At 35.4% G+C, this 139,158-nt stretch overlaps 18 protein-coding genes across 30 annotated transcripts in view; 8 read left to right on the top strand and 10 right to left on the bottom strand.

Annotated features, from left to right (window-relative positions):
• Positions 1-3,207, top strand: part of LOC132182895 (putative inactive receptor kinase At3g02880) — a 3,303-nt gene extending 96 nt beyond the window's left edge. Inside the window, exons 1-2 of the mRNA XM_059596262.2 lie at positions 1-1,421; positions 2,220-3,207. The exon at positions 1-1,421 is cut by the window's left edge and continues 96 nt beyond it. Coding sequence (XP_059452245.2) covers positions 146-1,421; positions 2,220-2,902 — 1,959 coding nt within the window. The 5' untranslated portion in view covers positions 1-145 and the 3' untranslated portion in view covers positions 2,903-3,207. The remainder of the gene's footprint in view (positions 1,422-2,219) is intronic.
• Positions 3,208-8,425: 5,218 nt separating this feature from the next.
• On the bottom strand, positions 8,426-13,512 carry ARLA1A (ADP-ribosylation factor-like A1A). The gene is made up of 6 exons (XM_059594356.2): positions 13,294-13,512; positions 10,442-10,523; positions 10,328-10,360; positions 10,113-10,234; positions 9,165-9,326; positions 8,426-9,029 (listed from the first exon to the last, which is right to left on the bottom strand). Exons 1-6 carry the CDS (start codon positions 13,329-13,331, stop codon positions 8,912-8,914), a joined length of 555 nt encoding a protein of 184 aa, XP_059450339.1. The 5' UTR covers positions 13,332-13,512; the 3' UTR covers positions 8,426-8,911.
• Positions 13,513-15,766: 2,254 nt separating this feature from the next.
• Positions 15,767-19,924, bottom strand: EMB2453 (Tetratricopeptide repeat (TPR)-like superfamily protein). 3 transcript variants are annotated; one of them, XM_059593459.2, is made up of 4 exons: positions 19,501-19,924; positions 17,798-18,910; positions 17,644-17,714; positions 17,103-17,428 (listed from the first exon to the last, which is right to left on the bottom strand). In XM_059593459.2, exons 1-2 carry the CDS (start codon positions 19,831-19,833, stop codon positions 17,798-17,800), a joined length of 1,446 nt encoding a protein of 481 aa, XP_059449442.2. In that variant the 5' UTR covers positions 19,834-19,924; the 3' UTR covers positions 17,103-17,428; positions 17,644-17,714. The 3 variants fall into 3 exon arrangements, with proteins under 3 accessions (XP_059449441.2, XP_059449442.2, XP_059449440.2); XM_059593458.2 differs by lacking the exon at positions 17,103-17,428 and adding an exon at positions 15,767-16,247 and having other exon boundaries at positions 17,644-18,910; XM_059593457.2 differs by having other exon boundaries at positions 17,644-18,910.
• Positions 19,925-29,413: 9,489 nt separating this feature from the next.
• On the top strand, positions 29,414-31,531 carry LOC132180580 (transcription factor MYB20). The gene is made up of 3 exons (XM_059593456.2): positions 29,414-29,599; positions 30,030-30,159; positions 30,779-31,531. The coding sequence occupies exons 1-3, from the start codon at positions 29,467-29,469 to the stop codon at positions 31,407-31,409; spliced, it is 894 nt and encodes a 297-aa protein (XP_059449439.1). The 5' UTR covers positions 29,414-29,466; the 3' UTR covers positions 31,410-31,531.
• Positions 31,532-49,212: 17,681 nt separating this feature from the next.
• Positions 49,213-58,418, bottom strand: LOC132181328 (uncharacterized). Of its 3 annotated transcripts, none has more exons than XM_059594503.2 (12): positions 58,359-58,418; positions 58,041-58,252; positions 57,880-57,934; positions 56,053-56,573; positions 55,771-55,804; positions 53,289-53,977; positions 53,141-53,189; positions 52,942-53,067; positions 51,256-51,360; positions 50,997-51,088; positions 50,257-50,410; positions 49,213-49,618 (listed from the first exon to the last, which is right to left on the bottom strand). In XM_059594503.2, exons 2-12 carry the CDS (start codon positions 58,214-58,216, stop codon positions 49,355-49,357), a joined length of 2,265 nt encoding a protein of 754 aa, XP_059450486.2. In that variant the 5' UTR covers positions 58,217-58,252; positions 58,359-58,418; the 3' UTR covers positions 49,213-49,354. The 3 variants fall into 3 exon arrangements, with proteins under 3 accessions (XP_059450486.2, XP_059450487.2, XP_059450485.2); XM_059594504.2 differs by having other exon boundaries at positions 56,053-56,143; positions 56,255-56,573; positions 58,041-58,416; XM_059594502.2 differs by having other exon boundaries at positions 58,041-58,416.
• Positions 58,419-59,899: 1,481 nt separating this feature from the next.
• Positions 59,900-60,481, top strand: LOC132180327 (MLP-like protein 34). The gene is made up of 2 exons (XM_059593120.2): positions 59,900-60,112; positions 60,209-60,481. The coding sequence occupies exons 1-2, from the start codon at positions 59,926-59,928 to the stop codon at positions 60,475-60,477; spliced, it is 456 nt and encodes a 151-aa protein (XP_059449103.2). The 5' UTR covers positions 59,900-59,925; the 3' UTR covers positions 60,478-60,481.
• A 2,388-nt stretch (positions 60,482-62,869) lies between these two features.
• On the top strand, positions 62,870-67,038 carry LOC132180936 (glucan endo-1,3-beta-glucosidase 2). The gene is made up of 4 exons (XM_059593944.2): positions 62,870-63,028; positions 65,179-66,432; positions 66,563-66,590; positions 66,683-67,038. Exons 1-4 carry the CDS (start codon positions 62,968-62,970, stop codon positions 66,831-66,833), a joined length of 1,494 nt encoding a protein of 497 aa, XP_059449927.2. The 5' UTR covers positions 62,870-62,967; the 3' UTR covers positions 66,834-67,038.
• Positions 67,039-69,115: 2,077 nt separating this feature from the next.
• On the bottom strand, positions 69,116-71,355 carry LOC132182723 (SGNH hydrolase-type esterase superfamily protein). Of its 2 annotated transcripts, none has more exons than XM_059596046.2 (6): positions 71,111-71,355; positions 70,893-71,020; positions 70,626-70,752; positions 70,405-70,517; positions 69,567-69,816; positions 69,116-69,488 (listed from the first exon to the last, which is right to left on the bottom strand). In XM_059596046.2, exons 1-6 carry the CDS (start codon positions 71,343-71,345, stop codon positions 69,271-69,273), a joined length of 1,071 nt encoding a protein of 356 aa, XP_059452029.2. In that variant the 5' UTR covers positions 71,346-71,355; the 3' UTR covers positions 69,116-69,270. The 2 variants fall into 2 exon arrangements, with proteins under 2 accessions (XP_059452029.2, XP_088373045.1); XM_088516919.1 differs by having other exon boundaries at positions 70,405-70,475.
• Positions 71,356-73,485: 2,130 nt separating this feature from the next.
• LOC132183321 (nifU-like protein 4, mitochondrial) lies at positions 73,486-77,178 on the bottom strand. 3 transcript variants are annotated; one of them, XM_059596730.2, is made up of 7 exons: positions 76,832-77,178; positions 76,572-76,733; positions 76,315-76,490; positions 74,678-74,781; positions 74,396-74,507; positions 73,741-73,820; positions 73,486-73,633 (listed from the first exon to the last, which is right to left on the bottom strand). In XM_059596730.2, exons 1-6 carry the CDS (start codon positions 77,040-77,042, stop codon positions 73,752-73,754), a joined length of 834 nt encoding a protein of 277 aa, XP_059452713.1. In that variant the 5' UTR covers positions 77,043-77,178; the 3' UTR covers positions 73,486-73,633; positions 73,741-73,751. The 3 variants fall into 3 exon arrangements, with proteins under 3 accessions (XP_059452713.1, XP_059452714.1, XP_088372559.1); XM_059596731.2 differs by having other exon boundaries at positions 73,756-73,820; XM_088516433.1 differs by having other exon boundaries at positions 73,486-73,820; positions 76,832-77,177.
• A 451-nt stretch (positions 77,179-77,629) lies between these two features.
• On the top strand, positions 77,630-79,628 carry LOC148585979 (F-box/kelch-repeat protein At1g57790-like). 2 transcript variants are annotated; one of them, XM_088516613.1, is made up of 2 exons: positions 77,630-77,847; positions 78,231-79,628. In XM_088516613.1, the coding sequence occupies exon 2, from the start codon at positions 78,338-78,340 to the stop codon at positions 79,394-79,396; it is 1,059 nt and encodes a 352-aa protein (XP_088372739.1). In that variant the 5' UTR covers positions 77,630-77,847; positions 78,231-78,337; the 3' UTR covers positions 79,397-79,628. The 2 variants fall into 2 exon arrangements, with proteins under 2 accessions (XP_088372739.1, XP_088372738.1); XM_088516612.1 differs by having other exon boundaries at positions 78,176-79,628.
• A 1,367-nt stretch (positions 79,629-80,995) lies between these two features.
• LOC132181350 (F-box protein At3g56470) lies at positions 80,996-83,175 on the top strand. The gene is made up of 2 exons (XM_059594533.2): positions 80,996-81,386; positions 81,782-83,175. The coding sequence occupies exon 2, from the start codon at positions 81,884-81,886 to the stop codon at positions 82,934-82,936; it is 1,053 nt and encodes a 350-aa protein (XP_059450516.2). The 5' UTR covers positions 80,996-81,386; positions 81,782-81,883; the 3' UTR covers positions 82,937-83,175.
• Positions 83,176-85,448: 2,273 nt separating this feature from the next.
• LOC132180301 (alpha/beta-Hydrolases superfamily protein) lies at positions 85,449-89,942 on the top strand. The gene is made up of 5 exons (XM_088516432.1): positions 85,449-86,237; positions 86,729-86,787; positions 86,914-87,042; positions 87,960-88,095; positions 89,496-89,942. The coding sequence occupies exons 1-5, from the start codon at positions 85,539-85,541 to the stop codon at positions 89,820-89,822; spliced, it is 1,350 nt and encodes a 449-aa protein (XP_088372558.1). The 5' UTR covers positions 85,449-85,538; the 3' UTR covers positions 89,823-89,942.
• Positions 89,943-91,763: 1,821 nt separating this feature from the next.
• Positions 91,764-97,709, bottom strand: LOC132180960 (THO complex subunit 4D). Of its 2 annotated transcripts, XM_059593976.2 has the most exons (7): positions 97,435-97,709; positions 95,682-95,931; positions 94,663-94,806; positions 94,506-94,574; positions 93,872-94,059; positions 93,249-93,299; positions 91,764-92,239 (listed from the first exon to the last, which is right to left on the bottom strand). In XM_059593976.2, the coding sequence occupies exons 2-7, from the start codon at positions 95,874-95,876 to the stop codon at positions 91,993-91,995; spliced, it is 894 nt and encodes a 297-aa protein (XP_059449959.2). In that variant the 5' UTR covers positions 95,877-95,931; positions 97,435-97,709; the 3' UTR covers positions 91,764-91,992. The 2 variants fall into 2 exon arrangements, with proteins under 2 accessions (XP_059449959.2, XP_059449960.2); XM_059593977.2 differs by lacking the exons at positions 95,682-95,931; positions 97,435-97,709 and adding an exon at positions 95,045-95,675.
• A 3,537-nt stretch (positions 97,710-101,246) lies between these two features.
• Positions 101,247-112,155, top strand: RAD4 (DNA repair protein Rad4 family). Its single transcript, XM_059594471.2, has 14 exons — positions 101,247-101,328; positions 102,020-102,091; positions 102,199-102,320; positions 102,548-102,853; positions 103,032-103,124; positions 103,919-104,011; positions 104,127-104,228; positions 105,208-105,257; positions 107,023-107,796; positions 109,444-109,816; positions 109,908-110,102; positions 110,210-110,362; positions 111,109-111,318; positions 111,637-112,155. Exons 1-14 carry the CDS (start codon positions 101,286-101,288, stop codon positions 112,030-112,032), a joined length of 2,982 nt encoding a protein of 993 aa, XP_059450454.2. The 5' UTR covers positions 101,247-101,285; the 3' UTR covers positions 112,033-112,155.
• Positions 112,156-113,825: 1,670 nt separating this feature from the next.
• Positions 113,826-115,932, bottom strand: LOC132182319 (HMG-Y-related protein B). The gene is made up of 2 exons (XM_059595528.2): positions 115,791-115,932; positions 113,826-114,544 (listed from the first exon to the last, which is right to left on the bottom strand). The coding sequence occupies exons 1-2, from the start codon at positions 115,839-115,841 to the stop codon at positions 114,038-114,040; spliced, it is 558 nt and encodes a 185-aa protein (XP_059451511.2). The 5' UTR covers positions 115,842-115,932; the 3' UTR covers positions 113,826-114,037.
• Positions 115,933-117,951: 2,019 nt separating this feature from the next.
• On the bottom strand, positions 117,952-121,879 carry LOC132181052 (caldesmon-like protein (Protein of unknown function, DUF593)). 2 transcript variants are annotated; one of them, XM_059594096.2, is made up of 4 exons: positions 120,818-121,879; positions 120,495-120,716; positions 118,694-120,151; positions 117,952-118,576 (listed from the first exon to the last, which is right to left on the bottom strand). In XM_059594096.2, exons 1-3 carry the CDS (start codon positions 121,728-121,730, stop codon positions 118,731-118,733), a joined length of 2,556 nt encoding a protein of 851 aa, XP_059450079.2. In that variant the 5' UTR covers positions 121,731-121,879; the 3' UTR covers positions 117,952-118,576; positions 118,694-118,730. The 2 variants fall into 2 exon arrangements, with proteins under 2 accessions (XP_059450079.2, XP_059450080.2); XM_059594097.2 differs by having other exon boundaries at positions 120,495-120,665.
• A 2,471-nt stretch (positions 121,880-124,350) lies between these two features.
• On the bottom strand, positions 124,351-133,346 carry LOC132181078 (senescence-associated family protein). Of its 3 annotated transcripts, none has more exons than XM_059594137.2 (13): positions 133,255-133,346; positions 130,455-130,853; positions 129,023-129,163; positions 128,554-128,627; positions 128,368-128,444; positions 128,190-128,261; positions 126,000-126,068; positions 125,764-125,810; positions 125,532-125,661; positions 125,376-125,444; positions 125,173-125,276; positions 124,758-124,833; positions 124,351-124,663 (listed from the first exon to the last, which is right to left on the bottom strand). In XM_059594137.2, the coding sequence occupies exons 2-13, from the start codon at positions 130,787-130,789 to the stop codon at positions 124,493-124,495; spliced, it is 1,365 nt and encodes a 454-aa protein (XP_059450120.2). In that variant the 5' UTR covers positions 130,790-130,853; positions 133,255-133,346; the 3' UTR covers positions 124,351-124,492. The 3 variants fall into 3 exon arrangements, 2 of the variants coding, with proteins under 2 accessions (XP_059450120.2, XP_059450118.2); XM_059594135.2 differs by lacking the exon at positions 133,255-133,346 and adding an exon at positions 133,168-133,247; XR_009440219.2 differs by lacking the exon at positions 133,255-133,346 and having other exon boundaries at positions 124,640-124,663; positions 125,173-125,248.
• A 2,978-nt stretch (positions 133,347-136,324) lies between these two features.
• On the bottom strand, positions 136,325-136,995 carry GASA5 (GAST1 protein homolog 5). The gene is made up of 3 exons (XM_059596223.2): positions 136,861-136,995; positions 136,692-136,725; positions 136,325-136,599 (listed from the first exon to the last, which is right to left on the bottom strand). Exons 1-3 carry the CDS (start codon positions 136,936-136,938, stop codon positions 136,418-136,420), a joined length of 294 nt encoding a protein of 97 aa, XP_059452206.1. The 5' UTR covers positions 136,939-136,995; the 3' UTR covers positions 136,325-136,417.
• Positions 136,996-139,158: the final 2,163 nt, after the last annotated feature.

Below are 139,158 nucleotides of genomic sequence, written 5' to 3'. Positions count from 1 at the left end.
TGGTTTCCGAGGGTTTATTACAAAAAAAAAAAACAACTCCTCAACTACCTGGCCACCCTTGTCTCCCTCTCATTGTAAGAATTCTGAGACAGTGTTGGGACGGGACTGTGTGTGTATTTTTTCCCTTTTCCTTTGCCCCACAACAATGGAGGGGCTGCAAGTACTGCAACTTCTGTTTGTTTTGTCAATCTGTTTCAGTGTTTCTACCGGCGGAGCGTTAGATCTGGCGTCCGACAGGGCGGCTCTGCTGGCGCTCCGTGGCGTCGTTAAAGGACGCTTGCTGCTCTGGAACATCACCGACACGAATCCGTGCTCGTGGACCGGCGTCACGTGCCAGAAGGAGCGGGTCACCGAGCTGCGCCTCCCCGGGACTGGCCTAGTGGGGCAGCTGCCTCTGGGGATTGGGAACCTGACCCAACTCACCACGCTCTCGCTCCGCGCCAACGCGCTATCCGGGCCCATACCCGTTGACTTCGTCAACCTCGCTCTCCTCCAGAACCTGTTTTTGCAGAATAATTTATTCTCCGGTGAAATCCCGGGGTTCATGTACGATATGCAGAGCCTGGAGCGGCTGATTCTCGCTAACAATAACTTTTCCGGGGACATTTCGCCTCGGATTAACAATCTGACCAGGTTGGGTATTCTGTTTCTGGAGAGTAACAATCTCACTGGGTCGATTCCTGATATTGATATCCGAACTCTGGTCCAGTTCAATGTTTCTTTCAATCGGTTAACTGGGCCGGTGCCGGAACAGCTTTCGACTCAGCCCGCCAGCGCTTTTGAAGGCAATTCGCTTTGTGGAAACCCATTGCCGGCCTGCCCTGGGAGTGGGAGTGGGAGTGGGAGCAAGAGCAAGAGCAAGAGCAAGTTGTCCGGTGGAGCGATTGCCGGGATTGTGATCGGGTCGTTTGTTGGTTTCGCGCTCATTGTGGTTGTTTTAATCTTTTTGTGTCAGAGGAGGAGTGGTGGGAAATCGGATTCCAAGGATTTGGCGGCGGCTAAGCGCGGCGAGGCTGAGATTCCGAGGGAGAAGTCTTTGGTGGAGAGCGAGAGTACGAGTGCGAGTGCTGAGTATTCGAAAGGGAGTGTGAGGGGTGGTGGAAGTAAGAGTTTGGTGTTCTTTGGGAATGTCGGGACGATGTTTGATTTGGAGGATTTGTTGAGAGCATCCGCGGAGGTACTCGGGAAGGGGACGTTTGGAACGTCTTATAAGGCCACTTTGGAGTCAGGGATGGCTGTGGTGGTGAAGAGGTTGAAGGAAGTGACTGTGTCGGAGAAGGAATTCAGGGAAAGGATCGACGAGATTGGGAGGACCGTTCATGTCAATTTGGTCCCACTAAGGGCGTATTATTACAGCAAGGAGGAGAGACTTCTTGTTTATAATTGCTTACCCTTGGGAAGCTTATCTGCACTTTTGCATGGTGAGCATTTCGTTGTTATAATTTGGTTTCTTCCCTTTTTGGCCAATTTGATGCTTGTGGGTTTGATTATGTTTCTCTTGTGCTAACTCTTTAGGGACATTACTTCCTATCACTGTAGACTTATTATTATTATTACTATTTTCTTTTTATGTGGGTATGCTTGCATTCCTGTTTTCCTATCATCATGTCTCTGCAATATGCCATCGTTATTTTACTTGGCTAATGATTATCCGCAGTTCTCATTATATTATATCTCCTCCAATGTTTTTGTTATGCATCTCCAAAACTGACCTTGGATTAATTTGTGAGAAATTGATGGTATCTGTGTTCGTGATGAAATGTTATGTTAATCATGAGTTCTAGACAATCAAACCTATTAGAGACAATTCCCAAATCATTTACCATGTACACTTTATAGTTTGTAATTTGTTGGAAACCCACATCATACTTGCTAGTTGGTCAACTTTACTATTTCTATGAAAAGATGCAGACATACAGTACTTTGGTTGGATTATCAATGTTCTGAACTTCAAATTTTCATGTATGGATAGTTAGCATTCTTTTGAAATGACCTGAGGAAATGGTTTTGTGCCTGTATGCAGCTGCAATTGTGCATACACACTATTCTTTCATGTAGTGTTGTGCTTGCTTTGAGTTCAAACTTTGCTGACTTTGGTTCATTTTGCTGTGTATACACAATTGAATTGAGTTTGCTTTGTGTTTCTGTTTCCTCCAATGCTGGATTTTGCCTGGTTTACTGCCTTTAATCTCGTTTGTTTCCCCATTATTTCATTGCAGGAAGCAGAGGGTCTGCGAGGACTCCATTGAATTGGGAAACCAGGTCTGGCATTGCTCTTGGAGCTGCCCACGCGATTGCATTCCTACACTCCCATGGCCCGACAATCTCCCATGGTAACATCAAGTCATCAAACATCCTCCTCACCGAATCCTACGAAGCTCGTGTCTCGGACTTCGGCCTTGCCCGTCTTGCGCTCCCCACCTTTACTCCCAACCGCATTGATGGCTACCGTGCCCCAGAAGTCACAGACGCTCGCAAAGTATCCCAAAAAGCAGATGTTTACAGCTTTGGTGTACTAATTCTGGAGTTGCTTACAGGGAAGCCTCCCACTCATGCTTTGCTAAATGAGGATGGCGTAGACCTCCCCAGATGGGTCCAGTCTGTTGTCCGAGAGGAGTGGACTTCTGAGGTGTTTGACATTGAGCTTCTCAGGTACCAAAGTGTTGAGGAGGAGATGGTTCAGCTCCTACAAATAGCTCTTGAATGTACAGCTCAGTACCCTGATAAGCGTCCTTCAATGGCAGAGGTGACAAGCCGAATCGAGGATCTCTGTCGATCTAGCTCGCAGCGAGAACTAGACGCAGATCGTGTTTTGTTTAGTGATCAAGATGATCAAGGGCTGTCACAGCCATCTTCAGCACAGTTTTACTCGGTTGAAGGTGCACCGCCATCTTCAGCATAGTATTAAAGAAAAAGATCAGCAATCTTCCATCACACGAAATTTAGTGCTTTATTTGTTTGTTTATTCGTGGGTTTTCTTGTAGAAGAATCAACTCCGCGTTGTCCCTTATCTCTTCCTTGTTCTTTAATCTCTTTGCCTTTACCCCATTTGCATAGTACGAGCTTTCTTTATCCCCCTTCGTTTATACATTTCATTTCTTGGGGGAATTTCAATCTTATTATTTTCATCTGGTTTAGTGAGGATTGTGAACAACTGTTACATTGCTCTATTTGGGTACAGTGCTGCAGTTAGATTGAGATGTTTGAGTTGCTTCCTCGTAACACGATTGTTGGCTTTATCTGGTTCCTAAGTTGAGATGTTATTATTGGAAAGTTTTCAAAATTAAATGTATCTACACATTGGCCCCACAGATCTAATATGTGGGGTTCATGTGTATGACCCATATGGCTTCACTAATCTAATAGTAATTTTAAAAAGTAAAAAGATAGAAGAATAATAAAAGAGAAAATGAATAATAAGTGCAATGTGGTCCCTTGATGGCGAACTTGGCACATGATACCTAAAATAAGTGCTCAATCAGACTGCTAGAACTAGACGACCATGACAATTATTTTCTATTAATTACAAAATACATGTTTGTTAATCAACATGCGTGAAACCCTTTGAAAAGATTGTTCTAACAAGAAGCTTCAGTTGCATTTCAAAATTTGCAATTTTACTGCAATCTCTCTCTCTCTCTCTCTCTCTCTCTCTCTCTCTCTTAAAAGCTTAATCCCTTCTGTCTTACACAAAATTTTCGTAGAAAAATTATATTTGTCATACTCTTATTTCACTAGGCTAATGTGGTAGGAGAAAGAAAGAGAAATGCTTAGCTTCATTAAAAAATCCATCTTTTGGCCATTTTAATTTTAGGTGGTATAACCCATTTTCCAGAAATCTATTAATTGATTGTTTAAAATCTATTAATTTTAAAATATGTCATGCCACCTTGGATTAAAATTGTCAAAAGATGGACTTTTTAGTGAAGCCAAGCATTTCTCATAAAGAAATGGGCACTGCCACGTCACCCAAATCACCCAAATGAGATGAGGGTAGGATGGGGGGTATGGCAAATAATACAACCCTATTTGGTAATATGCAAATGTCGTTAAACCGTTTTATGGTTTGAATTGGACTTGTTCACCAACTCTTGCTTTCTCGATGTTTTTATGAAGTTGAGATGTTGTAGACGCAAGGCAGTGGATCTTGAACCATTTTATGGTTTGATTTGGAATCGTTTACCGAGTCTTGCTTTCTCAATGTTAGGAATTGGGACCCGATATTACCCAACAAACTGATTAATTACAACGGGAAACCCCTTTCAAAATCTTAGGAAAATTTTCTTTTCTCTTTGTAATAAGTAGGAAATTTTCTTTCTGTTGAGCATTTGTTATTAGTAGATGCAATCCGTTTAAATGGGAGTCAAAGGGGAAAAGAAAAAGAAAAAGAAAAAAAGAGGCTAAATGCCTTACGCAAAAGAGGAAAAAGGATTAGCAGAGAACATCGATCTCTCACTCGTGCCCCATTTCAGCACGCTTAATCCGGTGCTTTCATTACTAATTGGTGCTTTGACTGTCATAATATTATTGGGGTTCATCCTTTCTTTGTGAACTGACCATGCTTTTCTTTCTCCTTTAATATCTTTCACAGTAGAGGCTTTTCTTTTGCAGCTATATTTTATTTTATATTATATTGCTGTTTATATTTTAGGAATTCACATGTTTCCCTTGCTGTGAATGAAAGTTATTTTGTGCCGGACCGATCCACAATCATACTCACAATTTTATAATTTATGTAGGTTATATTTGGTATACCGTATACGTAGGATTAGATATCGGAACGGAATAGTTATTTTATAGTTTGGTCGGGCATGGTCATTAGCAGGGACCGACCCAGGTTTCAATTTGGGGAGGGATCAAGGGCCAAAAATATTTTGGGAGGGACTAATGAACAAAAAAAATATTAATTTTCTTTTTGCCTAAATTTTTTTTTTCTTATGATTTGGTGGTGGACTAGGGCCACTCCCGGTCCCCCCTAGATCCATCATTGGTCATTAGGAATAATTATTCTTAAAGAATAGTTATTTTCTTAAAATGTCTAATAGCTATTTCTCTATAAAAAATAATAGTTATTCCCTAATGATAAAATAATCCTAAAAAAAAATTAATAAAAATCATCATTATATTCTAACTTCTTATATTCCCGATAACACTTTACTCATATTCCAAGATAATTATCCTCCTATTTTAACCTTATTGTTGCTTTTGCTTCCGGTACAACTATAATTTGTTGAAACTGAGTTGTTAGGTCAGTTTGAAAGGCAAGAGGAGAGAAATTGAAGTTAGATATTATGATACTTCCAACGGTATTAAAATGTTAGGTTAGATGTCACTATTTGAAAACATTTCAGAAAATGATATTGTGATTATTATGATTATATTCCCGGAAGGAACATAAATCTAACATTTATTCATGGTCTATTTCGTTCGATAGAAAGTGAAATCGGGAGAAGAAATGCCTTAAACATGCTTTAAGAATGTTTGGTTACGAGTCACACTTTAGAACATTCACAAAATGGTCTCTTTATCATAGAAATTATTATTATTATTATTTTCTATGGTTCTTCTATCACTCTTCTACTTTTCAAAATTATTATTAGATATTTTGAGTCCCATAGCATGACTCTTTTGATTATTATGATTATTTTTCCACAAGAAAGAAAGAAATAAATTCCCTTAAATGTGCTTAAAGAATGGTCCCCTTCGATCCTCAAGGTCCAACCAAGGTGGCCATGTTGTGTAGTAAATTATTCATTTAATTAAGGATACTCTCGACACTCATTTTACAATGGTTGATATGATATATTCTAATTGTCTTTTCATTTCAGCCACACAAAAAAAAAAAAAAAAAAAACTACTTAAAACATATCATATCAATTAGAGTAGTGATTTTTAGCACACCGGCATGCTTGAACAGTAAGCACGCCGTTGTTAAAAAATTATTAAAATAATATTGGAACAGTATATATATATATATTAACACCAGCGTGCTTATTGTTCAAGCACGCCGGTATGCTAAAAATCACTACTCTATCAACTAATATGAAATGAGTGTAAGAAATAATATTACTTTTTATTTAATTTCAAAGCAAGTGACCTTGTTGCCATGTGCACTATGGGGGATTGCACGAAAATTGACTAATCACATGGGAATAGGATTCTCTTCATGAATTATTTTATGGTCAATATTAAATATAGTAAAATTAATGGTATATATATTACTATTACTACATAGTGTTTATGTTGTCATATTATTTAAAAATAAATAAATGATACGACACTATATGCACAGTTAGATCCAAGAAAATAAAATCATAATAGTAAAATAGTGTCACAGAGGAGTGGATCCTAATCGTAATTGGACCATGAGAACCTGTCATTTTTCTAGGCATTTAAAGGTATATGTTCTCTGCTTCTTCCACCTGTAACCAAAACAACATAAAAACCTATGCATTTTTGGTGTATACTATGAATTTTCTATTTTAATCGACTTAACTATGATTTAGCCAATACTTTATAAATTATTTTATGTCAATATTGACCGAGCGGCCGGTTGCACAGCTGTATGCGGAACAGTGGCAGCCACGTTTTATGCATGTCCTCAACAAACCTCGCCAATAAGATCTCCCTCGTCACAATGGCGTATAAATCGCATTTTCTTATTGAGTCATATATGATCAACACAGAAGATGATGGACGAACTTCTCTTAATCAAGGATTTTTTAAAATTATTATCAAATTGATGACACCGCCACATTAGCCCGGTAGAATCAAATTATTATTTAAAATTAATGTGTTTGAATTGAATTGTAATTCAGATAGCATACAAAAAAAAGAAGTTGCAGAACTCACATGCTTAAGTAGCCTGAAGTACGAGTTCTGCCTGTTTGGGATAGGTAGGTCTCAGAAACTCCGTCTTTATGTGCCGATTGAATTGGAATGCATCTTCTTTCCTAAAAGTTCATTTATACTTAACAAAAGGTTTCTACTTCTTTTACTTCTCGTTATTTAAAAAATAAAAATAAAAATAATCCTTTTCATCTACCTTGACCAAACACGTTATAATGTTGGAACTTTTCAAAGTCAATTGTTATGAAGGAAACTTAGAGCTCATATTGATTATGGGTTGAGAACGAAATATGTGCAAATTATGACCCTTGATAAATTCTTCCAACCTTATCAGATCTTGTACTTAAAAAGAAATAGATGAAGAATAATTCTCTGAAAAAAGAATGGTTATTCTTTAGACCTTGCATTTGTATAAGAAACAAATTGTCGAGTGCAAAGTTCAATTATTTTGTTCGACTAAGTAAAGGAAATTAGAGAATTAACCATCAACAAGTGTACGGTAATAGATTGTTTGTTACTGAAATTCCAATTAATTTATGCGGAGGGCATATCAAATCAGAAAAATTAAAGATTTGCTTGAAGACTGGGCAGCAATAAACAAATATTGACTTGCCATAATGATTTGTCTTTATTAATATAGATGGCATAGAAACCCTAGGTCATCTTAATGATAGTCAAAGTCCTATCTCAACACCTTAACTAGACAACATAAAACATCACATTCTTATTGACCAGTTGGAATGACGACATCATATATGCGAAAAGCTTGGTAAACTATTTTGTAAAAAGCAAAGAATCTGCTTGCTAATAATAGTAAAAGAACTTTATTTTATTCAAAAGTGAAGTAAGTAACGGTGATTAAAGAGCTTTGCTTTAGTCAAAAGTAAAGAATATATTATAACGTACAAGAAGTTATCTTTATAAAAAGTAGAGATTCTGATTTGTTTATTTATTTTTTATATGTTTCATTCCTCTATAAAATAGCAATGATCAAACTCTTTTATAACCAGCCCAGTGATCCAAGAGTTGATTTGTAGCATTTCATCAAATCATAAAAAGATCTGATGCCATTAAAGTCCCGTAAAAAGCTCAAGTTTTATTCAGTACTCCCACGCTCATGATATCCTCGAGAAATTCAGAGAAATATGGTATTAGAAGGGCATTACTTTTCATAGTATTTTGACAATCTTGCCCTGGAAATTCATGTAAAAACCCCACTCCATAAGTTCTATTTTGCTTTGATATATCAAACGCAGCAATTCCTGCATTCTGCAGGTCAACAACTGGGATGCAAAATTATCTCAGAAAGAAATTATTTGTTTTCCACTTGACCTGATTGAACTGTGTTTTCTAGTGCAAGTCTAATTACAGAAGATTGTTGAGTTCTTAAAGATCAGATCCAAACGTTATTAAATGATGGTGGCTAACTTGTTCATACATGTTAATACTGTTAGAAACGTGATGGACTCTTTGCACGGTTTCCCGGGAATCTAGTTGGGGCGAAGCCCCGAATATCCCGGTTATCAAAAAAAAGAAACACAGACTCATTTCAAAGGCTATATGCAAAATGCAGCAATGCTATTCAATACCCATTGGACTTTCCATTTAAGAGCATCAATGCTCAAATCTGCCAGTAAACAATTCATGTGCAGCAATAACAGGGAAATCAGTAAATCAAAATGTACCTCATTTTATGATCCTGGTCATCATAAGCCAATGTGGTAATTGGAGCTGGGAGGAAAGTATTTGATAAAAGTGAATTACAAAAAAAAAAAAAAAAAAATTATCCAAACATCAGCTGATGAAGTTAGTGGCACTATCTATATCCTCTGCAAAATTCAAAAACATTTGGAAAGGAACAATTCAAATATAAAAGGAAAACAGATAATGCATGTAAGACTGGCTTCAATTGTCTAAGTATGTACAAAGCACTTATTTGGGGCACAGCTAAAACCAAATGAGGGAGGAGGGACTCAACCAGGAAGGGTTTTTTTATCACCAAATTTGCTTCATGGACCTTGATCGTTCTTCATCCAAGTACCAAAGAAAGTCAACCCATGCATCATTTTGCTGTTTTTGAGTGCTTGATAAGCCAATCAATGACAACATCTATGTTTATGGAATCCTTGCACGAGATCATATAGCAGCAGACCTCTCTGTCTTTAATTGATTCAAGGCCTCTGAAACCACCCAACAGAAGCATTAAAATTTCTAAACCGCATATGAACGAGAACTAGAGACAAAATTCACCATCAATATAATTCATGAATAAAATGACTGAGGTAACAACTTCTTGTAAAGATTCCTGAACTTACAGCTGATCCACCATTGCTTGCTGGGAAAGAGCTTCTGACTTGTCAATTTTGTTTGCAAGAACAAGCAAAGGAATTCCACTTAAGGAAGGTTTCATCAAGAGGTCATGTAGCTCACTTCGAGATATGGGAACACTATCTCTATCAGCAGCATCAACTACATACCTGCCTTTGCATCATTAACAAAGACAAAGAAGAAATTATGGTTGAATCAAATATTTAAATTGACTTAATCAGACAAATTGAGGCTATCACACCCAAAATTATGCAGCATCTGCCAATGCTCTCTTTAGTAAATAAAAGAGTAATGCTATATAGTAGGCTGTTATACGATTGTCATACACCTAGAATAATGTAGCAATGAAAATCAGTCATTGTTCTCTCCTTTTATTTTTACAAGTGCTGATTCAAAAACTAATTTTCACTGCCACATTATCAAGTTGTATAGTAGTTATATAGCAGTTTACGAAATAGAATCACTCTTAATGAAATAGATAACTTGCAACCATTTGGATTTGGAATAGTTTCTGTAAGATTCCAGCTTTTGTCAACCCCATCCATCTTCTAAAATATCTAATGCATCTTTCAAGTTTCAATTTTCAATTGTTTCGATGTAAACAATAGAAACAAGTAAGGAGTTTGGTTAAATGCTGTATGAGTTTAAACAATCTTTAAAGTTCAATGTTCAATTGTTTCGATGTAAACATGTAAACAATCTTTCAAGTTTCAGTGTGCTTCTAAAGGTAGTAAAAATATGATATATACAGATTATCAGTTATAGGTCATGTTTTGAGTCGGGCTTAGTTTCCTAGGGTCAAGAATACTGTTCTTGCACAATGATAGACATTTGTTAATGTCACCAAAAGCAAGTGGCATTCTAATGGGTAATAAAAACAAAAGAAAGATACTTCGATACAACAAAGAGAGAAGGTTAATGACTGGAGGCATTACAGAATTGCAGAAACACCGCGGCAGTAACGCTCCCACATTGTACGGAACCTCCTTTGACCTCCAAGGTCCCAAAGCTTGATTGTTACATTCCCCTTCGTAACTTTTCGCATATTGAATCCAACCTGGTTTCATAGTATTAATAACCATTTTGTAAGATATATAGCAAATATAATAAAAAACTTAATCCAGAATTTGTTCAAGGAAAAGATACCCACAGTTGGAATCATGTCCTCAGTGTAGCCCCCTGTCTGGCAAAAATAAAAGGAAAAATGTCAAGAGAAAACTACTCGCAAGTAGCAGAAGGAATAGCAGAGAATGTGTTCACTCACAGCAATGGCATTGACAAGAGATGTCTTTCCTGCATTCTGAAGGCCAACGAGGGAAAGTTCCATTTCCTGTTTAAAGAATAAGCTGATATACAGAAACACAGTAAGAAGAAGAAAACAACTTCAATATAGACCAGTATCTAGTGATAGTAAAGATGCCTACATGGATTCATTGTATAATCAAAGCATATCAATGAAATTTTCCATTCACAAAACCTCACATCTAGCACAGCATTTTTTTTTTAAAAAAAAAATATCTGGAGCAGATTAAGATACAAGGAATTAAACAGCCAGTCTCCATGCTCAGAGCGGTACAAAACTTTTAACATGGGATAATCTTTAAAGGGCGGCGAATGATACAACATAAAAATATCAAAGGAGATTGTGTAATTAAAGTCGGAAAACTTAATGTTTCTGACTTTCCCTTATTAAACTCCTTAGAATTCTTGCGTGGGTGTTAAAAAGAAGTGCAACAAAGGAGATGCTGATTTGATCTTGAAACAAAGTTTAAAGGTACAGATTAAGAGCCTCCCAAATATTTCACTCATTATTTGTAGTACTTGCAATATTGGTAATAAACTAAATTTTATGGGAAAGGCTTTTGACATCCTTGTTTTCTTGAATATCTTGGTATTGATCTCTTTCAGTTGATTAAAGGGCTAGGCAAGCAAATTATATATAAGTACCATCAACATCTCTTTCAAGCACTCAGGCTTCTTATTGGACAACTTTGTCAACTATTATCATCTCACAGATGCGTGCAGATAGATCTAGTAAAATTTTATGACGGATAAGCTTCTCTTCTCTTCTCTTTAGCCAGGTTGAACCTGCTTTCAAATAAACTTATTTCTTCAAAACTTAATTCACATTCTTTTGACTTTCATCCATAAGGGGTTGGAAAATAAAATGATTGTGTATCTATAAGAGGAAAGCTATGGATGTGCTTTTTGGTATATCATTTTAGGGATAAGATTTGGATTTTATTGGAAGAAGTATGTGGCAAAGAGAAAAAGAAAAGGAAGTAACAAAGATGAATGAAAGAACTAAAGAAAGATGGGACAAACAACATAATGAGAAGATAAAACAATATAAGTAACCCAAAGGGATTTTGGCTGCAAACCACACCGCATAAAATGAAGGTTACTTGTTTGACAAAGCAAAGTAAGCATAAGCCTAGTGAAGCTTTTCTTTATACCGAAAATGTATATCACACGCTCCGTTTTGGTTGATTTTAGCCTCAAAATTGAACAAACTATGTGTCCATTGGGTAGGCCCTGCACAACATTTTATAAGCTATTCTTTATACCGAAAATCTATATCTTACATAAATGTCATTGACCATACACCTATTTACAACAAGCTTATAAAATTGCAGAAAATACCTTTCAACCTCAGGAAATAGAGAGGCTACCTTTCGTAGCTACTGAATTTAGATTCTTAGATTTGCAATATTGAACAATTTTTAAAGAAAAGATGTTCACAGTATTAAAATCCCAATGCAGGCCAATAAAGGAAATCCAAATCCCCTTGAAACTTTTACTTATCTTATATATGCTCTCACATTTTGCAGATTTTCTCAAACTTTTGGAAATATGAATTCCTAAAAAGTCACAACAAGATCATGGAGGACATTCAACATTAGATTAAAACCAGAACAAGTCCACAAAGCAGTCCATAAAGAATATGTTTTGAATGTGAGATTGCAAAAAAACTGGATTATGAATATCCAAACATGAAAGCACCCACGGGGCAAGGAGGGTGGGGGCCAAATGAAGTTTAAGTTCATGGTGAAAGGCTATTGGAAGTCCTCTACCCTAAACTTTCCTTTCTGCTTCCAAGGATTTGAGGCAAAAAAATAGAAATTTTAATTTGTTGCTGTTCTTCTTGTTGCTTTTGCTTTGTAATGGAGGAAAAACGGGTAATAAAAAAAAAAAAGTAAAACCATTGACATGGATTTGTGTGTCGGTGTAAGCCTGAAAACATCTATTCTCCAAGCCATTTACCTACCTCGTTTGATAACATCTTTTACAATACTTTTCTGCTTTCAAAACCAAAAACACTCTTTTCTCAAAATCATCCACAAACAATTCAAAACACAAAACACTTTTCAAGACACAAAACACTAGTCAAGTGGACTTCATCAAAAAACACTTCTTACCATTATATCACATCAAAACAATTTTGAAACCAGGGAAAAAAAAAACACTTTTCAAAATCATTATCAAACATATTAACTCTTATTCTCAGCAACCAAACAGGCATATACAAAGAGATCTAAGTTTTCCATTATGCCACCACTCTCACTTTGTTCTTTGTTTTGGTATGACGAAATAACGAATAGAACTTCAAAGCTGCGATGAAACTATGGAAATATATGAATTTTCATTGAAAGAGATTAACTAAAATGCATAAAGTTCACAATTAACAAATCCAGTACTAGGAGGCAAATTTAAAAATCCCATTGCATTATCCAACTTTTTAATTTTCTGGTGTTTCACATTTTTTGTTAAGATAGGATATCTATTTTTTTTTCCCTAGGCATGAAGATAGGATATCATTTATTTTAAAAGTTCCCCCACATATTATGCACCTCACACTATCAGAACACCAAGTTGGAAGCTATGAACTAACAAACACACAGATAGACATAAATCCACTGAAAAGAAATCTTTGTACAATTATTAAATTAACTTCTTCGTTTTCTGTGGAGTACCGACAAAAACACAATGAAACTTCACTAAGTTTTACCCGAGTTTTCTCGGCAAACCAAAACAAACGGCAACATAATTCCAACAAAGCAAAATCCACAAAATCAAAAGCAGAAAACAAGAAGAGGAACAAGGGAAAGGAGTCACCTCCGGAGCCAATTGAGCAAGGAATCCCACAGACCCATCTCGAAAAAACAGAGCTTTGGCGCAATGAAGCAGTAGAATCCGTGACTTGCTCAGACGAGAACGTAGAGGAAGCAAAGCAGCTAGAGAAGCAAAAGGAAACAAACTCCTTTGCCGAAGGGAAAGAATCTATTTTACGGAAGCTACTGTCTGTCCGTTTTCAGGTACTTTCTTTTTTTTGTAGTGACAAGTAATATCCATTGCCCACCACAACTCCACAAACGTCAAACGTGGGGGATAAAACTAGAACCCACGAAGCGATCCTGTGTGTTTCCTTGGGAAACGTACTTTCTCGCTATATTGTGTATGATTTAACCCAAGATTTGACATTAACTTTTTGATTAATTTAATTTATTAATTTCTTTAAATAGATAATTACAACGAATAGTACAAATAAAACACTAAATAGAATAAACTATTCGAAAAATAACACTTGTCTTTAATATTTAAATTATAATCCCTATTTTTAATATTATCTATAAAGATAATCTATTAAATTGAAATATCTCCAAAATGTATGTAAAAATTACATGTATTTTGAACATAACAATTTAATAGACTCAATTAAGAGAATTTTTTTCAACCCAATTTTTTTTTAACAAAAAAACTTATTCATAATAAAAACGGTCAAAACAAATCTTATCTCAAAGTTAATAGGAAACAATAAATTTTATTATTTAATAAATATTTTTACACTCAACTCACAACCTCTCCTTTTGTATCATACTACACACTCACTTCATCCTCTCTCTCACTGAGTTGATCTGGCAGTGCTAATTAGGCCTTAGATTATGATGAGTACTGTCACATTAACCCAATGGAATGAGAGTAAAATGGAATGTAATATGTAGGATTATTTCAATATTAAATCATCACTTATCTCAAAAAAATTTAAGTTAATATAAAGAGACGAATTTGATTATTTAATTAATATTATAACAATATATGAAAACTATGGTCGGTGAAGAAAATAAAAGTATGTAAAGATTTGATTAACCTAAATGGTTAAATATTCTAATAAATAATAATAATAATAATAAAAAATAGTCCCAATACGGAAACACCCACATTCTAACAAAAATTGATGCAAGATAGCTTGTGAAAGTATTGAAAAATAATTTTTATTTGCTTAAGTAAAGCCAATAATAGAATCTATTGCACGCGATATTATGGCTTTTGACATATATAAATAATCTTTATTCTTGCAACCCAAATACACGAGTAATTCTAGAAGGCTTACTTGTGTTTTACTTGTTTTCTACTAAAAATGATGTGGCTATTAAAATCAACATTTGATCAAAATTTAATAATGATCAATCATAAGTTCAATAGTGATTTTAATAGCCACATCATTCTTAGTAGAACACAAGTAAGACTTCTAGAATTACTCTAAATGCACTGCGAAGTCTACAAAATAATTTATTGGCCAATTTTATTAGGGGAGAGAGAGTCTTTGAAATTGTTATTCGGGAAATTTTTTTTTTTTAAAAAAAAAAGTTGGTATGATGAGTGTGAAGATAATTTTAAAAAGAAAAAAGAAAAAGAGAAGAAAACCACTTTTTGAATTTGGGCTTGTCAGTCTTGCTTATATTTGCTAGCATTTGGACTTTCACAAGGCTCTTAATCACAGACGTTTGGGCCAAACAATATAAGCACATAAAATATAAAACATATTTTTCCCCGAGCAAGCCCATGAATGTTAAACCAACGGGGTGTACAATCTAAAGGCTACAGCCAGGCCCATGAGTCAAAGCTTCCGCCAAAAGGTGAAACAAAGTCAACACAGATATTGGATTGGAATAGCTGAATTCAATATTTTTGAGCTGTTGCTGTTAAATCAGTCCAGAATCCATGAGATCAAACCAGAAATGATAGTTGAAGGGGAACGTGGTTCTGGAACATTCAAGGCGGTTAACCGTTAAGAGCTGCTCACGAACACGTTCGGGGGGTTGGCTTGGATAGACTTGACACGGATTTGGTTCATTTAATAAATGAGTTAATTGTGAATACAAAAACTCTGTAGCAAATAAAATTGATACTTTAATTATTGTAGAAAACACCAATCTAGCCCTATAATACAATCAGACAAAACAAACCTGAACCAAGGGCTAATGATAGCTGCTAAATTGTTACTTCGGATGTTGTTTTCAGGGAAAGCAAATGATAGGTTGGACAATTCAGAATGTCATTGGTGTGATTGAAGGAACACAGAAGAGCCCGATGGGTATGTCCAAAATCTTTGATAAAAAGCGAGCATTAGCTATATTGGCAGTTAAATATGCAGCAAACTAAAGAAACAAACACGCATAAAGTTCATGATATGTTCTAAGTTTTTGGAATGTTACAAATCTCAGACTGATTATGCACCATAATTTATAAGTGGATATAGAAGGGATTACCTTCAATGAGCAATGCATACAGAAATAATGCTTGCACTTTTTCTTTTTTTGGAAATACAATTTTATTCATTCCAGAAAAATCATCTAGAGCAAAAAACTCTAAACAAGAAGAGCAAATTGCTCTAAAAGTACAATATCATGAATACTACTGGGGTCTTCTCCATCCATATTCTATCAGTGATTACATTAGCCGCCAACTTTGCGAGCCCATGACCCGCCTCATTTGCTCCCAATTTACATGTTCGACATCCCACCTCCTGAAACCAGTTAGCAATGTCTTCCACGATTTGTCCATATTGACATCACTGTGGCCCAAGATCAACAAAAGGCTGCCTACAAATGAAATATACAAAAGGCAACGAATCATTGTCGTCTCCATCGCCAGGGTCTACACCCCATTCATCCACATCATGTACTCCAAAAGCTAGATTTCTCTTTCTTGCTTTCTCTGCTTCCTCCCACTCCTTCTCCAACTGCCATCCAGACTTGTAATCTCTTGGCAAGAGAGAAAGAGAGACTCTGCCAAGGACGAGAGAACCAAAACAAACCAAAAGCAATTATATTAGTGAGGCGGGACAGCCCTAATTAATGACTAAAAACCTTACATTCTCATCATCAAATAAAGCCCAAAACAGATTTATCCAAACCCAACTTTAACATCAATACCATCTAAATTTCCACCGAATAGGATTTGACGAAATCTACATGATAACAATACTCTAGGAATTTTATCATGTATGAGCAATAAAGTCTGTGTTAGGGTTTGGTTAATAATGAATATAATTATCACAAACCAAGAACTTTTAGGGTTTATTATTGATATAATTAGTCATTCCAAAGTAAGATTTTGATAACAACCCGAGAGACTAAGATGCATCACCAAGTAATAGATTATCGCAGAGGCTTAAAAGCAAAAGTCAATCAAATAGCTTCAACAAACAATAAAAGAACAACTAGAATGAGTTTGAACCTCTTGCTTAGTGGAGACATGCTTTGGGTAAGCATTGATGGAGAAGAGGAAAAGCCAGTGAGCGAATATGGCTTTCGTTGAGACCAAACAACTATAAGCTCTTCAACAGCCAGGCTCGGTTTTATAGAACTACGAGGGCAAGTGGCAGGGTTTGGACATGGGAATCCAAGGCGTTGAGCTTGAGGAACGAGCAGCGGCCAAGTCATGTCAGCTTTCCGACGGCGGTGGAGTCACTCGTGGCACGGGGCGTGTGTGTGTGTGTGTGTGTGTGTGTGTGTGTGGGGGGGGGGGGGGGGGTACAAATGACATTGGGTGCAGTGTAGTGCAACAAAGGTGTTGCATATCTTACTTGGGGATAAATGTGTTGTAGTCTACACAATATATAAAAATTCAAAAATCGGGCATAAAACTAAACATAACTCCTTCAATTTGCCAATTTGAATATTTTCCATGAACAAATCAACATTAGGCCAGGCTCCAAATAGAAAAAGGAGAGTTTTTCTGCAAGTGACCATGGTAATGCCACAAAAACCACCAAATTCTATAGTAATAAGAAAGATTTATTTTCACATATCCCAGCTCTATACATTAAATAATGAAATGGCGCAAAGAGTTTGTGAATCATCCTGAACACTCCATATAGATGAACCTTCTTTTTTTTGGCTGCCCCGTCTTAGGACTGTACAAATCATTCCCACCTCTGACAACTTCCAAATTATTGAATCAAGCACTACATAATAAGGGAAGAATCAACATATAAGACTACAACCGTAAAAAAAGGCCAAAAGAGTACATAGCCAATTCAAGCATGAAACATTAAAAGTTAGGCAAGTAATAGTTTTTGAAACTAAATACAGAGTGAAAAAGTTTTATGTAAATGAGTCAGGAAGGGCATATCAAAGAATACAATGGTAAAGAAGGAAAGGAAAAGCAATAAATACATACCACATATTATTGGAAAACTGAATCACGTCAGAAGTCCAGTAATCTGGTGCCACACCTGGCAATCATTCCTTCTGATATACAAATTTGCTTCAATTCAGCTTAATTGAAGAATGATCAAAAGAATAGACAAGCCATGTTAGCAACTTTCTCCCACCTATGTTTTTGAACTATCATGTGGACTGCTGACAACAGTCTTGGCACTTGTAATGTCCGTACTTGCTGGTCCAGACCCAAAAGCTCCCAAAGCCTCCAAGAAGAACCTCTTATTAGGGACAATACCATCTCTGTCCATATGCTTCAACAACTTCTGTAAAAGCTCCTTCATGTTGGCTTTAGTGTAAGCCTTGTAAAGAAGTTTATAAGTTGATGAATTTGGGTTTAAACCTATACCTTTCGCACTCTGGAAAAGCATATGAGCTTCCATTGGCAAACCATTCATACAGTAAACATCAAGCATGGCATTAAGGGTTGAAACCTTCACCTCCCTCCCAGATTGAACCATCCCATCAAATATATCCCTAGCTCTAGAAACACAGTCACAAAATCCATACATCATGATAAGACTCTCACAAGTGATGAAGCTTGGGCTGTATCCCATATCCCTCATCTTTTTGAAAACATGTTCTGCTTTCTCCCTGAGTCGCGCCTTCCCATAATTAGTTATCATTGAATTAAATGTAGGCAGTGTTGGTTTCTCCTTGGAGCGCAATAAGCTCTTAAACACTTGTTCCATCTTATCAAATTCTTGCTTCTTCCCATACGAATCAATCAATAAATTAAAAGTGATTAAATCAGGCTTACACTGATTACTTTTCATGCGAGAAAGCACGCCTTCCATTTCTCTAATCATCCCATTTTTCCCATATGCATCCATGACGCCATTATAGGTATAAATATCAGAGGAAATAATGCTCTCATCAAGATCTTTAAACAAAGCATTAACACGTTCGACATTCCGAGCTAGAGCAAAAGCTCTCAAAAGAATGTTGTATGTTACAATGTTGGGATTACACCACTCAATTCCTTTCATCTTTTCAAAGTACATGAGAGCTTTGTCCAAAGCCTTTGCTTTGTCCCGCGAGTGAAGGTGGGCTGTGATGAGTGAATTGTATACAGAAGTGTCGGCCCGGCACCCACTATTACGCATCTCAGAGAAAAGCCACATGGCCATCCGGATTTGGCCTTTCTTACCCATAACCGATATCAATTTCGAATAAACACCATTATCAGCAATGTACCATCGTTGTTTCTGCATCCATCTGAACACCTGAATGTGGCATTTGTAAGTAGAGCAACAACACATTTTAACATATGTATCGAAAATCAAACGGCAACACGCTTTAACCACTATGTCGTGGTTTCAGTTTGTTTTCTTTTTACATGAACCCACTTAATTCTAGCTAACCTAGTTATAAGGAAAGCCACTGGAGTTGAACTCAACTCGCTGAGTCATACAGAGTTGGTCTAATGAGAGAATTTAAAACAGTGGCGTTATACTTCTGAACTATGAAATTATGTTAACACACTAAGTGCAACTGTTGTATATAAAATACAGTGTGACCAAATACACAACTCACACAGTTTCATTAAGCATCCTTTATAGAATGGCTCTGCGAAATTCATAAACTTTAACTAAGAACGTTACTTGGGCACTTTTCTCTCATCTTTTTGGAAAAAAAAAAAAAAAAAACAGAAAACCCCAGTTAGAATATACCATACAAATAAGTTCTATCCTAATCCAGTAATCCATACAGAAACATCATAATAACCAACCAATATAAAAGAAAAAAAAAATCTGAAAGACCCAGAACCTTAAATTGCCGGGAAAAATCTCCGTAAAGAGTTATAGAAGCAAACCTCAAGGCATTGAAGCCACTTGTCACTCTTGCCAAGCTCCTCAAACAGAAGAAAACAGTGCTCAGTTCTCACAACCTTCGCGTACTTACTCAGAGTCCTCAACGGTGGCTCTTTCCCATTCATATTCCTCATCAGCACCCGGACCAGCTCTTCAGCCTCCGACTTCTCGCTCTTGGAGGCCGTTTTTCTCTTGGGTCGGGTCGATATGCAAGATATTCGGGTAGTGTGTCTCTTCTGAAGAAGCCATGGCTGGGGAAGGCTGTAATTTTGTGAGGAATAATGGGCGAATGAAGAAGGGAATGTAGAGAAGTGGGATGACAGATTTTGGAGCATTGGTAGGTTGTGAGAGGAGAGAAGGTTTGGATTAGTCTGTGGGCACTGGGCTTGGTACGTTTGGATGCGAAATATGGGGGAGAAATGGGGAGTTAATGGAAATACAAACTAGTTTTGTGGGGATAAATTGAAGAAGGGTAGGATTGTTTTCTAAAATGAAGGAATTAGCCTCAAGAAAACCAAAAACGCTACGTTTTAAAAGCACCCACACATCGGACTAAACAAAATAACGGTTAGCCCCTATGGTAAAAAATTCTTAAAAAGACTTATATTTAACTTAAAAAATTAGTGGGTATAACTCATTTCATAAAATTAGTTCAATAAAAGAGGGTTACTCTTACTCATTCCTTATAAACATGCTCAAGATCTTGTCTACAGGCAATGTGATAATATTTCTCAACACCTTCCCTCACTTGCAGGCCAGTATTTTTCTGAGTCTTTGTCACGGAGCAAGTAGTGTGGTCATATTCGTCTTGTGGTAGGCTATGATACCATGAAGAAATTTGTGGACCTAACTCATCTCATAAAACTAGTTCAATAAAAGAGGGTTATCCACTCCTTACAAACATGCCCAAGATTTTGTCCACAAGTAATGTGAGGTTATTTCTCAACACTCTCCCTCACATGCAGGTTAGTATTTTTTTTTGTCCTTGTCACGGGGTAAAGAGTGCGGTGGGTAAAAATTTGCTAAACTGTTAGAGTGTTCATCAAATTTAGCTAAAATGCTGAGTCTGATGTAAGTGCTTTAAAAAAGTTGACAGCTAAAATAAAAAAATTAAAAAAAGTGATCTTTTAGCTCAACATTTGCTAAGTCAAATGTAAATGTTCTAAGCTAAAGTCAAACAGGTTCAATATTAGAAGAATGCAATAAAGGTTGACCGGTACATAACCCATCTTTGTTAATCTTTATTTAGAGAATTACATCATCTACCATTATGAAATAGCTCAAAATGGCTATATCTTACTTTGATTATTGATAATATTTTTAATACAAATGACTTTTATTTATATGAGAATTAGGGGATGTGAATATGATAGGTAGAGATAATACCAAATGAGATTTGAATACTGATTACTTAAAATGTAAGAGATTACAATCAAATTTAAAATGAATTACAATTAGATTTGAGTAGCTTGAGTTTGAAAAGAAGGGTGTGACATCTTTTTTTTTTTTTTTGCTAGTTGCAGTGGCCTAAAAATGGTGGAAGTCGGTGACTGTGGTTGGAAAATGGAAAATTATTGGAATTGGTGGTCGGCGACGATGGTAGAAATGGTGGCGGCCAACAATGGTGGCTGAAGATGGGTTACAATAGGCCAAATATTAGGGCCAACTTGGCAATGATGGATCGAAAATAGGGCTAAGTATGGATATTAAATGGGCTTGATTATTAAACAAAGTTAACAAAGATCAAACAATTAGGCCGAAAGATGAGCCATATGGGCCAAACATAAGCCACTTGGGCCTTTTTATTCTTCCTGAGGAGAACTTCAATAGAAAGCCAAAATATCCAGCAAGAAAGCCTCTCCCTGGTTCAATTCCAACAAATCCGGTCACCAACATTGCGGGCTTAAATAAATAGAATTCAAGGGTATATTACAACCACGAAGGCTTTGATTAATCAACAACAAATTAGAATCCGGTCACCAACATTTGATCAAAATCTAATAATGATCAATCACAAGCCTAATAGTAATTTTAAAAACCATATTATTCTTGGAGAGACAAAAGAGGGACTTGTAGCATTATTTTAATTTCATTTGAACAGGATAATATTCAGTTAGTTATAGTTGAGGGGTATTTTTGTCCTCTTAAAAAGTGAAAAGACAAAAATACATCTTCACCAATTCATTTGAACCGGAAATGATCATGTTCCATCAAGAACAAGGCTTTCAGTGTTTTCCAAAAAAAAAAAAAAAAAAAAAAAAAAACAAGGCTTTATTGGGTGCCGCTAAATGTAATGATGCATCCCAACAATTTCACAACATTTTTGTTATATATTCATCATGCCGCTGATTAAATTGGCAAATTAACCAAAAGAACAGACACACAAAAAGCAAATAGATCTCGATCAGCCCAATAAATAATTGAAACAACAAAAAGAGCTGACTGTCTTAGAAGGAAAAAAAAACGATTTACGAGTAGTTCAGTGTTATAAACCTACATTTGTCATTAAAAAGAGCTTAAAAAGGCTACACTCTACTCTTATTAGTGATAATATTTTTAATACAAAAGCTACTGTTTATAAGAAAATTGAGATAGATGAAGATAATACAAATATAATTAGCGGAAATAATATAAAATCAATTTGATAACTTAAAAAATCTAAGAGTAGGAGGAGATTACGTACAATCAAAATTGAGCATATAGTCTAATGCCCTCTTCGTCCCTTGGGCAAGTTGAATAATGGTAAAACTTCCAAACCAGAAGAACAAAGAGAGAGACGTCACTTTGAGATTTGGAGAGAGAAATGGCTAAAGAATCCATTAAATGAAGGTGGATAGTCAAGATTTGACTCCTTCAAGATCGTCATTGAATGGAGTTTTAAGTTTTAGTCTATCCATATTTCAACCAAAACCTTGATATATATCAAATATGTTAACGGAGTAGCTAGATATCTTAGGGTTTTTAACCTACACTATGACATTTTCTTAGAAAAAAAAACCCTACACTTTGACATTTGGAGAGAGACATGGCTAAAGCTACTCAACTATCCACCAAAAAGATCAAAAGGTTTCTTATCTGCCCAAGATTATGTTTTACGATTCTGTTAATTTGGCAACGTTTTTTGTCCAAACTCTTGCTTGCTGCCATAAAAGCAAAATCATCAACAAACAATTCAAAATACAAAATACTCAACACTACTATTTTTATCTTTATGTCAAATTAAACGCTCTTTCGAACAATAAACAGAAAGAACTATCTAAAAGGTTTGGTTAAATGTTACTCATCGTTTGTTAACATTACTTTCTTCTTCTTCTTCTCCTTCTTCTTTTCTTTTCTTGTTTTTCCAACTGAATTTCATCTTAATTAAGGTTGTAATTATCCCTTGCAAACGATACAAACAAGAGGGTCAATGATCACCGCAAGTCCAAGTCAAAAGGGATTCGTTAGAGATGCAAGCCATTATTAATTAACACTACCTACTTGAAAAATGACATGCAACTTCTAGCGCTCTCGATCTCTAGACAATGAAATTTTCGACAAGATTTAATAAAGTTGATGTTAGAAATGAGTTTTTGGGCCTAATTCAACCCAAAAGCTAGCTCAAGAGTTGAGGTTTCCCCTCACCTTATAAATGGACAATTTTCTTAATACGTACCCAGGCAATGTGGGACTTCCAACACGCCCCCTCACGTGTGGCGGGAGGACATCAAAGCCAACACGTGCGACAATGGGTGACAGTGGGCCACAGCCAATTAATTGGGTTAGGCTCTGATACCATGTTAGAAATGGGTTTTTGGGCCTAACTCAACCCAAAAGCTAGCTCAAGAGTTGAGGTTTCCCCTCACCTTATAAATGGACAATTTTCTTAATACCCAGGCAATGTGGGACTTCCAACAGTTGAACAACGTTTTGGAATGATGTAAGATCAATCAAAACGACATATATATATATATATGCAGCCAGCCCAGCTGTGTAGTGTACGGGGAGCTCAGATTATAAGTTCGGCATATTTTGCCTAACGTTTTTGTTCATATTATAGACCCATTTTCGTCTTGCAAGAATTGTCTGTAAGATAAAGAAAAACTATATTCCCAATCACTTGAAAAATAAATTTTGAAAGTTGTACAAGTAATAAATAATATAAATATTGATAGACCACGCAGAATTAATTACTACATGCATGCATGCGAATTCATTGATGAGTTTATTGTCAACAGTCAACCAAAGGATCGTTTGAAAAATGGTTGATGACCGGCCCAGGCAGAAACTATGACAGTTTTTTTGTCCCTACACTTGAAATTATCAAACTATATTGAATCATTGATGATGATCCCAAATGGTAAGATGTTCTGGTCAATCATTTTGACTGTTGACGATTAAGATCAATCGCCTCACCCATGGCACACAGAACTATTATTTTTATTTCAAACATTTTTCTCCCAATAATCTAATTTTGAATTTATAATTTAATCAGACTGATTAGTAAATGCGCATGCACTTGAAGCTTATTAGTTCTAGAATAACTCGTTTACGTAATAAATAAATTTACAAGCTCAAGTCTTATTTTTAATTTCGGTTTATTAAATAAGTCAAACTTAAAAAAAGTAAAACTCGACTTAATTGCAGTGGCTAGTAGGCTCACAAACCGAACTTCTTTGTATATATAGGCTTGAAAACATGCTGACAATTAAAAGAAAAAGGTATATTATATATATATAAGTTGAGTTTGGCCAGCTAGCTAGCTAGCTAGCCTTGTTACAAAATTTTCAAACCGACTTAAATTTTAAATTTTGGGGCTGACGTGAAGCATGAGCTTAAATATTTGTTTATCGATCGGGGCAAAGTCGAATAGAGTACCAAATTTCGGTTAACTCAATGTATAGCCCTAATATGTGATTAATTAAATTGATTGTTGAATGTTGATAATAAGATAAACTGGTTGATTGAATGAGAAAAGATGGGAGGGAGTTTCATGGATTAATGAAGAGTTAGCGAGGAATTTTAAAAGAGATTTCAGTGATACTGATACTTTCCTAAACACTATTCCCAATGGAAGAGCCATATTTTTATGTAAAATAATTCTTCAAAACTCACTTTTATCTAATTTAACTAAGTCATTTTTAAGTGTTTCCACATCCGATTAGCTGTATTTCTAAAAAAGAGGTGGGAAAAGATTTGGGAAAAAGATAAAGCAGGAGAGAGAAACACTAAAAAGTAAAATAGCTCCCTTAAAAAGTGCTGCTACATTTAACTTTTTTTTTAGCTCTTCTAATCAAATATCTATTTTACACATATTTTTTGCTCATCCAATGTGGGAGGTTTTTTGAACATTTGAAGAGCTATTCTAGATAAAAGTAACATTTGGCTCTTCCATTGGGAATGCTCTTACCAATCATTATTTTTTTTTTTATTTAAAATGAATGAACAGTGTCTTATTGTCCACGTTGTTTAGTAAACCGGGCAAAATCATCTTAATTTATAATTGATTATTGGACTTACGTATGTGATGTAACCATTTCTAATTGAGAAATTAATTGACTATTGACCATATATATATATATATATATTAAACTTTTGAAATTAGTGGTGGCTATATAAAATCCACCAATGAAGAGCCTCTCAACATGCACACGTTAGATTGACCTCATAAGGCAGGAAAAATTGATCGTAGTTCCCACGAAATTATCCAAAGGAAAAGTTAAGAATCAAAGTCTGGTATCTTTGACTAGAAGGATGAGAATATAGTGGCCTTAGGACTTAGGACTTAGGACTTGTATGCAATAGGGAATTAAACAGTAGTGATATATAGTAAAACCAAGTGAAATTCAAACAAAAACGCTCGATAAGACAAAAGCCTGTTTTGTTTCTTGGACGCACTGATCATGAGGATTAGACAGACAATCGTAAACTCAAAGCAATTGGGAAAGTTCGATCACCGTGTTGAAAAACACACTGCACTATACGAGACCAAAAAAAACGTACGACTCAGCCACCTTTACATTTAGGTTTTTTTGGATCGAAGCACCAGAAAACACTGCATGCAATGTGACCATGATAAGGCAAGTGGCCGGATGCATTTCATGTGAAGTAACTAGGAAACTTCGTGCGCGATCCTGTCGATAAGAATTTAATTATGATAATTTATTCTTCATATATGCAATGCTACTGATTGTTCTTGGATTTCAGCTGTATTGTTGTCTAAGATATATCTACAGTTATGTCAAACTGATCCTGATGGATAACATTATTGTTTTTAGTTATGTAGACTAGTATAGAACATATGACAAAAACAAAAAACAAGGTAAGAACAAACGTTGTAAATCGACTGTTTAAATTACTGGCAATTCGAACTGTCTCTAGAAAAGGGTACAATCCAAATGTGTAAGCGTAACTTACATGCATGTGTTCAAATCGAATAAGTAAACTCTACAACCCTGGCCTCTTTGTGAAACTATCCGATCATCTAATTATAGGGATCTTCATCCTCCTTTGATTATCCATATTGCATCCAATTGGATAAATGTATTAAAAAAAAAAAAAACTCATTTGCCAGGCACCTTGGCCGCTAACACCCATCTAGCGCTGGCATGGCCTAAGGAAACAGTCGGCAGTCATCTGGCCAAGTCCATCAAATTAATGAGTACCTTAGAAGGAAAGAAAGAAGGACAAAAAATATATATTCCTAAAACTAATTAGTGGATCAAAGCATAGTTGTTGCCAATGATTTTAAGGAACAGATAAAGATTTGCTATATGTATCAGCATTTTATCACTTTATTATTTACAATATCTATCACTTTTTATATATAATTGTGGCAAATAATAAGATGATAAATATAATTAAAAAAAATGAAGTGAAAAATGTTGTTATGTCAAAATCTCCACCACCTAATTAATTAGAAACTAATGATTAAGATTTGAAGAAAACTCGATAAAATAGTACTGAAAAAATATCTAAGCAATCATAAATAGCCTTATTTGGTCAATAATCCTTGATTTGAGGTGAGTTCCTCAAAATCCAAGTTCGAGAAAAGGTACCCCCACCCCTTTGCTGAGAATTGACTTTCTATTATGATTATTGTGAAGCTGACTTTTAGTAACTATATCCCTAATCTTCCACTATAGCAAAGGTTAAGTAAGAATTATTCCTTAGCAGTTTTAAAAATATGTATTGCCAAAAAAATTATAATTTTGAAAATATATATTATACGTACTATTATGCTTGGTATCTTCTCGAATATAGCAAAAAAGGATATTCATGCATTTATGCTATATAGGTTTGAACTACTGATCACGAACAACTTGTTTATTTAATTAAGATTTTATTATACGAATTAATTTGGAATTGGCTGATAATTAAGAGATATACGTAGGTTATTCACATGAAGTAGCTAGCTAGAACTTCCTTCAAGTATCCATAACTCTTACGGGGAGAAGGAAAAAAAAATGGAAAAGAAGAATAAACCATGTTAAAGTGTTGATTAAGTGATTAAATTTCTTTCTTCCTATCAGCTTAAGTTTTGGGGATAAGTGGTGATTTAACATAGTATTAGAGCCTACCACAAGATAAATGGGGCCCACACTACTTACCTCATAACAAGGACTAGAAAAAATAATAGCATGCACGTGAGGGAGGGTGTTGAAGAATTATCTCACATTGTTTGTGGACAAAATCGATCTTAAGCATGTTTATAAGGAATTGGCAATACTTTCTTATAGAATCGGTTTTATGAGATGAGTTAGGCTCACAAAATGAGAATGACTTCAGGAAAAGGGCAAAAAAAAAAAAGTCTCTTATGTAGAGGAGAAATCTACATCGGTAATTTTGATTTGATGGACTTATAAAGTGATCTATTGCTAGTCACCAAAGATAATGTTTTTCTTTCTCTTTATACTTTTGATTGAAAACTATCAAGATAATGTTTTGGACAAAGAGTCCTGTAAACGAATTGATAACTTAATTAGGACACTTACGAATTAATATGCATTTATTTTCTTATAATATAATGAGATAACTCAAGTCTTTCAACATCATACCAGAGACACACTGGCCAACTATATATCAGACCCAAATATATATATATATATATATATATATATATATATATATATATATATATATATATGTGTAATTTTTCTGCAGAATAATTATTCAAAAGACTATAAAAAGAGTACCTTTTGATTTTGTTGCCCTTTTTCGCTCCTTTAGGGGTGGGAGGGGGGAGATTAGAAAGTAACTGGACCTATTTACGGTGTCGATCTATTGGGACACAAGGAGTAAAAACTGGACACTTTTGCTTGAAACTAAAGAGTGTGGGACCATAATTTGGCGTAAACATACTTTGAAGGGCACATATTAGGGCCCTAGAAGAAGGAGAGTGTTATCTAATTAATAACAAATTTTTTTAAAAAGAATTACGTACTCGATTATAAGTGTATGATTGTGTTTGTATTTCTGGATAAATATGAACAACACCCTTCTTTTAAATATATAATATGACGATCCATTGGATTGAGTGCTGGAAAATTCAATGCATTGGCGGTTTCACTGTTGATGTGGACAATTGCAGTTGTCAAGTCCTTTGTGATCATGATGTTCAAGCGGATATGTTGATGTATAATATTAACGACCTCTTTTTTGATCAATTGATTTCGTTTCATTAATACTGCCCACAACTTATAATTCGAGCATAAAATTGACCGACTTCTAATTGCTTCCTTTCTTTGTTTTTATGAATAATTACTTTCTCTTTCGTCCAATTAACCAAACACATGTTACACATATATACATTATTATAAGGGTGCAAGAGGCTTATCAAAATATTAATCTAATTAAATTTTTTAAATAGGGTATATTATAGAGATCAATCATACAATGTGTGTATATATATATATATATATATATACACGATAAGAATACTAATTAGACCATTTTTTTTTTTTTTGGTGTGTGGATATATAGAAATAGGTTTATTTTTACTTGATCCGTAAGAGTGTAAGAGTTAATGCAAGCTGGACCCAGCTGCAATCTTCCTTCAGTTTTGATCAATAAATTGTTTGGGAATGGTTCTGAAGGAGTACAAAGCGGACTCCTTTCATGTCTTTTTCTATACACAAATCCGACCATTTTTCTTTCCTTTTATTGTTCTTTCACTTGGTACATACGAATGTAAGATATTGACTTTTGTTCTGCTATATATATATTTCTCTTTGTAAGCTTTTCTTTTTTTATATATATAAAAAAATAATAATAATAAATTCTGTATTAGTGTGAACAAAAAAAGTTAGATTAATTACGGTAATATTCTTAAACAAAAACTTGTTCATACTTGTTCTTGAGGTTGTTTTACTCGTACTTTCCCTATGCAGAGGTCTATGACCTGACAGGGTGGGAGGGAGTATCTCACGCTTCAAATTGAAGCAAAGTAAGGTGGATGAGGTGGCGCTTTCTGATGAAGACGTCGCACGTGTAGCACGTGTCGCCTCCCCCCATTTAAACGTGGACAGAGTAAGAGAAAAAAAAAAACAATAAAAAAGTTTACAACTATGAAAGAAAACGAAAGTAATTATAAAATTAAAAAAAAAAGCCTATTTAATAGACTGATATATAATTGATATAACGCGACAGTGAAAATCAATCTTTGATATTTTTTTTTCCTTCTTTTTTTACAAGCTTTGCTGATTTTTATTTATGTAAAGGCCAATTTTAAGTCCCACATCATTTTAATTGTATGATAATCGTATAACGGTCTACTAAATAGTATTACTGATAAAATAACGATACGACTAAAGTGGCTTAAAAAATTAAAAAAAGAAAAAGAGAGAGAAAAGTCCATCTAAGGAGGGTGTTTGTTTATAAATGTAGGTAGATGTGCACTACACTACCTTGTTATCTGTTATTCTCTCTCTGTGCGGCTATCCTGAAGAAACAGAGTATATTGGGCTTTTTGTGGCTGTGGGTGGGAGAGGATGGGGAGGCAACCATGCTGTGACAAAGTTGGGTTGAAGAAGGGTCCATGGACAGCTGAAGAGGACAAGAAACTCATCAACTTCATTCTTACCAATGGCCAATGCTGCTGGAGAGCTGTTCCTAAGCTTGCAGGTCTCCCTTCATTTGCCTTTCCCTCACTATACAGAGAGACAAACAGAGAGATCTTTTCAAAACTTTGAATATTCCTGGTTTCTTAAAATGGACTTCGTTTTTGCCTTACAGAAATGTAAGGAAAGCAAGCTTTGATCAATTTCAATCTTTCTTTTTTTCTTTTTTTTTCTTTTTTGGTAATGGTTTTTTTTTTCTTTCTTCTTTTTGTCTTTGATCATTCTGAACTTTGACCAAACAAGCTGGTTTTGAGTTTGTTTTGCTTTCTACGTTTTCCTTTTGGGTTGGCTTTGATAATTCAAGTGGACTGAACCAGAAAAGTCACTACCCAAATGATTCTAAATTGTAATAATGATTGAGTGCAGATATATATGAAGACTCCAGGCACAATATGCACTTTTATTGATTATGGTAATGGTGGGTATGATTGCAGGATTGTTAAGGTGTGGAAAAAGTTGCAGACTAAGATGGACAAACTATCTTAGGCCAGACTTGAAGAGAGGTCTTTTATCAGAATCTGAAGAGCAAATGGTCATTGATCTCCATGCTCAACTTGGCAACAGGTTCCTTCTTTTAATCTTTTTTCAGCTTTAATTTCTCCCACTTTTCCTCTGTCTTGGCTCTTGGGTTTTTCTCTAATGAACTTGTTTTGTTTCTAGTGCTTAATTTGGTAAAATACTCTTCTAGCTGCTTTATTATTGGCTTCGTCTCTGCAAATGCTTGAAAGCAACTTACAACAAAATAATGGCTTTCTAGCAGTACTACCTTTGCCACTACCTGCCAGTGGCAAGGTCGATTCTCTGCAATTTCTACTATATTTGTGCAAATCACTTGCTATTTTTTTTTTTCTTTCTAATTCATCAGTAATGGAAGACTTGGTCCTATAGAATAACTCCAGGATGAGAAGACTTCTTGCTGATTTTTTACACCGACTCCCATATGTCCCTTTTTTCTTTTTTTTGTTTCCTAGTTTATTACTTGGGGAATCATTGGTCTTCCAAAAAATAAGTAAAAGGGCAATTTGGTCATGTGGACAATTTTCATATTTTTAGAGTGTAGGACTTATTTGCATGGACCTTTCTAGTAGCCATAAAGTTTGTAGAGAAATTACAAAAGAAATTAAATTTTAATCTAATTTCTATCAAACTGAGGTCTTAAAATTTTTCTGCACATTTTTTACAGATGGTCTAAGATTGCTTCTCATCTCCCTGGAAGAACTGATAATGAGATCAAGAACCACTGGAACACCCACATCAAGAAAAAGCTGAAGAAGATGGGCATCGATCCTCTCACCCACCAGCCAATCTCTACAGAAACCGATCAACTTCAACACCAACAAGAACAAGAACAAGAACAAGGGCAAAAACAGCAACAGACTTGTCTGTCTGATGATACATCATTACAGTCACCCTCTGCCACTGAAGCCAAAGAGGAAGAGAAAAGCATGAGAAGCACGTTTGATCCATTGGAGCTAATAAATGGTTTCTGCACAGACGAAGTTCCATTGGTTGAACCCAGTGAGATTCTAATGCCATGTGCTCCTTCTTCATCGACTTCTTCCTCCTCATCCTCTTATTCCAATTCCTCCAACCTTTTCCAAGATTTACAGTTCCCAGATTTTGAGTGGCCTTGTGACTACAACAACGGCCAAAACAACATGGGCTTTTGGGACGATGATTTTAGCAGTTGGGATTTGCTGATTAATGATGATGATGTACATGATGACAGAAAACAGAGAACTGTTGATCCTTCGTTAATTCAGTGCCCAAGAATGGTTTTGGATCAAGAATCTTGGGTACATAGCCTATTGTGAATCGAGAATATCCCTGTGGGCTTATTTGTAATTTGGATGTTAGATTTCACAGAGAGTTAAATAAATCAAGATCCGGGAAAATCCCATCTCTGAATTTAGCATTTTTCCTTTTTTTTTTTTTTTTTTTTGAAAGGAACATAAAATAAACATTTATGTACATGAGAATGCACGTATTTTGGATTGTAATCTTTTAATGTATTGTGGGTTTTATTTTCCTTATTCAGATTTTGCTTTCCTATCTTTATTTTCTTCCCTTTTGGGTTAAAGGACAACTATTTGCCAAAAGCCATTACTGTTTCCAAATGATTAAAGTAGAACGCAACAAAATTAATGGGTTACGATTAAGAGATATAACACTTTTAATTACACTTATACCTGAATCCGATACGCAAATATAAGGGCTGACAATTTTTTATACGACCTACAAACCTAACACAAATTTAACTGAGTTAGGGTTAACTTATATAATCTTATACCGATATCTTAATACGACTTGAACCCGATATATGAACACAAATTGCCATTCTTAATTTAAAAGTTATGTTCATTAAAATTTCCGCTGCATATGGTTACTATTTAGGATAAGAGTTATGTATAGTTGCTATTTTGGATAAGAGTTATGTATGTATAAATATGTACTTTTACGGGGAGAGAGAGAGATTGACATCATGATTGTAGATAACACAACGAATTGATGACTTCATTCTTCACTCTCAATCTTGTTTCTGTTTTTATAATTAAGTTGTCCTAACTTAAATTGATAGAAAATATTCTACCATTTTTCCTTATATGAGTTTAAACTTTTTTTTATTAATAAGTTAAACTTAATATGTGATATATTTAATCAAAATAAGAAGTAAATTATAAAAATAAGATTTGAATTCTCTCTAATACCACGTTAATTTGTCATAAAAATTTAAGTTAATGAAAAATTGTGAATTTAATCATTTTTGTTTGTTAATAATTTTAGAGGGTGTTATATATATATATATATATATATATGTGTGTGTGTGTGTGTGTGTGTGTGTGAGAAAGTCCCATTCTTAGTGTCTCTATCATCGTTTTTTTTTTGGGGGGGGTTATCCATTGCAGACGTCCGACGCTAGCAAGTGCGTACATGTGCATATAAAACTACATAAAAAGACAATGAGGGAAGGGAAAGCATTAAAGCAAGCGATCGAGAGTGAGTGCTAAAAAATAATTATATATTTATGCTTTTGTCTATTTTTTTGGGTTTTTTTGGTTGACTTTTCTGTAAACACGTTTTTCAAACAAGATAATTTAATTACTTACTGACTCCTATTTATTTAATTAATTTTTTTTCGATGAATTACGACTCTTTCTACTTAAATAACATCATAGTTTCACTATAATTTTTTGGGCAGAATTTGGAGAAATTTTCTCCAAACTGTTAGGTGTCAATTCAAACAATTATTTAAGGCAATGATAGGCGCTCTTTTAGTGTTTTTTTCGTGTCCTTCTAGTTGTGATGTGGCTTTTAAAATCACCATTGAATTTGAGATTATCATTATTTCTCTTTAATCTATTGATGATTTTAAAAGCCACATCACAGTTAGAAGAACACTAGGAGAACACTAGAAGAGCAATTACCATTTTCCAATTATATATGACATATTAAGCTCGGTTTGTTAAATTTTTTTTAACAAATCATTCAAAAACAAAAAATAGTTTTAATCTTTTTGTCATAATATCAAAATATTTTTTTCGAAAAAAATAAAATAAAATTCCCCTCAAAACATATTAACGACATTCGAAGGTGCCCAGCAATTTGCAAACAAGAAAAAAACGGAAACTATTTTTCAAAACTAACGAAGTTTTTTTGGTCAAATCAAAATTATTCGTAGTCGCACTAAACATTGAAAAATACATAAAACATTTTCCATAAAATAAACAAACGGAGTCCACCATTGAAAAAATACAGTACTTATACTCTAGTTTGTTTTTATAGCACCAAACCCAAATCAAGGAGACAAAGCCTATTATTTAATTTCAATTTGATTGACATTCTGGGCTAAAATTACTTTCTCAATGTCTAGTAAAACCGTATCTAATAATTATCGCATTCGATCAGGAAGTTTTCAGATTCCTTTCCCTTTGGGTTTTGGGGTTAATTAAGCTAAAATAATGATTACTTAATCTCATTTTGCTTCCAAATTGTAGCAAAAAGTCTTGGGTCAAAAGCATCTCCAATTAATCAAATGTCATGTCATTTTGTATAAGTTCTCAAGGAAGACCTAATTTTGTTGCTGAGAATGTAATTTAACCAATTAACTCTGAAATTAATGCCTTTAGGTTCACTGATCATCAATCTGTTTCTATTTTTGTCAGTGTTTTAGGGCAAGATTTAAATAATACAAGCTGGTCATTTAATTAATTAATATATCAATGGCTTGATCAGCATACTTTTCATTTGTTATTCACTAATTAAGATATTATTATGAGATAGACAACTTGATCGGATACTTGTTAATGACTGCAAACAATTTTCAGATATGCTTTGGTGAATCAAAGAAGCTTTAGTCAACTTTTATAAAATAATTACATACTCTTAGCATAAAATAAAGAAAAAGATCTATGCAATTTTCCAATTCAAGATCTTGACTAAGGTTTCAAAACGTGCACCGGCTATTTATTTATTTATTTTTTTTGAGGCAATCAGTGTAATTTTTTTTCTTTGGCGTGACCATCGGGGTTTTCATCCACTGTAAAATGTTTGGTTTGAGTCATAGCTACTGGGGGTGAGAAACAAATTTTTTTATTTTTTCTTTTGGCCCTTGGGGGTGGTCGGACCACCCCCGTTGGGCCTGGGGGTGGCTCAATCGCCAAATGAAATTTTATTTTATTTTTTTAGATTTGACCCTGGCGGTCTTGGGTGGCCAACCATCCCTTATTTTTTTATTATTTTATTTTACACTTTTTTTAATATGAAATAATATTTTATTGTTATTTTTTTGTTAGTAGGATAAATGTCTCATTTGTGGCTCTAAAATTTTTAAGAAGAAATTCTAGCCATGAACTGGATATTCTCCAGTCCAAAATGGACTGGAGATGATCATATTCCGTGAATGACTTATTAGACACAAAACCAAAATTGAGACATTTAATTATCAAATTAAAACGTGGACTTTTATTTAACAAAACCACAAGTTTTTACTTTTAGGACACTTTTCCTTGTTTTATTTCCTTTTGTATTTTATTTACTTTCTAGATAAACAAAGATGGCTTTGTCGTGCAGGTTAAAACCGTAGGACCCAAGTAACAATGACATACGTGACTCCAATCACCCTATAAACAAATCAAAATTTTAATGGCACGAGCAGCGCATGCTTACAAAAAAAATGATAAAACTCACTTTTATTTTTATTCTTTCTTGCTTAAAAGCCTCCTTTTCTACAAGTATTTATTTACCTAAATATATAGGTTCATGGTATCTTTCACAACTAAGGGTAAATCCCAATTCAATTGTAAACAATAGGCTCACCACATAAGTTTTGTTCTCGCGGTTTATAATAAAATTAACATGATTGACTGAACACGGTTCTATAAGTATTTACTAACCTAGAGTACTTTTTACTGTTTTTCAAACATTCTAACTTTCTGTTATGCAAATCAAATTATGTAATTAGCAAAACAACTAATTGCATACTCTAAAGCACACTTAAAAAATAAAAACACATTCCATAAACTCTAATTTACGCATTCTTGATCGATCTCAGCTAGCTGGGATCAATCATGACTATTAGTTGGGATCGATCATGATTACTCTAAGATCGAACCCAACCCAACCCACGCTGGGTCAGAGCAGCGTGGGTCTACTGACCTATGGTTGGCGCCTGGCCGTGACCCAGTAGACCCAGTTTGGGTCACGTGCTAGTCTGTTGGTAACTTAGGCGGGTCTCAGCCAAAGATCCATGTAGGGTCAAGTCCTCACACAGCCGTGGGTCTCTAGCCAAACTCGCCTTGACCCACCGTGGGTTCTTTTTTTTTTTAATTATAACTTTATTTTTTTAAAAAAAATTAATGGTAAATTTAGAATTTTATAAAAAAAATTATGGGTATAAACATTATTTTATTACTTTTAACGTTTAAAATCTGACAGGTGGGGGTAAATTGATTGAAATTGAAAGCTTTTTTAATTTTTGGGGATCTCAAAATGTAAGGTAATTTATGAGTCTAAAGTGAAGTTTTATCAATTATATATTTTTTAGAATTTTATTAAAATTTTAGGGGAAAAAAAAAAAAAAAAAAAGAAGCTAAAATTACTAGAGAATTAGTGGGTATCTGGTCTAACAGACTATGAGCAAGTCATACGTACGGGAATTACAAGCGTGCTTCAGCCCTAGGAATATATTATTTATAATTATCTTTTTTATTTGGCAACTTCAAGCTTCCTCTACCAATGAAAAAACCTTAAAGGTCGGGTTTGAAGGGAAGACAAACTCTTGACCGTCATCATTGCAATGGTCCCCGGATACCACCTCAGCAAGGAGACGGGCCAACAATTATAAAAATAATAATAATAATAAAAAGAAGGTGAATGAACTGAACACATAAATAAATAAAATGACATAATTAACAATTTGTGAGGCTGCTCATAAATAAAATAAATACATATAACTTCGTTTCTAGTAGGAGCTAGCTAGCTGGTTCAAGTTAATTACCAAACTATATTATATGTTCAAGTTGCTTTATTTATTTTTTTCCAACAAATTTAATCTTGTTCTTTAGATATTTAAAGTGTATTATATTTATTTATCTTTTAAAATCTTTTAAAATATTTAAAATGCGATCATTACCAAATTAAGTGGAATCCAGCTTATACAAATTGAGCTCATTAAATAAATGAGCTTATATATTTATTGAAATTTGATTTGTTTAATGAATGAACTGGGCTACATTTGAGTTTATATTATTGGATTATTTATGAATAATATTCCAATTTATTTGCTACCCTAAATACTAGACTTATTATAATGTTCGTCACTCTCACAAGTTGGATTACTCATAAAGTTATAATTATAATGAATTTTATTTTTTATTTTTTATTAATTATTAATTATGAAGAAAGCTTCTAGCAATTAAAATAGAATCCCACTTGTAATTGTGAGATCTTGTGTAGATTATACATGCAGAATCGAATAATATCATGCTCTCGTAGCATTTATATATATATATATATATATATATATATGAGGTTTGATACGGACACAACACAAACCCAACTCATGGCTAACTTCTCTCCTACGTGTAAAAAAAATTTGAATTTTAAACCAAACAAATTGTCTTTTTTTCTAAATTTTTAGAATCTCAAAATCCTCTCTATCAATTTTTTTTTTTTTTTTAATGACACATAAGAGAGAAGTTGGCCATAAATTAGATTTATTTATAGTGTGGCCTTAACATTTTCCTTTATATATATATATATATAGAGCGAAGCAGAATGATTTGCGTAGCATTTTTATTTGGTAAAACCCTTTGGATACTTAGAAAAGATACACTCTCAAGGGGTTGACTTTGGAAGAACACAACAAAACAGATAATACACAGACTACAGTATGGCACATATAAATCAACGTTGTCCGTACACCCAGGCAAAGTGAACCCTAACGTAAATCCGCTGGCGTCTGAAAAAGAGGTCCGAATGATCCCTATTTTGTGTGCCGTTGACTTGTAACGTAAATCCGCCTTGCTGACCCTGAAAAATTCAATGAGAAAATAAATAAATAAATAATCAATCCAATGAAATAATTGTGTGATGAGAATGTAATACAACTCTTTATCTTTTTGTGAGAAATTAAAAGAATATTTATTCTAACTCGGCATTACTCCATCAAATTATTATTAATTCGTGGAAAATTTCCCACTTTTGCTCTCAGTTTTTATTAGTTTTGATTTTAAAATTATGCAAATATTTAAATGTAATGTCAAAGTAAAGTACAAGATTTTGTATTTAATTATCTTTCGTCTCTAAAACTCAATAATTAATATTTTCGTTGATTAAGAAAATTAGAACTCAATATCAATTAACCAATAGAATTTAGATTTTTATTTTAGAGATAAATAATAATTTTTAAAAAATTAAATATGGTCCACATTAAAGAATAGTTCATCGAGGGGATCATGGTGCATATTGTATAAGACTTTGTTCGGCTGGGTAAACACAAACCCTACTGTGTTTGTCGCCTTCCCCATGGCATAAGCTCTTTTACTTTTTATAATTTTTATCATCTCATTGTCCTTTCCAGTGTAAGAACGGCTTCCTCAGAGCATTTTTAGCAGCCTCATCAAATTTTACTCACTTAATAACTTGCTTTTTTATAACACCTTAGCAGTCTCACTATTTTAACAATCTACTTTCACTATTCTATTTATATATATATATATATATATTTTGTAGGATTTAGCTTACATGCAGTATTTATATTATAGTTTAATCAACGGTCAAGATTAAATTATTAACATAAAACAACTACAAAACATCAACCTAGCTAGAAATTATGTTTAGTTAGTTAAAATATACACATATTGACGAACAATAATCATATATTTTCAAGTTGGAAGAGCCATAAATAACATCCAATAATACATTCACACTTTCGACAAAAATGGTTATTTTCCATTTTTTGTTTGCTTGCAACCTTTTTAGAAAGTCTTTTAAGTGGAATCAAGATTCATTGCAATTGGTTGCTCATATTACAATTCTTCTTTATAATTGTAATAGAGTTGAACAAGTGGGTGGGGGGCGAGATGCTTTTAAGTTTGGCGGCAGTTTGGGAGGATAATTGACCCCGGCCAACTTGTTATGTACTCGTACATGCCATCACTTCACTTTCGTGACACCACATTAATTACGCCGAATATTTATGCCTTGCGCTTATGTATGACCACCAAACCGCGTTAGAAAGCTATGCATAAAAACAAAAAAAAAATTGTCCGATATTTAAGATCATAAGCGATTGAAGAATTGATTATAAATAATTAAAAGCATCCATTCAAAGACAGTGAGTTGTGGCTCTCTCACTCTTTTTGCTTTCAAAATGAGGGTAGGCCATGTTTTATGGTAATGGGCCACTTCTCTCTCTTTCTGACTTCCACCATTGCGTTCACACTCTTTCCTGCTCTTCTTGTCTTACCGGGATTATTTTATTTTTTTTAAATATTCCTCCGGCTCCATGTAATCACCCTCCGTCATTCATTACGTCCATAAGATTAAAATATATATATATATATATATATATATATATATAAATCATGCAACTCTTATTTGACGCGTCTTGTAACTATTATATGTGTCATATGGTATAATTATTTTATGGATAAATGTATAATCAGTCTTTGTGATTAACCTAAATTACAAAACGCTGTATGTGGTATTAAAATGAACTTAGAGGTCCTTAGAGTATGCTAAAAAAATGATTTAGTCTATGTAATCAGATTCTGTTAAGAAAATTTAACAGATTTCATTAGTTGCCACATCAGCATCAATAAAATAGTGACACATATTTCTCTTAATAAAAAAAATATAAATATATTAAAAAGAAAAAAAAAGAAAAAAAAAAAGGCAACGGAGTAGCTGCCCAACCGGAAGCCACCCTAGCCTTGCCGCCACCCCTAGATCTGTTGGGTGACCCTGGCCCGATTTTTTCAAAACTCTGCAAGCAACAAAAAAATAAAACTCCAGGTGGTGTTGAATCTACTTTTAGGAAGTTGGAGGATGAAGTGGTTAGCACTATGCTTGCTAACAGGGGCGGACCCACGTTCAATTCGTCCCCCCAAAAGTTTTTTCAACCCCTCTTATTAGGGGTCTAGAAAAAAAATAACCTAAATATTAAAGGTTTTCCTTAACGAGCGCTCCCCCAATATTTAATATTTGTCCCCCCAAAACCTTTTTGTATATATTTTTACTCAACTGATTCTCTTTGGACTCTATTTGTTTCCAGCCTCTACTCCTTTGCAGTGTTCAAAACAGCAATGAATGACAATCCTCCTCCTCTTTCTCTCTCTCTTTTTAACCCCATTCAATATTCATTTTACTTCTTGAAATTTAGGAAAATTAATTTAATTTCTTACGTTATAGTGTAAGGAATAACACAATATAATGATGTTGTAATTTGACTTCCTTACTTTCAACGTAGGCAGATATAACAAATGTGATTACAGTTCATTTACAAGAAATGACACTACAAACTTGAATTTAAACATTTACATTTGAACGTAGATATCTATTAGCAGAGTAGTTTTATCTGTATCCTTATTTGTTTATGATGGTTGAGTCACATTTGAATTCGATTGGTCTGAAAAATTAATTTGTAATAAAACTGCAACGTCTTTTGTCCTTTGAAAATCATCCAACTTAATTCCTTATTATTTTTTTTTTCTTCTAAAGAATATAAACTTAGCATATATATATATATGAAAAATCATCGAACTTAATTTCTTACCTGTTTCTTCTTCTAAGAACATAAACAACTTAGTTGTTGACCATAAGCACAACTCCATAATGCTAAATTACTTTTGTTGGCCCTGGCATATAAACGAATGAACCTAGGGATCATGCGGTGTAAACACTCTTCTCAATGGTTCAAAGATCTCATAAGTTCAAACCCTCATTATTACCACCGCTCATGTCTACGTAAGTTCGTCCCCCCAAATAACAAATCCTGGTTCCGCCCCTGCTTGCTAAGGGCTTTATCTTAGGCAAAGATGCAGTCAATAAAGAAAAGACCTTTGATGAGAAGCACCGGTTATCTTCAACGGCCACAACTAAAGTTGCTTCCATTGCCCAAAAAATCAGGTTCAGTATGAGAAAATAAGCGTTGGAGCTTATGTGGTCGGTGATAAAGTACGATAAGTGGATCAGAAATTTCAGGTTTCAGAGAAAACCGAATCAGCATTTGCAGTTGCAGAGGAAAAAGTTAGTAGTGCAGGATCTACAATAATAAAGAACCACTAGATCTGTTGGCCGGGGTGGCTCGCATCTAGGGGTGGCGGCTGGGGTGGCTCACATGCCACCCTTTTCTTTTTTTTGTTTTTTATTAAAAAATTATTTTTTAGTTTTTTTATTTTTATATATTTAATATATTTATATTTTTTTTATTAAGAGCAACACGTGTCACCATTTTATTAGTGATGATGTGGCAACTAACGGAATTTGTCAAGTTTTTTAACATAATTTGACTACAGAGACTAAATCGTTTTTTTGGCATACCCCAAGAACCTCTGAGTTAAATTTTGATACCACAGAGAGCGTTTTGTAATTTAGGCCAATCACAAGAGTTGATTATGCATTTATCCCTTAAAATTATAAATATATCATGTATAGTGGATATAACGCATCAAACAAGAGCCACATGTCATTGATTAATTAGTCGGACATGACATGCTGTTAATTAATTAGACGATAGGTTGATGGAGGGATCCATTTGAAACCAAAGAAAAACTTAAGGACCCAATTATATATTGAAATTGAAATTGCATAAAAACTTAAGCATTAAATTTAAAAAAGTTATGGTGTTACCAAACCATCGTATGACTAGTACACTAAAAAAAACAATTTTTTCCTTACCGAAGATTGAATGTCTAATATCTTATAAATCCCCGTATTTGACAATAAAAAAAATAATCCCGCATCTATGGTGATTGAATTGGAAACTCCTACTTATTTAAAAATGAAATACTATTATACCATCTAAAAATATAATAATATGTAAAGGGAAAGAATTGAGGAACACTATTTTATTAAGAGAAATGCTACGTATACTCTCCGGCGTTCATTTTTTAACATCATATTACATATTTTTTCATTTATTATTTGATTCAATAATAGATTTTATACCATATTAACACCTCTTCTCTTTTTTTTTTTCTAACTACCAAAGTACAAGCGCAAAAAAAATAAACACATGAGAATATACGTAGCCGTAGACATCCTCGTTTGTTAATCAATAATCATAGAGGGGGTCCTTACGAATTACAATACATGGTTTATGGTCCAACTGATGAGTCTAATCATATTTGCTTTCTCCTTAAAGAAGTTACATGTGATAACATCATCAGTATTTGGTGGGGCCTTCACTCGTATAATCACCCAAGTGACGGGACAAGAAGACCACATGTACATGTGTTCTGGTAGGAGAAGAATAAATTGGCAAGTGGCCACTGTCTTATCGTTGCAATTTGCAATCACCTCTTTCTCTCATGGCATGCTTTTGGAGCATCGATCTTTCTCTACATACATACGTCCATGTAAGTTTTGAAAATATGGCTATAATAATACAATTGAGTTTGACCTTTCTTGTTAAATTTGAGTGAGTAAAAGATCTGTTGCAAAGTCTTTCTAATCAATAACAAATCATTACTATTTGGGAAAATTATTAAATTGACCTTTGCGAGTCTTTGATAGTTTTTCCTTTAGATTGTCCCACAAATTGTCGTGTAAGGCGGTCATTTTCTTCTACGTCGAGCTAAGAATCTATTGAGTTGGGCAATTTTCTCAATAAATTTTAGATTTTTTTTTTTTTGGATATATTTTCCCTCTTGCTTCCCTTGTATATGCTTAAAAAAAAAAAAAAAAAAAAAAAAAAAGATAAGTACATTTTTATTATAAACTATAATTTTTTATTTATTTATTGGAATCATGTCCATACAATAAGTTAACAATTAAAAAACGAAAGAGTCCACCAAAATATAAAGAAGAAAACTAATAATAATAATAAAGAGAGAGCTATGACAAATCACAATACTTGATGGTCCCTTCGTCTATTTATATACCCTTTTAGTGGAGAGATGAGCCAAAAAGAATGTTATCAATATGACTTGGATAGATAACATTCTTTGTATTTGCACCAACGACTCCTATATACAACACAACAAAATAGGCCTCTTCTTGGCCATAAATATCCCACCTCTCTTTTTCCTTAATTTCCTTTCCTTTCTTTCTACTCGTTTCCTGCTCTGAAAAAGATGCAACCTGGCCCCTTCTCAAATTTGAATTTTCCAAATACTTATCTAATGAGTAATTTCCTTCCCTTAAATCGTTTGGTGACTTATTGGTTGCTTTCTTTCTTTTCAGGTCGAAAGCCTAAAGTTAATTGATTTGATACCAAATGTGGAATTTTATTATAGAATTGATGGGATAAAAGATATATATAGTTCATTCTATCATGATATGGTGTAAAACTCAACTATTCAATAGAAATTTGATACATTAGGTAAAAACACTAAATAAAATGAAAATGAAAACACTATATATTTAATTCAGATCAATTTTATGGATTTTTCTATTCATTATAACCCAACGCCCACCACCCACTACCGAACCCTCCACCCAGTTCTGAACCCTCCTGACGCTAGAGTTTTCAAAACCAACCAAAACGGTGGTTTCGGTAGTTTTGTCAATTAATATTTTGTTTATGATGTATTTTGTGAAGACTTAAGAGAATATAAATTAAAAAAGAAAAAAAGAAAAAAAGAGAATATAAATTATTTGGTGTGAAGTGTTTTTTATTTTTATTTTTAAGCTGATGTACCTATTTCTTATTGAAAGGTGCAAAGCGTCCCGTTTACGCACGACCTTATTAAAGTTATATATAGAGAGAGAAAGGGCCGAGGTTGATGTGATAGTTTTGGGCATACCCATTTATATTTGTCCTAAAATTGTCCCATGAATTTGGGTGGTTTACTGTGTGTTCACAGCATCATGCGCATCATTTTCAATCCGATCCAGTTCAACACAGATTCTACTTCCATAATCTCATTTACATAAAAAAACATTCAACTCAGACAACAAGTGGCACTCCTAGAGAGCGACACGTCAACTCAGACCTAGTAGCCAAGACAAACATGTCATTATGACTTACGTGTTTAATTTCCTCGGGTTCACACTTTTTTAAGTTATCCCAATCGTCAATGATTCAATTTATTCAAATTCCAAACAATTAGTTGCCAAGTTATAAATCAACATCAATTTTCAACAAACTAACCGGTAGAAAAAATGCGATTTTTTTTGGTTTTTTTTTTTAATTTTACTTTAAACTCTTAAATTATCATGTTATTTGACGTGCTCTCGAAACAAAAGCTCATATCCTTAACAACTAAAGGCCCATTCACCTATAGGAAGATGAACAAAAATGAGTAGAATATAAAAACCAAAGTTGAAATACTTAGATTAATGTGCTTGATGTTTTATAAGACTTTATGGGTTGAGGAGGTCCAACTCGGGACAAAACACATCATCGTGTCCTCATCTGGTTGTCTGAACCCTGAAGAAAGGCCCATATCGGCATATCCTGTGGGACAGGCGGTGGGCCAACCAAACACATAGTGCGCGTGGGGTAATCAACTCTGACTTTAAGTTAATAGAGGCAAAATGCGGGTCCCTGAAGGAGCAAAGTCGTGGTGGGAGGCTTTCATGTCCACACGCCGACAAACGCGTCCACAGAGGACGCGGAAAGAGAATGCTGAAAACGGATACGATGGGTGCGAGACAGCGTATAAAAGCAGGACCGAGTATACACGTGTAGCTGTCAGAGTCCGTGAAGTCCATCCAAGTCAAAGGCAGTTGTGATGTAGTACATGAGGTCAGTATGAAGCAATCTGTGTTCCCACTTTGTGATTTCCTTTTTTCTTATGATAACATCCTTGTCATTTGAACCATCAAGAGAGTCCCATGATTAGGACGGATGTTTTGTTTTTTGTGGGACCCAATTTTGTAGATTCTGTCTAGCTTTATGTGAACTGAGTTTCGAATTAATAACTGCTGCTTTCACGATTCTAAAAACATTCACAAACACAGATTCTCTCAATTTCTGCTAAGTTGATGGCTTTTCAAATGTGCTTTTCATTTTATTATCTATTCTTTCTCTCTCTCTCTCTCTCTCTCTCTATATATATATATATATATATATATATATATATATATATTTTGTAATTCATAATAAAGCGTAAAGAAAGAGAAAGCAAAAGAGAGAAGGAAATAGAAATAGTAAAAAAGAAAAGAGTAAAAGAAAGAAAAACATAAATATCTATGAATTGATGTTGAGTGCTTCCCTACGCTTTTGTAGCGATTCTCTTTGTATAGGTAAAATAATGATGAAGATTATGTTATTAGGCCGACTAAAATGGACGGTATATATGGTTTTATTTTCCTACACATTTTACATCTACAATTGAATATGTGTGACTCACATATAGGTCATCATAGGTCTAATAGTAAACTTTTTTTTTTTAAATGATAAAAGATGTACGTGTAGGAAAATGACACAAACCACATCTCTTTGTGTAAACAGTTTCTCTCTTATAAAAAGCACTCAACTGGGTGCACGTCCTAGGTTGGTATATATGAGGCTAAATCCAAATAGAGATATGCTATAGTGCAATAAAATAATCATTTTTGACCCATAAAAGTCTTAGGTGGTAAGAAGTTATAGGCTTATCAGTGGGTGGGGCCATAACAATTATAGATGAGGCCTATGATCTCTTGTCACCTAACACTTTATGGGCAAAAAATGATCATTTTATTGCATTATAGCATTTCTCATCCAAATATAGTTGATTAGTTCTACGAATATATATGTAACATGTATAGTTTAATGTTGCAGCTAATCTCTCAGAGTTCATTAATTGTGACAAATTATGTTAATTGATTCCCTAGAATTTGAATGCCCATTTTGTACCATGTTGTTGGCCTATTAATGCAAGAAGTACTCATTATGCATTTGACTGTCTTATTTATGAAACATTATAACCAGTTAGTGGATTACAGAGAAGATCATGTGAAATTAATTCATGAAAACATCCATGATTAGCCACTCTAGAAGCACATATTTTCTCTCTTATCTTGGATTTGATTTGTCTCCATTAACCATGAGCAGCTTCGTCATGGTATCGTGGACATATGTATATATATATATATATATATATATATATATATATTAGAAAATTGGAGGGTCTTATGATCAAATTATAAGCAACGAAAAAGACGAAAGAAATAATTAACAAATGCACGAGTTGAAGGATATAAAGTGCACCACAAAAATAGAAATAAAAATACATGTGTAAAGTAGAGTGTCGCCTTCAATAATTATTGCCTCCTTAATTATATACAAATTGTGAGAAATAGAAAGGGAAAAAAAGGAGGAGGTATAGTGGAGGAAAGCTCAAGAAGAAGAAGAAGCTGACGATAGCCATTTGGCAGCTTTGTTTATTAAAGACAAGAGGGGTTGGCAAATATTTTTGTTTTCAGAAGGGAGAGGATAATTTATGAGAGCCATGGCTTTAACGCTTTATGGCTCATGGCCTCATGGGATAGGGCAACGTGGCAAGGAATGGGCATGGCAGCACGCTAGCTACAGTGGTTTCTAGGGTGGGGCGGTCGCCGATCAAATTATAGGCCCGTCGCAGCACGCGCGTCGGTACCAATGGGGTTGATAGTGGGATTTTGGGTCCCTCTTCTTTTGCATCACTTCATTATGAGTAAACAGAATCAACGCACCAATGAGTGCATACTCACTCCTGCTACCGCCCATTAAAGTTGAAACCTAATACAGTATTTTCCATCCCTTCATGGAATACTCTGGAATTCGAACTGACCAATCACAAAGTGACACTTGGTTGCTTTCAAATGCTTTTGTCATCCTAGTGGAAAAGCTTAAAGGTATGGTTGTTGCAGGATTCCGCTTTTACAAATCAGAAAATAAAAGGGGCTCTCTCTCTCTTATAAGAGAATGACTTAAGCAACTGTCGAAAGTGACGTCATATCCACGTAGTACCTACGTTGTTTCTTTCTCTTCGCTCAATAAACTATATATAATATCTAGTTAGTTATAGTAAAATGATATTTTTATTTGACAATATCTGACAAAAATACCATTCATTATAACTAACAGGATATTATTCTGTTTAAATGGACTGAAAAGAATCCTAATTCATGTGGGTGGTAATTCGTTGGTCTCAGATTTTTTTTCATGAGATAGAGTGTGAGTTCGACTCGTTGTAATGAATAATTATTCATACAAGAGTTACTGTGGTTTCCATCATCTAAGCCTCTTTTGAGCATTTCTCAACATACATTAGGCAAGCACGTCCAGATAGAGTAATTACAGTTGATCATCTCCTCCTGCCTGTTGACATGACATTTCTAAATAATAATAATAATAATAAAAATATTTAATTATTTGAAGTGTTACGTCAATATTATGTAATAATTGTTAAATTATTAACCTAAATTTGGATGATGAGGTGTGTTTTACTATTAAGATCCACCACCTTTGCAGGCTCATGATGTGTAACAGTGTAAGTGGTTTTACTAGTGTGGAACACTAATGGGTCCAAAAGGTTTATAAAGCTGGCTGGTTGCCACCGCAGCATAAATATTTGAGAGGAGAAGAAACTACGAGAGCCCCACAAAGGAATTTGAGTAGCCTCTGTGGGGACTTTTGTTTATACATCACTTTCTCTCATGATGATGAATATTCGAAAGCTTGCGTATTCTGATTTTGTTCATGGAAATCCATGCCCCATCAGTTTCTAAACAAAAACCTTATCTTCTAGCAGCAACCACATCAATTATATATATATATGTGTGTATATATCCTTCTACATTGTTCCTGTAATCGGCATGTAGCATCTTAATTGTGGGGAGACAATATGTTTTGGGTGGCACCCAATTGAATTGAGATCATCGATGGATCATTTGCTTCCATTTTATAAATCAACACTTGACACCTAAACACTTAAACATAGTCTTTGAGGTTATCGATTGGATTTGTCGGTGACAAACATGTGTCAATCATGTTTATTAACACGTCGGTGCACACGTACTTGGTACCTTTTTTTTCCAACTTTCATTTGTTCGGATAAAGCTAAAATATAGGCTTCTTTTTGGGTTTGCACTTTGCAGCCTATGCTTTTAGTTGGGTACAACTCTTTTCAATAACATAAACGAAAAAAAAAAAAAAAAAAAGGTTCTAAAGGTTTATGAATTTACGGATCATTCTAAATTTGGAGGGTACTTGAGTTTATTATTTTCTTTTCATTTACGTACAAAAACTGTATTAAATTAGAAGTTCGATGATTATAATTAAGAGTTTTTAAAATTTTAAAAGGTTATTTTCAGTGGTGAAGTCAGACAATTGATATTAGGGGTATCACTAAAAATTTTTTAGAGTGCCGAGTGGTAATTTGTGTAAGTAAGATAGAGAAAAAAAAAAATTCTATTTTTTGGAGTGTCATGTGAAACTTGGGTAGGAAATAAAAGAAATTAAAAAAGCTTACCGCACTCCCAAAACCTTAAGTGGCTCCGCCACTGATTATTTCAAAACACGTGATAATTTAAGAGAGTTTTGTGAAGATTCTCTCGTAGATTTATGATAAAGACTAAGGTGATAATTATTGATAATAGTTGATTTGACAAAGTCTTAATCATTGAATTTTAAACGAATAATTAAAACTTGAAAAAAATTTACTTAGTAAAATACCGTAAAAATTCCAGAAAATTTTGATCTTAATTTTATTGTTTAATTTGCTGAAGAAAAAAACTACTTTTTTTTTTTTTTTTTAAAATTTTTTTAATTGAAGAAAATCAGCTACTTAAAATTATTTTCCGAAGGAAAGAGACGAGAAAACATTTGCTAAATCTGATATGTACACGTATGCAATGTCACCTATGACATTACATCATTGATTCCTTTTTTTTTTTTTGGTTTGAATCCGGCCCACAGATAGATGAGCACATGATGTCATACATAATCCAGAGTTAGTGCCCGCTGCCTATTTTGAGCCCAACCCACAAAGTTCTGCTCAAAACCTGCATGCCAAAGTCCAACCATGAGACAGCATAATTACTACTGTTTCCTTATTTATAATGCTTTTAAAATTAATTAATTGACAATTAACTCGAAATATCGCTATTACATCTCCAAGGTTATTTAAAATTAATTTTACAACCCCATTAGAATTTAGAGACAACATTATAGTTGACACTAAGAGTAAAAAGTGACATCCCATGCCAAAAAAAAATTTCCTGCCCAAATATTAGCAACAACTTCAAAGTTATTGATAATAAAACTATTTGGGTTTTAAGAAAACGGACATATTATAGTGATTGGAAACAATGATTAATTGCTACCTAGACATATCTAGCATTGAGCAACGATCTTTATTAGAACAGACAGCAATTCAATTCTTGCTAAAAATGTATTTATTTATTGCTAGGGAAACATGATAAGCAAAGTTACATCGTTTATAGCATATGTCTCTAGCTAGTTAATTGGCACATGCATGTCATGCAATATGAACTAGCAATTACAAAAACCCGTCCAATGCATTATGCATGCAATATCAACTCAACAGAAGACTCCTCTCCCTCTTTAAGATTGCTGCCACCATCGTCGTAATCATCCCACTTCACGTGCTCATTCGTGTGATAGGGGAGCAGCTTCATCACCATTGTCGCCGATTCGATTAACTCGATGTCCTCGAGCAGAAGTTTGAAGTGCATGCATATTTGAGAAGGGGTTTTGGTAGGAATCAAGGGAGCAAATTTCTCCCATTCCCCTTTTTCAATGTATTCATAGTAGTTTGCAAGAGCATCCTCGAACACTTTATTTTCATCCCACGTCCATTGGCTTTCCCTTGACATGGTTTTACAATCAAAACACTATGACGGCTAAGCGATCAATGGAAAGAAAGTTCCTCGAGAATTAAATATATAATGCGTGTGAATGCATCTCTGCATTGTTCAGAACATTTGGGAAAAGAAATGACAACATCGAAGGCATTCATGTAAAACAAAAACAACTTTAAATTAGTAAATAGTGATATCCTTTGTATCAGTTTCTAACTGTCATCTATTGTCCAACAAACACAATAATTGTATCCTCTATTTAAGCATTTACACGTTTCAAAACAAGATATAATCTGTCTGGTTAAAACTCCAACTTTACTTCTGGGTTTTGAGAACCCATGCATTCTTCAACCTTCATTACGTTGGTTGCAACAACAATCCCACGGTTGTAACCATCCATCAGCAACTTTGCTATCTTTGATCTCCACTCTGAGCTGTCCTTCTCATTCTTCCTATCATGCACAACCCTGTCACAATAATGAAGCATTGTTCCCAGGCCGCTATTTGGTACCCAACCATATTCCATTAACACCTGAGCCTCTCCTTTACTCAAGTCTTCTCCCACCTTTAACCAACAGATTCACAGGCATCAGACCATTAAACAACAGCAAAGGAGGCACATACGCAAACAGCATGAAAATCATTACAGCACCATAACGTAACTCAAAATGCATTGCTATTGAACAGGTAGAGTATTGTGATCAGTAATCAGCAAAGTTAAAATTATAATTATAATTATGATTACAGTACTAATTATATGATTATTATCACTAATATTATTATTACTACTGCCATACATTATGATTGTAAGGGTATGGGGTGAGGGTGGCATGGCAGCATGAGTGTGTGGGTGGGTGCTGGCCTGACGGCTTCTTGAGGGCGGGGGTTGGGTTTCAGATGAATGTGGATAAGAGAGAGTGAGATTTCATGCCAAAAACGGTAGGTGAGGAGGGCAGAAAAGTGGTTTGGCTGAAAGAGAAGTCAGGTCTCCTTCTGACCAAAAAACAATTTTGGAAAACTTGAAGTGGTTCTGCCAAAACCACTTCACTAGGGAGCGACCAAATTGGGGCAGTAGGGCACGATCACTTTTTGTCGACAGAAAAGTGCTTAAAACCCACTTAAAACTAGAAGATCCAAGCGTGAGGTTAACTTTTCCAACCATAACACCAGTCATGTCAAGAGATATGCACTAAAAGTGGTTACCACTAATGCTTTGTCCTCAATTAGCAAAACCCTGCCACAGCTATTAAGCTTCATTACAGTCACCAAACGCTTGATTTGCCAATCAATTGGCATGGAATCCATTATCTCAAAAAAGTATGTTGCATAGCCATATTCAGGACGTTCCAACACTATCCTGCAATCAAGAAACGCCAACATTACACAAGTAGACAAAAAGATGGACTGAAGACATCAACCGTAAATAATTATCATATAATTTGAAGTAACAACTAAATGTAACCCTTAAAAGTTGAACTATTAAAAAAATACATGAAAAAGATGCATTTTTTTTTTTATGTGGATAAGCAGAAAGCAAATGATCCCATTGTGCCTGGTGATTCTTGTTGAAACAAACTGCACAGTACACCCCTATGAATAAAACAATTCATGAACCTTTTCGATATACCCAAATGATTCCAAACTTTCTACAAATAATTTAATACATACGTTCTATACATTATGAGATACACCCCATTCTAACAATTATGATGTTGAATAACAAAATAATACCGTTCCAACAGAAAGCCTTACACATGCACAATAGAAGAAACTAATAGAATTCACGTTATTGAGACTTAAACAATGATTTTTTAGACGAATAAGGCTTTGATATCATGTTAAAAACATAAGTCCTGACTCCCAAAGCTCAAGCTATTAACTTGTGAACCTGCAATGTAGATCAAGCAGACGACATACTAACAATTATGTTGAAAATCACTCACCTGTTATGTCTCTTGAACACAAATATAAATGACTGGAGGTTCCGGCACCATCCCCATTCAGCAGGCCATTTTCGAAATTGTAGATACCGCGTCTATAAAAAAAATTTGAATTAAACGAGAAAAAAGTGACTAATGAATGATGATAAGAATGATATAATACTATAACTTATCATCAAATATAAATAGAATCCAGCTAATAGACAAAAATAAGTATCACATCCACCTTTTGTAGATCAACAGTTTACAAGAAACTCATTACCTGTTCCACAAGTGAAAATAGACAGGCCAAGCAATAATTAGCTCTTGCACCCTTTGTGCATCGTGCAGAAGGAAACTTTAGAAAGGATTCACGCTGAGAGAAAAGCTGTTCCCACGAATTAAGAAACTAACATTAGAAACCAAATATACTGAAAGGTGTGATGCACCGCATGGCTCACTCAAAAAAGAAAGACCAATTTCAATTAAAGCATTATGATTCTTAGAGGCTTTGTCCAAGAGAAGTGCCTAAACTTGTTTTTATGCTCTGTGCCACCACATGCTAGATGAGACTGTAAAGTCCCTTTGATAAATATTCAATGAATTAGGCAACAATCAATAAATTAGCATTAGAATGTAGAAACCGGTTTACTTTTGTCTCAACATATACTCTCTCAAATTTGTTCTTAATGTAGATTACATGATTAGGATGAGAGAAAAGTAGGAGATAATGTGGTCAATTAGTATTGTAATAGTTCGTTTGTAACCAAAATAGTTTTTTTTTTTTTTTTTTGACACAGCATGAACCAAGATTTGAGTTTTTTACTTTATTTTCTTTTTTCTGTTCACTATCGTTAGATTTAAATAACCAAGTGTTTCCTGTTAGAATTTTTTGTGATGACTTCTATGTTCATAAATTCCTATTTAAAGAAGGTAATAGGTTAAATATAGTTAGTGTGGGTCCAACAAATATAGCTACTCGGTTAGATCTCTTTTGGTCAAAAGGTTGGAGTATGAGCCTAGAAGGCTAGTGTTAGGATTGTAGCGACAGTAATCTCTCCACCTTGTGTCATTGAGAAGCTCGAAAGATGCACTACACCTAGCATCTCTCTTTCTCTTTGTATCCCTTTTACTACTTTGAAGAACCCTAACCTCGAACAAGTTACATCTATCTATCAATTCATGCCAATAAAAGTAGAGTGGTGGGGGGTGGGTTAAAAAAAGAATAGAGGTAACAATTAACAAAACAAAGGAAAATATAGGAGTGTACTAGATTATGTGAATACCATAGATACAACTAGAATGAAACTTGATTCCTCAATGAAAATCCAACATATATCCCTATTTTTCGCCAATAATTTGCTGAAATTACTTACGTAAGGCAAACCCTTGATATGAATCATTACAAGGTCTAGCAAGCTGAGAATTGTCTTTCCACCCACTATAAAGCAGATAGTATGATGATTGACATAATAACTGGAGGATGTCCGCCCCATTATCCAACATATTATTAAATTGCTATAGAGGCAAAATAGAAATATCTAACAACAATTAGAGACTGCCACTCCCAAATTTTCTTTCAACTTCATTTAGTTGATTCCAGAAAATTTTGCATTTACTTCATTACAAATGAAAACAAGCTATAAACTACATTTTTCCCATAAATCAGTTTGAACAGGATATAAAATTGACAAGATAAATCAGTTTCAACAGGATATTCTGTTTCTCAAAAATCTGCATATTCATGCCAAATCTTTTCTTTCAACCAAATTCTGTTTCCAACTGCTCACTATTTCATCGCTCAACTTTGCACACTAATCTTAAGTGATTTCAACAAATCCTTTTCTGAATGGTTTATCCATACTGTTGAAAAGCACAGAAACCACAAAAGTAAAAGAAAGCCTTGTGATATTGTTATAACAATGCAAAGGCAAGAGAAATACATCTAAATCTCAGAAATGTTGCCAACCTTTGATATCAAATCTTCAAGCTCTTCAAAGCTTTCTTCACTAAAAGACTCATCAAGAGCTTCATCACACTCCATCTCCCCATAGAGCTTAATTTCATCAACTGACACCCCTTTGTCAATCAATACCTGCCAATTGGCATTTCCATGAAAACTTGATCCAAATGTCACAGGAACTGCAACAATAACATGGACATTATACCTTCAGGAGTCCAGGAGCATCTTCCTCCAGGGCTGTTTCAACTGAATCTCTGCAAAAAATTTAGTAAGCAGAGAATGCTAAGAAAAGTGGCATAAGGCTGGAAAAAAGAAAACATAATCTATATGTATAAATCCAAAATAGAAACTACGTGGCTGTCTTTCTCCTCTTCCGTGGACGGTTGACACGTATTGTTTCAGCAGACTCCGAAGCAATAAGGCTGCATCGAATTTCAGATGGAACACTTTTCTTCAAGCATCCAATGTTCCTAGCTATCTTTAGTTCAGAATCCTCTAACATTGTAGGCATCTTCATCCGATCTCGCAGTCGTATATGGTCTAACTCATCTCCATCTGGTGGATCGGAGACTTCCAATTCACTCTTCAATCGCAGTTTGCTAAAGGAAAAGCTACGGATAGCATTCCTGTCAAGGTTGTGGAAATTATTGTCATCCTTAGGTTCAACCTTGACCTTGAAAAATGTTGATAAAGTTGAGGTATGCGCACTACTTGTGTTTGCGGGAACATAATCTTGTCCCTTGCATGATTTTGGCTCCACATCCATTCTCTCAGATACACGGTTTTTGTTGCTTGCATGAATTTTGATACCATCACGTGATTGAGTTAATTCATGTGAACATTGATTAGTTACAGAAGATTCTGCAATAATATCTTCTGATGAAGCAGGTACTGGAGTTCTGCAGAAAACAGAAGCATTTCTTTGAGGATTATCACAAAGCTGATTTCCAGACACCAAGTCTCCATCAACAAGAAAAGCTGCGTCATTTCCTTTCTCAGCACACTGTTGCATAAGAATTTCTGACAACCCTCCAGAACTACCCTGTGTAATATAAAGTTAGCAGCAACAACAAGCCATTAAAGAGTAATGCTATATTCACAAACCTCATTTTTCCCAACGTGCATCACATGGAAAACAGAAAGAAAATATAAACCAACAAGGAAAGAGTAAATGCAAGCATACATATATAAATAACATAAGCATCAACTCCAATACAAGAAGTCAAAACAGATGTTAGATAGTATAATCCTTATTCTCTTTTTCTTTTTTTGGACGTCCAAATTATTTTGAACCAAGTCATACCACTCAACCATACTGATTGTAACCAGCAACATAGAGTTATAGTCCTTCTCTGCCTTCTGAGCCATGTTCACACTGAGCGAGAACTCTTTCTCAACTGCAGCAGAAAGATTATAGACTGACTGGGGTCAAAGATGAATTCCATAATGACCTTTTGTTATATGAAATATCTCAAACACCCTTTGTTATATTTTCCTCTTCTGGGAACAAAATTTTTCCCAAGCTCAAAGCAGGAACACAACAATTTACTGCATTTATGAGTTATAGATATGAATAAATTTTATGCACTACAAGCTACAGCATAGAATCATGTGTTAAGATACTTTGGTTTGTGGAAGAATTTGCAGAATTAAAAGGCAAACTAATCATTTTAAAACAGATTTTGTAACAAAAGTGCATAATTTAGTAGTTTTTTTTTTCTAATAAATTAATTCAGTAAAAGAACACCAAGGGAGACCACTTGTGTACCAGATTTATACAAGAGATGATATAACTGACAAGGAAAAAGAAGAAAATAATTAAAAAAAAAAAGAAAGAAAGAAGATAAACATAAACAAAACAAGGAACAAAAGAAGTCCAAAACATGTCCTAATGAAAGGGATGTTAGTCCATCATCCAGCTAATTTTATGATTAGTTGCTTTCCAAGCAAAAAAGGCTACTCTTGAAGGTGCTAAAGCCTTCCAAATATACTTTAAAATAATCTCAGTACCCTTCAAGGCTTGAAGAAAAAAAGGATAAACTTGAGACTCCTACTCCTAACTCCTTAATAGAAATCTGCAAATAATTCAGTGAATATTTGTAATATTCCCTTAAATAAAAAATCAATTAATTGGTATAAGTAAAACATATTTTAAAGATTGTAAAGATATTAGTGAATCTCTAAATCTTCGAAATTTTCAACATTTCTTTCCCAAACTTCTTTCTTCTTCTAAGTTTCCATCTTTTTTGGCAAACAAAACAAATCCAGAGTACCATAACCAAAAATTTGCTATTTGGCACCCACCAATACACCACAAGTGCCCAAGTAGGTGTCAGACGTAAGGATCCAGGTGTCATCCTACAAGTGCCCAACAAGCATGCATCCCACATATGATAGGCTTGCATCAACCGTCTATGCATAATTTACACCTCCACCTCAAAGCATGGCATCAGACTCTGCTTAATAAGCAAGGGTTCATCAAGAAATTCAGGCCTTCTCATATTTCAATCATTGAGTAAGAAACTCAACAAAAATGGGGGAAAGAAACAGAATTGAGAGTGGATTGCCTACCACCAGTCCACCTTGGAGAGGCCCCTTCAATTTGTGGCTTGGATATGAAAGAAGGGGACGACAAAGGAATAAAACTTTTTTTTTTTTCTTTAATTTTTGATATGTTGATTATCTTTACTTAGAAAGTGACATGTCACATCAACATGGTTTCACCATTAAATTGAATTATAGATGACAAATATACTACACTGCAAGAATACCCTTGTACCTATCAAGAATTACTATAATATCTTCTACCAATCAAATAACAAGAAAATAGATTACCTTTTCAACTGGTTTTGCCAACTCCAACAGTTTCCTACAAAAATGACATAAGAAGACCAAATTCAGTAAGTTATACCTCACATACATATATATGCAGCCACATACATACATACATTATACATATATGTGTGTGTGTGTGTGTGTGTGTTGTAAATATTCCTGTGTTGTTTGTTCGACATGATATTGAAAACAGAGTGTTAAGAAAAGCAGACATATTGATGAAAAGGACCCATCATAACCCATGCAAAGAAAAAGGGTTAAAAACTAAAAACAAAAGGTCACCTTGATAGCAGCATCTTTCGCCGCTGTTTCAGTACAATGTGATCAAGATCATCATCAGCAAAGTCACTGGGGATCTCATTTTTCACTGTAACTGCTGACACACCAGCACCAGCAAAGCCATTTATACCATTACTTGATGAATTCATCAAGTTGTCAAAATACTCAACCTTAACTTTGGCAGGAACCACAGGCAGTGTCTGACCTTCGTGCAAAGTGCAAACATTCACATTGAGTTTCTCTTGTCCAGCAACATCAGTGTTAACTCCACTACATATTATCTGCTCAGAACAAGCATGTCCTTTTACTTGAGTGCCTTGGCAGTTGCAATCTCCAGGCATATCCTTACATTTTTGGCAAGTGGCACTTTGAAAACACTGATCAATTGGAGAGCCTACTGAAATCCTACAGCATGGATCTACAGAAGTAACTGCCTTGGGATCTTTACAATCATCATTTTGTCCCTTCGACGATGGTTGATCTCCTTGTCTAGCAGAGCAAGTAGAAAGGAAAGAGAGAACACCCTGCAGAACAAGTATATTCTATCAACTAAAAGAGAAAAGGAAACAAGACAGGACCCACATGTAGGAGACAATGGGTACAAAACTCAAACTTCTCATAATGAATTCATCCCTAGATATCTTAATTCCTCAATTCATCAGCTGCTTAATTCCTAACTGCCTTTTTGAATGATTTACCGAGACTTATAGATGTCTTATACAATTTTCTCTGCAGTTTAATAAATCTGATTACTCAAGTGACCTGGTATCCACTCTTTCTGATGACCATGTCTCTCCATTGCCTCTGACTTTGTAAATTATCTAAACAGAAACTAGTGATAAATCCTCCTCTTAACTCTTAAATATTTATCAATCTATTCTTTTTACTAGTTGCTCAGACTATTAGGTGTTTTCTCTTATATACTTCTTGTGTACCTGAGGACGTCTTATACTTTTAATGATATCTCTATTACTTGTTTCAATAATCTAACTTGATTTTCATCCTTCCTCCAGAAAAAAGTAGGACCTTCACAAATAACTAAGCTCTACTGTTACAAACCTAACGGAATCATCCATTACCAATGGGGGGAAAAGAAAAGAAAAGAACCTAAAAGGTTAATTTTCATCAATGGAGTAAACCGTCTTTGATTGAAAATTTCTAAGTTCATTTTGAAAATACTTCTAAAACTCTGAGTAGCCAAGTTAGCGAATGTATATTCGCCAATATAAAATTCTTCCTGTCCATCTCACACTTGCATAATCTTCGCTAATTTTGCTCAAGAGCTTTTCCAACCAAAGTAAACACAATCACTCCTGCAGTTTCACGCTTTTATTTGGCACCATACCAATTTCTATAACCTTGACTATGATATATTTTTCAAGTTTTCCAGATGCCACAATCATGTTCTACCCTTCAAATCTCCCAAACCAAAGTACCTAACCCCACAAATTTAACCATTACTGGAAGAATCTTAGTAAATTTCAATCAAAATGCAAACAAAATTAAAGGTCTCAAAAGCATATAGCAAGATACAAAAGATCATAAAATAAAGAATTGGGAACGATTATTTGTCATTACAAAATAATAAAAATAAATAAATAAATAAAATCTTATAGCACCCAAAATGCATCTCTCATTTAGCGAAACTCATTAAAAGTTCATTATATTCAGCAAAACTTAAATGAAAAGGTATATAGCACCATAAATATAGGCTCAAAATACACAAGGTTTGAAAAATGACTCATAATCGATAATCAAGCACTTTAGAATCAAAAACTAAAAGGGAGAAAATAAATAGAAAATAGAATTCATTCCTCGATGCTAAATTACCTGCGATGAAAAACAGTGTCCATCTTCTTCTTTTACTACCACATCAATATGTGATCTGCATGTCGTTAAAAATTGAAGCTTCTAGCAATAACTCCACAAATTAAACGATTGCAATTAATATTAAAGTTCAAAAACAAATAAATTAAAATGCCAGAGCTTACATAGACTTTCTTTCACTTCCATTCTCAACAACGCCGGGTTTAGGATCACCCGAACCCGCACTCCGTTTATCCGCCCGTAACAATTTCCGCCGTAGCGTCAAAGGAAGACGCTCAAGCTCATCGATTCCACCCTCGAAACTGGTTGGTTTTACACCCGAACCAAACAGTTTGGCCATTTCGGAGCTCTCAGATTCCAGAATCAACGGCCATAACTACCCCACAAGTAAAAAAAATAAATAACCAAATAAACCCTGCCAAAAAGAAAAAGAAAAGAAATGAAAGAAGTTTCTGAATTTAAATTGCAGATTATATATTAACCGAAAAGAGGGAGGGGCCAGGGCGGGAGAGTGGACGTTAGGGTTTGAAGAAACAATTGGGAGAGTGAGTGAGGGAGTGTGCGATTGTTCAACAATCCCAAGCCCAACAGAAATTCCAACCAAGCCCAATAACCAAAACCCACCCAAGAAACAATAGCATATTGTACTTCCACGTGTCTCATTCGGTTTTATATTTTTCGGGTTAAATTCATTCAGTTTTTCAATTTAAACCCCAGTGTTTAAAAATTGGCAATGTACCCCCCTAATATTTCAAAAAATTTCAATTCAAACCCCGTTACTAATTTCGGTCTAATTTGACAGAAATTTTTAAAAAAAATTGAGGGTAATTACGTAATTTTATAAATTTTCGTATAATTTGATGAAAATTTGTAACGGAATGTCTGAATTAAAAAATTTTAAAACATTAGGGGAGTACATTTCCAATTTTTAAACATTGAGGTTCGAATTGAAAAATTCCTAAAACTTCAGGAGATAAAATGAATTTAACCCATATTTTTAATTTGAATAATATATACTCTTATTGATATTACATTTTGTTACAAATTTTGTTAAAAATTTTAGAAAATTTCACAGATTACCATTGGAATTTAATATAGGTATTATTTTGGTCTCTTTTTATTTTCTATTTGAACAATTTACTCCTAGAACATTGCATTTGGTGACCATCAAAATTTATATATATATATATATATATATATATATATATATATATATGTGTGTGTGTTAAATAGGGGTCGATGAGGATGGCTACACCCCCACAAAGGTGTGCACAAGTGGATCCTCACTACTATTGCTCCCCCACTACTATTGCTCCCTATCTGGGGGTGATGAAAGGTGTTGATAGGATGGTTTTCTATCCTTTTCCTTTTTCTTTTCTCTTTTGGCTTTTTTTTGGCTTTTCCTATATTTTATTATTATTTGGCATAGTTGCCTACATGGCAAGTTGATTATTTAGATAGACAGGAATCGTTTTTATTAGTCTGACATAGACAATATGACAAATGGAAAGTCTAGATTAAAGATTGGATAAAAATATGTGATGAAATGGCGTCTTTGTTAGTTGTCAAATTTAAAACATGGAGAACTTATTTTATTTTAGTTTTTTAGAAGGGAATTCATATAAGTTTCATTCATAGAAATTATCATGAATATAAAGCTCTTACAAAAAATCATAACCAAAGCTATGAGATTACAAGCGTCACAGATAACGTATTACATTCCATACCCAAAACCAATCCACTAACTATGAAAAACTTATCTATAACATAAACAAAATTCCGAAACTTTAAAGATAATTTTTCTAAAATTTATGCATATTGAGATTTAAGCCTAGATACGTATCTTAGAGAAAGTGACATGCACAACAATTGAGGTCCCAATAAGCCATGTCACAAACCATAACACACCCACTTGAGAATATTCTGTAAACCTTGAAACACACCCCTATTCACTATAAAATCGATTAGCTAGCTAGAGATTTAATCTCATCACCCACATCACAATATACATATTTAATTTGTCCAATATTTAGTTTGGTAGCTTAAGCAATGGCTGAGATTGCCAGGCTCGAGGCACAGGTGGAGATAAATTCACCAGCAGAAAAGTTCTATGGCTTCTTTAGGAACAAAATGCACCATTTGGTGCAAATGTTCCCCAAAAACGTCAAAAGCTTTCAGTTGCTGGAAGGAGACTCGATCAGGCCTGGCTGTCTGACACATTGGAAATATGACCTCGGTGAGACAAATTATATATACACCATGCTCTGTTTTAGTTATTTTATGTTATTAATGGTGTGTTTTTTTTTTTTTGGTGAATTTATTGTTGTGCCAGGGAGTCCCATGACAGCAAAGGTGAAAATCGAAGATGTTGATGAAGAAGATATGACGATCACTTTTAATGTCGTTCAAGGGGATGTTTTGAGATTTTACAAGAGTTTTAAGGCAAAACTTCAGGTTATCAGAGTGCATACGGGCATTAGCTCTGCAGAGTGGACCGTGGAATTTGAGAAGGCAAATGGAAGTGCCCCTGATCCCGAACACTATGTGGACTTTGCAGTCAAGATGTCAAAAGGGTTGGATGCTTACCTTTGTAAAAACTGATCAATTATAATAAGTGTATTAATTACGTAGGAGCTTAATTGTGTATCAAAATTAAAAGAGCTGGTTATATATTGATTGCGCTTAATGCTTGAGTTCTTTTAGATTGTTTTTGAGAAGGCTTTTTATAAGGAATGTGCTTATAAATATGGTTATTTATAAATTGTCCAAGTTTGCTTATCTATGCAAGTGAAATGATTTCCCCCATGCACATCGGTATTATGCATATTCCATATTTTACTTATTTCTTGTCCATCTTTATATAAGAGATGAGAAAATTCACCATTGAATATATAAAATCATATGTAGATCTCCTAAATTCAAAGGTAGATTTGCAAAAAAGATGTGTAAAAAATAAGCAAGAGATAGATGTATAACAATTAACACTTCTCTTTTTCGGATGATACTTTTTTATTTTTCTCGAACACGTCTAGAGAAGAGGGGAAGACTGAAGACTCGACTCTCCCTTAGAGAGAGGTTAAGAGGGCAAATGCTCTAAAAACTAAAGGGAAAAAGTTCATAAATGATACATATTTTAATGAAGTAAGCATTATTTTCAAATGCCTTTAGGCAAAGAACAAAATTTTCATCCAGCCCTATTAGAAAGAGAACTCTATCATTAAATGAATAACAACAAAAGTGATTTTTTTTTTTTTTTAATAAAATTTGCTTTTCATTAATCACTAGATGAAGCGGAATGGTCAATCAAAACAATATCACAGATACAAGCTGATCCCTCTACATCCTATCCATGACACACTTGGTAACCACTTTTTTTTTTTTTGGACATGTCCACACAAAGGAAGGGGGAGGGAGGATTCAAACTAGTGACCTCCGCTTCATAAGGCGTGGTATACAGCTTGGTAGCCAAAACCACATTGCCATCATGGGAGCTTACAAAAACCAACTCGAATATCTGCCATAAGATGACCAAACATGCTCTAGTTATTATCCATAGAGTTGATTGCATCTACTATCTGCTTAGAGCATCCCCAATGGAAGAGCCAAATGTTACTTTTATCTAAAATAGTTCTTCAAATATTTAAAAAACCATCTACATTGGATTAGCAAAAAAAAAAAATATATAAAATAGATATTTGATTAGAAGAGCTAAAAAAAAAGCTAAATGTAGCAGTACTTTTAAAGGGAGCTATTTTATTTTTCATTGTTTCTCTCACCTGTTTTCCTTTTTTCCCAAATCTTTTCCCACTTTTTCTCAGCATGTTTTTTTTTCCCTAAATTTTTTTCCATTTTTCCTCTTATATGTTCTTTTTTTTCTCAAAACTTTTCTTACTTTTAATAATATTTTAATAGAATAGATATAAATATAGCTAATCGGATGTAGAGACAATTAAAAATGGTTTAGCTAAACTAGATAAAAGTGAGTCTTGAAGAACCATTTTACATAAAATATGGCTCCTCCATTGAGAATACTCTTAGCATCACCTTCCAACATAATTGCTTGCCCACCAATTTCTGCTCCGAACAAAAGTGAATTATAGTTTGAGAAAATGTGAATTCAAATTTAAGAGACTTTCATTTTTTGGAACTTTCATTTTTTGGGCAATCTAAAAAAGAAAACATATCATTAATTAAAGAATATATTTTAATGAAATAAGCAATCTTTTCAAATCCTTATACAAAGAGCAAAGTTTTCCTCTAAATCGATTAAGAAGAAAATAAATGAATAAAAAAATTTTGGAATTTGAATATATATTTTTTTTAAATAAAAGTGAATTATGAATTCAAATTTAAGAGCCCTACTTTCATGTTTTTTTTGTTAAAAATAATCTTAAGTGAGTCATATATATATATATATATATATATATGTCTGAAATTATTCATTACTTGTATATATATTTCTGTTTCACGATTTATTATCAATAATCTTCATTTATCAATGAGAGGATTTTTATAAGAACGACAATAAAGATAATAATAAATGTACGGCATATATGATATATGACCGTTGAGGGCCATCTCTGCGTGTTCTGGGCGTCCCTACTCGAGCTGTTCTTTGTCTGTTTATGTAGAGTATGCGATCCAACCTTTTTTCAGTTTTACCTCGTAAAAAACGCGCATATTAAACACAAAGACAACGCTCCAAGGCAAAATGGTACTACCAACAAAACTGAAAAAGCTTTGCAACGGCTAATTTAACAACAACAAATGACCTTGGGCCTCGGCCCTTGGGGCATCTATCTCTACTCTATTCTCTTCACCACTGCTCTCCTTGATCACTGTCCGACTCGGCAGATGATTCCTTAACCGTCAGATCAACCAGACAAAAACTTTCCACGTGATTTGTGGGTACCACCCACACTCCCCTCCGTCTTGTATTTCCCACATCTTTACCCCACTTTATATTTCCTTGATTTAGTAGTTTCTCCACTCTCACACTCTTACTCAACTCTCTCTCTCTCTCTCTCTCTCTCTTAATTGTTGGATATCTTTGAAGGCTCTGTCTTTTGAGGGCTCCCCCACTGAAGAATAATGGCTGTGCTTATTCTTCTTCTTCTTCTCTTTGCAGCTTCTGCAGTTGCAGCTGATGAAGGTGACTTACTTTTCTCTGATGCGTGCGTTCTGTATATATGTATATATATATTTTGTTTCTTTTACTCTGTTAAAAGTGCTTGATTTTGGTATTTCACTTTTTGATTGATTGTTGGTTTCACTTGAGATTGAGGTGATGTCTCTGTTGTTTCTTAGAGGTTATAATGAGCTGACATTATTCTGCATGTGTTCTCTTTGAGGTCTTTGTCTGTAGTCACCCCTCCTTGCTTTAAGCCCCCTTTGGAGGATTACATACTAAGGGAAAATTAATTTATTAAAGCTTGGGCATGTGCCGAAAATAAAATGGCTTCTCTGTGAGTGTGTGTAGCTTCTTCTTCTTCTGCTTCTTCTTCTTCTGTTTTTTGGGTCCAAAAGTCGGTGTCTTCTTGCCTATGACGTTTAGTAGGTCAAATATTAAAAGTGTAATAAAGGAGGACAGAAGGGGAAGTTGGGGGGGTCTTAAATATAGACAAAGATCCTCTCCAGTCTCCATTTCACTTGAAGCGAGGAGGAGTTACAGAAGATTTAATATTGTTGTATCTGACGATGACGACGTAACATCATTTAAATTTTTAAATGGTGAGTCAACGTATTTATCATTGGATGCCGGAAAATTCTGATTATGAAATGGTTCTTCTCCTCTTCGCTTCGAATTGAGAGGATTCTTTTCCCAATAAGTATTACCTGGAACTAGAGTATAAATGAAGATGTGCCTTATACAAAAGAGTATAAACGAAAATAACATAAGGTTTTGTGAACATCAATGCCCTAGTCTCTGACATTTTAGATTATCTCCTTCTTTTTATGTATTAAAAGATAAAAAATAGACTAGCATTGTTATTTGTCTAAATGTCTTCCAGCTCATGGGGCATTTCTTCGGATTTCAACCCCTATTTATCTTACTCTTGTTAGTGGCCTTTACCTTGGTAGTGTAAATGGTCAAGGGTTGGAGAATTTAGGCACTTTTGCTTAGAACTTGTTGAAGGCATGGGTGCTGCATTCTATGACCATATATTATATTGCATCTATCCGTACTACCCACTTGCAGTGTATGCATGCATTGATATTTTTTATTTTTATATGGTGTCTACTGTAAATTCAAATAAAAACAATAGCACCATCTGATATTTAACCCCACACTTCATAATGTTTACAGTGTTTCATTATTTTTACAATTAGAAAAGAAAAATGTCATTCCTTGCAATTAGAATACGGTCGGGGTCAATAAATGAAATTGGTCCCCTCCCCCTAAAGTGAAAGCATTAAACTGTTCTTGTTTGTCGTTAGAATCTATAGGAAATTGTTATCATGGCCAGATTATCTTTTGACGGTTTCCTTGGAACTGGATAGTTTCTCAAAAGTTGGCTACTAAATCAAGTTGAATTTGGTACAGGCCAGGTTGTTGGACTGAATGTGTTAAAACATTGTAAAGGCTTGAGGATTTTTGATTCGCTAATGTTTGATCCGCCAAAATGTTTTTTTTTTTTTTCCTTAAAATAGTCTATTAATGGTTGGAGTTGTTGTCTTTAATGGCAATCTTTATATCTACTGCTATGATCTTCTACTCTAAGATCTTTTGCCCATAGCCACAGAAGTTTCAAGTTCTGTTGGATTCTATGGTTAAGAAATTAAGAATCTGATTCTTGCAACACTTGCAGGTGCTTTGCTGCAACATTTGATATGTATGTTGTTTTCTTACTAATGCTGATACTTCAGCATTTGAAAGCCTCATCATCTAGAATAAGGCAAACATTGTTTAATAGTTTGTTTTCTGCCATTGTTAACAATAGGTACTAATTACCAGATAACATGCTCACTTGTTCTGCAGGGCACTTACGTTCCAATTGATCCTACACATACTGCCAGCTGATATTGATTCAATTTTTGTAGCTTAGATATACAGTGGCAAGTTGTCCACTTTCATTCATGTTATGAACCAAAAATTGTTGGGTCTCAAATTTGGGATCTTGTAGCTTAAGCCTAGTATGAGTTAGATAATACTAGTTAATATATCCTCATTAGAAAAACCAAATTCATATTGTCCTCCCAGATGTTGTTTACAATTTTCATCTAGTCATGGTTGTACAAACTACGAAAATTTATGTTTCAAATAAATGAAAAATCACAATGGTTGTTGTTTCATTTTTGCAGATGCATTTATTGGTGTGAACATAGGAACGGACCTCTCAGACATGCCACATCCAACTCAAGTAGTAGCCCTCCTCAAAGCCCAGCAAATCCGACACATCCGCCTTTACAATGCTGACCGTGCGATGCTCCTTGCTCTTGCAAACACAGGCATCCAAGTCATGGTCTCTGTCCCAAATGAGCAGCTCCTTGGAATTGGCCAATCAAACTCCACTGCGGCTAACTGGGTCTCCCACAATGTCGTGGCACATTACCCAGCCACCAATATCACGGCCATATCTATTGGTTCTGAGGTGCTAACTACCATTCCAAATGCAGCAACAGTCCTTGTCAATGCCCTCAAGTTCATTCATTCAGCCCTTGTGGCATCCAATCTTGACCGTCAAATTAAAGTTTCAACACCTATCTCTTCCTCCATTATCCTTGATTCATTTCCTCCTTCTCAAGCCTTCTTTAATCGCTCATGGAATCCAGTTTTGGTCCCCATGTTGAATTTCTTGCAGTCCACAGGCTCATATTTGATGCTCAACATTTACCCTTACTATGACTATATGCAATCAAATGGTGTAATTCCCTTAGATTATTCACTCTTCAAGCCTCTTCCTCCAAATAAAGAAGCTGTTGATGCTAATACGCTTCTCCATTACTCCAACGTCTTTGATGCAATGGTTGATGCAGCATACTTTGCCATGGGTTTTCTAAATTTCACCAACATTCCTGTGATGGTGACAGAATCAGGATGGCCCTCAAAAGGTGATTCTAATGAACCTGATGCAACATCAGAAAATGCCAACACCTATAACAGCAATTTGATAAGGCATGTGCTGAACAAAACTGGAACTCCCAAGCACCCTGGAATTGCTGTTAGTACCTATATTTATGAGCTCTATAATGAGGATATGAAGCCTGGGCCGGTCTCAGAGAAGAACTGGGGATTGTTTGATGCAAATGGGGCGCCCATTTACATTTTACACTTGACAGGATCAGGAATGGTGTTAGCAAATGACACTACGAACCAAACTTACTGTACTGCAAGGGATGGTGCTGATCCAAAGATGCTGCAGGCTGCATTAGATTGGGCTTGTGGACCCGGCAAGGTGGATTGCTCACCTTTGTTGCAGGGAGAACCATGCTATGAACCAGACAATGTGCTTTCTCATGCGACTTATGCTTTTGACACTTACTATAATCAGATGAGGAAGAGTTCTGGGTCGTGTGACTTCAATGGGGTGGCTGCTATCACCACCACAGATCCAAGTAAGATCATATATACCTTCCTTCTTCTTCTTCATTTCTTTCTTTTGTTGATTTTTATTTGAGTTCTCAGGTCATGTGACTCAATAATGCATTATCAAGTTCTAACAGTTTTGTTGTTTGAACAATGCAGGTCATGGTTCTTGTATATTTGCAGGAAGGTAAAGTTCAATTTTCTTTATGACCAACATTTAACATTTTTTCAAGTTTTTCCCCTATGGTTTTGATTTTGATTAAAAAGTTGTTATTGCAGTGTTGGCAAGAATGGCTCCTTGGTAAATATCACAGCTCCATCCATGAATTCCACAAGTTCAGACTCCTCAGGCCACAGTATTCACATCAGTGGTTTAACAAGCATCTTCATGGTTATCAGAGTTCTAATATGGAGTCTAGTATTCTTGTAGATGGAACCTACTGCAGCCCTCGTTCAAAAGTTTTGAAATAGATGGTTCTTGGAGGAGCTTTTTTCCCCTTTGGAGATTGTTCAGTTAGTGAACAGGTAGTTTAGAGAAAGTGGTCCAATCAAATTTTGTACAAAAACAAGCTGAAGGGGCTTCATCTACATTGTTATTCTTTTCAAATGGATTATGATCCATTATTCTTCTTTTATGGCCAGCATACTTGTTCCTCTTAAAACATTGCTTCAACTGCTTCTTCTCCTTTACATCCAAAATATGTCATTTTGTAGAGAAACAAACTGGCTTGAGGTAATCAACTATATCTTTATTATTTAGAACTTGTTTGGAATAGTGTTTGAGAAATAGAGTTTTTGTCAAAAGTGCGTTTTAGCCATTTTTAAGCTTTTTATACCCTTAAAAGCGTTTTTAATTTTTACCAAACAATAATTTTTTTCTTCAAATTTCAAACGGACTTTTTGAGTGTTAAAAGCACTTTTAGGCCCCTTAAACGCAATCCTAAACAGGCCCTTACCGAAATATGTGCCACTGCACAATACAAATAAATGAAATTTGTTAATTGTTAGAGTTAGGGTGTCCTCATTCTAGAAGAAGATAGATGAAGTATTTCCTCTCTTATGTGAATCTTATTCTTGACAACTTATGCAAGCAAAATACGAATGAATAAATATTTTAGCACTTCCTCTACACTTCAACAACAAAGTTTTGAGTGGACTTTTTTTTTTTAATTTTTTTTTTTTTTGAAAAATACAGGGACCAACTTGAAATAAAAATTATTTTAGGAATGGCATTGCAAATTTGGATAGTTTTTAGACACACCTTGTCTTGCGAATGAAGGTGAAGCTTTGACAACACAATTAGTGGCCTCTTTAGCATACTATAGTTAAGCCTCTTCATCCTTGAATGTGATTCTTAAATTGTTATCATGGCTCTTCATCATCTTCACATTATCTAGGACTCGAAAATCTCTTCTTTAATTTTGGATATCATCGATTTATCCCAACCTTTTTTATTGGTTACTAAAAAAATTAACAAAAGTATAAACTTTTGTGTCCACTATACGGCAAAATGGCCGCAACTAGGGATAACTCTGGCCGCATTCTCATATCTCTTCTTCTCCCCTCAATCCAAATTGTAAGTGGGACAGACTCACCCCCTTTCCCTAGTTTGGTTTTCTGTTATTATTGTTGTTGTTGTTTTTTTTTTTTTTTCTATGTTACTAAAAAAATTTGGATCCAGAAAACAACTAATACTATTCAATACAAACCCCCAAGTTTATTAAAAAAAAAAAAAAGTCCCAGCCTGTATGATTCATACACCCTAAAGGAAAAGGGCCTAAACCAATTAAACCTAATTCGTCTATGAATCCAATGACATGAGGTGAGCCCATATCAAACCCATTTACTATCAGGATCCAAAATTTTCAGCCCTGACCCGCGAAAGATGAGCTAGCCCACCAAAAATGTAATTTTGGAAAACATTGGGGTCAATTAAGTAGCCCATTTCACGAACCCTAATTCTCCCATCTATAAGAATCAACTACCATCCTTTCCCCCACCAGCCTCTTCTTTCCAATATTTTTCTTTCCTTGAATTTGTTTTTCGTGATTTCTAATCCTCCTTATGTGAAGAGCATCGATTCTACACTATGATTCTCTGTGCTTATCGATAGCAATAGAGGGATACGAAGAGATGCGAAATTCTTGAGTACCTCTGGACTGGTGGATTCCTGATTCTCAGTGGATTCTAGCCCTTTCTCGTAGGTTCCACACCCACTCTGAAATCACCTATTGTTTTACTTATTTATTTATTTATTTTTGTGTCTGTGTTTGGGAGCTCGATGATGATAGATTTTGCTTTAACCACACCGAAGAGAGAGCGAGATTGGGTTATGATTTTCTCTGGTGTAAGCCAATGCAAGCACTTTTTGTGCTTGATGTGTGCTTGATGACTCTTTTCTCTATGAGCAGGAGGTTAATTCCTCTTCTGATAGAGAGAAGAGGAAGGCTCTGTCAAGCATTTTAAGTGGGTTCGGCTTATACTCGAGAGGGTTTCCCCCTTCAAGTTCTCTCATGTGGAAAACAATGGCCCGTAAACTGAGAGCAACCTAACTTTTTTTTTTCTTTGATAAATCTTGAGTTTTTTCTAAAGAGTTTTGTTTCTTTGTTTTTGAATTGATTTTTTTTTTTTCTTTTGAAAATTTGTTCTTCAAATGTTTCTTTTTTAAAGAAATTATAAATTACTTTGATTCTGGGAAATCCCATTTGGAGAGCAAACATCATTGTTATTCAAAACTTAAGCATTTTAAGTAGCTTGATCTATGGCTTTCCATGGGTTGAATAAACCATCATCTCTTGGCTTCCATAGGCAAATAGTATGAATACATGAACCCTCTGCTCCGCATTAATGGTATAAAATTCTCTACTTTAGACTGATTCTGAGGGAGTGGGAGCAATGGGAGGCGCATCAGAAAATACGGTGGAGAAAAGTTTCTCAGCAAGCACTGCGTTTGCTGCATCGGAGGGATGGAATGCGTCCCAGAACACATACTCAGTGCGATTGCTGCATAACTTGGTGTTTGGCAAACATAGCCCTCCAATGCTTTTGTCTACATTGCAACAAGATGTGTTGGAAATCTTAAAACCTGCAGAAGAAAAAAGAGTTAACATTCTAAGACAATTGGCGTGTTTCATGGCCAAAAAGGGAGCAGTTTTGGGTTTACCATAGGCACTGGGATTCTCGATCAAGTCCAGAACTCCAGAGTATGTGTCTGCAAATATCAGTTTTGCATTTGGGAGGCGGCCATTGAGAGAGGCTACTAGGTTTTCGACTTTGGAGTTGAATTCCAGAACCAATTGATTCACTCGCTTTAAGCATTGGCCTGTCTTTGATTTCACCCTCTGAGAAGGAATGCAGCCCAGAGGGCCAAGGCCATGAAATAGCATCTTTCGTGCTCCAAGTTGGTAGAGCCTCTAACATAACAAGTCCACATTTTCACACATGATATTTGGCCAACTAAAATAAGAATAATATTATATAATTGAGATTACATAAGAGTGCGGCCGCCCCAGGGACATTGACCACCCCCGATGTGAATTAGTGTGGCCTAGCCACCCCGGAATCTCACTGTGGGGTGGCCTTGGCCACCCTCGATGGCCTTGGGGTAACATGATTTTTTATTATTATTATTATTTTATTTTTAAATTTGAAAAAAAAAAAAAGAAAAAAAAAAGGTATTTTTGGGAAAACTCTGTCCTTCCGGACCTTCCTGTACGGAATAATTATTCCTCTAATTTTTTAGAGGGATAACTATTCCTGTGTGGATGTGATTAGTCATTTCTACGAGAATAACTATTTACAAGAATATACCCCTATCAAACAAAAGAATGATTATTTCATGGGAATAGCCATTCTATTTCAAGAGTCTATTTCGCAAACTAAACGGGCCCTAATAATCTTCACAAAATAATGGCTTAGTTATCACATTTATGCACACTTTGGAAAAAAATATATACATAAAAGAAGAAGAAAGTATCAAGAAGGGAGTTAATTTATTTTACCGTAAGTTGATGTTCTAAGGTGGAAATTAGGAGTTCCATAAATTCGTCAGGTGTGTACTGTTGACCGTCTGCTAAAAAGGGTTGCAAGAAATTGTTGACATAATCGTTACTTCCTGAAAGAAAAAAAAAGAAAACACAAATTTTTGTTGCTTTCTGACAAAAACACCATGAAAATGGAAGAATAAGGAAGTGCGAGAATGATACTAAGAATTACTAAGTACCAATTCCAATGAAGTACATGGCTTCATTGCAAAGCTTGTTGGCAGCCACTTCTCCAATTTTAGTCTTGATTGTTTCCTTGGACTTTGCAAAGTAATTTATTTGGTCATCGAAGGATAATCTTTGAATCTACATTAATTAATGCATGAAACCATGAAAATTAGAGTTGAGAAAAATGGGCAGTAATGTAATGAAATACTTGTGGTTTGTTTAATCAACTTAAAAAGCATAATAAATCCTGCTTAAAAGAATGGGTTCTTAGTTCTTACAAAATAAAGCCCAGTGTCGTTGAGAATTCCTGCCCCACCGGATGCATAATTAACCCCTTTGAGGACTGCATCATCATTCTGTGACAAAGAAAGATAAGGTGGTGGTGATGAAATCCCAAGCTTTTGAGCTGCAAATTCAAAACAAAAAGATTAATTAGAATTATCCCATAACATATAATTCAAAAACATAAGTGGATGGTAATTAAATAGAGTAATACATATTATGTCACCAATTGTCCTCCCATTTGTGAACCTCCCTGTGGCCTGCCCACCAGCATAATCGATGCCATACCAAGGGTAATTGGATTTTGCAAGAGAATATTGCATGTAATTGTTGTTTCCAACTTCTGTTAAGGAGTCACCAAAGACAAATGTGACTGGCGATGCTGCTGACGCCATGGATGCTGTAGCTGCCAGGATCAATGCAGCAAAAGCCAGCCCTGGCATGCCCATTTTTCACTACTTTTCTTCTTTCTCACTTGTGGGTTGTAAGAGGAGTAGCCCTTGATGACAAATATTTATAGAATGTTGAGAAAATAGTGAATGATCATTTTAAGTCATGCCCAGTTCTCCAAGTTTCACATGTTAGGTGATTATTTTCCAAACCATAGAAGATACAAGTGGTGGGTGTTAGGCTATAACTATAAGTGCCTTTCATCTGGTTCACTGCAATTTCTTTCCCTCTTTCTCTCTTTCAAGGCGTTGGCCAACTCAAGTCATTGGGTAAGGATGGTTAGTTTTGTTAGGTTTTGCCCTTGGCGTGAAAGTGGCAATAATCTTTACACTCAACTACCACTCCAAGCTGCTCCAATGGCAGAACTGTGCTTTCAATGAGGTTTTCCTTAATTGTGTCAATTCCTATGCTTTCTTTTCTTGATTCACTTAAAAGAGTAAATCCAATTGCTTGTGAGTTGTGAAAAGTGTTGTCACCTCGGCCATTTGCTCTGCAATTGATTTGATCATGCTCCTTTCCTCCAATTATAGTTAACCAAAACACATCTCATTGCTGATGCATTACTATTTCTACCATGTGAGTTATTAGAAAATGTCTAAAACAATTTAGAATAGAAAATTCTGAATACGGCTGTTATTTAAGTAAGATGTTGGTGCAAAGACATCTAGTGATCTCAAACTGCTTTTCAGGAAGGAATTTTTATACAAAATAAGGGAGAGGTTGTCAGAAAGTCTGCCGGTTCAAGAGAACCGGGGATATTCCGACACTCAAGTTAGTAAAAACCTTTACTGAGAAATGGTAAAGCTAATAAGGGTGTGTATGTGAGTGTAGTAATGCGCAGGATGTGAGAAAATGCCTCTGATGGCTTGAAAGAGTGACTTAGTTTTCTTAGAATCATTGCTTGGCTGATGAAGGGGTCTTCCCCTTGCCCTCTCTCAGCTAGGGCTCCTAAGGCTTCCAGCTGACCTTCTTGTTGAGGGAGCATAGGGTTGTTTTTGGAGTGGTTTATGGTGTGGTAGGTTGTTATCTGACCTGACAAGAGAATGAATTGACTATAATGTGTCTCATTGAGACAAAGGCACATCAAGTTGTCAATCTCAGACCTGCTGTGAAGTGGTTGTCGAGCTTAGTCCTAACATGGTCTTGGTCTAGTGGTATATACATTTTTCAGGCATTTTTGGGCTTTCTAAACAATTAGATTGGGCCTTTGAGACCTAGCGGCACGTAATGTGGTTCTCCGTAAGAGAACATAGATATACAAATTACTTGGTTACATTTTTTTTTTCTTCCTGATTTTTCTTTATTCCTTTGCCAAAATGATTAATCTTCAATTGGTCTACGTTTTAAATCAATGGTTTGCATCTTTTTTCCGCTATTTGCTTTATATTTCCTCTAGACATGACAGGGAAACGTGTTGAAATTTCAAGAAGAGTTTTCACGATACGTAAGCTTAATTTTCAAGGATTCCAACACTAGTACACGATGATGAGTCCCGATCAACTCCAAAGCTTGAGATTGACTCCAAAATATTGCCGATATCAAACATGAAATGCAAGTTATATGCTATTGACCTAATTGATCTAAAAAAAACAAAAAGGCTTTGTATTCCCTTTTCTATAGCTGAATTTTGGGTAACTGAACTTTTGATTTAGCTGATAAAGAGGTGATAAGAAAAAATGTATCAAATTGAAGCACATGGTTGAAAAGTTTGCGAGCAGCTCTCCTCCCATTAGAAACCCTTGCATTTCTCCCATTTTTTAGTATGGATGTGGGACACTTGTTAAAAAATAAATCTAACAATTATTTTTTTGCCGCATGATTTCCCTTGAATCGTCATAAACTACCATGAGTAATGTTAAAAGTTTTTCTTGTGTCATTACAAAAATAATGTAATTTTTAAAATCACCATTTGATCAAAATTCAATAGTGATCAATTACAAATTCAATAATAATTTTAAAAATCACATCATTTTTTAAATAACACAAGAGAGACTTGTAACGTTATTCAATTAACACCGTTAACTCTAGTGGCAGAGGCAAGAAATAATATACCAAAAAAAAAACAAGATCGACGCATCATATCACTTCTAGTAAAACCATTCGACATATCACAGAAACTTTGCCATGTCAACAAGGAAATACAGAAAAAATATATCCAAAATTTATTAGCTTCATGCCAAGCAAATAAATAAGGTGACCTGTATAGTAGCCAACTAGCCATCCCATCTCACCCTTCCAAAACATATGATTCCAATTAGCTTACAGCAAAGACCACTTGATATTCTACCTGGAAAAAGATGTTATGCAGTTACATTTTCTCCGTACAAGAACATGTACCTGAAGTCCTCTTTATGAGCTTACTATTTACACTAGGTGTGGCTTGCAAGAACTAACCAATAAAACACCTACTCCATTTGGCCAGTAAGTGCTGCTTCCTCATCGTCAGGATCTAGTTCTTGCTCCACACTTTTGACCTGTAAATACAGGAGATTTCCATGAGGAAACAAAAAGTAAGGGAAAATAAATATTGATCCCGCTTGCAAGTACAACTGAAAACATGTCCAGCCTTTGGCCAATAACTTGATACCACAGTAAAAACATAAACTACCAAAAGCGTAGGGCAGAAGCACGGGCAAAAAAGATATGTAATTTAAAACTAAATAATTTGCCATGTGAGCTAAGTAAAAAACCAGCTAGAATCCCTTAGGGTTTAGCATTTCTCACCTTTTTTAACACCTTGAAAACTAACAATCTTTTCTTCTCAGTAATCTCAATCGGTTCTGATGCAGCTAGAACATATCATGCACTGTGACCAATTTTTTATTTTTTATTTATTCTTTCTAAGAGTTCCCAACTTCCCAACAAGAAAATGTTCCTAAAGCATGGAATAGTACTCAGATGCACACACATGATTAAGGATTATGCAACTTTTTCTATCTTCAAAGGAAAAATATATACCAGTTCTTATCAGTGGCTAGGGAGAATGGAAGGTGTCAGGCAACAACGACAAATGTCTATAAACTAACTCCAATCAATACTTATCACTTACCTCTGGAACATAATGCATCAGCATGTTTTCAATGCCAGATTTTAGTGTGACAGATGAGCTAGGGCAGCCACTACACGCTCCTTGCATTCTCAGTTTCACTATTCCACTTTCTCTGTAGAAATAATACCCATAAACTTCTTAGTGTTAAGCGACAAAAACAAATAAAAATGTACATATTAAGTTTTTTTTTTTTAATGAGTGGACAAGTTAAATTCATGAAATATGCATATTCAATTCAAACACATTCATAAGATATTTTCAGCAAGATGAAGGAGAACCTACGGATCAAATCCACGATACTCAATATCACCACCATCGTCTTGCACTGCTGGTCGTATTCGAGTTTCCAACAGTTCTTTGATCATTGCTACAGTCTCAGAGTCATCCTGTATCAGCAAACGAAGAGGTTCATATCTTAAAGATTTATTCACAATCAAACTAATTGACCACAACCATTAAAAATAAAAACAACTTCCTCCAGAATTTATGTTCCAATAGTAAAGTTTCTGGTTGTCCCTAGCGCTCTGCACTTGTCCATTGAAATGGGTCTAGGTGATCTCACAATTTAAATTCAAAGCAAATTTGTAGGCTACAAATCAAACCAATGACACCTCAATTTATCCATTTCTCTAACATATTGCTCACCAAGAATGGTTAATTCTTTTTTCTTTCTATTTTCCTGGTGACAAGCTACTCAATAGTCAATATAGAACTCAGGATGACATGCTACTTCATTACAAGCAATTCAAATATTCAAGCTAATGCACTAGAAAATAGTAAGATCTGAGTTTTCAAGAAGACCTGAAAAAGTGTTTGTAAAGGCAGAGAGGTGACATATTAAAACATAAAAAAAGATAAACAAGAAATGACTATGCAAAGTGATAATGTTTCCACAAATTTCCTTAGCATGTACACAAAAATTCTCAATTAATGTGATCATTAGCTTTTTTAAAATCAAATTTGCAGAGCACACTAGCTTCCCAAATATGATTCCGCCATCAAGGCACTCATTAGCAATAACAACCGAACTAGAATCTGCCTTCCCCAAATGAATGCATTCTAAGACTTGGAAAAAATATTCTTCAATACCATTTTCAGCCTGTTAGCTAGAACTTCGGTGATAATTTTGTAAATGTCACTCACTAGACTAATCATAAGAAAATTCTTAAGATTGACATTCCTTGAAATCTTCAGAATGAGAGCAATGAACATAGCATTTAGGCTCACTTCAACTTGCCTCTAGCATGGAAACCATGGAAGACCTTCATTATGTCTTCTTTTAAAACATCCCAGCAAGCTTGGAAGAACGCCATAGAGTAACGTCAAGGCCTAAGGCCTTATCACTATTTAAAGCTTTCACTATCTCCAAAATCTCCCCTTCCTCAAACTCTCTTTCCAATCAATTCAGCCTCACAAATAGAGTAAAACCTATAATTTCTTAGAATGCAAGTTTTACTCATAAAAGAGAAATTTCGAACAGGCTCATTGTTCCTCAAGCAATACCCAAAAATTTCCAAATAACAATGAAAGATAAAATTAAAAAGAACATTAGGTTTGTGCTCCTTTTTCATGTAGAGTATAAGGCACATGTTTCAGACAAAAATCAAGTCTTAAAACATAAGGCCTAATGACATCGGTGCTTCAAACTCTAGGGCATAGGTCCCAAGGGACTTGTACCGCCCCGGCCAATCAAGATCTTTTCAAACTATGCTTGCCCGACACTTTAAAATATATAATCCTAGTATCAGGTTAGGACCTTTGTACATTGAAAAGCATACTGTTCAGGGGACATTTAAACATTGCAATATTTACTTCATAAAACCAAATGCTAATCAGTTAGAACGCAATCAAATCTTCATTTAAGATCAAAGAAAATAGTATAAAGTTCGTGAATCTAAGCTCGAAGTTACAAGTTATACCTCACCGATAGCAGTGTCCTTAGCTGCCGCAGTTTTAGAGTCCAGAAACAGTGGCTGCCCAGAAGAATAGAAATCCATGATGGCTGCAAAGATTTCGGGCTTCAAAAAATCCCAAGAAGCATCGTCTGACTTTGTCACCGTAACGAAATCAGATCCAAAGAAAACTCGAGTAATACCTGCGTTAAAAGGAAGCGTACCAAATGAACACCATGTAAAAGAGCATAACGCATGAAAAACAAAAGCAGAAAGAAGCTGACCATCGATTCCGAAGAGCGCTTTTGCCAGCGGAGAATTCATGGCCGCACGCGCATTGGGAAAGTCAGCGCTCCCAACTTCCATAACCGGCTCCCCAGGATGGAACATCAGAGAGGAAGGGTTGGGCGTGGACTGCGTTTGTATAAACATGGTCCTCCTCTGCCCTGCGCCATAATATTATCAACAATAATTGTATAATAATTGAAAAAATAAAATAAAATAAATCGAAAGGGAAAGAATTACTTAAACAAAAGAGAGGAACCTCCGAATGGGGAAGATCTCAGGGATGCGAGGCTTGAGGAAAAGGAAGCGATTTGGCTGTCCAGATACGACGCCGTTACGGCTGAGGAAGAAGAGGAAGAAGAAGAAGCATGTAGGAGGCGTAAGCTATGTTCCACGGAAGGCCTTAGGAGTCTTTGTTGCTGAGATGAATACCAAAGGGCTCGCCCCATCAATCTTCCAAATCCCCTCATCGCTGCTTCTCTTCTGCAATCGCAATTTGCCTCTCTCCGCCTCTCTTTGCCTCTCTAGCTCTGAGATTTGAGTTTTCTCGCAACTTCAGTGGAGCAGAAGAGAAGCCTTCGTCGTTCTATGTTTGGTAGGGTATGAGAAAATGTTATGAAGATTCTACTTGAAAATTAACTTTTTAGAAAGTATTTTTAAAAATATTTTGTATTTTTTAAATAAATAAACAAATACTAAACACCTCTTCTTCTTTTTTCTTTTTTCTTTTTTTCTTTTTTTTCGGATGGGTTAAATCCTTCAATTCAAATTTATTAATTTTTTTTTTTTTAACATACCTGCATAAAAAGGGGAAGAGAGATTTAAACTAGTGATATCTACTTCATTAATTCAAATTTATTAATTTTGAATTAAGTTTATGTAAAATTCATAAATTATATAAAAAATTATTAATTTTAAATATCCATATCCTGACGTAAAATTATATAAGTCAACAATAATATGGTGACAAAATAAGTCTCTTGCCTATTGTTTTCCTAGTACCTATCCGTTAAAAAGAAAAACAAAAAACATACAAAAAGATGGGATAAAACTAATCTCACGAACCTGTCTCACAACCGATGAACGAATAAGCGTATACAAGATTGTGAAAATAGCACCATTCAGGCCTTACAGCGTAAGTAACGAAGAAGGAGTAATCATTTGAGAGAGAGACACTGAGAAAGAACAGCTTACGACATAAGTGATCAAACGACGAAGCGAATACCAATTGTCGCATTTGACGGTCGCCGAGCTCGCTTTCCTCAGTCTCCGATGGTAAGTTCAGAAATCTTTTAGAGGACAGGTTGACTTTGAATTTTGTGATTATGAATTTATATTTCATTTCTCCTCTTCTGTCCAGAAAATTCTCATTATGATGATCTATGCTTATATATCAGATGCAAAAGGGTCTTTTAATTAAGTTTTGCATTCTAATTTTGTGTGAGAATTCTCTTGGTTTGACCCAAGTCTTTGTTGTTTCCTTCCATGGAGTTTGCCATTTGAGACAGACATATTAGTTTTAGGTTTTTGAATTTGGGTGGGGTTCCAATTAATCACTGCTACAACTGTTTCCTACTTTAATTTCACCTTATGCTGCTATTAGATTCTCTTCCTTGTCCAAGACTCAAGTGAACACTGCACTTCTCATACCCATACAGGCACTTGGAATTTGATTGATGGATTGAGTGAATTTTGGAGAAGTGATTAGTCAGATGAGTTGGATTAGGTGAATTTTTTGAAGGGTAGCTCAAGGGATACCGTGATAATGATCAACCGACGGAGGCACAACATAATTGGTTTCGAGGGAAATGGAGCAGAATGTAGAGAATGGTCTGATCTTCCTGTCAATGTTTTAGATATAATTGCTGGAAGACTTGATGCTCTTGACCAAATATACTTTCGAGCTGTTTGTAAGAATTGGGGACAAACTCGGCGCTTTCCAGTTATTAAGAAACTTCCATGGCTAATGGGACATAGTTGGGCTTGTGATCAAAATGTCTATAGTGTATGCAGCTTCTATCGCCCATCTGTCAGCCCTAGTCATGCCCCTTGCAGCAAAATCGAGAGAGAAGTGTTTAAGGTTTTACATGGTGCAGCCATCTGTGCTTCAAAATTTGGTTGGTTGCTTTTGCAGAAATCTAGCTTCTCATTTTTCTACAATCCCTACACCAAGAGTATAATCAAACTACCTGATCTCGACCTCAGCTTCAATCGAACTACATTCTCCTCGGTTCCAACTTCTCCTGATTGTTTTTGTTTTGCCATACAAAGTTCCAAAAACGATGGCAAGATTTACCTAAGCATATGTCAACCTGGTGACCACCAATGGAGCACACTCATATTAGATGGTTTTAGAAGGGCCGTTGAGGATGTGGTTTACAGTAGCGGAACTTTTTATTGTGTCTTTACCCAAGGAGCGTTGGGGGCATTTCGCATTGCAGACCAACATTGGAGTTTGCTGACGAACAGGAAACCGATTTCCAGGGTCTTTTTTCAGTCGAGGGCTCATATGGTTGACTCTAATGGGGAACTTTGGTTGGTGTGTCCTAATAGGGGCTTCGAAGTTTTCAGTTTTGATTGGTCAGCAATGACTTGGGTGAAGGCAAATACATTGGGACGTCAAGCATTATTTCTCAGCTGTACCTCGCTTGCAGTTTCAGCAGAAGGAGAAACTTCAGGTTTTGCAGACAGGATTTATTACCAGTATGGCATTTACAGTTACTGCTATTCGATGGAGACTAAGCAGAGTAATCGATGTGCATTATATCTGCGGGATATTACAGACAGGACTGAAAGAGTTTGGATTCAACCTCCTGAGATTTAGGTCCAAATTGTTTAGACCCCAATCTATGAAACAGGTTTAGACTTTAGCCATGTAGCCATATAGCCATCTTTCTTTGCTGGCTTTGTGAAATAGAACATAATTAGCTCTTTGATCTTGTAGTTTGAAAAACGCAAGTACTTGCTTAGGGCACTTGTTTAATTTCTATCTATGAAGTAGAACTTAGTTTGCTTTTTGATTTTCAAGTTTGAAAAACTAGCACTTGTTTGAGCTCTGTCGTTGTGTGAAGTTTAGACGGATCACTGCTCGTCTTGCCTTGAATAACAAGCTCCTGAATTACATTGTTTGTTAATTTTAATGGCATAAGATAATGAGTCTTCATATATTCATATACTGCTCTTGAAAAAAGGAAAAAAAGAAATAGGTACAACCAGTGGCGTTGTCTCTGCAACTGACTAATCCAGACAGTATTTTTTTTCTAGGTCAGCATAGACGCATAGTTAGTTTTGTTAGGTTTTGCCGGTGGCGTGAGAATGGCAACTAATGAAGGCAAAACTGTCGTTCTAATGAAGCACTTGCATGTTTTCCTTGACTCAATTCCGCTGCTTTGTTTTCATGATGCACTTGCATTATGTTTTGCTAGATTAGCTGACAAGTAAATCCAACTGCTTGTGAAAAGCTTTTGGAGTTTTTTTGGTCATCATCCCAGTGCTATGTTCTGCAATTGATTTGATCACACTCCGTTCTTCCAATTACAGTTAACCAAAACGCATATCATTTTCGACATACGGGCTAATCAAGATCTACCATGGGAGTTATTAGAAAATGTCTTAAAATGATTTTAAAAATAAAACGTGAAAAAAGAAAAATTTGAACAAAAAAGCTGGGATTTAATTAAGACAACATGAGAAGACGATAACGTGAGTACTCGGGATTTTTGTCTTAGGGTGCCTTGGTAATAAAATAACAATACTAGAAATCGAGTTCCAGACTCCATAAAATGCTAGAAAGTATCATCAATATGATCAAAGGTTTCAATTTTTTCAGTATTATATACAAAAAAAAAAATTCAAAGATTATAGTTAAGGAGAACCCAAAAAAAAAAGAGTAAATCTAAAAACTCAACTCTTATACAATTGGACTTAACGTGGAATGCCCATATACCATTAGATTTATGGGCCCATAAACTATTAGATTTATGAGCCTTTTTTTAAATAAAGATTGATCGAATGATTTATAAACATTTCACATCATTTTGTGTGTATAAGCTTACTTTTCCTCTTCTTTATTTTTTGACATTTTTACAAAGGAGAAAAAGAGAAAGTAAATTCGAACTAATACTTTCTATTTTATGTGACTTCTACTTCATGAGACGTTTCAAGCCGATTGAGAATAACGATTCTATCAACTTTATCCAACCCATCACAAACACAATTATCTCGACTTCTCCATACAAATATTCTAGTTAAAATTTTCATGTAACGGGTCAATCCGTGAGCGTGGGGCAACGGGCAGTGGGGGAGCATGGGGTTTTGTTGGGAAATTACCCTAAACACCTCTAAAGGTTTTTGCGTCCCGGACTTCAATTATTAATTTTTACAATTAAATATTTGAGTTTTGCCCTTTCGTCGCAGATTCTTTGCAATTTCCATCATATAGCATTTAGGCATACAGATACAGCAGCAATGTGTTTTGTTCGAGGTTGATTGGTTTTTGCTTTCACCTCTCAGCGTGAGAACCGGTTTAGAAACAACCTGAAAAGTGAAAAGGCCAACGCGTTTCGGGTTCGCATATTTTTCTCAGAAAGTACTACCTATCCGTGCATAGCAAGTGATAGGAACGAAGTCGTGTCACACTAATCTCACAGGGCCCGTCTCACAGACCGTATAAATAGCATCATTATTCAAGCCCTTATGGCACAAGCAATCAAGAATAAACGGATATCATATCAAATTGTGCCATTTCACACTCAGACGAGCTCGCTCTCCCTCCACAGATTTCGATGCCAAGTTTAGCGATCTCTGGAGAACAGGTTTAATTTCAATTATGTGATTGTGAATTTATATTTCGTCCAAGAAAAATCATATGATATGATCATCTGCGTTATAATTGATTCATGCTTTTGAATTGATAATCTCTATGCAAAAGGTTTAGCACTCTGATTTTGTATGAGAATTCGCTTGGTTTAGGGATTTGTTATTGCTCTCCTTAGGGTTTGCTATGGTTTCTGAATTTGGATGTTGTTCAAATCAATAATTATGGTTTTGCGTGGGAATTTTTAATTTGTGCCCTAGCTGCTGTAATTATTTTCTACTTTAATTTGACCTTGAATTACTCTATGATTATATTCTGATCACAGTCAACGGTTGGATTTTTCTTCTTTGTCTAAGACTTTAAGACAACACTGCACTTCTCATTCCCATGCAGGTACTTTGAATTTGATTGAGTGAATTTTGGAGTAGTGATTGGTCGTCAGCTGAGTTGGATTGAGTGAATTTTTTGAAGGATAGTTCAAGAGAAACGGCAATAATGGTCAATCGACGGAGACAACACATGATTGGTTTGGAGGGAAGTGGAACAGAATGTAGGCAGTGGTCTGATCTTCCCCTTGACGTTTTAAACGTAATTGCTGAAGAACTTGATCTTGTTGATCAAATACACTTTCGTGCTGTTTGTAAGAATTGGCGACAAATTCAGATTGCTCAACCTAATAAGAGACTTCCATGGCTATTGGGGCACAGTTGGGCATTCGATGGAAATGTCTACAGTGTATGTAGCTTCTACCGCCCTTCTGCCGACCGGCGTTACATCGCTCGCAACAAAATCGAGAGAGAAGAGTTTAATGTTTTACATGGTGCAGTCATATGTGCTTCAAAATATGGCTGGCTGCTTTTACAGAAATCTAGCTTGTCATTCTTCTACAATCCTTATACCAAAAGTATAATCAAACTACCTGATCTTGACCTCAGCTTCAATCGAACCACATTCTCCTCAGCTCCAACTTCTCCTGATTGTTTTTGCTTTGCCATACAAAGTTCCAAAAACAGTGACAAGATTTACCTAAGCACATGTCGTCCTGGTGACTGCCAATGGAGCACACTCATGCTAGATGGTTTTGAAAGGGCAGTTTATGATGTGGTTTACAGTAATGGAACTTTTTATTGTGTCTTTTCTGGAGGAGAGCTGGGGGCCTTTTGTGTTGCAGACCGTCATTGGAGCTTGCTAACGAATAGGGTCTGTGTTGCAGACCATCATTCAAGGGCTCATATGGTTGAGTCTAAGGGGCAGCTTTTGTTGGTGTGTCCATCTAAGTTCTTCGAAGTTTTCAAATTTGATTGGTTAGCGAAGACTTGGCTGAAGATAAAGACATTGGGATGTCAAGCATTATTTCTTGGCTGTACCTCATTCCCAATATCAGCAGAAGGAGAGACTTCAGATTTTGCAGAGAGGATTTATCATCATTTTGACATTCACAGTTACTACTACTCGATGGAGACTAAGCAGAGTCATCGATGTCCATTTTATCCATGGGATACTAAACGCGGGACTGAAAGAGTTTGGATTCAACCTCCTGAGATTTAGGTCCAAATTGTTAGCCACTGATATGTAAGCAGGTTTAGCCATTTAGCCATCTTTCCTTGCTCGCATTAAGAAATAGAACATTGTTTGCTCTCTGATTTTCAAGTTTGAAAAAAAAAAATTGCTTGCTTAGGGCACTTGTCTGAGTTCTATCACTATGAACTGTGAAGTATAACACTGTTTGCTGTTTGATTTTGAAATGCACTTGTTTGAGCTCTATCGCTAAGAAGTTTAGATGATTTGCTGCTTGTCTTGCCTTGAATAACAAGCCCTGAATTACAAAATTTGGAAAAATTTAATGCCGCCATTATACTGTGACTGTTATTGTTATTTTCAACTCAAATGTTTGTCTTTTATTTTTCGTCTTGTTGAAAATACATGTAAAATCCTGGTCCCCGTTGAAAGGAAATGAATTCTTCCTTTCGACAGAGGGAGGTTCACCCCATTTGGTCATTCATCTTTGAAAATGTATATCTGGATAATGATTCTTCATATACCACTCTTTGAAACAATATATATACAATTAGTGACATTACTGAAGAACTTGTTTGAAGTCTCCTTTTCAAGTATTCATTGCAGAAACTTGAATGTTAAGTGGGTTCATGGAGTCACGTGTCATAGCTGTTTCTCTAAAAACAAATTATCTCAAGGTGATGCTAATGAGATTAGTTATAATCCATGGAGCTTCTCTACCTGTCAGCCAAATTGTTGTTACATCAAGGCTACGATATTTGCTTGCATTATACTTCTTGAATAAGGAACAAATATGCACCCCTGAGTTTTACTACTATAATCTTGAGATTTTTAGACATTATATATATATATTCCCTGTGGGTTTTTTTTTTCCCATCAGCTCTTTGTATCTAAATATATTGAGAATGTAGTTTCTGATTGTCCACTCATGGAAAGTAGTGGAAGCAAACATATGACTTCTTAGATGAATATAAAAATTGCTGATAAAAAGTTCTAGTGGATGCATCTTTCATGAGGCATAAAACACAGGTGGCGAGGGAAAGAGAAACGAATGGTGTCAATAAGGCTTAGTTATCTAGTTAGAGAACAGAATTGAGATTTTCGATTTCGATTTGTTGATGTCACAATAACATTGGCTGTTCCCTTGATACAACAATTCTGATCTAGCTTTATATCCCTTCTTTTTTATTTTTTTTTTATTTTTTCTCTCTCCTTTTAGGTTGACAAAAAAGAGTGAAACCCTGTAATCATTCTCTACCCCATGGGTACCATACTACCATTATAGATTTATGCTGCCACAGTATTGCCAGCATTATTCTTTGCCTGCAAAAGCTTGAAGAGAGTGATAATAACCTCTTCCCTACACTCGTGTAGCATTGCTTGCAGGAGAATAAGATGAGATACAGATAGGTCCTGATTGATCCCAAGAAACGTGAAAATTACTTTGCAAACGAAAAGTAAGGTTCTTTTATATCAGTACATGATAAATTAACGTCACAGCACTAGAGTAAGGAATCAGTGCTTTCCTTCATTGATTTGCCAAAATAAAATCATCTAACTAAATATACACTGAAAGGTTTGCTAAAATATCTAGCTTTCTTGACCAAAATCCAAAAGGAAATTATCTGTCTTGTTTTGAATCTGCCGAAGAATTTAAATTCAAAACTCTAAATTAACATTAACCAGATTGTTAGTTTGAAAGGTCAACCAACTGTTGACGTTGTAGTGTCAGCAATGTTCCATCGATCTGCCAAATCAAGGGATAAAAAGTTCTCTTGCTGAGCCCTAGCCTCCCTCTTCTCTCACAGTACTCTGTTTTTCCTCCACCCTTTTTTTACCGGTACTTCGGTTTGAAACCAATTTGTTATAATTCAACAAAAGAATCGATCAGTCTCTCTCTTATTGTTTCCTTAGAGAAGAAGATACTGACTTGTTTAATTGGCTAAACCGCATGCTAACAAGCAAATAGATTGAAACTTCTCCGTCGCAGACACACTCATCTTGACAAATCCTACGTAGATTTCAGATACTGTTTTTGTTTAGAGCTTAAATCATTTATATTCGGCTAAAAAAGTAAATCTTATTTTTTTTTTATGTTAATTATTCACTTTTTCAAAATTTCTCCCCAAGCAAAAGAAAAATTAGAAATCTTGGAATCTAAAGCAGCTCATGATCATCTTCCCTTCTTTTTTCACATTCGGCATGTGCCCATCAGCCCATGCCTTTATTCTCCATTTTTATTCTCTCTCGTATCCTTACCATAGAAGTTTCTTCTTCTTTTTTGACCCATGTCATTGCCTTCAACAACGTATCAGGATTTGTCACACCTGACGTGACAACCCAAAATTCATCAACTTGAACCAACCAAGCTAAGCTATGATCCATGTCCATATACAGACAGCTGTCAAAGGTTGTAAAGACACAAAGCCAAGACAGCATGGCAACCAAAATCTGAGCAGACAGATAAACATGTCCAAAGAAGCCACCACCTGCTAATCTGTTATTAGTACACTCACCACAGTAATGCAAGGCAGTAGCACGACGCACACCATGACCTCCCGCCTAAACTACGTCGTATCGAACTAATTCCTGCACTCGATCGGTCGCTTTCTCTAATCTCTCCGTCTCCTAAATGTCCGTCTCCTGCGGAGTGGAGTGCGTCGTGGTGGTGGGGTGCATGCGCTGGGCGTGGAAGCGGTGCACCTATATAGGCTCCGACGACAGCGCCACGTGGCCCTTGGCCACGCCCGAAGAGTTCGAGGCGGTCCCACGTGTCTGCCGGATAATCCTGGCCGTCTACGAGAGCGATCTCCGGAACCCGCAGTACTCGCCGCCTGGCGGGTACGGACTCAACCCGGACTGGGTCTTCAAGCGCGTGACGTACGAGCAGACGCAGGGGCAGGCGCCGCCCTACCTCATCTACTGCGACCACGACCACAGTCAGATCGTGCTGGCCATCCGCGGACTGAATCTCGCCAAAGAGAGCGACTACAAGCTCTTGATGAACAACCGTTTGGGCATGCGGATGTTCGACGGCGGGTACGTGCACCACGGGCTGCTGAATTCGGCGATCTGGCTGCTGGACCAGGAGTCGGAGACGCTGTGCCGCCTCTGGGTGGATAATGGGTCGAGCTACGAGATGGTGTTCGCGGGGCACTCGCTCGGGTCGGGAGTGGCCGCGCTTATGACGGTGGTGGCGGTGAACCACCGGGACCGCCTTGGCGGAATTCCCAGGGAGAAGATCCGGTGCTACGCGGTTGCGCCCGCCAGGTGCATGTCGCTCAATCTGGCTGTCAAGTATGCGGATGTGATATATTCGATCGTTTTGCAGGTATGGGACTTTCTATGCGGATGCCTATAGGGTGTTTTATCAATTGACTGAATGAAGTTGTTCGTAGCTTATGATAGTGTAGATGTCGGGGATTACATATTGCTGTGTTGGGACTGAGGAATGCTATTTTGCTTGCTGTTGTGTTGGTTTGGTTGATTGTGAAGCTCTGGTTGGTTCTGGATGTTGTTGGTGAAATTTTAATCTGACCAATGATTGTGATATTGAGTTATTTGCCTTTTATTTTCAATGTAAGGCTTTCGTCATTTGTAGAATCATTAGTAGAAATTGTTTCTCTTCTTCCATATGCAAAGTTTGGGTAAATGATTCCTACTAGTTTTGGTTTGAAAATTCCTGGTTATGGTTGGTTCGAGAATTTTGATATTCTTTTTGGTTATTTTACCTGAAGCTGCATGTTTCTCTTCAACTTGATTTAGTTTAAATCAATCCATTCAATTGGACTGACAGTGCCACCTTCAATTATTGTTGTCCAGGATGATTTCTTGCCAAGAACAGCCACTCCCTTGGAAGATATATTCCGGTCACTCTTCTGGTTAGTATTCGTTTCTCGATATTTTGATGGCCATAACAGGCCTCAAATCTTTTCTGTACAAATTATCCACTTTTTAGATTTAGCAGAGTGATCATCTCTTAATCCAGGCCTTGATGCTTTCGACAGCTTGCCCTGCTTATTATTTTTGGTGTGCTTGAGGGATACCTTCATAGCAGAAGGTAGAAAGCTTAGGGATCCGAGGAGGCTTTATGCACCTGGACGAATGTATCATATTGTAGAGAGAAAATTTTGCAGGTACCGGTGAATTCAAACTATAGCCGAATTTTATGTAAAGCTTGTGTGATAACAATGTGCATCATCATGCACTATATGAAGCACAATATGTGATAATATGTGCATAATCATGCACTATATATAGCACATGTCAAAATTTCAAAAGTCTTCCAAAACTTATTTGAAAATGAAAACCTGATCTTCTCCCATCATCATCAAGAATTCATCAAAAAAAAAAAAAATTGTAAATGTAGCACATAATCAGCTCATGTGTCATATCAGAACGAAACCATTCTCAATAATTTATTTCTTTTGTGTTGTCAGATATCCGTTTATTATGTCTCATTAATCAACTTCTTCTTCTTCTTTTTCGTTTTTTCTTTTTTTCTTTTGCATTCATCAAAAAACAAATCAACTTATTTTTTCTTTTTTTCTTAAGGTGGGGTTTTTCCTCCTACAAGAGACGGGGGAGGGTTGTTTGCAGGATTGACTATTTGAATCTTCTTGTTTCTTAAATGGGGTATCAATACGTATTATTCTTGTGCTATATAAATCTATATATCCCTATCGCCCCACCCCCAACCCTCAAAAACTGCACTTAAAAGCACCCTATACATGATGCTAGCCATATGTATGCTATTTTAATGTCTGATGAATGAGATAAACTGTCCGAGCTATTTATATTTATTGTGGTTCCAATGTAAATCCAATTCTAACATTGAGCTTACCCAACTAGTTTCAAAACCTTGACTTTTGTGTCAAGAAAAACCTTCCTGTTTATGTATAGAGTTTAGTTAATTAGCACCAAATTCATATTTTGAAAGCATATTATTAAACTATTGTAAAATCTTCCTTCATAGAGGACTATAGAAGTATATTTCTGGAATGCTGTTGCTCTTGTCCCAGGACTGAGTTCCTAACCACTTGGTATGTTGCAGATGCGGGAGGTTTCCTCCAGAAGTCAGAACTGCCATTCCTGTTGATGGGAGATTTGAACATATTGTTTTGTCTTGTAATGCAACATCCGATCATGGAATTATTTGGATAGAACGAGAAGCAGAAAAGGCTATGGAAGTAAGTAGGAAGTAGCCATTGAGATTCTATAACTCTTTGCTTATCTTTTTCTTCATCCTTCATGCTAGCGCCAAGTGGTTAAATTTCATGTTCCATATCTTTCCATGATCATGAAATTTCTATCAGTGCCAGTAAAAAAAACAACAGTCAAATCTATGATAATATGCTCTGTTAAGCAGTTTTACAGTTGGTCAAAACATCTTTTTCCCAGATATCTAGGTCAATGAAACATTCTGATATTCTCTTTGGAATGAAATGATACAGAGTAACCTCTTATTTTCCTGTTAATACTAGTGTAATCCATAGATTAAGCGACAATACATAAAACAAGGAGCCAATTTGTTCAGAAGTTCATATTAGAAGGGATTTAATGTTGATAGTGCATGGGTACAGGTGTGGTATCAAATTTCTTTTTTTCTTTTTATTGCTAAGTTATACACGCACCCTGTGGGACTTCAACCTGCGACCTCATCTTCCACCTTGTTATAAAGGGAGAAAAGTACCCTTTGAGCTAAAACTCATCGGTGGTTAGGTGTGGTATCAATTTATCAATTTTTTGTGGGCATGCCAATGAACTCTAGCTCAAATAGCTCCCATCCCCCCCCCCCCCCCAAAAAAAAAAAAAAAAAAAAAAAAAAAACCAACCCAATGTTTTCCCTTCTCTCCCTTCTTGATGGGAGTGAACTTGTGGTTTCAGCGTATATTATCTTACCAATCCAAAAAAGTTATTTTTTGTAACAATGAATAGATAACATGTATAATACATATGTCCTTATCTTGTCTGGCACCAAAATATCCAACAATAAATTATAATTATTATTTTTTTTTGAATTATTCATTCAACTGTACTCTGTACATATGACAGATTAAACAAGCTGATCAACTGTTTATGATTGGAAGTACTTAAGATTGGGGTTTGGGGTTATGGGTTTCTCCATATGTGTTGCATTAACTTTGTCCTCGGAAGTAACTAAGAACATTGCAGCAAATATCATCAGTTGATCAAACTGTCAATCAAATGTCTGTCTTGTGCATCCAATAGAAATTAGGAGCGGTTGTTACAGCAAATATAAGATATTATTAAAAATGTGGAATAACTTTCTAATTGATTGCGGAGTAAATGCAGTTTAATCTTAGATATTCTCTGATGCATGTTTCCTGCATTCCACCATATATATGCATGTCAAACTGTATGTAATCAACTTCTGCAGGACATGTTGAATCTCCCTGATGATAAACTATTGATACTATTGTTTTCTTATATAAGACTGGCCTGCTAACTATTGGACTTTTAGTGTTTCTTTTTTCTTTTTTCTTTTTTCGGAGTGGACTTTTAGTGTTTCAACTGTCTGTTGAATAAGTTACTAAGTTGCTAATACCATATGGCATTCTTCCCTTAGAGAATGAAGGAAAGCACTTCCGAGACTGTAACAACCGCTCCTAAAGTACAAAAACTCGATAGGATGCAGACTTTTGAAAAAGAACACAAAGATGCATTGGAAAGAGCCGTCAGTTTGAATATCCCTCATGCAGTGACCACCTCTGAGGAGGTATCCTCTCAGGACAATGATGCAGAGCCTTCAGAGAGTCGGGGAGAAGATGCCTCGAACACTAAGTCAAAGTCCACTGGTGGAAGGACAAGCTGGAATGAAGTGGTTAAAAAGCTTTTCACGAAGGATGTGACTGGAGGACTACATCTAAAAGGAGATGCAAATGCTCCACAATAACAACAATTACTCTCTTTTTGGAGTCTGAGGTTAGGTGTCCTTTTTTGTTATTGGGTTTTTTGCACATTGCACATCTCTTTTGTATAGAGAATTATCATGATTACATAGTCCCCCCCACCACCCCCCACCCCCGGTTTCACCTGCCATTAGGGGAAATACCAATATAGAAGAAGAAGAAAAAAGAGAATGAAAAGGGGTACCCTTATCTATTGTAAAAGTTCTCAAATCTTTTTTTTATTTTTATTCTTGCCTAGATTGTATCTATTGGTTTAAAGATGTATAAATATTGGATTGATATCTTATTTTTTTCAGAAGCAATTTTAAACATCAAGCTTCATTTCAATTTTATTCTCGTCATTATTTTTAGATTTATTTGGTTCTGCTGAAAATGGGAACTCATGGGAAGTTTCTTGTTTCAACTAAATTTTCTGAGGGGGAGTTGTTCATGAATCTTGAGTCTTGACACAGCCAAAACTTCGTGATGTGTAGGGCAATTGGGTAGGGAAATTATTTATCAAAGGATTATTCAGCAGTTAAATGAGGAGCTAAATGTTGTCAAATAATTGAACCAAGTCGGTCCCCAGATGCTACCACACCCCTAGAAGTCTCTCCTCTTTCCCTCCTTTTTGTCTCTTCTTTCCCTCCTATTTATGTTGGCTCCACAACGGTTTCGGATCCCTCAAATTTTCTAAAATTTGAGACTTTCAAATTTTAATATCTCGACCAAGGTCCTTGGCTGTTGATCCAAATCCATAGGCTTCTCTATCTTCTCTCCACAAAAGTTGCAGCTGGCATCATTTCATCGAGAAAACTAGGACTCATCCTCAAGGTAGAGATTCACCTCACCGAAAGGACCAGCTATCATCCCCTCGAAGTCCAAGCAAAATTTGATTTCAACTAGCCCCTCCTTATGAGGTTTAAGATCAATAAAAGGGACGGTCTAGATTGTGGGCGAGGTTAATTTCTGTTACCATTGCAAGCATTTGGACCACATTTCATGGAGTTCTACTGAACTAGCAACCAACCAACTCGACTCCCCAAATGGCCAGCATCTAGGCATATAATTGAGCCGGGCTGAGCTGGATATTGAATTTCTTGGCTCAACTTGACTAAAGACACATGTTTAAACTAGACTCTGACTCGAATTGAGCCAATCAAGTCCTTAGCGAGTACTCAACCAGCTGGGCTCAGATATTTGTTTTTGTTCGTCTTTTTTCTTTTTTTTAAAATGTTCTATCAAGAGTTACTGTAGTTTTTTCCTCTCAACAATCCAACATCAACAAGTTTGGCATCAGATGATTGCATGGGATTGGGAGTTCATAATCAATGGCATGGGAGACACTGGCTCCAATGCCATGAAAACATAGGGTATATTCACGGCCAAAAGAAATAACCAGGCTCGCTCACGTGCAGCCCCACGTACCAACCAAGAAACCCACCACGCCATGCTGTCATTTGCGACAATGTTCACCACAGCAGGCGGCGACAATTGTTCAAGACCTCCGAAGACAAAGTTCTACAAAGAACAGGATCCCAAAGAGAAGTTTCTATGGGTTCGAGTGTCTTGAGTGTTTATAACGGGTAGACGATGATTTCGACCACAAAATGACTAACTAATCTTGGAGAAAGATCATCAAGTGAAGTAGTCTAATTCAAAACACCCATCAAAGCAAAGATCCTTGTTATATGCAGATCCAACACATGGACTGCTGCTTTTTTTTTTTTGGTATTTATTTTCTCATTTCTAAATACACGACTCCGTCTCTCTCACCACATCACATGCTGCCTCACATGGGAATGAACTCATGATTTCACCTTCCAGCTATGGCAGGGGGGAGGCAATGCCAATTGGTCTAAGGACGGTCGGCAAATAAAATACCAACATTCCTGCGCTTGCAACAAATAGATGATACAAAAGCAACTAAAAAGTAAAAACATAGGTTTAAGCATAAAAAATAAAAATAAAATTTTGCAAAGAAAACTAAGTTTAGAGAATCATCCAACAGCTTCATCAGCGCTGGTGCAAGCTTGCAATCTAAGCATTAAACAAAAACAGATACAAGCCACCAAAGAAATAACCAATTTGTACAGCTGACATGGCTAATGTTGACTACTAAAGGTTTAATTCCTGAACCAGAGCAGTTCCCTAAGCAGTTCCACAGCTTGAAACTCAAGGGTGCTTGGCTTCAGCATGATAGTTATCCAGGTCCAGATTAAGATCGTCCACAGACATCTCAACAGGATGGTTCTTTTCACGGCCGCGGCCTTGGCCACGGCCACGGCCTCCACCTCCGCCTCTGCCTCTGCCTCCACCTCCACCTCCACCTCCACCTCCACCTCCGCCTCCGCCTCCGCCTCCGCTTCCGCCTCGACCTCGGGCACGGCCACGGCCAATCATATCACCACGACGGCTCCGACTACAAGAAGATCCAGCAACATATAAATTAGTTGCAAATATCTAGGCCAGATGCAATCACAGTTACAACATTTGCTTTATACCTATTATGCAGTCACCCTTGACAGAACTTCTGTCTTATGGCACAAAAACAGAATCTTAGAATACTCAAAGTCTTCATCAATACCATCAGGAAGAAAAGTCCAACTAGAAAATGACATTGGAAATTCCAGTTGAACAGCTTCAAGATTCTCCTTTTGACAGGCATTTTGATTACATATACCCACAAAAGCACATAGTAAAAACTAAAAACTGTTCCAGCGAACATCTGCCATGCACCTATGGAGACTATTGGATGCAGACCCACCTAACTGCTGACTAAGGTCTCACACTAAATTGTATGAACAGTTTCAACAATAGGAAAAGATTAAATCAGGTTCAAGAGCCAGTTAGAACTCAGTCAAGCATATATGAAAAATGCTGGCTTGGTTTGAGTCAAGCTCAAGCCCGGGTCAAGCTTAATCCAACTTCAACCAAGCAAAGCTTAGAGGTCACACAAAGTTCAGCTAAGCTCATCTTCTCCACAAATTTTAGTTGAAAAGGTTCTCAAACACACAGACAACATAGCCTATGATATCTCTTCGAACATGAATAAGGTCAGCTAGACTGGGCAAGCCAAGTTAGAGCCAAACTCAAGTTTAGTCACAATTGAGACAACTTCAACCAGCAACCCAAGCCTAAAACATCCCAATACCAAAAAGCTTAGATAGGCTCATTTTCTTCCCAGACAAATTTCCGAGATAAAATAAGTCTCAGCCAATAAGGAACAAAGCCTACGATACTTCATCCAATTTGAACAAGGTACACAAAAGCGACCTTATTTAAATAAAAAAAAGGTCCACTAGATAATCAAAAAAGATGAAAGAAGAGCAAATTATTCACAAGTGATCTTGATAATTTAAAATACGCAATTATATTAACAGCCAACATGTATATAAGACCACAATAATATTTGCATGCAAAAGAATTACCTGGCGCCTCGTTGACCGGCAGCAAAGACTCCACTTGGGCCAGCTCCAGGCCTGCATAATTTCAAGCATCAGTAGAGAACTAGCAACAGTGTTAGAAAGCAATAAATAAATAGAGAAATCCTAAATTTGTAGAGCTTTTATTTATAAAGCCTTGGAAAAATGTATCCGTCATTGCTGACTTAACAAGAATAGCACCTCATACAAACTACAAAGCATTCATGAGTGGAAGATAAATTGCAGCACAATATCAAAGTTTTAGACACGCAAACTGATCTTCAGATGGCAAACACTATATCTTGAATGAAAACATATTTTGATAATTATACCCAATTAAAAATACCAAAAGAAAGATTTATATATATATATAAACGTGAGACCAAATAACCCAAGTCCAGGTATTAAAGAACCGTGGTTGAAACAAAACATCCTTGGATAAACCCCAGAAATCTTTCAACAAGAAAATGCCAACAAATTCAAAACTGATAAGCATCATATGTGATTTCAATCATTTAACTTTTGTTACAACCACAATAGGGACTCATCAAACTTTGCAAGTTATATTCAAGTATTCTGAGAGAGAGAGAGAGAGAGAGAGGGGGGGGGGATCAAAATAAATAACTTACGTCATAACAACTGTCCTCTTCCTCGTTCCGTTTGCTCCAGAGACATTCACACGAGCTGAGACAGGCATTCCTGGATTCGCACCTACAATTTCAATCCTCATGGGCTTTCCATCCAAGAGAACATTATTATACCGCTTAAGAGCTGCAAATGCATCACTTCTTCTGGTATACACAACTTCAGCCGAGCCCTATAACCAAGTATACAAAATTAATCTTAACCTATAACCACCACAATATGAAGCACATACAGAAAGAAAATTATTTGAGCAATTAGGAGAGTAGCAATATAATTTAGAATTAGTTGACGACAATAAGCTTCTCATGGAAACTCTTATCAAAATTAATTGCTTTAATCATTATTTCATTGTCTACACCAACCTCACACAGAAGAATGATTCAAAGGAGTTGCCAAAATTTTTAATAAGTAAAAGGAGTTGCCAATATTAGACAATACGAGTCCAATTTATGGTTTGATGTCTAATGCAATCTGCAAAATAGACAGAAAACCAAATGGAAAGAGAACATCCTTTGCCATTCTATCTTGGAGATCCTAGTAGAAAGTAAGACTAATTCTAGTTTTATTAAATTAAAAATAATACAATACGTTTTACAAATACTAAACATAAATACGTACAGTTGGGCGACCATTTTTGTCATAATGAACTGCATAACGTTTCAGTTCCCCAATCTCCGAGAAAAGTTCCTGAGTTGCATATCAAGTTTCATGTGAACTTCAAGAAAAATCCTCTAAAGAAAGCACTTAAGATGAAAACGTATGGCTTGAGTAGTACCCTTATATCTTCATTAGTCACTCCATAATCCAAATTGGAAACATATAACCTTGTGCCAATTTCTATCCCTGATATCCCTGCAGCTCTAAGGCTCTCTTCAAACAAATCATTCTGCCATGGGAAACTCCTGGCTCTGCGGATAGACTGATGAAAGCACACAGAAAAAGAATCCAGATGGGAAAAAGGACACATCAGCTCATGACCAGAAAATATGCAATTCACCATTCTTCAAGATCAATAGAAGATCAGCAAAATTCCCATAAACTGTAAAGAAACTGCTAACAGAGTAGAATGGAGCTATAATTAACATACTCAAACAACCCAATAATCAGAAATCAGTAAATTAAGCTAATGGATTGTAGATGGGAGTAAAGGATTTGACCCACTGCACGTAAACCGGTGCTATGATAAGACTGAGAGCTCCAGTTCTGAAGTTAAGCGAAGGAAGCTCCTTTGCAAAAACACCATGAACTAGGATATGGACTTGCACTGAAGAAATTCCCCACATAGCAGGAGGATCCATCACAAACTCCCGGTCAAAAGAACCAGTCATCAAACACTAAAAGTGATTGGAACAATATAATACGAGTCAAAGATGAGTCTAGAGAACTCAACCCCAAAATTCTTAAGTATTTAATGCTACCGGTGTGAGCTCCATTTCAAAAATTCACCTAATGAAGTTCCTTTGCATGCAAAGCTAGGAAGTAGCATTATAACTTATTGACACCACCAGAGAGCTTCCACACATAATCAATGTGCTCTGTAGCAAAGCCCCCAAAGCATAACCACAACAACCCACAAGTACATTTAAATTCCAGCGATAATGGTACAAATGCAACTGCAGCACGAGGACTTTAGTGGCTGATTCATAATGAGCTTCTCCATGAATAAATATAACATAATAGATCCTCTTGTGTTTGAATCTCTAATTCTGAATTAGAGAACCTCTTGTATTTGGGTTGTTTAAGCATTATCAGATTCTCAAGCATATGTATAGACATCCACAGTTTTGAGCTTGCCTTGGCAATGGTATAAGATGATGGCCGAGCATTTACTGCAAGAGGCCCTCTGCGAACTGCCCTGGGCATTCTTCCACCACTAGATGCCCTGCTTGGTCCACGGCCACGGCGGGCCCTACCTCGTCCTCTACCTCTCTCACGGGAACCTCTGTTCTTTATAAGATCATCAAGTGACATATCCAAAGCAGTAGCCATAATATCTGCAGTAGAAGTAATATTCTTCTAGAGGGATATGTGAACCTGCAATTAACTAGAAGAAAAAAAACATTGATAAGTAATCAAATTTCATTAAATCGGAAAAGGGTGCAACCCAAGTAAAAAATTGAGAATATCAATTAATAATGACTACCATAAAAAATTACGCACGCACTTACTGAAGATAAGTTTCAAATGTCTATGTTTGTTTTTGTGTACATCTATATCTATATATACGGACAGGGTGAAATCAATTGCACAGCATGAACAATTAAGGTATAATGGGTATCATCAAAGCACCAGATCAGCTGATTAATTCATGTGCCTCTTAAAAATTAACTATGCATTTTTAAACTTCATGATCCACTTAGTATTACAAGTGTATGCGCTTGTGTAAATATGATGAATTTTTTTTATAAGTAAACAGAAAATGTAAATAAGATGATATCTGAAACAAAAAGCAGTTAATGACAGTGAGGAAGTTACCAATGAGCTTTAGCTCAAATGGTACTTCCTTTGTAACAAGATGGAGGGTGAGGTCGTAGGTTCAAGCCCCACCAGGTGGGCATGTAACTTACCAATCAAACAAAAAATGACAGCAAGGAAGTTAGATGGTAGAGATGGATTGATCAATGAGCCTGTTCACAATTAAGAAGGTAAGTAGTTCCTAAACTATACTCTATGGGCTGTTTGATTTACAAATCCCATTCACCTCCTGGTTTGGAAATGATATTTCATCCTTTTAAGAAACAATATTCCAGCTTCTTAGTGATTCCAGCCCTAATTCCAGGTCAACCAACTCGAATGAGAACTCAAACATGATCCCATATTAATAGCATTCAATTCTTGCAGGCATTCTGCACAAACCAAGTGACGCCATGAACTATTACCCCCAAACAGAATTTAGAAATAATTCTAAAACCAAAGCACAATCATAGCCTAAAGATGGTCCAATACAACTTTGGCTCAGTTGACCCCAATTTTTTCCAAGTTTTGGAAATCACAAAGACTATGAGATCGAAATCATTTACTTCTTGTCTTTTCCAATCATTTATCGGCACCCAACAATAATGCAATAGTTTAAAAAAAAAAAAAAAAAAAAAAAGATGGATAAAAAGCCATTGAAAGATCTAAACTAGTATTTATAATAGCACGGAGATGCAGTAAAAAAATAAAATAAAGACCACAAACACATGTATGTATCAACGTGTATATCTATGTATCGTACAATGTATGTATGTATGTATACATACACATGTATTTACTATATGATAGAGAGCATATCAGATCAAGCATGTAAACATCAAAGCACCACCTCGCGTTTAAATTACAAGCGAAAAAAAAAAAAATTGATGTATAAAGATAAAATTGGAGACAAATCCTTGCTATATAAAGAAAAAGGGACACTTTGACATTGAATTCCTGCTCTCAAACTTAAATCCAGAGCTTAATAGCACACAAAACCTCTCTGCTTAACAGATCAACATCAAAACACAAATCCAAAGCCCTAAAGGCTTCACAGTAACAGGTAAACGCAAGGAGAGAGTGAGCAAACTACCTCAAGATTATCGCAAAGAGCAGGTGGAGCAATTAGGGTTTCAGAGCGAGAGAGAGAGTTGGGGTGATGGGGCAAAAGCTTGTGAGATATGGAGGAGATTTGTAGGGTTACGAAGGGGGCGAAGACGAAAGATCCATGAAGATATGATGTTTAGGAGAGAGGGGCTGTATTTTGTGGGGTTTTAGGGTTTCTTTCGGAGATGTGAGAGTTGGATCTTATCGACGTGAGTTGGGTTCCTGGAAAAGGCGGTGCTGTGGGAAAACGCGCTTTTTCTTTTCTTATTTGAGAGGGTTTTCCTTTCGTGGCACGTGACAGTCAGCCCATGAGCTGGATATGCTTTTATACCAAAAATTAAAATAATAAATAAATGGGTATATTTATGGATATTAATAGAATTGTAAATGAACTCGAGTCCGTTAAGCTCGACTTGCGTTCGATTCAATTATTAAATTTATTTTTTTTAGCAAAAAATTATGTTAAGTTATTAAACGATACAAACTTATAAATTCAACTCGACTCATTGGTGTTTTATTATGTCTCGCTCAAAATTTATAAATCAGGTTTATCTTCAGTTCAAATTAGTTTGAGAATATTTAGTTAGTTATATTGAATGAATATTTTTGTCTTCTCAAAAAGTAAAATGATAAAAATGTCCCTCTAATATATGAACATTTTCCGGTTTATTTGAACGGAAAAGATTATGTTCCACAATTTATTAAGCATCTCTAATTTCTTTAGAGTTCAATATTTAAAAGCAAAAAAGTATAAAAATGACATGTGGGACTTCTTTCAGCCGTATCGGACGGCCAACAATCTCACTTATCTGATCCAATTATCAACAACTAATCAAGAAGCTTCTTAGACCTATCAACTGCCACCAACGCAATTGGAGGTATGCATGGCTGCACAGAGAAGAGGTTTTTGGCTGCCAAGGAGAGTCAGCAAAGCGTCTGCCTTTTTCTTTTTCTTTTTTTAAATTGAAGAGGAAAAAGGTTACAAGATAAAAGCGTCTGCCAAATTTAAAATCGAGAATTACTGATTATAAATTGATTAGATTATATATCAAATTCACTAGCCTCCATTAATCACTGATCATAAATTGGTATGAGCAAAAGTATATAAAATCGAGATAACGTTTTGAGGCATTAGGATCAAATTTATGGTGACCGAATCCTTTTAGGGTGATACCATCCCTAAAGGGTTAACTTTAGGGATGGTATCACCCTAAAAGGGTTAACTTTCCATCTCTAAATTTTAGTTTTGAATCTATAAAATTAGTTTTGATGCATCGGAACCAAAATATTAGCTTATGTAAATTTAGCTAATATCACTCAAATATCTCAAAATACAACCCTAAAAACTTGTTATTTCTCATGGAAATTTCATCAAACATACATAATACAAAAACATAAACATAAACCACCAATGACGAACAAAAACAAAAAAACAAAAAAAAATATTTCTTCTCATATAAACGTGTTTTTTATATACAAAATAAAAAATAAAACAACAAAAAACAACAAAATTTTCATTTTCCTTTTTTTTTTTTTTTTTTTTTAAAGGCAGCCACGTCAACGTTGGACGACGTTGGGCTGCCTCTAGGATGCCGGATAGCATGACTCATCTGAACAATAGCATATCACAAATGAAATTTGACGCGATCAACAAGTTGATTCGAATCTTGGGAAAGCACAAACCAACTTGCTGGTCATGTTGCCCAAGGGGCTAACGACCCGTATGTTAAATAATTTTGGTTTGATACTGTAGAAAAATTGATTGATATAAAAAATATAAAAAATAGAAAAAGGTCAGAATTTTTATTTATTTTTAAGTAAAAAAAAATAAGAATGTTTGGTATGGAAAAATGAAAAAAAAAAAAAAATTGTTTTGTAGTAATTTTTTTTATTTGAATAGTAATAAAAGATTATTGATGTGATGTAAAATTAAGAGAATATTGAAAAAATGAAAAAGTAAGATAAATAATATTGAAACAAAAGCGTTTATCAAACAGAGCCTTTGGTAAACCCCTTCCCCTCCCCTTAATACTATTCACTTCATTTAAAAAAATAATAATAATATCAAAACATTCTCATTTTTTATATCACATCATTTACTTTTTACTACTATTTAAATAAAAAAAACAAAAATAATAACTACAAAACAAAACTTTTTTCACTTTTTCATATCATTTTTTTACTTTTTTTATACAATTTTTTTTTACTTTTTTTCACATCAATCCACTTAGCTACAATATCAACGGATGAAGGGTTTACCAAACAAAGCCTAAATGCAAAAAGCCCAAAAGGATATTGAAATTCATATGCATTTCATTTCAAACCTACCAAATAGGGATGCCATGACGGTTGTTTTCACTTTTGTTGGTTTTTTTTTTTTTTTTTTTTTTTCTAATGGAATCTTTTAAATTTTATTTATATAAAATCTAGAGCATAACATCTCTAACACCACAAAACATAAAGCTTCAACATAATATAGTAATTGGCCATGTTATTACAAAGTCATTGATACAATTAGAACAATCTTATAATCAAAGTATATCTATGAACAAAGCCTATGCTAACCCATGCACAACTTTAGTTATAAAACATATAAGTTTCAGCCTAAAAAAATATACTACATCTAAGACATAAGCAACCTATATTTTTCCTAATCTTATTTTCTGCCCATGTGATATAATCTCCCACATAGATCTAACCCTTCTTGGCCCAAAAGGTTGGGAAAAAAACAACTGTTCTCAACCCAATGGGCAAGACAAAATGAACAAAACAAAATACAATAATCAAAACTAAAAGAATACAAGGATCATGTTCTATTCCCAAATCAAACGCATTAATCCAAAAAAAAAAAAAATCCACAACTAAAGCAGCAGTGGAGGGACATGATATCGTAGACATTCCCAAGAAGACACACATCGGCTTGTAAGATCCATGTGCCGGCATGTGAGACTTCATTGGTTGATCGCTGCAACTCGATGGAAAGTGGATAAGCCAAGCTAGGATGGTGATGGGGCGCGTGTGATAGTATAACTGACGGAGACGAGTAGATATGAGTTTAAAAAACTATATCCAAAACAAAATCACCAAAAAACAGAGATTATAAGAGATTACAGATAAGACATCAAGCACTAGTACTAGGGAAAGGAAAATGGAGAAGAACATAAAGGGGGGAAGAGGCCAGGGAAGTACGCCATCATTGTTCTTCCCTCCTCTTTGTTTTTTCTCCTCTCGGGCTCTCCTAATTGTAATCACTCATCTCTTGATTCCTTTTCTATGCACTTTGTTAGTACTTAGTTAAAAGACTTGCCCATTTCCAACTTGAAATATTTTGAATGTTAAATGAAGCATTATTGCATTGTATATTTTTAATGTTAATATACACTAGTTAAGTATGTTATAACTTAATAGCATTATAAGTTATATATATATATATATATATATATATATATATATATACGAGCCAAGCTAAACAAGCGAATCAAGCTTTATATGAGCTTATTCACGAAAGTTAACCGAGTCGAACCGAATTTATATAAGTATGTATCGTTTAATAATTGAACCTACTTTCATACTTACAAATAGATCATTTAATAGTCAAGTTGAATTCCAGCGAAACCCAAATATATTTACTTACGGGTAGTTATGTTCATTTACCACGCGATTTGGTCCAGTTGTTTAGGAAAAATTTTGTCCACATATTTTAACCAAAAATTACTTTGACCGTCACATTTTCGCCGGTTGCACGTGTGTCTTAGGCTTACACGGGACTCATTTTGTGCATGATAGTTATTGGGCGCGCCTCTTTCTCTCTCTCTCGCGCTCAACAGTTCGGAAAAAATGCGAACGAGGGACGGGTCCAAGCGACAGAAACAATCTTCAGGTACTTCACGTTCTTAAGCTCTAACTATACCGTAGTTTTTGTCGTCGTGTTTTCCTTTTATGGGATATGTTTGTTTTCCAAAAAAACAAGAGAAAATAGAAGAAATAAAAAAAGAAATTTACCTATATTTTATGTTTAATTCTGGGTTGGTTTCCTGAAAGTACCTAAAGCAAATTGATGTATCATGATGTCCTGTATTTGAGACTTGAGTAGTTCATTTTTAGTTCCCACGGTCTATAGGCAACCAAAGAGAGGTATAATGCTTGCATTTGTGGGGTTAAATTTGAGTGTAAAAGAATTGCTAGAGTGAGGCAAAGAGATTAAAACTTCTGGGGTCGCTTGAGATTGCTTTATAATGTTATTGAGTGTTTGTATCTTTTAAGTAATGTTATGTGTGGTGGCTGAGAAGATCTGGAGAAAGAAGAGAAACCGAAAATTTGATTGGCAATATTGATGGTATGAAACAGGAGAAATAGTAGTCTGTGCTTTACCTAGCTTCAAAAATTAAGTTGGGTCTGTTGAGTTGTAAAGTTCATCTCATTTTCCTCTCTCTGAAATTAGACGGTTAAACATATTGTTTTTAAGAAATGATAGCTGCACATGCATTGAAATTTATATACACTTTCATGGTATATCTTTTTCCTCTTTATATAACCACTTTGTTACGTGCTTGTTCGTGCACTTTGGGCAGGTATGGACAATGCAAAGAAAGCTCTTCATGATTCAGAAAGCATAAGCCGTTCGGAGTCGCACAATGACAGTGGTATATATATATATCTCCTTAAAGCTTTTGTTAGTTCAAGTGTGATGCATCTCAGACAAGGGTTGCAAAATCATTGAAGTGTAATTGACATTTGTTATTGATTTCAGGGACTCTTGCTGACATATCACAGGAGGCTGTTGGCAGACTTCTAAGACGTGCCAGTAACCGCAACTCTTCAGGGAAAAAGAAACGTGATAATAACCCCAGACAACATGATTCAATTGGCACAGTTGGTCCTGTTAACTTTTTTTTTTTTTTTTTTTTTTTGGATATAGTAACAATTTGATTTGATATAATCCCTCGCATATGGAACCTTAGGCGTAATGAGGGTGCATGATACATCTTCATTCTCCAGAGTTCAATTTTCTGTTTTCCCGGTTTATAGCCATTAGAGAAATTGAATCATCTCTCAATTTCTAAAATTTAATACCCGTTTATATGTTGTTTTTATGTCAGCCGGAGAGTGGGCCAAAAAGAAATGACAAACTAGATGTGGATCCAGGAGCCATACGAAATACTTCAAAGGCTGAAGGTTGCAGTACAGATGCAATTGGAAAGACTGCGGGGGAAGAGAGAGTTGACGGTGGAAGTTTACAGAATACTCATTCAGAAAATAGGGAAGAATTGAATGACTCAGATTGGGAAGATGGTTCAATTCCTAATTTGGACTCCACAGACAATCTTCCAGTTACGATTGAATTTAGTGAGACACCAAATTCTGATAGAAGGAAACCTGTGCGGCGAGCTTCTGCTGAGGATAAGGTGAATTTCACATATAAAATAGTGTTGGACATGGCATTCTCTCAATGAGAATGAGAACTTCCCCCCACTAAGGTTTATTAAGTTTTCTGTTCCTCCTTATTAATTGTTGCTTTACTTATCAATTCCCCCCCCCCCCCCCCCCCCCCCCCCCCCCCCCCCCCGCCCCCCACTGGTGCAGGAATTGGCTGTGCTTGTGCATAAGGTTCATTTGCTTTGTTTGCTTGCACGAGGCAGATTAATTGACAGGGCTTGTGATGATCCTCTTATTCAGGTTGTCTCTTGTTGATTTTAATGAACAACATCAGCATTATCATTTTGTATAACCATTGTTAAGGTTCTCAGAAGTCCATTTCCATCTGCATATATCTTATTTATTTTTCTACTGTAATTATGTTACTATTACATCTTGATGAGGACACATGTTTCTTATGTTCTATGCTAATGATTATTCATTGTTGTTGTTATTATTATTGTTGTTTTGTTGTTATGTTATTATTGTTTTGTATTGGAGTTCACAATCATTGCATAATGGAGGGTAGCTTTCCCCTTCCCAAAACTTACCCCTGCCATGGTTGAAACCAAAGCCTCCTTTTGTAAGATGTAAAGATGCTAGTTTGGCTTAAAGGGCTGATTATTCCAAATAATGCTGGTTAGATATGTATGGTCTATAATATTCATTAAAAAAAGAAAAAGAAAAAAGCTATATATGGTCTATAATATATATATTTTTTATGTTGTTAGTCTCTTTACTTTTTTGGATTAGTACTTATTTTTGCCATATCAAGTGTTCACTGTCTTGAATAGGAAACTGCTTGAAAAGTTGTGCGTTTCTTGTAATCTTTAGGAGAACTGTTATACACACTCAGCGTACTTAAGAATTCTACTCTTTTCTATAAAATTCTTATTACTTAATAAAAAGGGTACTTGTATTTTTATTGGGTTGCTGTCTAGAACTGAAAATCTCTTCATTTTTCTCTCTCACACTTCCAAAATATTAGTTCTCTTATCTTTTTTCATTTTGTAGTCACCATTGTTATTTCTTAATAAATCTGCTTATTGTGTCAGGCTTCTTTATTTTCTCTTCTACCAACACACTTGCTGAACATATCAAAGTCCACACATCTTACTGCAAGTGCTTTGCATCCCCTTCTCCTTTGGGTATGCTTTTGTTCGATCATTCTGCATTTCATTTTCTTGTATAGTATTAGCTGTCTTAGGTTGTAGCTTCATGACATATCACTTGCTGCGTCTTGTTTGATGCCTAAATTTGCAGTTTCAAAATAACTTCCATGTTAGAAGCTCAACCAGTGCAGAGAGGTCATTTGACTTGGCTTTGGCCTTTGCTCTTGAAACTCGAGAAGGGACTCCAGAGGAGGTAGTTTCCTAATCTCCTATGACAAAATTCTTTTTGAAGAGTCTATTGGTTTCTCCTGAAGTTAATTTTTCCTTTGTAGAGTAATCTTCTTGGGTTAATGGAAACTAGTGTTGATGAAGTACTGGAGTTTATTATCAAGTGCCTATTTAGAAGAATTTGAATCTGTTTGTTTATTTTCTTGGCCGCTTTTGATAGAAAGCATTAAATTTTAGACATTTGTAAACTAATGACCTGGAGCAAAGTTTGATTAAATATATCTAGAATAATATCATACACGTGTGTAAATTGTGAACAAAGAGCCTGTAGGTTCTGAGATTATTGCAGACAAACTGAGGGCTTGATGATATTAATTCATTTCTTTGAATTCAATTTCTGGTGAAGTACAAATTGGAGAGTTGTCGTGTGCAAATCCTTGTGACAGCCAAAAAATAAGGGGGGGGGGGGGGTGTGGTTTGGGAGGATAGGACTAACAATAACAATTTCAATTTACATAACAGTGTTTAGATAAAAAGTTTGCCTTAAAGTAAATTACACAATATAGAAAGTTGGCTTAAAATATGCGGTGGATAAATTTTCAGCTAAATCCCAGAAGAGTTTTCCAGCTGCCAGTCAATTCGTTGGCATTGGCGTTACTTTGTTTTTTTTTCTTGATTATTTAATACTTATTTAAATAAAATGTTGGAGTCAATTTTCTTGCTTCTTCTTTAGGCAGTGTATGTGCTATTGGATCTGATGCATCATTAACTGTTTGCATAGCAGTTGTGAGGTATTCTCACTTTTGCTTTGCTCGGATGATTCTTCTTTTTTCTGTGCACTTGGGTATTGGGAGAAGTGTTTATATATGATAAACTCTACGTTTCACATAATTAGCTATGGCATTTAGATTGGGTTAACTGTGCTGTTGGAAGAAGGAAATTTCAGTTGATGTACTGTCAGTTATCTAAAGAAAAGTTACAGGGTCATTTTCTTTTTCTTGCAGATTGTTGCACTATCTGTGGCACTATTTAGGGCTTTGAATCTTACAACCCGGTATGACATTTGTTATGATAAAAACCAAAAGAATATATCATGCTTTCTATTATAGTTGCTTTTGAAGGATGAATATATCATTTTTTTTTTAAATAATAATAAAATCTGCATTTAAGAATGAATATAACATTTTTTTAACCTCCTCTGCATTTACTGACCTTGAGATGTCATTTCAGCATCACTTACTCTCCAAAATGCTGATCGTTTCATCAAAAGATGAGGTCCTTGTAGCCATAAATTGAACATAACATTTTTAATATGTTGGGGTCACATTTATTATTCATATAGGATTCATAGCAGAAAAGCCCTAACCAGAGACGTGATTGATGTTTAACCATAACTTTAGTGTAACAATATAAGTTTATTTATTTATTTATTCAAACCTATTTTTATGTACATGTTTTTGAAGAGAGACGATCTATCTACAACATTTTGATACTTATTGTTGAATAGTGTTATTATGCACTGTCTAGGTATTGATTTGAAGAAGCAATTTTGGGGAAGTTAGTTATGATTTAGTATTAAGTTCAGATTCCTTCAATATCTAGAACAGCTTCATGAATGTGTTTCTTGGTCATAATGCTTCTCATGTAATGAAGAAATTGTTTGCGGAAGTATTGAAAGCAAGACATGAACCAGATAGATGAAATGAAGTTTAGGTTATGTCGTGCTTGGTTGCCAATTGAGATATATTTGTAAGATATTAGAGGTAAGCCTTATGACATGAGTTTTTCACCTCTAATACATTTCATATGTTGAGGCCTATTCCCTTATAATATTTTGCTTAAGCTGCACTTAAGAAGCCTTTCAGGCTTATTAAGGATGTAACACGTATGGTCACATCTTCTTGAGGAGCATTCATCAGGACGATGTATGTGCTCCTCTATATTTTGCACAAGTTCATTAGTGGGATGATACACCTTTTTGTTTGAACATCGATATATATTAAAATCGAGGAGGTTTAGAATTGAAGGTACAATGTCCTTATTGAAATGGTTTTCGACTTTAATTAACATATGTAACGTTTTCTTTAACACTAAAGACACAGAAGAACAGAGTTTGAGCTTAGGGGGAAATTTTCTGGGGTATTGGAATCTTGAAGTTAAGATGCTAATAGCCAGTGAGCTCTAGCTGAAATGGCACTTTATCATCTCCTATTAGAATATGGTAAGAGTGCAAAAGTCATGGAGTAAGACCTAATGTATGCGTGTGTGACTTTCCAATTAGAAAAAGGAGTCATGTTGATAATTTAAAGATCATGAATTTAACGTTTTTACCTTTTGACTCCCTAGATGAATTGCCCAATAGAAATTGAGCTACTTGTGCTTGACTCTCAATGTCACTAACACTTCCATTAAATTCCATAGGTGTGTATTTGCTTGATTGTCTTGATCTAGATATGTTAGTTGATTAACCCATGGGCTTGTAGATTTGCTTTTGAGTCTCCATTTGGATTACATATCAAAGGAGTGCTGCAAACTACTCTGAGTTCAACTTTGTTAAACAGTATTCGTACATTAAGACATAGTAGAGATCCTACGCTGTTGTAAGTCCTATTAAAGCTCAGGATGACGTCATTTCTATCACTTGACACGTGTTGGTTACTTTTCAATAATGATAGTGATTTTTTTTTTTTGTTAGTTTAACTACTTTTCAATCTTTCCCATTATTTTTTGGATTTTTGATTATTGGAAAATTTCATCACTTATGTTAGTTTGATATATGAAGGGTGTATCTGGTACTGAAGGTATACATTTTTTTTCAGGTTTGTGTCCATTTTGGATGTTGCCTCATTAAAACCAGATGCTGACGAGTCTGAAACTTTCAGTCAAGATGCTAGCAGATCAGGTAAGGGGATATTCAAGAATTCAACACCAATGGTAGCTAGACCACAACAGGATTCTGTCTCTCCCATTAAATCATTTTCATGCAATGAGAGAGGCAATATCTGTGAAACTTCTCAGAGGGTTTCAAGCAAAAGTATAGACCGCTGCTCAACAAGCAACATCACTCAATCCAAAGATTCTTCTGTTACTAGTGAGTTGGATGATAAGATGTCAGATTCATTAACTTGCGAGGCAGGACATGGTATCTCTGAAGCATGCCTTACCAAGAAATCTCAGAGACCAAAGAGGAAAGGGGATCTTGAGTTTGAGATGCAATTGAAAATGGCTCTTTCTGCGACAGCAGTTGTGACTGGTGAGAGAAAAATAGAGTCAGATGCGAGAGATTTGAACAGTAACTCGTTGAATGTCTCTTCTTCTCTGAAAAGAGTGAAAAGAATTATAAGTGAAGAATCTCCAACTTCTTCCCAGGTGATCTCTACTGCAGTTGGCTCAAGAAAAGTAGGATCTCCTTTGTATTGGGCAGAAGTATACTGCAATGGGGAAAACTTGACAGGAAAGTGGGTGCATGTTGATGTTGTCAATGCAGTTATTGATGGGGAGCAGAAGGTTGAAGCTATGTCTGCTGCATGCAAAACATCTTTGAGATATGTAGTTGCTTTTGCTGGGCAAGGGGCTAAAGACGTGACACGCAGGTTTTGCCTCCTTATGTTTGCAGTTGTGTAGAATTGCTTTCTGATTCAGTTGTATCCTGCTTACCTTTCTGGATACCATCAGCTTTTATAGGAAGTTTTTTCTGATTGCATTTTTTTTTTTTCAGTATGATTTTGGTCATTTTAATTGTGATTTATCATGCCAAAAAAATAAAAATAAAATATAAAATACGAAGGAGAAAAATAGAATAAACACAAAAAACTACAGAAGTAAACAAAAAAGAACAGAGGATTTTACCTAGAAAATTTCAAGTTCTCATAAATATAGCAGAATGTGCATGGGTAATTTCAAATTACTGGTATGCTTAAATCTATGCATTCTGCCAAATAATGTCCGCACTTGAGTTTGGAGGTCTCCAGTACAAGTTGGAGATTCATACTTATTTAGAATGAAATATTGGATTTTTTTTTTTTTTTTTTATGAAATCCTCCTAACAAGAAAAAAAAAATTCTATTTATAATGCCTATCAAACACTTACATCTTCAGTGAACATTTTAGTTTAGAGACACCATAAATTATACTCTTTTATAAGTAATTGAAATATCATCAAAAGATAACTTATCAAAAAAAAAAATATCATCAAAAGTGTAAGGTGCCTCTAGGTACACATGAAGAAAAAATACCTAGTTAGAAGGAGAAAAAAGAGCAAGGAACTCATGTTCACTAATCACCAAAGAAGAGACAAAAGCAGCTGTCCAAAGATACATAATATAAAAAAATAAAGCCTTAATCTCCTTCAAAGTCCTCTTCCGATTCTTAAAACTTCTGTCATTACTCTACAACAGACATCATCTTCCATACATCAGCACTCCAAGTGCTATCAGCAATCCACCAACATGCATATAAGTCGACTACTCATCTAGGCATAACTCAAGACAACCAAATCGACTAAAAAAATGTCCCATAAGGCCACCCTCAGATTATCCTCGATGACATGTCGTTTCCTCAGATTATCCATGGAAAGGATCTTACCTAGGACTGTCGACCAAGCAAAAAAGGTCACCTTCAAAGGAACCTTAGTCCGCCAAACACTATTTCAAGGGAAATGAGAGCAATCATTGTTCCTGATCTCTCACTAGGAAAACGTGTGACGTTTAAATCACCCCCAACGCACCAAGGTAAATTCCACCAACTGAGCAAGCCAGCCAACTCATCCCACATAAACCTTCTATCCCTATCAAAAATTCTTGCAAGACTTTTACCTATAAAAAAAATCCCTATCAGAATTAGGGCCATAGACACCCGCAAAGGCCCAGGTGAAATGATCTACAACGTCTCAGAAGGAAACGACCAGAAATTATACTGATGTTAGCTCTAGCCTCTAACGTATTTAGTAGCTTGATCTAGAGCCAATGCAACATTCATTTTATAAACTATGTACCTATACTGATGTTGCTTAATTGAGCCGCAAGAAGTAAAATGAAAATCTGATTACTGTTCACATAACTGTCGACTAATATTCACGATTGTGACATTATGAGTGCAAATAGCATTACAAGATTCTTTTTTAATCCCTTTACTTGAGTTTATCAAATTGCTGTAATAGTTTTCGGTTCAGGTGAAATTGCTTAAAGCAACAGTAATCATCTCATTGCCCAGTGGTGGTACTAAATATGAGCATATTGCAGGTATTGTTTGAAGTGGTACAAAATAGCATCACGGCGAGTTGATTCAATTTGGTGGGATGCGGTGTTGGCACCTCTGAAAGAGTTAGAGACCGGAGCCACTGGAGGAACATTCCATATGGAAAAGCAACAAACTGAGGACTCAACTGAACATGAGAAAGTAAAAGCATCAAGAAAGTTGGAAAGTCCAACTCTGGATGTTGTTCCAGGCAATGCCATCTTTGGGAAGTCAAGCCTGGAAATCTCAAAAGAGTCTGGCAAGAAGATTGATGTAGAATCTCTTCCTAGCAATTCTTTTGCTGCTACCAGGAGCGCTCTTGAGGACATGGAGTTGGAAACTAGGGCATTAACTGAGCCTCTTCCGACCAATCAGCAGGTAGAGTGAATTGCTATGGTTGAATCGACATGGTGGTAAAGTTTCAAAATTTTGATTTTTTTTTTAGTAAAATTTGTTTTACCATTTGCAGGCCTACAAAAACCATCAACTTTATGCTATTGAAAGATGGCTTACTAAGTATCAGACCCTTCATCCAAAGGGTCCCATTCTCGGTTTTTGTTCTGGTCATCCAGTTTACCCACGGAGTTGTGTGCAAACACTCAAGACCAAAGAAAGATGGCTGCGGGAAGGGTTGCAAATTAAAGCTAATGAGCTTCCTGTAAAGGTTGATTCTGGCTTATATTATTCTACTGTTTTTGCTTTGTTAGAGTTTTGAGCTCTCTATTCTAGTTAGTTTATATATTAATTTATTAATTGATTCTCTCTGGCTAGGAATTAAAACGTTCTGTAAAGCTTCACAAAGTACAGGCCCCTGAAGATGATGAATGTGGCGGGGTCAACTATGAAGGAACTAGTGAACTTTATGGGAAGTGGCAACTGGAACCATTGCATCTGCCTCATGCGGTTAATGGCATTGTGCCAAAGGTGAATTGTTATTCCACAGAATTGGTTGTTATTGAAAAATGCAAGTTGTGTGGAAAAAAAAGCAGAACTAACTATGACTAAAGAAATATGCTTATCGTTCCCAATATTATCTTTCCCAATATTCTTTAAGATAAGCATACATTAACTATTAGCTTTTAAGGGTCCCCTTCTTTTATATGGGCTGCAGGATCGATTCTTTAGGTTCATGACTGGGTTATAAGAATATTTCTGTAGGTGAACTAACTATGACTAACTGACCAGACATAGTATAGTTCTTCGTTTGGGATGCATCAAACCAAAGTATTTTAAGATGTATTTGTTGTGTTTAATTGGGAATTTTGCTGTTGACTTTTATCATATTGGGCAAGGGAGGATATGTACTCTTCCTACGCTGCAGGTGCCAACTTTAAATCTGATTAGATAAGAATTCTCTGCTGCCTATGTTCTTAGATGAAAAACAAGATCTAAGGCATGAAGATTTGTGCTTGAGATTTTACATTGGCTTGCCAAGATTCTCTACCAGTTTATATGTGGCAAAAGTATATGTATCCTAGAATGAATAATTTAGCAGTAGAACATTCTTTCACTTTCCCTCTACCATACTCCAATTACCCAAGTTTTTTACTTATGAAAATGCTACTTGTGCATGGACCAGCTTCATAAGGCTGGTCCATTTCTGCTTGGTTCTCCAGCTCTTTATTAAGCTTTATTATCACTTACAGCTAATTTCTGTATTGAACAACTAGAATGATCGTGGTCAAGTGGATGTTTGGTCTGAGAAGTGTCTCCCTCCTGGGACAGTGCACTTGAGGTTACCGAGGGTGTTTTCCGTTGCCAAGAGACTGGGGATCGATTATGCACCTGCCATGGTTGGTTTTGAATTCAGAAACGGACGCTCGCATCCTGTCTTCGATGGTATTGTGGTGTGTGCTGAGTTCAAGGATGCAATATTGGAGGTAAACATACAGATTGCAGTTTTATGGATTGGGTTAGGTCGCTTGAGTGGACTTTGAAACTTCTAGGATTTATTCTATATTGTGGTGATTAATATACTGTTTTCTTTTCCCTAATTTTTTTGGGGGACTTAAAAAAAATAATTTAGAAGGAAAAATTCATACTTCTACATACTCAAAAGATGCTTTCTATTTATCTTCTTTTTGTTCCACTCAGAGATTTCTTCCTGAATTGTCCGAGAACTTACCATAATAAATATCCTTACATTTTGCTCATGAATTGTCTTGAATCTTAGTATTTCTTGGTTATCTTTTCTCCAGGCATATGCAGAGGAAGAAGAAAGAAGAGAGGCGGAAGAGAAGAAAAGGAATGAAACACAAGCTACTTGTAGGTGGTATCAGCTTCTTTGTTCCATCATAACTCGGCAAAGGTTGAACAGCCGCTATGGTGACAACTTACCGTCACAAACATCCTCTGACATCCAAGACATGAATAACAGATCAAATGCATCAGTTGGTGGATGTCATGAAGACAAGCAATCTCTTGAATGCCCGCAAGAAGACAGACATCAAGCTACGTTGGATGCTCCATCGGCTGCCCTGCCTGAAGAGCATAAGCATGTCTTCTTGACAGAGGATCAGATTTTCGATGAGGAGAGTTTGGTGCTGATAAAGCGCTGTCATTGTGGGTTTTCCGTCCAAGTGGAAGAATTGTAGCACCATAGTTGTGACGCTGTCCTACGTAATTAGCGTTTTGTTTGTTTCGATATAAAACTATTTTTTTTTTTCCAGCATTATCACCCACCAACAAACAAACCTCCATTTAAGTTATATATATATATATATATATATATATATATTAAATTGATGAAAAAAAGAAATTGGTGAATTGCTGCCATCAAATTTTAATTTCAATAATGATAAATTATGTACTAAATGTTGCACAAAATAGAAAAATCAGGAGAAACTCGAAGTGATAAAAGGCCTTTGAAGTTTGGTTGTGTTTGCACAAAATGAAATCAAACTAGAATACCCTAAGAATTGAGAAGCATGAATTTTAAAATTGGTCTAAAGTGGGCTCTATATAGTGTCAATTTAGCAGTTTTAGTATGTTCATAATATTGAAATTAACATAAAATAATTGTTAATTCAATCTAATCTAATCATTCGATATTAACAAATACTTAATCTTGATCGTTAGATTAAATGTATAATTAATGGTGATTTAACTTTAATTGCTAGACCATAATTGTCAGAGACTCAGAAATGATTAGATCTCAAGTAAATCCACCATCATCAAATCTACCTTAGAAACATTATATGATCTAAATCAAATCATCACATCGTATGATCATAACTATTCAAAAATTAACAATAATGATGTGACCGCTCCAAGCTAAGTATTGATTGCACCATCAAGGCGCCATTAGTACCTTACAACCCACTGCACCGCATACGCATCTGGTGCTCTACACTGTACCTAGAGCGTACTCAACATTCACTCACTCAAGTATTGTTTTAAAGCAATAGTTTGGTGTGAGTTGACTTTATAAATGCCTCAATTATTTTCTCTAAAAAATAAAGTATAAACTTGTATTATATATTCTAATACCATGTTAAATAATCATTTACACTGATTGAAAAAGGGTCAAATCAAGTCTAAACATGGAAGTTGGGTTTCAACAACCCGCTAAAACTTTTGAACTATAAATCTTTCGGTGGACAACTAAAACATACGGTGGGACAAACAGTCAACCACTTTTGGCTCCGAAAGACATTTAAAAACTTTCACGTGTTCATATGGTTTTTGAGTTCTCTCATTCACCTTGTAAGACATAAACTTAAGCAAAAAAATCTCATGAACCAAATTATGGCTGCATTTGCATTGGCTTATTTAAAATAAATTGTGATCTAAAATTTTGATAGGAAACTTTTATTCCAAAAATTGCCTTAAAACGTACATAATTTGTTGATTGACTTCATTTATAAGTTCTATAACCAATAATGAGAAAGATGACAAATATGAATATAGAGTCAGAGACGACGCAGTGATGGATATATGTATATATACATAGCAAAAGCGGTGGATCACCGCTCGTAAGCGTTCATTAATGGCTGAATTCGAGGGTCCATAATGCCCATTAAAAGCATGATTTGAAACCTTCGGTAAAAGAAATTAATTCAAGCGAACTATGCATAATTGCATATGCAAGGTTTCAACCACCTCCGGCCCCCACATGAAGTCACGAGTACACGAGTGGGACAAACACACCTACGGCTATCAGGCTATGGATAAGACTCTATAAAAGAGGGAGTTTCTTCGTACAATATTTGGTCTTGTCTCAGGGAAAAAGAGGGTCCCATACGAGGTTTTTCCACAATCATCAAGCTAAATACCATTTTTTTTTTAAATTTTTTCAGATAAATCTCGAACAGCAATTCCAAACCCAGCACAAGTTGTAGCCCAATTGAATGAAGAAATGCATACAGAATGATAAGAACACAGGAAGTAAACAAATCTGTCGTGCATCATTAATTAGTACTAGCCATTAGCCATATCCTTTGTTAAAGATTAGAAACCAACAAAGCCTCAACAGCAGCTACATCACATTGTACATGCAATTACATAAAACACATAAAACTAGAACTAATTAACACCAACCCAATTCTACAAAGAAAGACATGAAGACGTACAACACCAATAACACCATTAAAAAGAGTCTTATTGTTGAACACTCACTTCAGTCATTGGAGTCTTCACCTTTGGAGGCCGACCCCTCGGCTTCCCAGTAGCCGTCGAAGCCGGCACTGCGGTTGTCGACCCTCCCAATCCTCCACTAGGCCTTGCCATCTTCCTTGGCCGCCCTCTCGGCTTCCCACTACCCGTTGAGACCTTCACCTTTGGTGGCTTTGGAGGTGCATTTGGGTCCTTAGGTGGGCGACCCCTAGGCCTCGCCGGACCCAAATCGATGCCCGGTGGCAGCGAAGGATCCTTCGGCTTGGGCGGCCTGCCACGGCCCCGCTTAGGAGGTGCATTTGGGTCTGGCTTCATGTAGTTGTTTTTCCAAAACACCAGCTCCCCACTCTCTTTCAATTTGTTGAGGTGGTCCGTCAGGAGTGTTGAATGCCCAGCAGGCAAGTCCCCATATGTCGACTCAATGTGCTTCGATATCGATGATTTATTCGAGCCATTCTTGTCGTTTAATTCTTCAATTGCTTTCAAAATCATCTGGAATTCCAAAAACCAAAGCATTATCAGAACTGGTTAATCCTTCATTTCTTTTGTTTCTCTTTTGTCTTGTTTAAGTGTTATGAACGGAAGAGTTGGTATAAAAAACCAAGTGTGCTGCGATATTGACGATTCATTAGAGCCAATCTTGTCATTCAATGCATCAATTGCTTTGAAAATCATCTGGAATTCCAAATCTCAAGCGTTATTGGAAATGATCATTCTTTGTATCTTTTATCATTTTTGTCTGGATGATAAAAAAAAGAAGAAGAGAAAAGGTGGTGTTATTAGCTTAAGGGTTAGTATCAATAACCAAGTATGATAAAATTCACTTCACTGCTTCAATTACTTTCAAAAATCATCTGGAATTTCAATACTCAAACACCAAAAAAAAAAATAGTAGCCATTCTTATTACTTTATTAATTCTAAAAGGGTATCAATTGCCAAAAAATACAATGCAAAATCAGATTGATGGGAATAAAACTTGTGAAATTGAGCATGAGATGTGCTGAGAAAATAGCGTTAGTTTAAAAAAATTGTTGGATTCTTGAGCAGCAAATATTTTTTCTTGGGACTGACGAACAATTGAGCATTAAAAAGAGTTTGGACAAATAGTGACTCAATTATGATCAGGAAAATGTAGATTGAGGATCTAAAGGAAAAAAAGAAAAAAAAAAAGTGGATCTTTGATTTATTTTATTTTCTTTTTAAATTTCATCAAGAACAACTCCAATTTTCTTTTCCATAATACCCAAAATTGGAAAGAAGTAGCATGAACCAAAGAAATATAGATCAACTGGAGTACATTATGATGAGAACCAGTAGAAAATGAGGGTTTAAAAAAAAAAAAAAAAAACGGGAACTTTTTTGAATTCTTCAGGAAACCCATTTTTTTTAACCAAAAAAAAAAAAAATTCAAATACTAGGCACAAGTAGCAAAAACCCAAATCAATGGAAAACAAAGAAAATTCAGATCCTTTAGAGCCCACTCTTGACAAAGAAGATGAAACATGAGGATTAAAAGGATAATATTTTTATAAAAATAAAAAAAAAAAACAAAAAAACAAAAGGAAAAAAATATATATCAAAACCGAAATCATTGAAATCCAAACCAATTTAAATCAACCAGAGCTCAACCGAGATGAGAAAAATAAAGAACTAAAATTGTCGAAATGAAAACAATTTTTTTTTTTTAAAAAAAAAATTTTAATTTTTTAAAAGATTTGTGGGAGTAGAGTGGTGTACCTCTGAGTAAGGAGGGAGTGATTTAGGTTTATTAACCTCCTCAGCCGCCATGAAAATTGAGAGAAGCTTTTGCTTTTGGAGGCCTCACACCCAAAGCACAGAGCTACAGCTACAACACAACACAACACAGCCTATGTTCAAAACCCACAGCCCAACTGTTTGATTTGAGGGTTGGATTTAAAGCAATAATTGGCAAAAACAAAATTAAAAAAAATATATTATTATTATTTTTAATGGACGGTTGAGGATGCCAAAGTGGATGACAATCGGATGGCTACGGGTAGATCAGTAGAGGTACTCACGGATCGATGACGTGGGCGTTATTTTATTATTAATTAATTTTGAATTTCGTTGCACTTTGAAATGACGGGGCTGTCCTTCTTTAGCTCTTTTCGTTTTATGTATGAGGCTTTGGGTAGCTATCGTGTGGTCCCCTACCCACCAACAAAGATATTAGGATCGGAAATTTTTTGTGATCCTATGCATCCATCATGTAGGGTCCGAAACTGATCCAATTGGTAAACAGGTTTGAAACCGACCCTCGTAACTCGTGCCTGAACATCTCCACACGTGCGGATTGTTGGGGTTTAGGATCCCACGTAGATTTTTATAATTATGCTTGAGACACATTAAGTGAAATTAAGTTTTATAATAAGATCGATTACTAACAATAACTTTTCTTAAATTTTAGGGAGATAAATTATTTTTTACCTTTTTATTCAAATAAACTATACAATAGCTCTCATTAGCATTTTTCTATACTATTTAGATATTCTTTAAATATTCTTTTAAATAAAGGCTAGAGAAAAGAGAAAGCCTTTTTATTTAGGGTAGGCCTTTTGTTTCTCTTTTGGTATTCCATAATCAATATGTTTCGGATGGTTTTTAAGAAGTTTCCCCTAGATTTAGAAAAGAAAGTGAGATTTTGAATAGTTATTGCTAGTGCTTTAAGAAATTTCAATTATAACTTGACTGCTCGATAGCGTACCTTTTAATTGTAAAGAAATGTGGCTTAAAAAGTAGACATGCACAACTCAAGAAATGATCCAATTTAAATGTACGTGGTTGATATTGAATGGACTCTTAGATTTTTTTTTTTTTTTGCCAAAATACAAAATTAGTCAATGTGATCGTGATTTGATTGCTTAGAGTTTTGATACTTTGTGGTAAGTGTATCATTAAAGCGCCCTACAACTCACTATCACACATGCGTGCACGCTTAATACTGTACTAGAGTATACACATAAGTGCATATATGATATACCCAAATATTGCTTTAATACAAATGCTTGATGTGCGTTGGCTTTTTAAATACCAATTTGACTCTCTTTTTTCATGTGAGATTCTCACCTTTTAAAACTCTTTAATACCTTCTATTTAAAACAGTTCCAAATCACGAAGTATATATATATATACTAATTTTGAAAATTCTTTAAACAGACTATGAATGCATTAGCATCAAAGTATTCGAACTGTGTATTATATTTAGAAGGTGGACCTCCATTGAACATCAAGAACAACAAATGCAGCTTTTTCATAATTTCAGATGTGCTTTGGACACTTAAAGACATTTGTTAAAATAGAAATTGAATGTGTTTTATTAGTCATATTATTAAATATTATTGAATTATTATTATTATTTTAATTTTATCTTTTAATCTTACCACTTGTGATAAAAAAAAATGGCTCCATTACTGTCCTTAGGGCTTCACTTGTTCTAGTCAAAGTCCGTTGACGCATGAAATTTGGCAGATGTACTTTCAAATGAATGAGTAATGCTAAAAATGTTACCCTTACATTTTTCTTGAGTCCTCTAAAAATTGATTTAACTTTTAAAATTACTATTTGATCAAAATTCAATAGTAATCTATCACAAATCTAACATTGGTATGTAGTATGTTTGTGTGCCTTGAAGCATGGTTATATGCCTGAACAGTTTGGATTTATAGTGTTGATTAATCTAGCCAAAAAGGGAAAAAATGGGAAAGCACAAAAATAGCTTTTTACACATTAGATTCTTCTTGTTTTTGGCCTAATTTAACAAGACCTACATTTCATTTTGGGAATTAATAAGCCTTCTTTGCTTATGTACATATGGTATGATACTACATTGTGAACTTTGAAGTGAAAAAGATAATAATTCTAATGTATAATCACCTTTTCTCCATGCTATGAACTTGTTAAGAAATTGAATGATATAAGCAACTAGAACATTAATGACAACCCTCACTCAGAAATATAGACAGCTGATAATGTGGTATACAAATAACTCTGGCCCCCAGACACTAGAAGCCCATATGAAATTTAACAACAAAAGAGGAGGAGAAATTTTTTCTCTTCTCCTTCAAGTTCTCCCTTAATTTCCACATCCTCTAAGAAAGAAACAGGAATAAAACTATAAAAGAAAAAGAAAAATTGAAGCCCAAGTGTCCTGACCTACACACTGAGGTCAGGCAGAGAAGAAGCTCCTCTACATCTTTCACAGTTGCTTAGGAAAAGGTGGTAATGAGGAGGTCCCTGCAAAATCTTAGGCTTCCCACCAAACTTGTAGTAGACCCAATTCCAAAAGAAAAAAAAAAAAAAATTGAAGCAGGCTTCAATTCTGAGGCCTGCATCTCATGCACCAATTCAAACAAAACATACCAGGAATGTCCCTCTCCATCAAGAGACTTACTAGCAGTAGAAGGCATAGATTTTGATGAGCTTTTTGTCGTGCTTAGTATGAAGTGGTTTGGCTAACCACTTACTTCTGCAGTGCCATCTTTACTCACCTCTGAGAAAGCAATCTGCATTTGTCAAACAAATTTATCATATACAAATTCAAATCTGATATGATATGGAGTACAATTTTCATTGCAGTTCAACTTCAGAAAGAATGGATGCAAAAAGAAATTTAATATTACCTCTTGTCATTCTCATTTGTGGCAGCCATGTGCAACTTCAATCTAGAGGGTCATCAGTCATGTTCTTCACACGAATTTCCACAGCCTTCAGATCTCGAAGATGTTGTAAGATTTCTTGAAGAAGATCCACTCCCTTGTCTCCCTTCTTTATGGAGCTCATACAATGCTTGAGAAACTCTCTATCTGCTTCAAGAGCTTGTAGCCTCTCATAAACATGATCTACCTCATCTTCAATGGTTAGTTTCTTGCTATCCAGTTCAAAATTGGATACCAACGAGTTTTGCATTTCAACATATTCTGATTCACTTTTTTCTTCAAATAACAACAACCCTTCTTCGTTTTCATTACTGGTGGCATCCAAGAGAGGAAGGAGCCTCTTTGCCATTGAATTCATAGTTTTTCCCTCTGGATAATGTTTATCCTTCAGAAATCCATCTGAGATCCCATTTTCTTCTGGACTAGTAAAATCATGATCTTCAAACTCTTTGACACCATACGTTGAGGAATTCCCAATTGATTTCCCATCCTCAAGAAATCCTTCATCATCACCTAATGTGATTAGCTTCTCCTCCAGTGCTTTGAGCTGATCCAGAATGGATAGCCTCTCTTCCTCGTATTCCGCCAATGATTCATCAAGAGAACTCATATGCTTCACACAGTCTAGTGCAATTTCTTCCAAATTCAATACTGCATTATCAGGGCTAGTGTTTTGACTGCTATCTTGATGCCCAGAATAGCTACTATCTTCATCCTTTGCTTCTCGATTTAGATCAATTGATATTTCATCACTGTCATCCACATTGCTGCAAGAAGCAGAAGAGTTTCTACTTCTTAAACTTCCATCTTTACTTCTTCTCATCATTCTCATCTTCTCTTTCGTCTCATAATCCAAAACCCTCTTACGAAATATTTCCAACTCTTTCTCAAGTTCTTGTTTCTCCTTCTCTCTCTTGATCATGAGCTCATTCAAAAGTTGCAAGGCTTCCTGGTCATATTCAGCTTGTTCTTCCATCATCCTCTGGTATTGCAACGCTTCCATCTGCATTGCTGCTTTCTCTTCTTGAAGCCTGGTTATCATAGCCATTGTCTGGTTGGCAGCTATAGCAGATGCACTTCTCTCTTCTTCTAGTTCTGCATATAATGCACTTAAAGCTTTTCGTTCAGATTTTAGTGCTGCTTTCAGCCGTTCAATGGTATTGACTGCTTCTCCACCTTCCATTTCACTTACCACACTTCCATCTAAAGATTCTTCAGCTCCTGGCTCTCTCTTTTCAAATAGTAATAGTTTCTTCTGCAAGTAATGGATACTGTCAACCGAATTTGGTGTATCAGGAAATTTCTCTTCCTCTGCTTCATTAGGCTCTGAAGGCATGGGTACATGATTGTTTATCCCTTCTTGAGTCTTTTCAACCAAAATTGTCTTCTCTTGCAGGGTAGATTTCCCCATGGACTTCGGACCTAGTGAAACCAAATTCGTGTAAGAACCTTTCTTGTACTAGCTAGTATCTTTCTGATTACCATTTGCCAATTAATTTAAGAGAAGATGTTGTTAAATCATCAATCATCCCAAAAACTAAAGCTAATAGGAAATGATTGATTTAATCATTTAACTAATATTCTAAGTGAAACCCAACACATAGAATATTTAACTGAAAATAAGGGTAAATTGATAGTGACAAGTTTGAACTCAGAACATTTGCTCTGATACCATGTTAAATCACTACTCATCCCAAAATTTAAACTAATACAAAAATAATTAATTTAATCATTTAATTAATATTCTAAGAGATGTTAGGCTTACCAAGGTCATTCTGAGCCATAAATACATCTGTGGCAGTAGAAATTTCAGTGTCATCATTTTTAGTGGAAGACTGATCTTCTTGCAGGCATGACAATGAAGGAATTGTTTCTTCAGCTTGGGGCTGAGGCTCAGCTGCGTGGTCAGACACTTCTTGACCTATCAAGGCCTTGGCTGAAGTTTGATCAGACAACAGATTTAAGCTGTCTATTTCTTTTCCAGATGCTGCTTTTTTATCAATAAATTAAAACGCATGACAAGAATAGAGAGAAGCAATGTTGGGGAAAAAATAGATTTCACTAATAAAACGAAGAGTTTGTGTGTACCTGGTAGATCATCTGGTTCTTCAGTTGCCTTCTCTGCTAAGACATTGAGTTCTTGTGTTTCAATCCGTGCCTCTGAATCAGCAGGGCTATTTCTGTGATCATGCTCTGTCAGATCTTCCTTTTTCAGGTTGCATGATCCTTGGTTTGCAGTAGTTGAAGAATCAATCAACTCAACAGGGATTAAACGAGTCAACTCACATGCAGCATAATTCTTGAAATGCATATTTATTATTTCAAGCGACTCATCTCCCTTTGCCACTTCTTTGAAGCTAATTAGATTTTCTTCCCTGTTGTCTTCATGGATCTGATCATTGTCGTTTTCCTTGTGATTTGACGGAGAGTCACCTTCACTGTTGTCATCATCATCATCCACCGCTTCTATGACAAAATTGTCTTTCTGGGTACGATCCAAAGCTCCCCAAGAAGGTTTTAATAGCCAAAAAGGAGGATACAATTTGCAGCTCAAGCTCTCGTTGCAGCATGAACACCTGAAAATCTTTTCACCATTTTCACTATGGTTGTCACTCACCCATGAGATAAAAGCAATCCTCTGTGTCCTTCCCATGGAGCTTTCAGCAGCCAAACATTCCTCACACATATTATGCAGTTCAGCCAATTTTTTATGAGTTGAGCAGTAGCTCAACTTGGAAATTTCAGTGGCATGAGTGTCACATACAAGATCTCTGTAAGAGTTTGTGATCTTCCCAGGCTCCAAAAAGTGATCAACTCTAGAACACCATAGGCAGGGTGGTTTAAGGCCAAAGTAATTGGAAAATTTTTTGATCAAATAACTGAACAAAGAGTTGAGGAGGAGGAGGACTATCAAGACCCATTCAAGGAATGCATAGACTAGAGTAACAATGATTTTGTTGGTGTTTCTATGCAACATGGTTGCAAACTTGTTGGTTGCCATGGATTTGCTATGTTTTCTTGTTATTTACACACAAATGCATACACATGAAGAGAGAGAGAAAGAGAGAATGTTTTGAAAGTTTTGAGAGAAAAACAAAAACTGAGTGGGTGCAAGAGAAACAGGGATGCTTCTCACTTCTCAGGATTGTGTATGAGTTACTCTACCAGCATATTGTTAATTAATGAACTTTTGGCAATCTGAGTTGTGACAGTAATTACACCACACTGCCATTAAAATATACATCTTTATCCATGGTCGATATGATGATTAGGATAATATATATAACCCAAAAATGACTTGAGAAAAAAAAAAAAAATCTTGCTTGCTTAGAAAATCTTGTGTGAAGCAATGGAATGCCATAAATAAAACCTAAATTTTTTTCACGTTTTAAACTGGATAGAAATTTCCTTCAAACCGGTCTGAAAGAAATATCTTCTAATCCATTTAAAATACTGACAAATGTCTATAAATATTTAAAATGTTAGTTTAAGTTAGTAAACTGCTATTAATGACTTTAAGAATTTATAGTACATTTTTTTCTGGACTGATTTAAATAAAATTTATGTCATTCTAAATTGCCATTTTTAGATCACACTTCCAAATATGATATTGTTTTGCGATTTTGCTTAAAAATGTATATTTACGGGACAAACGCACGTAGAGTAACTGTGCTGATTTATTACTTAAAATACTTCATTATCGTACACCAAAACATGTGTTATTAGAATGAGGTGATTATTCGTACGAGGGAAATGAGGTTGTTGTTGAACCACATGGGTCCACCTGACTTTATTTGGGCTACACCACGCGCATGAGTTGGCCCACCACCATCCGTATAAATGAGTTGGTGGGCCACAAATGTAAAATGTAAAGTAAAAAATGGCCCCACCTGCAATCCCACATTTAGACAGACGCTCTTACCAATTAAGCTGTAGGGATTATTTATACAAAATCCATTTGTCTACTCTGCATTGCTGTTCTCAAACTTGATTTTCTCCATTATTATTATTATTATTATTTATTTTTTTTTTTTTTTGGGGGTAGTTTACTAAGTGTAGAACTACTACATCAATTATATATATATAACTTGGGATACTAATTCAAAATTGAAGTGATTGGCAGGGGAAATGATGAAGTATGGTTGTCAAACAATGGCAGCCATGATGGAAAGGCTAAGAAGAGAGAGAAAAGTGAGGGGAAAAGGGGAGAAGAGTGGATCAAATTGGGGGGGCCGTGATGGTGATTTGAGACCCTTTGTTTGAATAAAGCTGATAATAATGTTTGTGGGATCAAGCTCTCTCTCTTCCCTTCTTGCTTTTGCTTTTTAGGCTCAGCTTTGGGTTTTTGAAAAGTTACATTCCTGGGTTTAAGAAACAAAGAGAATATTAATCAAAGATTCAGGGGAAAAGCTTATAATAAGCCTTAATTAAAGGAGGGGAAAAAAAAAAAGAAAAAAAAAAAGAAAAATAGAGAGAATTACTGAAGATTAACGACCACCATGAGTGGATGATTTTTTTAAGACATTTATAGATGGAGTGGCATTCCTACATGTGACCTAACCAAATATGAGTGTGAATTGAGAGAGAGATGGTAGGCTCTATAGTCTACAGTGTCTGGATCTCTATCTAGTTCAGTTCCTTAATTTACAAATGAAGGAAGAAAAAAGAGGGACTTTCAACCTTTCCAGAAAGAAATTTAGGTCAGGAGTTTTCTAAAGACTCGAATTCTCTCTATTTCAAAGGAAATGGAGAGGAGCTGGTCCCTTATTTTATAAGGGTAGAATGATCATTTCACTTTTTTGGACCATTCTACTTTTGTAGAAAGGAGAACCGGCTCCTCTCCATTTCCTTTGAAATGGAGAGGATCCGGCTTCGTTTTTTAACCGGTGTTATTTTAGGAACCATTTTGATTGCTGAAATAGCATTCTTTTTTTGGGAAAACTTCACTTTATCTCTTAATGTATCACGGGTTTTACATAATATTAGTTTCAAATTATCAAAAGTTGTAATGTGAGTATTCCATTGTTCAACTCCTTTTAATTTCACGCCTATCATTAGGGTTTTATGTTAACTCAAACGGCTAATAGATAAAATGTCTTTATGTTCCCATAAAACTTATAAAAATAAATATTTACCCTTAATTAAAGATTTTATCATAAAAAAATAAAATAAAAAATAAACCACACTCACAATTGGCTGAATCAGCAAATGTTTACCTATTTAAATTTTAAAAATGGGATCATCTTGGCATCCTCAGTTAGGATTCAACTTTTGCAGCTTTTATAATTCAAGATTAACATTGCAAAACTCATGATACATTAGGGAAAACCGTTTTTTGTTTTTTGGGGTGGGTTTTCTCAGGAGAAGTAGTAACCTCCATTCTGTGGGCAAGGGTACCTATCTGATATGGAGCCCGCTATCTTATGGGGGCCAACAGCAATGATGGGTGGGCTTAAATCCTATACTGGATCTATCTGCAACCCATACATGTTCATGGGTTGTACACGTCAAGCCCAAGCTTGCTTCTACTTCAACTTTGTCTCTGCAATCATTAAAGACAAGGTCACATGCATTGAAAGGAAAAGTAGACTTGTATGAATGGAGCATGAGAACTTGGAAAATAAATTGAAGAAAGAAAGGCTAATATAAAATATGACAGAATTTTCCTTTACATCAGCACCAATCACTTTGTGGTGATCAGAGTTTATCCTACAACTATTGAGACCTTCATGTAAATATCTACAGTTAATTGTCTTAAGTATTTCAATTTGTATCAGCATCATCTTCAACTTCTTGGCTATCTTTCTCCACAGTCAATTTGTTCATCATAAACCTCCAGCTATCGCCTTCCTCTATCTTCCACTGTTTCTTCAGTTCATAGATAGCTTTGGATGCCGCAGCAGCAATTGCTGGATTACTATCTTCTGCCAGTCTCTGAAAAAGAAAACAACAAATATCAGTTTCTGCGATTCGGGTTAAGAAACTATAAGTCATCTAATGTGTTTCTTTAAAAGTTAGAACCCGGTACCTGTAACGCTCCCATGCCTGCATTTCCAAGAGTCCACATGGATGGGGCTGCTGCCAATGCATTGGCTAATGCTTGTCTATACCAGAGACAATAACAAGAATATATCATCCAATGAAAATTATATATATCAGCCTGGAAAGTCAAGTGTTGTGACTAATTTGCATATAATCAGAAACTCCCTTCAGAATTTGGTTAAATGCGTTATCATTGATTTATACGGATATTAAATTTGTGCTTATCTAAGTAGTGCTACTTCATAGCCATTGGTATGGTTTCATCATATAATGGGATGATAAGCATGTGTTCAAAAAGCAAAATTCATACTTTTTTCACTTAAACCATGCTCATAAGGTGGATGAATCAAGTATACAACACAATTTGATTGAATTGTTACAATAAAACTTAAATAGCTTACCTAGTATTGACATCGGGAGAACTTGAACACTCTGCCAATAGCGATACACTACTTTTACCATCCATTGCATCAAGATCTATAAGAGTTGCAATCAACAGCTCGAGCTGCTCAGATAGTAAAGAGTGGTAAATAGACAGACACTGAAACATAATAACATTAATGGCTCACTCAGATCAGGAGCATGAACACGTGGAAATTTAAACCTCTTCAGGATCAGTATAGTCAATCCCATCCGCTTCAGAGAGAGCTGATGCCATAATCCAGTAAGCTTCCTGCATATAATCAAAGAGAACACTATGAATGTAATGATTCCTGCTGCAACTGAGAAGTAAATAGTTTTAAACAACAAAAAGAAGGACCTGAATAGCGGTAATACGATCAGCAGACACTTCCCCAGGGAAGAAATCAAAAGTTTTCCCATTTTTTTCGAGTGTTATACCGCCCATCGCATAATTTGCTGATAGAGAACTTTTTTCCCTACGCAGAGGACTGAATTGCAACGTGTCAGAAATTAAGGTTTAAATACTGCTTAATTTTCCCCTCCACTGGTGGTGGGGGTAAGAAGGATACAGAAAGAAAGAATAACCTTACAATTTGTACATCTTGCTCACCATCATGTCATGGATATTTCTGACAAACTGCATACTCACGAAGAGATAAAGACCATAAATTCTAAGAAGCATCAATAAGGGTACATTCAAAAGGGAAGAAAGTGCAGAGTGAATACAAGCAAGTTGTTCATTACTATACATGATTTGGATACAAAGAAGAGATTATCCAACAAATTATGTGATTAATTATCAGGGTCACAGAATAGAGCAGTTCACCTCCAAAGCCATGAAGGCGTCTTCCATTGCACGTTGTTTTGCACGGAAGTCGGCAAGGCGCAAATCAGCCTGAAAATAAGTCAAAAGGTAGCAGAAATATGCATCATAAACCATGTATTACTTGCAACAGAAGTCCAAAAACAAGGCTGAATCATAATGTAGTTGTATCACTTACAACAGGTACAATTTGGTTACATGAGAATACACAGATAAGCAGGTATTGTGCTTGCATCAAAGTATAAGCCTATGTCTAACATCGGAAGTTTAACTTTATGAATGTCTTTCCCATTACTGTCTTCACCCAGCTATTTCTCTTCATCTCATTCACCTTAAGCCCCTCATCCAAACCAAGTCACACTTCCCATATTCCATTCCCCCATGCTCTAGACACCTCAACGAACTCATGTGAACACTCACTCAGGGGTGGACCAAGGATTTGTAACTTGGGGGGACGAACTTACACAAATACATAAACACATAGATATATACGGTCTCTCTATATGTGTAAGTGTGTGTTTATATAAAATAAATATAGAGAAGTCTTAAAATTAATTTCATAGTAAATTGTAAGTTATTATTGCATACAAAAGTTACATGTCTTAATATAAATTAAACTCTTTCTTCTAATGAGATCCCTTGAAGCTCCCAAAAATGACAGAGTCAAGCCTAAATAACGTTGTGAACCGAAAATCAACAATTAAATAGGAAAATTTCCCTTTTTTTAAGCTAATAGAAGGGACAAAACTAACAGAAAATTTTAGGAGGGCAAAACAATAATTTTGGGTGGATAAAACTAAAAAAAAAAAAAAATAGTAAAAAGGCAAAAATATAATTTTGAGAGGACATATTTCTAAAAATATTTTATTTTTTATAAAAAAATTCAAAATATTTGGGGGGGGGGGGGGGGGGGGCGAATGTTGTGCTTCCGCCCCTGCACTCACTCCGTAACAACATTAGAGACTTGCCAAACTTTGACACCCCACATCTTTAATCTAGTAAACTTCTCCCTCAGTTCAAATAATTAATTAGAATCCACAGCAGAATAAAAATTACAACCTCTTTCTCTTGATCAAAAGCATGGATTATTAAGGAACAATTGCGAAATTAGTCCATGTGGTTTGACGTTGTAACAAATAAATTTTGTAGTTTCAAAATGAACTAATAAATCCCTATATTATGCATCTACAATAATAACAAAAAAGAGAGGAAAAGTTGGTTATCCACCCCCTTTGGCCCGTTCTAGGGGTGATCCAAAGGCCATTGATGGTGGTTCAGCCACCCATTGGTTATGAGGTGGCTGAACCATCCGCATCGCCTTTGAGGTGGTTTGACCACCCCCCTTAAGTCGATTATGGGGGTGGCCAAATAGCCTTCATCGCCCTTGAAGGTGGCCTAACCACCCCTCTAACTAATTCTAAGGGTGGCTGAATCACCTCCATCTCCCTTGGAGGTGGTTTGGCGCCACCCCTTGACCACCCTCAACGATCGGTTAGCCCCATCAATTGGTTTTGAGGGTGGCCAAACTATCCTCAGCCTTGGGGGTGGTTTAATCTCCCATAGCAATCAATTTTAGGGGTAGCCAAACCACCCCCTAGCCTTAGAATGGTTTAACCACCCCTAGCGATTAGTTTTTGGGGTGACCGACCTCCCAGAACCACCCCAAAGCCTAGGGGTGGAAGCCATCCCTAGAATTAGCCTCCGAGGGGGGCCAAACCACCCCCAAAAGCCAGCCTAACTTCATCCTTTTTTTTTTTTCTTTTTTTTTTTCTTTTTTTTAATTTGAGGGGAAATTTGTAATTCATAAAGATTCCATCAGAAAATGCCTGGAATTTGTACAGAGTGATCATTATGTTACAAAGGGATTTATAAGTTCATTTTGAAACCACATAAATTTATTTGTCACAAGATCAATTTAGTACTTTCCCAATTATTAACAATATATGTCAAAAAAATGTAATGTACTTTCATTTAATGCAATCTTCTTTATGCTCAAAACTATTTAATTTCACCCTTTTCAACCAACTAGAAGAACATAAGCTTTACTGAGCTCAGAATAGTGTTAAAATTTATTTAGCTTGCACATTCTATTACATGCATCAAATGAAGCAATAATTACAAGATAATTAAATATCATCTTGTAATAGATAAGTTTACTTATTACTTATCAAAAAAATTAAATAGTAGAGGCACCTCTAGGGCTCCATCGCTCCAATGCTTATCAGCAGCCTTTTTCAATCTAGACTGGGCTTTGTCTGTCAAGCTCTGCAAGGGTATACAAAGATCACCAAAAATATTAACCACTAAGAAACCAGCAATTCATTCATTTTCCCAAAATAAACCAGTATTCAAAAATCTAGCAATCACATACAGTAGCAATATCTCGAAGGCATTCAGCTTTTTCTTTCACACGGCGGTCAATTTTCTCAGTATCCTCTCTTGCCCGAGCTACAAGACAAAAGGTCAGCACAAGGAAAACCAATAAGTTTGAAGTCCAGAAAACAGATATTTAGGATTTAAAAAGCTAGTGAAACTGGACAGAAAAGTAAAAGTTTACCATCAAGCTTAAGGAACTCTGACTCAAGAATAGCTACATCTTGACGCGCTCGGGCATCCAACCTCATTATCCCACTGAGAAAGAGAGGCACATGATGAGCAGTAATCTCCATGTACTTAGAACCAAAATAGTTCAAAGGCATGTGTTTATATCATATATGTAACGCTTCTAGCAAAGCTAATACCAAAAACCATGTCTAAAGCCATTTTAAACAGAACCGTTGTGGCTTATTTCTATGATTTTATGAAACAAGTTCAATTTATATATATATTTTTATGAAAGCTTACTCAACCTGAATTTGTTGCATGTGATTCAATAAATAGTAGATCATTCATTGTAAGTGCACATTTTTGCTATCTTTTGCAACTTGTTCACAAAATTTCTTATATATTGACAAGGCATGGGATTCATGATCATCGCAAGCTTTGTGAACAAATAATCACGCCCAACATTAGAGGCTGAATATTACCGAGAAAGCAAGAAAATGTCATTACGAGCCCTTTCATTTACGAACTTTGCGTCATTGTAGACAAATTTACAAGCTTCAGCCAAGCCTCGACTGGAGTGAGTACTCTTAGGCATGACTGGATCTTCATCTCCAATTTGTGCACTGATTTACAATAGAATTTCAGAAACATAAATAAATTACTAGAATCTTAGAAACATAAATAAAATACATTGACAGCACCAACTAACTTCAAGAGCTCAACACGATTTATTGTCAGAAAACATGAAATTCCATAATTATTTGGTAAAGGGGCATGGATGCTTCTCCTAGTTACAACTGGAGTAATTGCCAAAATAAAATAAATCATTGTAAAGGATCTAATAAAAGCAACAAGAGCGGGAATTAAATTACAGAAGACAAATTGAAAAGGAAAACATATAGTGAATGACCTCACTTTGTAGGTGGAACAACAAAATTTTGAGAAAAAAGTTTTACTTTATAGAAGTGAAGTTTAGCAAAATACATCTGTGTGCACATATATCGCCAAGGGGAGAAAAAGGTAGAGGTAATTTACATAACAATAGCCATAGTGAAATCCCCGTGCCCATGTTCCTTACTCTTGTTACACGAGTGCTTTCATTATCTTCTTATCAATAGATAATTACCCTTTCATTTTTAGCTAGTCCTCTAGTAACCATGGAAATGCGTCAATGATTCTTTTTCCAATTCCTAGCTTTTTAGATAAAATTATCATTACTGGTCCTCTAGAAAACAGCCAAAATCGCAAGCTTCATATGAAGCAAACCTAGGAGATTACCTAGATGCATACAGATCATAATGTCCAATTTAGTTATATGTCTTAATTATTTGGCAATATAAGAAGCCAGTAGACTGAAACACTTGAATGTGCGAAATGCTTCAGTCCAATAACTCATATTAACTATTAGTGGTACACAACATTAATCCCCATGAATGTTTGGTGTTCAGACATGTGTTTGAAGACAACAATGATTCCCACCTGACACACATTAGATACTTGCATAAGCTTTTACCTTTGAAAAGGCAAAATAATAATTATTATGCTTTTTGCTTAGCAAAACTATGAGTTAAAAATTCTTCACATTTATGTTCCATGGTTGTTGCACATACAATGCAGTTATATCCATTTCAACACAATGAAATAAGAAACAGTGACAGATGAAACTGTCCTCCCATGTCTAGACATTAAGGATTTCCCATCTCCAACACCATTTATGCAACATACAATGCCGTCTTCTGTGTTTATGTATCATGTTAAATCATATACCTTTCATGCACCATGGTGTTAAGAAGAAGAAGAAGAATAAGAATTTAAATAAAAGTATGTAAAATATTGAAGATAAGTAAGAATTTCAATGTAAGTTCTGCATGTCTAGTCAATTAGAATTGATAATCTGTACTTCCTCATTATTACCTCGTTATGTCTTCACAATCACCATAAGTTCTAACACATTCCTTTGCTTCAGTCTTATGTGTTTCTGTGGACCGGCATAACAGAGAAGAACCCCGAGAGGCAATGAAACTAAGAGGTTTTCGACACATGCGCCACAAACCCACATCAGAAAACCTTGATTTCGCTCCCAAGATATTTCCATGCCTTTGCTTATGTTCAATTCCTTGACTTGTAAAATGTGATTTATCGTGTTGTGGTGACATGGCACAAGAATATGCATGTCGAGGTGATCTAAAGACATTTGTCCTCTCAGTCACTACAGGACCACTTGAAACCTTGCTTGCAGTAAGTGCCATGGAAAGGATCAACACAGGAGTGAAATGACCTAAACCAGCATCTCCCTTACAGAAGCTCAAAGATCTAGTAAAACCAAAATGGAATTATCAGGCAGTGTTACATATTCATATGAAGTTTTAGGTAAAGGATCTTGTAGAAAATTAATATATAACTGCCAAATTATTTTCACGCAGCAATTATGATTGCATTCGAAATGGAACATGACAAAAAAATGAAAAACAAAAAAATAAGATAAGTTAATATCCATATGGTCAAAACACTAGAGAATAGTAAATCAATGACAAATATAGCACTTGGTCTGACCTTTATTGACTGAAAAAGTTTATTATTTTCAAGTAGAGGTCACTTCTGTGGAGAAATCCCAACAAATATCCCAGAGAAGTTGCTCATGGCACATATCCACCCTTTAAATTTTTCCAATTGCCATTGAGTTTTAACACATTTATCAGAAAAGTATCTTTGATTCAAGCATTATTAATTCAACCACATCTGGCTTATGCCTCAGGGGAATCTTATAATACTTTTATGTAATTTTACCCAAAAATATCATGATATCCTGAATCTGTATTGAAGCACGAGTAGTCATGTCTGTACCCATAAATCATACCCCAAAAGTGTTTGTTCCACTCTGGTGACACTTACAGATGTCACCACAACAAATATAATGAAAGCTTGGTTTATATCATCATATTCAAACCAGGATTAAGCAAGTAAATCTAGAAAAGAGACATATCTAAAATCTTTATAATCCATAGATATCTCTTCTATGGGCCTATAGTCAATTGTGGAGAAAAAATGTGTGTAAAATATATTTATAGGTTGGGCAAAGCCTTATTGACACATTTCCAGTAATTTATAACTGGCACATCCTTAGCCCTGTTATTGCTACTCAACACAGAAAAATAATGCTTAAGAGGCTTCTCTCTGCACCAGATACACAGTTTCATCAAGCAACTCAATGAGACGCACATCTCTAGCTGTCCAAGTCCAAATACCTCACCAGATTGCTCCACACCCTGCCTCATGAACATGATATTACTTATTTTTTATTTAAAAAAAATAAAAAGTACCTGCTCGAGCAGATCCTGATCCTCCCACAGAACATCTAGAAACCCAACACAAAAATCCACATCAACTGCACTAGATATCAGTTTGCTCAGGCCCTCCATCACCAAAATAAATTATTTAGGGGGAAATGAATATCACTTCCATAAACCACTGGGATTACTTCGTTAATTTTACTACTATATAACTTTTTTTACAAACAGAATATTTTAGAAGATTGTTGAGATCGGAAACATTTTTCATTGTTTTAAGAGAAAGATTTTATCAGACTTCATACTATCAGATCTACCACCAGCTAAATTGTCTCTCACATTGCAAATTTTTTCTTTATCTTGGTTATTCCTGGTAATGCTCTTGTGATTAAAGTAAATATGTCCCACATAAACCACTCATTGGGGTAAATATCTGCCTAAGATGTTCCAGCATAATTTTGATTTTATATTATAAACTCATTTGAGATTCATACTATGTTTTTCTGTTTTATGTATCTTATGCTATATGATAGGGTTAAAATCTAATGAAACCAAGGCAAAGAGAATAGTTATATACAAACCAAAAATAATATATAGACATGACAATCAAACGTGACATGTTATATTCATCGTCTACATCAGTATTCTTGGTGGCAGTCATGCACCAGGTCGAAATCAAACATTTAAATAAGGATCGTATGAGCTATTATCAAAAACACCTGTTATGCATTTTTTTTTTCAGAATCACTGTCGCTTCGACAATTTTCTGCCACCATCTCCATGTCCAGATTCTTGAAGATCGCTTTATCAAGCACCTCAAAAAATCTGGGAACCAGCATTTCACTCTTATAGTTTATTACCTAGGAAATGATCTAACACATAAGTTTAAAATGAAGGAACTAAATGTGCAGGTTGAAAATCATTCCACACTTTCCCTCATGAATGGTAATGGCTCAATAATTAAGAACTTAATTGAAAAGGGCACCTATTCACCACTCACATGGTTGCCTATGAAACAAACCAAAGTGATGAAATTCAACAAATAATGGTTGCTCCAGAAACTATAATTCAGTGTATCAAATAATAGTTGAAGCGTGTTCGTACGACAATAACAATCTGACATTTAACAAAACAAAGAAACAGTTACAGCAAACCAAACAAACCTAGAAGCATCAGAATTGTGCCACATAAAGGAAAGGTTTTGCATCTCAAACTCACAAACTAAAGCTTAAACAAAGAAAATAATGAATACCCACCAAGTAAAAGTGTAGAATAATAGCATAAGCCAATTGAAAAGCCAGTCCAGAAATAAAGAAAAGCAATGAGACTGAGTGAATAACCTGTGGGATGCAGCACTCACTTCCAGAGAGAGATAGAGAGAGAGAGAGAGAGAGAGGGGAAGAGAACTAGAGAGTACCAGCACTCACTGGAGTATTCTAATGAGAGGGAGGAAGCCAAGACTTGAAGACAAGAAATTTTGGGAAAAGAATTTGCAACCACAAGCTCAGCCTGTGGCCCCCTTGAAGGCCAACGCTACCAAACAAAAAATTAAATTTGGTAATGGAGGGGCATATATCAGCTCCTCTGCAGGTTTGCAGTTGCTTACAGTTGCCACATCCCATGGAGATAAGCGCGCCACGTCGCTTATTAATGATTTCGGTGGGTTTTCTTTTCTTCGTTTTTCCATTTTTCTTGCTAATATATATGTGAGTGAGAAGCCTATCCACAGTGGATAAATGTCTGTGAGGACGTGACTGGCACGTGGATTAGCGTACTCCACTCCACTGTATGTAAGGCCATGCTTGTCCTGTCATTCTCGGTTTCTCTTCAACGTACAGATTGTGTGAGTTAGGTCGCGCTTGAAACAAACAAGCATGAGCTTTTATATAATTTTTTTTTTTAAAAAAAATGAAAGTCCACGTAACAATCAAATTATCATTTAATTCTTAATATCTCTTTCAAACATTTAATTGTGTCAATATCCTCTCAAATTATCAAAAATTGTTAATATTCCCCCAATAACAAAATTACCCTTAGTAAAATGAAAAATATCATTTTTATAAGAAAAAAAATTAAAAATTTTGATTTTTTTCTTTTGTTATAAAAATTGAAAACTTTTGTTTTGTTTTATAACTTTATTGAATAAAAATTGGGAGCCCCTACTATGCGGTCATGCTGTAAAAGGGGTCTTTTGTAGCATTCAACCACAAGGTGACACATCACTAAGCTTATTTTGACAAAATAAAATCAAAATACCAGATAATAACAAACAAAGAACCAAACCACCTACACCAGCAACAGCGAAACCATCAGCGACAGCGAATCGATCGGCGACAGCAGACCCAGCCGTGGGTCTGGCGTGACCCACGGTTGGGTCACAGCAGACCTAGCCGCTAGGTCAAACGTGACCCATGGCTAGGTCACGGCAGACCTAGCCGCTGGGTCTGCCGTGACCCATGGCTTGGTCTAGCCGTGACCCAACCGTGGGTCACCTCTCCGGCGACTTTGGGTCACTTTCTCCGGCAAATTTTTGGCCAAACCCAGCCTCAAAAATCGATTATAATGCCTCAAAAATCAATTTTAATGCCACAAAACTCGTTTTTAATGCCTCAAAATTCAATTTTGGATTCAAAACTAAAACCTAGAGGGGAATGTTAACCTTTTTTTGGGATTTTATCACCCTAAAACCGAAGCCATGCTATCACTAACGGCGCTGGATCCATGTGAAAAACCAAAGAAAAAACCAGACCCAAACCGGAACAAGACCCATTAGAAAAAACCAAAAAATCAAACCCACGCGGCTAGCATTTCAGCAGATCCACGGCCGGTGAGACCCCAGCTGTGGGTTTGCACCGTGAGTTTGCAGACCCACGGTCTTCTTCTTTCTCTTCTTTCTCTTTTCTTTCTTCTTTAGTTGAAAATCAAGTGCATTAGGGTGTAGGATTTTTTTTTTTTGCATTTTTTTTCCTCTATGTGAGATGTCCTTCTTTTATTGGTTGCTGCAAAACTCTCCTTTTGCAGCATGACCGCATAGGAGGGTTTTTCATAAAAATTTCAGTTTTTTTTTTTTTGTTTTTAAAAAAAATTAACAATTTTCTTCTAAGAAAATAAAAATTTTCGTTTTCTAAAACAAAATTTATATATATATTCGTTTAAAAAATATTTGTTTTTTTTAAAATTAAAAATTTTCGTTTTAAAAAAAAATTTCTTTTTAATTTAAATTTTTTTTTAAAAAAAAATTATATATATATATATAAATTTATAAGAGTATTTTTGTCTTATTGAGAAATATATAGGGACATTCTTGCCTTTTGCTAGCCTTAGTGAAATATTGACAATGTTTTAGTAGTTTAAGGGGGACATTGTCACAATTGAAAGTTTTGGGAGGATATTGTCAATTGGATGGCAGTTTGAGAGGGGTATGTGAACTTTACTCAATTTTTTACAAATTGAATTATAGGAAAATTATTTTAACTCAGTAATGTTAGATACTTAACTTTCATTTCACTTCTATTATAGTGTGGCAAAACCAATCAATCCTTATATCAATCTTTACTAAAATATATATATATATATATATACACATATCAAAGGTTGATGTGCGTCCATCAACCAAGTGAAATAAAAATGAGATGAGAGTTGAGTATTTAAAATTACTTTAAAATCTAATCTATTACTATTTCCAATAAATAATGCATGAGGACGATTAAAGACATAATAACATAACAAAGGAAGAATTGAAGCAATTTATGGGCAGATCACGAAGAACAATCTCAAGAGTATCACGGTATAGTTGGATATGCCCGTCCAAATTTTAGGAATTGAGATTTTCTATTATTAGGTTGTTTGAATTTTAAGCATAATGGGTCTAGTTGGGCATGTCGGCCCAAATTTTAGGAATTCGAACAACCTAAAAGAAGAAGTTATTAACATTCGAATTCTTGTTATTAGGCGGTCTGAAAACATTGGACTTATGTTTCAGATTGATAAAAAAATTTCAACTTGTGATTGGACAGGTATGAAATTATTGAACTGCAAATGGTTAGTCTGGCCTACATCAATGTTTCACGAGCTAACATTTTGCAGAAGCCATCTAGCTGGACTCTACTTGTTTGATTGCAAAACAATCCCAATTGAACTTATCTGCAAGCAAGAAAAAGAAGTGCTATGTGGAAGGACTCTCTGGTCCTTTACTCCTTTTTGATGCATTTAACTCACGGATATGAATGGATCAATGTATCCAAAACTGCCGTTTGATTTGAAGATAGGAAGAATTGTGAGTCGTCGGTCCTCCTACACGTCTTGCTTCTACCGCTTAACTTTTAAAAGAATGATGTTCCCACATGTATATATAGCTATCTCATTGTTTTTAAGGAGTTGAATGCATATAGAAAAAGTGATTGAATATAATCCCATCTATATAGAAAGTCTCCCTTCACAAGGGATGAAGGGAAATAAGAAGAACATTGATCATGTGGGCCTAATGAAAAACTGCGCATAGAAGTGTCTAGATAGGAAATTGCTTCCATTAATGCTACACAGCAGCATAACATGGAGCACAGGCTTATTATTAGAAATGTGGAAAGAATTTTAAGGGCATTTGGGTCCTCCTTGCTGGGTCTTCCAGTTGTTGTAGCAAGGGCACACTTCCTTGTTGCCATAAGTGCCAGGAGGAACACACAGGCACTTGGAGCAGCACTTTAGGCAGAAGAACATGCATGGCTTCTTGTGAGATGTTGCCGAGCAACGATAGGTGCACTTTGGTTTGCAATCTGCATGCATATATATGCCACATTCATCACCAATTGCTTAACATTAAAATATAGCATAGATCATGCACTTTTCTTCACAAAAAATTACGTACCTGAAGGACTAAGCTTTGCAGTACTGTAAGCGGCCTGTTCCAGAGTAATAATAAAGCATCAAGTTCAAGGTTGGGTGTTCCGGGAATGTAATCGGGGCGAACCCCAATACCCCGGATATGAAATAAAGAAAAAAAGAGTAACAGAGTGAGTAAAGTTAGTTAATTATACCTCAGCAACACTAGAGAATGTGAGTAAAAAAAGCAGAGAAAACAGCAACAAGAGGGAGTTGTACGAACGTCCTTCCATATCTAATCCAATAAAAAAAAAACCTCTCTCTCTCTCTCTCTCTCGAAGCACAAAGGAGATGTTGTGCAAGTAATGAAGTTTAAAGTGGAGGAAGTGAAGGGGTTGTTTATAAAGGGGATCATCGGGACGACCAATTTGCAATAATGCAATAATGCAAGGAATAGATTTGCGGCGTTTGAGGCGAGAAAAATGGGTTGGCTTAGATTTTCCATGTGGGGACTTCGTGAAAACATGAGCGCTATATGCGGCGTGTCCATTGTTTTGTTTGTTTTTCCTTTTTGTCAACTTTGCCATGCTACTTGCGACCTTTTTACTTGTTTTCTTCCTTCTTTTTTTAATTATTTTGTTTCTTTTTTTTCTATACTTGCATGAGGTGGTTAGTTATTTGGGTATTTTCTAGATAAATTCAAGAGTCAATCTACCAAAATAGATTACACCTTAAATAAATAAATAAATATTTTTTTTAGTTTTAACCGCTAAAGTTAATTGAAAAAGTGCAATAGATCTTTCCGTCCAAAATAATAGATCTTTCTGTCCAAAATAATTGGCACTATTTCGGACGGAAAGATCTATTGCACCTTTTCGATAAACTTAGGCAGTTAAAAAAATGGGTAAATATATTATAAATCCTTGAGTCAACCAGTCAAAAATAAAATCTACTTAAGTTTTTTTTTTTTTCTTTCGAAAATTTACTCACTAGGTCAATCGAAATGCCAATCAAATTTCTACCATCAAAATTCTCTAACAGCCGTTAGTCTCAATCAAAACGCATCGTTTTGTCACATTAGCATATTAATTTTTTTATTAATTTAATTTAAAAATTAATTCTAATTTTTTTTAAAAAATAAAAATAAAAAAAATTGAAGTGGTGGCTAGAGATTCTAGTTGCCGAAGATGGTTGAATACTGGGTTTTTTTTTATGAATTTGATGAATAAAAACTTGTTGATTGTTCTATGATGTTTTCTTGTAGATTGATAATTGAAAAAAAAATTCTCTTAACAGAGAAATTTAGAAAAAATTGTTGAGTATTTGTCATTTCTTTTATATTTCATTAACATTTTGATTGATGCAGGAAGTAAATTTTCAAAAAAAAAAAAAAAAAAAAAAAACTTTGGGAGATTTTAGTTTTCACGAGTTAACTCAAAAACTTACAATATATTTACTAAAAAAAAATTAAGATGTAATTTATTTCAAAAATTCCGTAATTATTTAAAGTGTACAATTGATTTGTTTTTAAGATTTTAACAGGACTTGATGTGACCTCGTATGTCCTGATATGGTACGGTTGCTGTGACATGTGGGAGCACATGGCCTTCATATTTTGGATGAGTGAGAACATGGCTTTCATCATTGTTTACGTATTAATATACTAATCACAAATCATTAGGTTTTTTCTTAATCAACACCTCAAGTCTCATGTTTCACAAGGACAATCGATGTCTTCCTATGAACAAGATAACAGACTTTAGTATTTCCAAATATGCTTCTGTGCTTTCGGTGGATTAAAAATCCTGAATAGATGCTCGAAAAAGTACATAATCATTGGCACGAAGTTAGAGTCGACAATTTTTAATATGGTATGCAAATTCAACATAAAATTAGTAGATTAAGGTTGAGGTTGATGACTCGTTTAATTAAATTAGTCATGTTAAAGTTGACATACATAGTTTTATACTCATAACTAGACGTGTAAATACGAATTGTCACCCTTTTTGGAAGATAAGTAAATGTGGCCTACTTTAATTTCGAAGGTATACAATCTATACAGTACCTGTAATATTAAGAAATTGCGTAATTCTTCCTCCAATAGAAACAAACGGATATTTAGACGAAACCCTCGACAAGATCCATGAAAATTAATCTTCCTCGAAATCTTTCTTGACTTTTTGGTTATATTTTCCGTTAAATCAACTTTAACGTAGCAATATGTTGATAGGAATGGGCCAGGTGGGTCACCATGGAAAATTTCTTGCTACTGATTTGATGCTACCATGTCCATGAGGGCCTTGGGCCGTAACTCAAGGATGACAAGATGCTTACTAAAACAAAAGTAGCCTAGCGCTCTACAAGGAGTGCCATCTATCAATTGGAAGATTTCCGCATGTGATTGGCCAAGCCATGTTTGGGACCGAAAAAGTTTTCTTTTAAATTGGGTTTGAGAAATTTTCTATAACTTATTCTATAAAAATGATATGTGTCCTTTTTTTTACTAACATGTG

This window comes from Corylus avellana, chromosome 5, assembly GCF_965113065.1.
Source record: "Corylus avellana chromosome 5, dhCorAvel1.hap1.2, whole genome shotgun sequence".
Lineage (NCBI taxonomy): Eukaryota > Viridiplantae > Streptophyta > Magnoliopsida > Fagales > Betulaceae > Corylus > Corylus avellana.
This window is presented reverse-complemented; position numbering and strand designations above follow the sequence as displayed.

Excerpts from the sequence above, each read along its gene's own strand:
- LOC148585979 (XM_088516613.1), top strand. The coding sequence starts at position 78,338 with ATGATCAACCGACGGAGGCACAACATAATTGGTTTCGAGGGAAATGGA.
- GASA5 (XM_059596223.2), bottom strand. The coding sequence starts at position 136,938 with ATGGAAGGACGTTCGTACAACTCCCTCTTGTTGCTGTTTTCTCTGCTT. Across the intron at positions 136,726-136,860 it reads CATTCTCTAGTGTTGCTGAG|GCCGCTTACAGTACTGCAAA; the intron begins GTATAATTAACT and ends ACTCTGGAACAG. Across the intron at positions 136,600-136,691 it reads TGCAAAGCTTAGTCCTTCAG|ATTGCAAACCAAAGTGCACC; the intron begins GTACGTAATTTT and ends ATATGCATGCAG.
- LOC132181078 (XM_059594137.2), bottom strand. The coding sequence starts at position 130,789 with ATGGCACTTACTGCAAGCAAGGTTTCAAGTGGTCCTGTAGTGACTGAG. Across the intron at positions 126,069-128,189 it reads GGAGCGATGGAGCCCTAGAG|GCTGATTTGCGCCTTGCCGA; the intron begins GTGCCTCTACTA and ends ACTTATTTTCAG. Across the intron at positions 125,811-125,999 it reads ACGCCTTCATGGCTTTGGAG|TTTGTCAGAAATATCCATGA; the intron begins GTGAACTGCTCT and ends GTGAGTATGCAG.
- LOC132182723 (XM_059596046.2), bottom strand. The coding sequence starts at position 71,345 with ATGGGCATGCCAGGGCTGGCTTTTGCTGCATTGATCCTGGCAGCTACA. Across the intron at positions 69,817-70,404 it reads CCTTAGAACATCAACTTACG|AGGCTCTACCAACTTGGAGC; the intron begins GTAAAATAAATT and ends TTGTTATGTTAG. Across the intron at positions 69,489-69,566 it reads CGAGAATCCCAGTGCCTATG|GTTTTAAGATTTCCAACACA; the intron begins GTAAACCCAAAA and ends TTTCTTCTGCAG.
- LOC132180960 (XM_059593976.2), bottom strand. The coding sequence starts at position 95,876 with ATGGCTACTGCTTTGGATATGTCACTTGATGATCTTATAAAGAACAGA. Across the intron at positions 94,575-94,662 it reads TGACTAATGAAGATATAAGG|GAACTTTTCTCGGAGATTGG; the intron begins GTACTACTCAAG and ends TATGCAACTCAG. Across the intron at positions 93,300-93,871 it reads AAGAGGACAGTTGTTATGAC|GCCTGGAGCTGGCCCAAGTG; the intron begins GTAAGTTATTTA and ends GAAATTATGCAG.
- LOC132181328 (XM_059594503.2), bottom strand. The coding sequence starts at position 58,216 with ATGGCCAAACTGTTTGGTTCGGGTGTAAAACCAACCAGTTTCGAGGGT. Across the intron at positions 53,068-53,140 it reads ATGCTCCTGGACTCCTGAAG|GTATTGATTGACAAAGGGGT; the intron begins GTATAATGTCCA and ends GCCAATTGGCAG. Across the intron at positions 50,411-50,996 it reads GTGTTCAAGAGACATAACAG|GATAGTGTTGGAACGTCCTG; the intron begins GTGAGTGATTTT and ends TCTTGATTGCAG.
- LOC132181350 (XM_059594533.2), top strand. The coding sequence starts at position 81,884 with ATGGTCAATCGACGGAGACAACACATGATTGGTTTGGAGGGAAGTGGA.
- LOC132180936 (XM_059593944.2), top strand. The coding sequence starts at position 62,968 with ATGGCTGTGCTTATTCTTCTTCTTCTTCTCTTTGCAGCTTCTGCAGTT. Across the intron at positions 66,433-66,562 it reads TATCACCACCACAGATCCAA|GTCATGGTTCTTGTATATTT; the intron begins GTAAGATCATAT and ends TGAACAATGCAG. Across the intron at positions 66,591-66,682 it reads TCTTGTATATTTGCAGGAAG|TGTTGGCAAGAATGGCTCCT; the intron begins GTAAAGTTCAAT and ends TTGTTATTGCAG.
- LOC132183321 (XM_059596730.2), bottom strand. The coding sequence starts at position 77,042 with ATGAGGGGATTTGGAAGATTGATGGGGCGAGCCCTTTGGTATTCATCT. Across the intron at positions 76,734-76,831 it reads GAGATCTTCCCCATTCGGAG|GGCAGAGGAGGACCATGTTT; the intron begins GTTCCTCTCTTT and ends ATTATGGCGCAG. Across the intron at positions 73,821-74,395 it reads TGATGCATTATGTTCCAGAG|GTCAAAAGTGTGGAGCAAGA; the intron begins GTAAGTGATAAG and ends CTGTATTTACAG.
- LOC132182319 (XM_059595528.2), bottom strand. The coding sequence starts at position 115,841 with ATGGCGGCTGAGGAGGTTAATAAACCTAAATCACTCCCTCCTTACTCA. Across the intron at positions 114,545-115,790 it reads CACTCCCTCCTTACTCAGAG|ATGATTTTGAAAGCAATTGA; the intron begins GTACACCACTCT and ends TTGGAATTCCAG.
- EMB2453 (XM_059593458.2), bottom strand. The coding sequence starts at position 19,833 with ATGCTCCAAAATCTGTCATCCCACTTCTCTACATTCCCTTCTTCATTC. Across the intron at positions 18,911-19,500 it reads AGTGGCTTCAATGCCTTGAG|GTGTTCAGATGGATGCAGAA; the intron begins GTTTGCTTCTAT and ends TGCCACATTCAG.
- LOC132181052 (XM_059594096.2), bottom strand. The coding sequence starts at position 121,730 with ATGGCAACCAACAAGTTTGCAACCATGTTGCATAGAAACACCAACAAA. Across the intron at positions 120,717-120,817 it reads AGAACCAGATGATCTACCAG|CATCTGGAAAAGAAATAGAC; the intron begins GTACACACAAAC and ends ATAAAAAAGCAG. Across the intron at positions 120,152-120,494 it reads TATGGCTCAGAATGACCTTG|GTCCGAAGTCCATGGGGAAA; the intron begins GTAAGCCTAACA and ends TGGTTTCACTAG.
- LOC132180580 (XM_059593456.2), top strand. The coding sequence starts at position 29,467 with ATGGGGAGGCAACCATGCTGTGACAAAGTTGGGTTGAAGAAGGGTCCA. Across the intron at positions 29,600-30,029 it reads AGCTGTTCCTAAGCTTGCAG|GATTGTTAAGGTGTGGAAAA; the intron begins GTCTCCCTTCAT and ends GTATGATTGCAG. Across the intron at positions 30,160-30,778 it reads CATGCTCAACTTGGCAACAG|ATGGTCTAAGATTGCTTCTC; the intron begins GTTCCTTCTTTT and ends CATTTTTTACAG.
- RAD4 (XM_059594471.2), top strand. The coding sequence starts at position 101,286 with ATGCGAACGAGGGACGGGTCCAAGCGACAGAAACAATCTTCAG. Across the intron at positions 105,258-107,022 it reads GCTTTGAATCTTACAACCCG|GTTTGTGTCCATTTTGGATG; the intron begins GTATGACATTTG and ends ATTTTTTTTCAG. Across the intron at positions 107,797-109,443 it reads GCTAAAGACGTGACACGCAG|GTATTGTTTGAAGTGGTACA; the intron begins GTTTTGCCTCCT and ends AGCATATTGCAG.
- LOC132180327 (XM_059593120.2), top strand. The coding sequence starts at position 59,926 with ATGGCTGAGATTGCCAGGCTCGAGGCACAGGTGGAGATAAATTCACCA. Across the intron at positions 60,113-60,208 it reads ACATTGGAAATATGACCTCG|GGAGTCCCATGACAGCAAAG; the intron begins GTGAGACAAATT and ends TTGTTGTGCCAG.
- ARLA1A (XM_059594356.2), bottom strand. The coding sequence starts at position 13,331 with ATGGGTCTGTGGGATTCCTTGCTCAATTGGCTCCGGAG. Across the intron at positions 10,361-10,441 it reads CTCTTGTCAATGCCATTGCT|ACAGGGGGCTACACTGAGGA; the intron begins GTGAGTGAACAC and ends TATTTTTGCCAG. Across the intron at positions 10,235-10,327 it reads CTGAGGACATGATTCCAACT|GTTGGATTCAATATGCGAAA; the intron begins GTGGGTATCTTT and ends CTATGAAACCAG.
- LOC132180301 (XM_088516432.1), top strand. The coding sequence starts at position 85,539 with ATGTCCGTCTCCTGCGGAGTGGAGTGCGTCGTGGTGGTGGGGTGCATG. Across the intron at positions 87,043-87,959 it reads GTAGAGAGAAAATTTTGCAG|ATGCGGGAGGTTTCCTCCAG; the intron begins GTACCGGTGAAT and ends GGTATGTTGCAG. Across the intron at positions 88,096-89,495 it reads AAGCAGAAAAGGCTATGGAA|AGAATGAAGGAAAGCACTTC; the intron begins GTAAGTAGGAAG and ends TTCTTCCCTTAG.